This window comes from Pelodiscus sinensis, chromosome 12, assembly GCF_049634645.1.
Source record: "Pelodiscus sinensis isolate JC-2024 chromosome 12, ASM4963464v1, whole genome shotgun sequence".
Classification (NCBI taxonomy): domain Eukaryota; kingdom Metazoa; phylum Chordata; order Testudines; family Trionychidae; genus Pelodiscus; species Pelodiscus sinensis.
In genome coordinates, this window is record NC_134722.1 from 32,925,468 (window position 1) to 33,069,646 (window position 144,179).

Genomic DNA, 144,179 nt, shown 5'->3' on the forward strand with positions numbered 1-144,179 from the left:
GGCTGTGTCTACATTGGCAAGATTTTGCACAAAAGCGCTGGCTTTTGCGCAAAATCTTGCCGCCTGTCTACACTGGCTGCGAGTACTTGCGCAAGAACACTGACGTTTAATTGTATAAAATCAGGGCTTCTTGCGCAAATGCTCTGACGCTCCCGCACAGGGATCAGCCCTCTTGCACAACTGTTTTTGCGCAAGAGGCCAGTGTAGACAGGAAACGTTAATTTATTGCGCAAGAAAGCCCAATGGTTAAAATGGCCATCAGAGCTTTCTTGCACAAGAGAGTGTCTACACTGGCACGGATGCTTTTGCGCAAAAGCACATCTCTTGCGCAAAGGCACATGCCAGTTAGATGCTCTCTTGCGCAAATACTTTAACACAAAAACTCTTGCGTTAAAAGTATTTGCGCAAAATCTTGCCAATGTATACATAGCCATGGACTAGCAATGAACAGATTCCAGCTAGACATTGGAAGAAGGGTTCCCTCTAGGTAATGGGTGAGGGGTGGGAAGAGGGAGGAGTGTTTCAGAACAGTCTCCCAATAGGAGTTGTGGGACCAAACAACTTAATGAAAATAAGAGCAAGATGGACAAATGCATGAGGAAGTTGTTGCTTATGATGGTGGGAAGCAGGACTTAGCAACCCTAAGGTTGATTTCTGGTTTATGTCTTTCAGCTGCCTGGCTGGTGCATTTTTGTTCATATGCTCAGAGTTTAATTGTTCACCAGATGTGGGATCAAGAAGGAATTTTCCCCAAGTGAAGTTGGCAGTGACAGCACCTGGAGTTTTTTGGTGTGTTTTTTTTTGTTTTGTTTGGGTTTTTTTTCTTTTTGCACCTTCTTCTGTAACATATAGGTACAAATCACTTTGCAGGAATGTCTGGATATATCCCAGTAAACTTTTTCCCTACAATTGCTGGAACTCCAGGCACTAGCGTGCCTTGGTCTCTCTCATTTTCTACCTGTAGCACATAAAAGTTTAGTCTCCTGGGGACTGCACCACTCTGGTCTAATCTCAGTTGTTGTGGTATACAGGTCAGACTAAATGAGCGGTTGCTCCCTTCTGGCCTTAAATTCTATGATGCTATTTAACTGAGAGCTATTCAGAGAAAGTGGTTGCCACCAGGACACCAACCCTTGGAAAACTTCAAGTTACTATCTGAGTGAAGAAAGCTTTGGACTGCACTTTTGCCTATTAGCATGTAAAGGATTTGGTATTCCAGAGTTTGTGTCTTAGCCAGATTCCTTGTTCAATTAGTAACCACCATAAAATACCCTGCATATTTTAAGCAGGCACCTCTTATTATTAACTATTGTTGAAGTATAATTGCAGAGTAGGTCCATAAAAATGTAATGTAACTAACATAATCCAATTAAACAATAGTAATTGCAAATAATTGCACAAAAGCTGTCTTTTTAATGGCTATTTCTAACAGTGCGCTTGTGTACACCATATAAACACCATCTGTTGAAAACAACACACTCAACTTCTATATGAAAGCAGATAATTTTTTTTTTTTGGTGACCATCAAGTTAGACCGTTATTTTGTGTCCCTTCCTGTATTGTACAGTGAGTCAACAATTTACCCTTTACAGTCACATTCCTGCTTCACTGAATCCAGGCTTAGTTACTTGTACCATTTTCTGTTTATTGCAAAAATCTATCTGCACAAGCCCTGAATCTCTAACTCTGTCTCCACTGAGCCTTTTCCCAGTATTAAACATACTTAATTTACACTCTTGCATTCTGGCCCATGCCCTCTCTATGTGCAATTATGATTAAGCACTAGAGGTTGACACAGAGCAGTGGTTCCCAAATTTCTTGCAGTGAATAGCTTTTGAGGTGTTTTAGTAGCAGGCTGCTAGTTGTGAATACTAAAGTAGGGTCTTTTCCCTCTGCAGAGGCCCCTTCCTAAGTATAAAGCACAAACAATGAAAATGAAAAGCAATAAAAAAAAAAGACTCTGGGCTCTGAATGCTTTTTAGGGTCAAGCACTAAAACCTCCTTTGACAGCTACACAACCCACACTTGTTCTTCTCAAGAGAATTTGACCTCAAGTGAGGAATTGAACAAAGAGCTTGTTTTGTCTAGAGTAGACAAATACGTTGTTCTAACGCAACAAACAAACTTCAGATAAAACACACAGATAAACGACAGGAGAGGGAGAAAAAACTTCCAGAAATGAAGCTTCAGTCTGAGAAACCCAATTTGTGGGAGTTTAAAGAGAAAATATTTCAGATTTCATTTGACTTTGTAGTGCACAGCAGAAGGTTAATCAAGCTAAAGCACTACATTTCTCCTTTGTTATTGATTAACCAAAGCTAAGGAACATTATCATTTGACTTAATGTATTTAAATCATGAATATTTTCCCAGATGCTCTGTACAGTCACACTACAGATTTCATTTGTAAGTTGTTTATATGTGAAAGCATGGAGGGTTGAGACAAACACTCTGTTGCAATAACTGCACAGGCCCATTTCATTTTCTTAGTTTAACAGGAAATTACTTCCCTACCCTTTTGGAATTATCTGTCTTTCTTTACAAAAGAATTATTCCTGTATAATTTGAAAAACAGTATGCTTTAAAATGCTGCGGTTTTGTTCCTGCTTTCACCACATGCCTCACCCAAAAGCCGCTGGAATGAATGGGAGTCTGCCATGGAGTTGGAAAACAGCTTTTGATAAACCAGATTCTCTGCTAGCATAACTCGATGGATTTCAGCATTTCAGTGGCATTGCACCAGTAGAAAATTTGACCTGGTGACTTACTGGTGAAATCTGTGCTCCAGAGAAGCAATGGGAGTTTTGCCATTGATTTCAATGGGGCCAGGATTTCACCCACTGACTTTAAATAAATCATAACTGGTTATACTATGGGCTGATCCAGCACCCGCTGAAGTTAATGGTTAAATTGTCCATGAATTTCACTCTGAACATGATCAGTCTTGTGATCAGGGTGGTTACCCTCCTGCTAAGCTAGTTCCTTAACTTTGCTGTGAACTCTAATTCTGAAGTGGATTCCCCGATGAGTATCTTGCAAGCAACACAGATGGAGTAGTGGCGCCACACATACATGTGTTAATTAATTCACATTGGTCAACTGCTTTGAAAATGAAAAGAAATGATTGGGACCAAATTCAGCTTTGGTTTAAGTCCAAGTCCCACCATTCTTTGTTCAAAGTTGTTTAATCTTTACATGCCAGCTAGCATTCTCTGGCCAGATTTTCCTTGCTGAGGGGAAATTATTTTATGTATTGTGAAAGAGAGCGAGTGAGCATGGTTGTCCAATCACTTATAACACCAGTATCCTTAAACTGTGTCACCATGAGTTCTACACCTCTTTTTTTCATTGCAAATGCACAATCAGCCTTAAACCTATCAGTTACAATAAGATATTGGGAGCTAGTTCATTCATCATCATTTGTGTTCTGGTACGGTTTATAATGAGCTAAATGCTGCTTGCACACTAAAGAGACAGTCCCAACCCTGAAGAGGCTCTAATATAAAATGATGAAAGTATCAAGGGTCAGGAAGAATGCAATGAAATATGTTTCAGAGAGGTAGCCATATTAGTTCAGCAAACACAACAAGGAGTCTAGTGGCACTTTAAAGACTACCAAATTTGTGCACATTTTTATATACGTTGTAAACATTTTATAAATATTATTTTTTTAAATAAATACACACAAGGTATAGGTAGTTGCCTCTCCATTTTTGGTCTTTTTCTTCTAGGTGTCAGTGGTCTTGAAGAGAGAGGATTTGGAGGGGGAAAAGCTTTATGGATCAGTTCCAGGTTGGTCTTCATTGTAGTTTAGAAACAGATGCTGGAATTGTTGTGGGAAAAGTAGCTAGAGAAGGTTATTTATCATCACACGCAAAATGGAGAGATGGAAGAAGAGAAAGAACAAAGGCAGGGAGCACCTCTCAATCAGAAGAGAGAATTAAGGTGGAACACACTGCAAGTTTACTGAGTGAAACTTTTATGCATTCACTTCGGAATTCTCAGAGAACTAGAGAGATACACACAGGTCAAGGTGGTGAAGTATCTGCCGTTGGTAAATTTATTTTGGATGTCAGTCAGTTTGCTGTTTTTAATAAAATGATAATGCTCAAATGGCCAAGATCACAGATAAAATGTATTGATAAAAGCCAAAAGTTTCCTGATTTTCAGATGTGCTGGACCCCAGCAGCTCCAATTCGACTGGAGTTATCCAGTGCAAAGTCCTTAGAGTAATCAAAATCAAAGGCTATTTTTAAAAATGGCCATTCTATACCATGTTGGTACATTTTGTGAGGTTTACTGAAAGCCAGGAGAAACGTCAGAGATACTTGAAATAGGCAATTTTTAAAGATAGCTATACTTTTAGAATTTAATTTTTCATTGCTTTACATTAATGACAAGTACTTGTTTGCTCTCTGTGCACCTGGAGATGTGCTATTACAAAAAACAGCTCTGACTTTGAAGCAACAATACACTTTGAACTTTTAAAATATCACGAGTATAATGCTATCGTGTTTGGAATATATATTCTATTCATTTTCATTTTTGTAAAGTTTCTTTTTACAGAACTTAAATATTTGGTTAAGACAACATCTCTGAAAACTGTGACCAATAACATACAGGGACAGAGTTTTCACACCCTTTTGCATAGAAATGCAAAACTCACAATGAGCCGAAGCATGCAAATAACAAGTTAAATGATTATTTCACTTTACATTTGTGATATGTACAATCACTGTACAAGCATAAAACATAGGTGTATATATTTGCCTCCCCATTTGCAAATGAAGCCTTGGAGCGGTTTGGACTAGAAACTAATAAAAGGAAAACATCGGCATGGGAAGGGCTTGTTTTGTGTTATCTCCAGGATAGTAGTTACAGTAGCAGTAGTAAAGGATTATTTCTGTAAAAAGATATATTTTCCAAGTGAGTCTTAGTCTACCAAAGCACTTAAGCAAATGTCTAACTTTAAGCATGTGAGCAGACACTTTAATGAAATTAACACTCTCGCTTAAAGTTACACATATGCTTTATTGGATCAGGGCCTTGGTCTTGTCTCCACACAAAAGTTGTACAACTTTAACTATACCTGGATAGTAATAGAAGTCCAACTAGGAAAGTGTGGATGCAGTTACACTGATCAAAGGTGTTGATACCAGGATAGCTTGTTCCTTGGTAAAAGGCATATTACATTTTTTCAGTTAAAAAAACATATTTCCAGCCAATATAGTTAAATCGGTACTAAAAAAACACAGTGTAGTCAGAGCTGGTGGCATAGAAGTTGAACATTTAATGTCCTGTGGACTTGGACATAAAACAGTACTGAAAATATTTCTGCCCTACTTTCTAGTAGAGATATAGTATACATCACGGGTGTGTAATAATTAACTGTCACAAAAGCTCATCCAAAAGGGTATGTCCTGATTACATTTCAGTATTAAAAAACATGCCCCTTTTTTCTAACACTCAGATGCATCTAGCTACCATGAAACCAAACCTTTTTCAACCTTGCAAAAACCAGAAATTCATAGGCAGTGGAAAACATTTAAGTACTTGCATTTTTTAAGCTTTTTCATAAGCAAGCAACTGACTTAATAAGAGTATGTATTTCTACCCAGTGGCACGGACACTGGGATTGATTTTCAAAGGGTCACAACTGCACTGCTAACTTGTGTGCATCACATCAAATGGGCAGCTACACATCAAATGGGGGCTTTGAAAGTGCAAACACAAAACCAGAATGGGCACTTTCACCATGCAATTGCATGTACGTTTTGTCCAATTAGGACCAGGTCCAACCCTAATGTAGCTGCTATGAGCTTTCCCATTATTGCTATTTAATAAAAGGAGCATCAAGTCTTTGAAAGTGAGACCCCCACCCCTGCTGCCAGCCCTGATTGTGTCCTTTGCTCAAGCAATGCTCCTCCAAAACCAGTTTGCATGGCTAATTTGAATTAGTCTGTGATAATGACTGGTAAGTGATGTATTAGTAAAACATCCTCCTGGTCACTAGACAGAAAGACACCTCTGCACATAAATGTTCCACAAGATATTCTGAACTTTTCTGGCTTGGCTTTAGTGATCCTGTTACCTGGAAGAGCAAAGTATTTATTTAACTTTCACCTGAAAGCCAAAAATCAAACCAACTTAAAAAAAATCAAACTTACTTTTGCCAAAATGCTGGATCTGTTCTTTACCAGTTAGATCTATGAATCAATTATTTTATTCCTTTAAATTGTGTGTTTTGAGAACTACAGAATATTTTGTTAAGCAGTACAATTATTCTTTTTTCCTTTCATCCACTTACTCTATTAATGCAGATGACTACTGAGTGTGCATGTTCCTGTAGCAGCAAAGTGTACCAGGAGACTACAGTGATAAATTACATGTACATGCTGTGTCATATCCAATTAACTCAAATTGACTGCGCACTGCATTATGCTGTTAGTGCATGGAAGATCAATAAATATGGAGAAAATCCAACTAGGCTTTCTCCATTCCCATCCAATTCTAGTAGGTCTGAGACAGATCATGCTACGATGATGTGTATGCTGCTGCTGTAGGGGGCAGGTGGTGTATAGACACCATTCAAACTTGGCCTATTCAATCCAAACTCCTCTAACTCTCCATTCATGCATAGCAAAACACCATCTGGTCCTATTTTGCCTCCAGCAATCACAGCTGACCAAAAACGATAATAACAGCTGTTGCAAAACAAAAGCCAAACAAAGGGGGGAGGGAAAGGTTAGAATGAAGTCCAGTGCTGAAAAATACTCCATGAAGTGAGAAATGGAAAAGGAGCCATTCAAATGTCCAAAGACCATTGAAAAGAGTCAGCGCAAGAGTTCTGGTTAAACTTGAGATATTTAATCCATCTGGCCAGAAAAAAATCTTCAAACCACAATGGTCAGGTGATAACATATAGTTGAAATTATGCCGCATAAAGGTATTTAAAGCCTTTGTTCTCCGAGTTGGAAACTAATGACCCTGTGTCAGCTAAAAATTAAACCTCCTTATGTTCTTTCATCATATGTCAGCCTAGGTTAATGTGAAAGTAGAAGGTAGTTAACTAGGGTGATAAAGTATCTAAAACCTTGGGAAATGAAGGGATAGTTAAGTCCTTGTTAAGATAGAAGGAAAAACATTATTTAATAGGTGTATGACACCAAAATCATTAGGTATATTTTCTGTATTAATATATATTAACAGTTGGATTTCTGACCTGTAACAGCAGAATTATGTACTCAAACCTGGAGAGTATGAATGCTAACTTGTACAATTGAAACACAAGATGTTCTGCAATATGCTATAGTGGATCATGTGAAATCTAGTTTTGTAAAATAGGGGGAAGTAGATTTCCATTATTCAAATCTTGATGTTTAATATGTACAGTTCTACTTAATGGTTCATTTTTAACTGCAGTAAATAAAACTATTTTTCCTGTAATTGACCATCAATAGTTCAGCAACAGTGAATCAAATGTGATAACACCCAGGACATATGAAATCATTTAATGAGTGTAAAAGCACCTGATTCTAACTGCAAATAGTTGAAAACAGACTTCAGTTGTAATGATCTCTTATTACTAGTGACATTTTCCCAACAATATTTCATAGGTCTTCAAAATGACAATTATAAGACTAATACACAATTACTGTCACATGCAGTTTAGCAATTATTTTTGAAGACGTTTGTCTAAAGGTTTTTAAATAGACTATAAAATGGTTCCCATTGTTATGTAATGTTGGTTAAAATTGACACAGAAAAATCTAACAGGCAACCTCTGCTGTGACATTTCTAATGCATGCAGACTTCACTATGTGTGGAATAAACATTCTCTCTCCCAGATGTAATTAGATATCATAGTAAGACTATTTCAAACACTGGTACCTGTCAAATAATACCTATTATGAAATACTTCAATTTATACATGAATTTGTCTGCTCCAAGAGATCTATAAATTTATAATTAGACTCTCTTGCTGGTCAATATTTGTACATAATAAAAAAGTACAAGAAGATTCTGAAATATTGAAAGCTGAATTCATTATTAATAACTCTCAACATATAGTAAATCTTCTGACAATTGTAACTGAAACCTTTTAGGAATTCATATTCCTTTTTTTGGGTTCTGTGCTGAGCGCAGTAGCCATGAACATCACCTCACACATGCTCATTCTTTTCAGATTAGGATTCTGCTCAGGCTTGATACTTGCTGTTTTTAATTTTCATTTTATCATAAGCAGTTTTAGATTGTTGCCAGTGGTAATTTGCAATTTTTATCAAGACCTCTTCATTATAGTTTCTGACAGGACAGATGCTGTAATTAATCATGCAAGACAACTGGGGATAGTGGTCACAGTGTACTCGTAGCACAGCTATTGCAGGGAAAGAAATGAGAGAAAGAGTTCTTTTGCTTCTCAAAAAAATAAGAATTATAAAAGTAGAGGAAGATTCCAAACCTGCCATGTGTCATGCTTGTGTTTTTTATCCTTATTTCTCACTCAATGCTCATATGCTAAAATAAGACAAATAGAGACAAATCGGCTACGTCTACATTGGCCCCTTTTCCGGAAGGGGCCTGGTAATTTTTGAAATCGCAATAGGGAAATGCGCGGGGGATTTAAATATCCCCCGCGGCATTTAAATAAAAATGTCCGCCGCTTTTTTCCGGCTTCAAAGTAAGAATAAGATCCTCCGGAAAAGGGCGCTTTTTCCGGAGGATCGGGGCCAGTGTAGATGCTCTTTTCCGGCTTTTCTAAAAGCTGGAAAAAAGCGGTGGACATTTTTATTTAAATGCCGCGGGGGTATTTAAATCCCCCGCGCATTTCCCTATTGCGATTTCAAAAATTACCAGGCCCCTTCCGGAAAAGGGGCCAATGTAGACATAGCCATAGAGGTGAGCCTGAATCATAAAGTTCAGAATTTTCATATCCAGGGTTTTGAATCAGCCTGCTACAGAACAATATGTCTGTGGCAACAGTTGTATTTAGATTTGAAATTCAACAAAATTCAGGTTTTTTGGGGGGGTTTTTAAATCCATAATTTTGACATAGGACTATTTGGAAATACTACTAGTCTGCCAGATCTTCTACCTCATTTCCTCAAATAGTGCCTTTGATATTATGTAAGATCTGTGTATTGTAAATATTTTGTAATGCTAAACAAAAAAAATCATACGCTGTTCTCACATATTTTAGTGTGACCACTTCTTATACATATACCAGAATGGATTATACACAGTACTAGCAAACTTTGCCCAGTACCAAGTTACACTGTATGGCTGTGTCTACATTAGCATCCCTTTTCCGGAAAAGGGTGCCAATGAGACCAGTCGGAATTGCAAATGCCGCGGGGGATTTAAATATCCCCCGCGGTATTTGCATGAACATGGCTGCCGCTTTTTTCTGGCTCGGGGCTTTGCCGGAGAAAAGCGCCAGTCTAGACGGGATCTTTCGGAAAATAAAGCCTTTTCTGGAAGATCCCTTATTCCTCTTAAAATCAGGAATAAGGGATCTGCCAGAAAAGCCTTTATTTTCCCAAAAGATCCCGTCTAGACTGGTGCTTTTCTCTGGCAAAACCCCGAGCCGGAAAAAAGCGGCAGCTATGTTCATGCAAATGCCGCGGGGGATATTTAAATCCCCCGCGGCATTTGCAATTCCTACTGGTCTCATTAGCACCCTTTTCCGGAAAAGGGTGCCAATGTAGACACAGCCTATGTGTAAGAAAGTAAAAATCAGAAGGGAGAATACGTTACTTGTTAAAGACAATACAGGTTGCACCTCTGAAATCCAGGACTCTTTGATCTGGTAACACCTATGGTTCTTCCACACCATGGATATTGCTGGACCACAGAGCCCCAGATGGCCAGATTCAGGAGCTAGGCTGGTGGTGGGGAACTCAGCTCACCCCACCTGTCCGGAGGCAGTGGGTCTGGAGTCTGGGAATGTAGCCCAGGCCAACAGCAAAAGCACAGCCCCAGCCAGAATCAGTGCATTGGGGATGTAGTCCCAGCCCTGAGCAGGAAGTGGAACCCCAGTGAGCCTTTGGTGAGGAGCAGGGAGAATAGCCAAGAGGGGAACAGTAACCTCCAGTGATCCAGGAAACTGTTGGTCGGGACTGCTCAGGTCCCTAGGATACCACATCAGGAAGGCTACACCTGTACTATTAAAAGTAAACACTTCTTCTGATTGTTGCATCAAACACTTCCAGTCCATTGGTTTTACTGAAATGTGTTTATTCTATAGCAAGATAAAAGCATTTATTTTAGATAAGCAAAATACAAACAACTTAATTGCTGCTATCATAACTCATAAAAAAGTATAAAACAGCTTAAAAACACAATAAGCAATGTAGCAATTAATAGTTCATGTTACCAGTGTTTACATTAAAGCCTCATTTATGAAAACTTTACAACACATGATATGAAAACTTACAACTTTTAAAGAAAATATTTACATTGATCATTCAGATGTGGAGTTTCTTTTAAATATTCTACTGGTATTACAGCATATTAAAAATTCTTGCATTTTTAATCTCAGGTTTTGTATTAACAGTTTTATTTAAGTGCATTTTCCTTTTAAAAATACAGTGTTTTAAATCTGAAACTTGTCACTTAAACACAGAGTATAATATTCACATTTGTATTGTAACCGGAATTAACATAATGGGGTAACAGTGTCAATATATATTTTGTTACAAAGTACGGTAGGTTTATTTGGAGAAAATCAAAGTAAAAGGTCAGGTTGACCATTTAAGTTTAGTCTCTTGCATTTGTTTTTCTGAATACATGTAGGAAAGAAAAAATTAAGAGCTTTGGCAAAAATCTGTGATTTACATTATTTTCATGACAAAAATGCCATCAACTACTCATATCATACAAGTATGATTGTATGAAATCCAATCATCATTTTACAGGTAGTTACAACTGTGCTTCTAAGGACTTCATGAGTTTAAATTGCCTTGAAGTGCGTTACTCACTTTTAGAGAAAGAAGGGTTACATTATATGACTCTGAAAGGCCATTCTGCAGTCATAACATCCAAGTATTTATTAGGCCATTTGATTCACATATTGTAGGTAAAGCTTAAATAAATTAAAAAGGCCATCACATGAAAGGGAGCACAGCTTTTTTTTTTACTTTTTTTTTAACAAAATGATTTATAGTCAGCTAAAAGATGATACACAGCTACATTGTAGTTCTTTATTGCCTATCTAATAGACACTTTAAAGGATCGTTTGATCTGTTATGCATCTCTGCATAACTACCATCAACAATTTACAGTTTTCAGCCAAATATGGTTAACTCCTACCCCCTTGATAAACGCAAAGCAATGCTGCAAGAACATTTATCTTCAGAAAATACTAACTTGGGATAATGCTTGAGTCTGTGTTTGGGACTGTATTTGCGACTGGTGCTGCTGAGGTGCTGGCTGAGGGCTCCCAATGGCAGGGATGGGTGAGGTCATCTGTGAGGCTACGGGGGAATGCTGCTGAGGAGAAGGCTGGGACTGGTGTTGCATGTGTTGCATTTGTTGCTGCTGCATTTGTTGAAGCTGTATCTGTTGCAGCTGCTGTTGCATTTGCTGCTGATTAATTTGCTGGTGAAGATGCTGCTGCTGCAAATGTTGCTGCATGTGGTGCTGAAAATGCTGTTGCTGCATTTGTTGTTGGATTTGCTGATGCATTTGATGTTGATGTAGCTGTTGCTGCTGCATTTGCTGCATCTGTTGCTGCTGTAGTTGTTGCATCTGATGCTGCTGCTGGGTTTGCATTGAAGGGCTTACTTGCGATGAAGATGCTGTTGCAACCATATTCGTTCCCATAGAGCTTATCAATGGGGCTGCAACGTTTGCTGGCATGTTTGGTGCAATGGTAACAGAAGCTACAATCTGATTCATTGGCAGTCTCATGGTTAAAGGTTTTGGAGCGATTGCCCTGGGAAGGGACTGTTGAAGAGTCTGAGTAGATGCAGACACTGCTGCATGTTGAGAAAGAGGAGTATTCAGCAGAAGGGAAGATGACAAATTAGTGGACGCCAACGTTTGCTGAACAGACCGTATTGTCTGGGCTTCAGCTGATTCAGCAGCTGCCTGTGTTTAAAAAAGAAATTCAAGGGCTGATATTGGTACAGAGAAGGGCATTATTATCAGGCTTACAAATTATTTGAAGTCCCTTTCTGCCTTCATATACTGTTAATGTAAACAGCTTAACATAAAGTAGAAAAGAGAATTCGTCCTAAGCATTCTTACAGTTGTTATATCTGACATGAACGACTATGAGTCACAACACTTGTTAGCCTTTGCACAAAACAGCTGACTTTCTTTATTGAACAGCAGTTTCAATAGATTTATCTAATTTCTTGTTTCTTCTTTTTAAAATTAAATCTGTACACGAGAGAGAGGCTGGCAGAGATCCTAGCTAAGAGTTACCCAGATCAGTTTAAGAGTCCTCACATTTTCACAGGACCAAAAAGGGGGTACTGTGGACAGAAAATCAGAAGCTGCCAAGCAGTAAGTGGGGTTTTTCTTCTCCCTAGAAAATATCACTGTTCCATACCATTCACTGATCCATATACCACTGTGGATTGGGTCTTCTGGAACCCTGGCAATCCTGCCAAAGTCAATGGGATTGCATGGTGGAAGACCTAGATCTGGGCCCAGCAGCTTTTAGATAAATACCCACAGGGACATCATCGCACATCACACACTTTATTTTCCACAAAACTTCCCAGTGACAGATCTGAATGGAATTACAGGACACATAACACCTCTTTAATTGACACCTAAGAGCATGTTTCTCAACTACCGATTATCATTAGTGTACCAAGTCTGAGGTGTTTTACAGATGATTAGAGTTTAAAGGTATTTCAATGGGAGTTAGGCACTTAGGCATTATTTGAAAATCCATGCATTTAGGCATCTAAATAAATTTAACAATCTGGGCCTGTCATGCTCATCAATATTATCTCATTGTTTCCATGTGCTCCCCTATCTAAATTCATCTGTTCTCTTGTCATTATATATAGATTATAAACCCTTTAGGATGGAGACCATATTTGTGTTCTGTGTTTGTACAGTACCCAGCACAATGGAATTCAGGTCCATTAGTCACTTTGTATTGCAGTAGTGACTACTGTAATACAAAGAAATAATAAGTTCCACCATCTTTAAAAAAAACAATGGTACAGTGACTCCTAAGCAACTTTCGTGTTTTTGAAAAGAGGATTAGCATGACATTTTCAAAAGTGTCTAAGTGACTTTGCAGCCTCAAATTACAAACTCATCATATATATAGTAGCCTAGTGTCTGAGAGTCTGTAATGCCGAAATGCTGGCTGTCCCCTCTGGGCAGCGCTGTTGCTAAAATGCTGGCTGTTCCCTCTGAGCGGCCCATGCTGCATGGGGAGTGCGAGGCCCAAACTGCCACTTGCGCCACTTGCTCCCCCGCGGTGACAGCGGCTCCAGGCCCTGCCCCCTCGCCGTGAACATCACCGCCCCGCCCCCTTTGCCTCCCGCCGTGGTGCTTGGCTGACTTCTGCGCTGCCCCCCGAAGGAGAGGAGAAGTGAAAGAGAGATACAGAGAGAGAGGCAGTAGGAGGAGGAGGAGGAGGAGAGAGAGAGAGTGAGCGCGAGAGACCGGAGGCTCAGAAGAGAAGACCGATGTGGAGGAGAGACCTGAAAATCCCGTCTTATGACGGGCTAATTGGCTAGTTAAATAATAAAGAGCCCTATCCTATGACCAATATAACGTAATATATATAACTCAGAGTTTTCAATTACAGGTGTTGGTACTGTATTTTTTATCTGAATTATTATTAGGTTCAGAAAAGGGCAACAAAAATGATTAGGGGTTTGGAACAGGTCCCATATGAAGGGAGATTAAAAAGACTTGGACTTTTCAGCTTAGAAAAGAGGAAACTAAGAGGGGATATGATAGAGGTCTATAAAATCAAGACTGGTTCAGAAAAAGTAAATAAGGAAAATTTGTTTACTTATTCCCACAATGTAAGAACTAGGGGTCACCAAATTAAATTAATAAGGAGCAGGTTTAAAACAAACAAAAGGAAGTTTTTCTTCACTCAGCGCACAGTCAACCTGTGGAACTCTTTGTCAGAGGATGCAGTGAAGGCTAGAACTTTAACAGGGTTCAAAAAAGAGCTAGACAGATACATGGAGGTTAGGTCCATCTATGGCTATTAGTCAGGATGGGTAGGAATGGTATCCCTAGCCTGTTTCTCTCGAGGTGGGTGACAGGGGAGGGACTACGTGAGGATTACCTGTTGTGATCCCTCCCTCTGGGACATCTGGTATTGGCCACTGTCAGGAGACAGAATACTGGGCTAGATGGACCTTTGGTCTGACCCAGTATGGCCGTTCTTATTTGAAATGTTCAGCACTTTCTCTTCTACTATGTTGATATTCCTGAATTCTACATTTATATAAGTGTTCTTGAAAGTTAGTTCAAGAAAATGGTGAGAACTATTTCCTTATGTTTTATTTCTGGAGTTAGGGATTCTTTTGTAATTTATCTATGAAAAGTGTGATCAGAATATTAATTGAATCAAGTAATAATTCCACAGATATTTTAGTTGAATGTATGCATATTAAGGATGTAAAAGAGTAGTCAAATAGTTGAGTCGACTACTTGCATTTTCCCCGCTTGCTGCCTCTACATCAGAATATTAAAAGCTGGTTTTCCCCAGCACTGTCTCCATGGTGGTGTTGGGGGCATGGGAGACAGGGTTGCAGCGGTGTTAGCTCCTGGGGGGGCAGTGAGAGCCAGGACTGCTCAGTCCAAGTGCAAGCCACCCCCAGGAGCTAACCCCAGTGCAGCTCTGCAGTTTAAATGTAGTTGGTGCCACCTGGCTCCTACTACATTTAAACTGCAGCGCCACACTAGGGGTAGCGAGCATGCTTCCCCCCCACATTGACTAATCAAGTAGTTGATGGAAATTCTGTTGACTACTGGATTAGCTAATTATCCACAATTTAACATCCCTAATGCATATATCTCTTGCTTATGTTCAAATGTGAAAGAACTAGAACCAGTCTAAGGATGCTATAGGCTGACTGATTATATTGCAAGTTGAGTTTTATAATCACATTTTTTCTAAACTTCACATTTCCAGGCTGTCCATTCACAGGTTCTCTCAATTCATAACCTCAGGGTATTTCTCTCTTAATATTAAGAAATACATCACATATTTTCTACCTTGTCCAATATCCAATATATTGTGTGCCTTATTAAAAAGTGGGTACTTGGAAAATTCGGCAAATAGCTTGTAAATTCAAAGTCAATACATTAATAATAACCAAATTCTACTTTTATAAACTGCTCATCATGGCATGTATTATTTTGCTTCTAAAAATAATCCAGAAACAAGGTATGTTTGCATAGTTATTGTCTGATCTTTATTTCTGTGATTGTAGGATGATGAAACATTTTGGTGCAAAATCTAAGCACAGAATGTTGTTTGAACTGTTATGCAAAATGTTTCAGGGCTATATTAAAGGAACTCTGGGATTCTAGATTCATTTCTGTCATATGAGAAAATTCACATTTAAATAACCATTGCCAAACTCTACCTTGTGTTTGAGTGAAGTCACCGTCAGGCTTACCTTGGAAACAAGACTAGCTCGATAGGCAGCAAGTGCCTTTAGGTATTCTTTTTTGGCAGCTTCTGTTTTCCTTTTATATACCTGTTAAAGATGCCACAATTAACACCAACTTCAGCTTATACATTTTTTGCCAGAAAGCAGCACTTACCAGAATGCTTTTCAATCTATAACCCCCGCCCCCTGCACATATATGATTTTTAAAAAATGTTGACAACTAGCCTCACACTGAAAAACACACTGTACACTATCTAGTCCTGAGCCTCAGTTTCAGCTTATTGTCTTCCTGTTTGAACTTTAACTACGGTATCCTTATGTTTTCCTTTGCGAATCATTGTTATCGCTAATCACATTATTGTTTCATGATGCAACAAATGACTATAGTGAATGGTCTTAGATGGTGGTCAATGCTATTAAGGATGACATTTCTGTCAGCAAGATGCTTCCTTCTCCATGCAGTCATTTTCATGCTTGTCTCACCTCTCTAGGAGGCAATGCTAGATAGGATAGGCGTGCAATTTTAAGCACTGGGAAAGAAGAGAAGAGAAAAGAGAGAAGAGAGAAGAGAGAAGAGAGGGGAAGGGAAGGGAAGACTGCAAAACTAGTTAAAATCCTAGGCTATGTCTAGACTGCAAGCCTCTTTCGAAAGAGAGCGTCTAGACTGCACGTTGAACTTTCGAAAAAGCAGCTTGCTTTTTCGAAAGAAAGCATCCAGTGAGTCTGGATGCTCTCTTTCGAAGAAGCCCTACTTACATTGAAGAACGCCTTCTTTCGAAAGAGGAACTTTCGAAAGAAGGCGTTCTTCCTCGTGAAATGAGGTTTACCGCCATCGAAAGAAAAGCCGCGTTCTTTCGATTTAATTTCGAAAGAACGCGGCTGCAGTCTAGACGCAGGTGAGGTTTTTTCGAAAAAAGGCTACTTTTTTCGAAAAACCCCCTGAGTCTGGACACAGCCCTAGAGAGGAAGGTTTATCTTAGGCAGCATGGATGAACTCCATGTAGAAAAACATCATACTCCATTAAGGGAGGAATTTTGAAAAGTGAAAAGTTGACCTAACTCACTTCCCACCTACTTTAACAGAAAGTTAATCGAAAGATGACCCACTTGTATTTTCAATATATCAGAAAAAAAGTCACTTTTAAACGGGTAACATTTAGCAGGCTGAAAATCTTCTAAAGAACTAATATACTGTATGTCCCAAACAGAGGGACTGATAGCTACAGTGGGTCCCCACACAAGGTGTATGAGGGGGGACAGCTCCATGGCCCAGAAGGAGTGGGGCCTCGGGTGAAAGAGGCGGGGCAAGGGCTACCAGCCCTTAGCGCTACTGGGAGCTTGGTGCTGCCCTCCCCTCCTCCCTCAGCATCCTGTACTCCAGCAGTGATTTAAAGGGCCCAGGACTCTGGATGCTGATGCTGCCACATTAGCAATGACAGCGGTTGGGAGGTCGGGGCCCCGTTAAATTGCCAGGCCCTGGAGCAATGCACTCTTTGCTCCCTGGCGTCAGGCCCAATCTCAAACAAGAACCTTTCATACTTTGCCACAGAACTGTTTTCCAAATTAAGGAACTTAAGAGATGATTGGAGATCTCAGAATGGAGAAACAAAATATACTTTAGTATCAGGTATTTTAACTCCACTAACCAATGAAAAGAACAGCAGTCCCCATTAAACCAAAACCAATCGGTTCATCCATTGTTGGAGGCAGCTGATGCTTTGTAACGAGGGACCAATAAGTATGCTTCTCCCTTTTTCACATTGTTCTGCTTAGAGACTATGGGTCTATTTTCCTATCAACATGCAAATACAACTTCCATTAACAAGAACGGGGGTTGCACAGAAGTTTCAATAGGAGAACTGAAATGGAGAAAATGAGAGTCCTTGGGGTTATGTATAGGAGTTATGTGGTTATGGAGAGAAACAGCCCCTAAAGAAGAAAGTTAATCTCTGAAAACTATTCTACTGCACTAAGTTTTAAAATGAACTATGAATTCAATTTCTAACACTAGACTGATATAATGGAGGCATGCAGGGTTGGCTTAAAAGTTAGAAACCAACAATCTTTGTAACAAAGTGTGTTGCACCTTCCCTTCTTCTATTTTAACTTTTAAGGAACAAAAACCCTTCAAATTATATTAATTAATCATATATAACAGAGTAGTGGGATACCGTTGCACAAGCCTTGTCCAAACTGACCCATACAGACTTTATTTGATGGCAACAGAGTTAACCACATGAACTGATAGGACACAAACGTTTGATACCACCCTCAGGGTCCTTAACAACATACTGTTTTGTGGTCAGCTCCTGCTCTTCATTTAACAGGGTTGTCATTTTACTACTTATATACGATTGCATCACGGATGTCTATTTTTATTACCTGTTTTTGTTCTTCTCCTAAACTGTCCCACATGGATGCTACTATTTTTGAAACCTCTCCAAATGTAGCATTAGGGTTCTGCCCTTTAATTGCAGCCTGTGTGTCCCTGAAGAACAGAGCATATGCTGACACTGGCTTTTGTGGTTCATTGGGATCTTTCTTTTTCTTCTTCTTTGGAGTCTTGGGCTTCTTGCCAGAATCTGGAGCAGCTCTTTTTTCTCCAGTAGCCTAAGAAACAGCAACAAAAATCATTACCTACAAGGTATAGTCACTTGAAATACAGTTAGGAAGATATGTATAAAAAAATCCTCAGCAGTTCTATTAAACAACAAATGAATAAGGGTAATGGTCAAGTAACATTTTTGAATCCTGTTGTGCAACCCTTACTCCTGCTAAGTAGAATTAACTCAAGCATTTAATCCCATTGACCTTAATGGAACTAAATGAGTGTGTGTAATAACAATTCAATATTACTATGGCTTGCAGACTCAGTTCCTTAAGTTTAAATGGGAAGGGCATGCCCTGGATATGATTTCTATAAGAATTAATACAGGATACAATACATATTGTGTGTGGGTCTATAAGGCGGCTACGGCTAGACTGCATCCCTCTGTCGACCCAAAAATAAGAAGCTTAGAGACACCTCTTGCCCTTGACTAAGCCTGTTAACTTCGGCTTGGGTCAGGGGTTACAAATACTTTCCTCGGGCTACAACGAAATAGTGGAGTCAGTCTTTACTTGCTACAGAGCTAGAGTACACACACACACACACACACACACACACACACACACACACACACACACACACACACACACACACACACACACACACACACACACACACACACACACACACACACACACACACACACACACCCTCTCTCTCTCTCTCTCTCCCTCCCTTCCTCCTCTCCCCAATTTTTTGTGGTCTGATGGGTGGAGAAGCAGTGAACTGATGGATCCCTGTAGTCATCAATTCCCTGCCAGAAACTGCTCCAAACCTCACTACAGCTGGCACACAGGAGACCATCCTGAGAACCCCTCCGAGGGTCACAGAGCAGGCTTACCATGCATGTGTGCTCCTTGCATTCCACCCCACGCTGCTGTTCTAAGGATACTCCGTGGTAGCAGAGGGATATGGTGAAGAAAAGACTCTCTCCATATCACCACTTTGGTATATTATGACACTACTCTGCGGAGCTTTCACATGCAGTTTCCAGATTTCATCAAGAGATCTATACGGGTAATACATGCAACCCCAACCCTTAACTAAATTCTCATTGCTCCAATATGTATATTAATTTCAGGTTATCTGACCAGAAAGTTCTTTTGCTAACAGGTCTATTTATATCTCAGTGGAAATGATCTCCAGGCATACTAAAATGTTTGTAAGAATGGAAAGGTCAACCTTTATTTCTAGCAAAATGCACATTTTTAAATATATGACTCCAAGGAATGTTAAAAATGTCAAAACTGTTATAAGTAGATAGCGCAAACTGACTGGTCACATCTATAAAATGTCAAATTTGTCATAAAGAAAAAGACTTATGCATACACATACACCCCCCCCCCCCCCACAAGATATTCTTCTGAAATCACTAAAGAGCGCTATTTTGTACACTTCCTAAGTAAATATAATTTTACTAAGAAACCACCCTGAGCATATGAATATTGCCATAATCATAAACTGAACTACTTTAATATTTGTATATTTTACTGGGCCACACAGTAGTGAAGTCACCAGTTCTATTGCTACATATTCAAAACTATATCATATATATTCACACATGTTATTACAGATACTATAACTTACTCTGTTTGATTCATCTGCATCCTCTTCATTGATAGAGCTGGATGGAGAAGGAGTTGCTGATTTACTTGCAGGAGGTGAAGGAGAAGTATGTGGCAAGCTAGTGCCTCCTAAATTCAGTCCCAACTGTGCACTTAGCTGAGACTGGTTAATGGTGGTTAACTGATTAGGAGGCATAATTCCTGACCGAGCAGCATCAGTCATATGAACAATAGATCTCATAATCAAAGAATGATCCTGGCGGTACTGCGAAACTTGTGTGTGACTATGATCCTAAAAAGCAGGGAGAGAGTAAATATTTAGCTGTGACCACAGAACCGTGTTATGATAGTTTTAGCAGTCTTATTTAGTTGACCACTGTCAACCTGAAAACTAGTTAGTTTAAAAAATGAGTTAGAAGTAGCTTCAAGTACAACAAAGTACACCTTTCCCAGACATGCCCTACTAATTTTTGTGCTATTAACAATCACATTTCCCTAGTCTTTAAAATAGGGAAAAGTCTAATGAATTGCACAGGAGATCATTGAAACTGACTACACACAAATTGCTATTCCTGCAAAGTAAATAAAATGGGGGAAAAGAAAAACATTGTTCTCTGCTGAATGGCAATTCAATTATTACCTAGCTCTTATTTGTAACAAAAGTAAGTAAACAATCATTCAGACTGAAGTGAGATCTAGCATGTCTACACAGCAATGCTAAAGCTGAAAGGGTATGTCTACACTACCACCCTAGTTCGAACTAGAGTGCTTAATGTAGTCAATTGAAGTTGCAAATGAAGCCCGGGATTTAAATATCCCGGGCTTCATTTGCATCTTGCCGGGCGCCACCATTTTTAAATCCCCGGTAGTTCAGACTCCGTGCCCGCAGCTACACGCGGCATGGAGTAGGTAGTTCGGTACACGAGGTGTACCAGTACTTCAAATTAGAAAGCCATTAGGCTTCGAACTACCTACTCCGTGCCACGTGTAGCCGCGGGCACGGAGTCTGAACTACTGGGGATTTAAAGAGCACTCTTCTTTCAACTTATCTTACTCCTCATGAAATGAGGGTTATAGGAGTCAGAGTAAGTAGTCCTCCAGCTTGACATTATTTCAAAATAAAGTTTTGTAGTGTAGATGTGTACTATGTTATTTCAGAATATCATCAGTTACTCTGAAATAACGCTGCTGTGTAGACATGCCTTAAGTTACTTCAAGCAAAGTGCAGCATGGTTCAAATCATTCAGATCACCGCTAAAATCCCATTCTCCAGGTAGCCCACAAAAAAATTAATATTCACAGATAAAAATAAAAATTAAATAACCACATTAAACATGGAACTAACCAGCTACAGCCACTCCCCGAGTTGCGAAAGGTCGAGTTACGACCGTTCGCACTTATGACCAAAGCTCCACGGGAGCGGTTGTAAAGGTGGTCCCCGAGTTCATAAGCGCGGGTCACGTTTGTAACAGCGCGGTCGTGTGTAACTCAATGGGATCTGAATTACAAACGGATCAAGTTACGGCCAAGTGTTTGGTCCACAACTTGTTCATATCTCGGGGACAGGCTGTAAATCCCATTTTTTTTTCTATTGTGCCTCTAACTCCCACTATATGTAGGGGGAGTGCGTTGTCTTCACAGATCATAAGCTCTGAGGTTAAGAACTGTTTCTTAGGCTATGTCTAGAGGTATCCCGGAAAAACTCTGTTGTGTCCAGGAAACGCGTCCACTTTTTCTGAAAAGTTTCTGAAAAAGTGGGAGCATTCTTTCGGCATCCCTGTATCCCTCATTTTATGAGGAAAAAGGGATGTTCTGAAAGAGGAGGTTTTTCTGACATTTGGCCCTGTGTATGCCAAATGTTGGAAAAGCCTCTTCCAAAAAAACAAGTGGAAAAAGATATGCAAATTATGGTTTGCAATTTTCGTATCTTTTTCCAAAAAAACCCCGACAGTGTAGACATAGCCTTACAAAAAATTGGTACTGTACCTAGCATATTTGTAATAACAAACAACAACAACAGAGAATCCATATGTAACATGCACTTGAATCTGATTATGTATAACTAGGTTTTCTTACTTGTAAGTATACAATAGTTCATAAAATAACATTTAAAAATGAAAGAAACAATGATCATGTATAGACCCATAAAAATCTCACAAATTGATTCATTATCTGACTAATCTGTATTTTCTAAACATAGGGAAATGCAAGAAATAAAGAATTTTAAACGTCAGTCACTGCTATTAATTTAACAGCATAATTAGTAACACATATGGGAATAACTAAAGACATACAGTAGACCCTCAGCAAACAGCAGGTTTGTGAAGTGCTCAATTTACAGTCCATCCCCAACTTCCCTGCTGAGTGCTGAGCTGTCTTGAAAAACTGGCCAGAAGCATCTCAGTAGGTGCTGATAAGTGCTGAGCTTATTGACAATCTGGATCTTATTTAAGTGCCTAAATAAGGCTGAACTCTTTCAGAATCACCCCCAAAGAATCTGAGTAGTGCTGGTCAGGAATTTTCACCAAAGCTTTATTTCATTAAAAGAAATAGTGACTTGATCAAAACCAAAAGTGTTTATGAAACAACTTCATATTCAACAAACCTCTTAACTAAAACAAAATGTGTTTAAAAAAAATTCAGAAATGGTCACTTTTCATGTCACCTTTTTAAAAAAAATTGAAATTTGTTTTTTTTTCCCATTTGAAACAACTTTTTAGAAATTTAAGATGGACCAAAAAAAATGATTAAAAAGAAGTTCACACTCAAAACAAAAAGTTATCAAAATGAAACATTTCAATTGACCCGAATGAAAATATTTTGGTGAAAATTTTTTTTAATGCTTTTGATATTTTGTCCCATTTCAAGTCAGAAAAAATGTCATGTCTCAAAACTATTCACAAAATGGGAAAACCATTTCCTGCCCAGGTTTAGCTCTGAAAGCTGCGAGGTGATACTGAGCTTTCTTGGGCACAACCCACCTCCTCAGATGAACCTGAGACAAAAAAAGCTCACGATAATATATAACATATATATATCTGTTAGTCTCTAAAGATGTGTCTACACTGCACCATTATTTCGAAAATTAGCCATCTGTTATTTTGAAATAACACTATTTCGAAATCTGTAAACCTCAATGTACAAGGAATAATGCCTATTCCTAAATTGCTATTTTGAAATAAGGCATGTGTAGATGCTCCATTACTACTATTTTGAAAAAGCCCCTCAACAGGGCCATTCTAAGTTATTCCTCCCCAGAGCCTCCTGGGGCTCTAAATCAAGATAGCACGTCTATATGAGGGAAGCCTGCCTTGGACTAATTTTGAGACCAGAGCCATAGCAAGCGAGGGGTGGGGGAGGACAGTTGCCCCCAAGTGCCACACTAGAGGGGCACCAATTTAGCTGCCTGTGAATAGTCCCTGCAGTGCAGCCTGAGCGAGACAGGGAGACCTGGCTTCTTTTTATGCTGACAGGCTCTGTGCAAGATTAGAGCAACCCCACCATGGCAGACCTGAATTCAAGGGATGGAGGGATGGCAGGGCTGACTCTGACTTCCGCCCTCTCCCAGACCTGCTTGAGTCTGGGGTGCAGCTGCAGACAGGCAGACCCTGGAGCAACTACACCCCCAAGAGCTGCAGGGGCAGTAGCAGGTGAGGGCCGACCTCTAGAGTTAGGCCTCTCCACTCACTGGAGGGGAGTAGATGGAAATTAGGGACAGCTACTGAAGTCCCTTACCCCATGAGGCTCTGCTGCAAAAGCTGTGTAACACTCACCACTGGCCAGCCCTAGTAAGCTATCCCTGCCTTCCAGTGCTCTGCCGTGAGCCCTTCACCTCCCACCGCCATCCCTAACTCCTGTACCCTCACTCCCATCCCTGAGCCTGCCCCCAAACACAACTCCCTGCATGACTCCTTAACTCCCCTGGCACGCCTCCAAACACAAACTCCTTGTCCCGAACCTGCCTCCTGATGCCGGAACTCTCTGTCCTGAGCCCCCCCCCCCATATGCCCCAGCCCCCTGCCCTCACTCTTGCACCTCCATCCCCTGCTCTAAGCCCCATCATTAAATGGAGTCTGTACGTTTTCCCTTTGATTTCTAAAAGAAAAGAGAAGCAAAGAAACTTCTTCATCCCTTTGCTTAAGCACACGAGCAAAGCCAGGGACATTGCTCAGTGCTCCTGAGAGACCCGCTTCCATTCTGGCTATGCTGCAGCAGCTGCTCTCAATGCAATGCCACCTGGGACCCACACAACAATTTTAACCCCAGTCCCTTTGCAGTCCGGCCTCGTCAGCCTCCTTCGGAAGCCCCGGGTCCTGAACTTCCCACAAGCCAGTGTCGTGCTGCCAGGCGTGGCGCAGACACACCGGATGTACACAGCGCACTCCCCCACATGGATCTCAAGCAATTCTCTGGCCTCGGCCGCCCACATGGGTGTGATTCATTGTCACCCCAAACTGCCAGGCCCCACTCGCCTTGTGCGCTGCGAGCTCCTGCTTCCCGCATGGCAAATTCTGCACTTTGGCTGGATGGGGGCAGCCTGGAGGGTCCAGGCCAAACCCTGTTTGCATGTTCCCCTCCCAGCGCAGATTGGAATATGGAAAGTCCCACAGGTAGTAAACAAATGATGGAGGGGCACAAATTTTGCTTTTGCCCGGGTGCATAACACCCTCGCTATGCCTCTGTTTGAGGCTTCCTGCAGTGTAGACATGCTATTTTGAAATAAGCTATTTCGGAGTAACTATTCTGGAATTACTTAATTCGAAATATCCGTGCAATGCAGACATACCCTAAGGTGCCACAGGACTACTTCACCATAGCAAGTACAAATATTTCTCTGAGGTCCAAAACAGTTGCACTAACCCTTCAAATTCCAGGTATAGACTCTACACGTAGGGATCTCAGACCCACCAAGAGCTCCTTCAAATTTTCCCCATCTACAATAGGGATGAAAGCAAGTAGTCGACTACCCGATAAGCCTAGGCCTAAAAGACGGTTCCCCGCAACATCATCTCAGTGGTGCCGCCTGCCCTCACCCCCTTGCTGCCTCTATCCCCCCCACCTGGGACCTCTTGTGGACAGGGGCTGCTGCCAGAGCAGCATCTATTCGCAGCCAGCCCAGGGCTGGCTATGAACAGAAGCTGCTCCTGTCCACGGGGGGGATCCCAGCTTCTCACTGGGACCCCCCTGAAGACAGGGGCTGCTGGACCTGGTACAAGTCAGGACTGAGCAATCCTGGCTCGTGCTGGGTCTGGGACCTACCCCTGCTGCGCCTCTGCAGTTTAAATGTAGTAAAAGTCAGGCTGCATGTGCACCTGGCTCTTACTACATTTAAACTGCAGAGCCGCAGTGCGGGTAGCTCCTGGATTCGGCTTGAGTCGGGACAGAGGAAACCTTCCCTTATCGACTAATCATGTAGCCGATAAAAATTTTATCAACTACATGATTAGTGGATTACCCGCCTTTTAATATCCTTAATCTACAAGCTGCTGCTCGCTGGTCTGCTCATCTCTCCTGGACTATTTCTCGTCTTATTTCTCAAATGCTTTTATTATCTCCCACCTCCAAATAAAGGAGTCTTGTTCCTGAGAGAGGAATGTGTGTGCCAAAAAGAAGTACTTGATATAGAAATGTTTAAACCATCAAACTGATTAGCTGAAATGCTTATTTGCTTTAGGGCATCTTTCTGTGAAATTTACTACCACTAACTATAAGGTCACTCTGATTTGGAATTATATTGACAGTGACATCTGGAAGTCATTCCATGTATTTTTTTCACTTTCTGTATATTAATCTAGTCCTTTTGCTTTACAGACACTGTTTCAATGCATCAAGGGAAAAAATCTGCTGTTAAAACAAAGATGGCAATAATCAGAATTAGTTTTCTTTGTGGATCATACACAAATCAGTTTCTAGGAAGCATTCTACCTTTAAAATACTATTTTCACCTTGCTTCCTTGCTGTTACACAACACCAACTTTCAAAGTTTTTACACCAAAGCAGCAGAATATGAAGCTATGGGTTACAAATGATTTACTCTAAGACTTGCCATTTTGGTGGAGTCTATAAGTTTATTGAAACTAAATTCTTTTGACTTTGCATTGACCCAGAATTTAATTGTATATACAAGCGTATGAATTGTTAACTGTTCCTTCTTTGGGAGACATTTGTGTGGGGGAGATTTTTCTCCCTCTTAATTGTTCCCTTCCCTATTTTGCTTTAATAAAAATTTAAGTAGACACAGAAATTGGAAATTAAGTAACATTTCAGAACTGGAAATGGCTAACAAGAATCAAATAAGAAGTCTGATATGAAAAATAAAATATTTTAAAGGTTAATTTCTGGTGGCGATTATATTCCAATTTGTTAAAAAATTGGTTTGTACTGTCATGTGACAAATATCAGCACTGTATTTGCTGTATTACATTGAAAGTTATATTCCAAATAGATGTATATTTAATCAGCATCATGAATGGAGTGTGAATGCAATTGTTGATTTGTGGATATATGTCATTGTAAATAACAGCAAAATACTGTATATAACTGTGCATACAAAGATTATGTCAGACAAGGAAGTGGAAGCTTTGTTTGGTATTTTTAAAATGGGTTGGTGCGATATTAAGAAGGTCTGGGACATACATAGTCCTAATATTTTTGGTTCACAGCCTTGCTGAATCCCTTTTGAGGTTATAAATCAACTTGAAGATACCATTATCATATAAACTTCCACCAAGAGATCTTACTTATTTTTCTTCAAATATTTTGAACATGATGGTTTCCTTATTCGATCAGTAACACTTCATATAGAGCCAATGGGTTCAGTAACACTTCCTTCATTATCTAGAGAATTCTGAAAAACTTTCACATACCAGGAGTATGCATGGAAAGAATATAATTAGTGTTTGAATTACAGTGTTTATGTGATAGCTTGTTTCCATTAGTATTTGCAACACTGACAAGTGAAATAACAAGGCTCACATATTCAGAATGCATCTTTCAAAACAAATAATTCTATGTGCCCACTTCTAGATCCCTGTGCAGATACAAAAAATGTTGTATCTGCATTCCAACCTCAATCTGCAAAAATGATCTGCAGATGCAGATAAACACAGATTGGCAGGCCTCTACCTGTTTTTTACTATGAATTTACCTGGGGTTCAGTGTGATGATTTTTTTAGTTGAAAGGTGCATGACTACCTTATATCAGGTGTACAAAAATATTCATGAACTTTTTAATCTTAATTAAATCAAGATTTGAGTGATCCTGATCTAATCTGTGGTTTTAAATTGAAATCGGTAATACTCAATGGTTTCTGACCTAAAATGAGTTAAGATGCAAGAGTTGAGCAGCACCAGGGCTAACTCATACTTGAATATCATGAGAATTCAAGATATGCAACGTAGAGAAAGGGTTTGCAGACTGAAGCTCCCAAGAGCCCAACTCAGCAGAGATGGACCAGCTGTGGGTGTTTTATGACAGTGCCGACATACCTAAAGTTTCACCCAGCTCTGCTTAAATCCCTTAACAGCACTAAAGTTATAGTGGGATCCTATGAAAAGCTCTGTTGTGAGGGAATCAGCAAACCTTACCCCTTCAAGAACACCCATCCCATGCTAGAGGCAAGCCAATCGTTGGCCCAGAAATGCTTTACCATCAAAACTCTCCCCTTTCAAACTATCTGCAAGCAAATCTTGCTGACCATTTAAAATTATATATATGTTGTGTGTGAATAATTTAACTGTTTGTAGTCCTAGAGCTCTGTAACATGGTACACAGAAGGCAAGATCAGAGGAACCAAGAGGATATCAGACTGCTCATTGCTGTGACAACCTAATCTTTTCTGTAAACATTCCTTTTAAAATTATTGGCCTTTTGAATACTCTCTCACCTTTCCTCTCCCCCAAGTAATTGAGAATACCCTTGTTTCCCAGCTACTGCACTGCACCAGCACAGTGTTGCAGATTTCAGCATGTGATATGTAATGGAGATAGAGCTGAAACTACAGAGCCTTTCCTTCCAACTGAGGACACAGTTAGCTGTTGCTCTTGTAACATCAAACTCATTCAACATCCAGCAGAAATTAAAGTGAAAAATTTATATTTCTCTTCATAGATGAATGAAAACCATCTGTTGCAAGAGGTAGCATCAACCTGTATGCTGCTTATGCTCCATTTAAGACCTATTTTGAGGGTGACATTGGTGCTGTGGTATTGCATTAGTCTTCTGCAGATGGGAAAACATTACCCTACATGAACATTTAATTAAATGGAGACAATCCAGAATAATTTCTCTAGGCAACATTCCCCTGAAATTAAATGGAATCTTGCAGAAAAATAATGTCCATGCTCAATAGACATTTTGCTTGTATAAAGATACAGGACCAGGACAAAAATTCTGAACTCGGTGGGCCATTTTTTAAGGAAGGATATGTTAAATGTCCCACCAAACGTATGTATGTCAAGTTCTACAATTATGTGTGCAAATTACTCTATAGGTACCCAACTACCCTCTTGAAAGTTAACTACAACCATTACACATTCCGCTGCCCTTCAGATTTGTCACTGTCAAGATAACATAAGGTGATGTAATATAACAACTGATAAATTTAAGGTGATGCAGAATTTACTTCAGTGTAAAAAGCAAAACCATCGGTTCTTCTTGCCTGTAAATTATTCATATTTTGCAAGTCAGCATCTCTCTGAAGGAAATTGTCAATGCTTTCTCTTTCTACAACTGCACTAGAGATAAAAGAATCCATTAATCAAATTTTTATAAAGATTTAAATTTGTCCAACCATCAAAAATCATACTAACAGGACACTTTATCTGTCATAGATTAAATCCTTGTTTTTTAGAATACAACACAAAGCATTGCTCAGTATTGCTACCATTCAAGAAGTATTCATGTTTTCAGAAACACAGATTAGTAAAATGCCAGCCAAACTATTGTTGCCAGTCTCTCTTGTTCCACAGCAATGATCCCATCTCATGTATCTGGAGAGCAAAGTTTACCCAGTCTCATTCCACAAAAATGGGAAAGCATAAATGGCCGTCTCTTTTCACATGGATTTAAGGCTGCAATACATTAGAGGTTCCTCTGGAAAGAGGAGCCTTGCACAGGTTCTACTATCTGAACACACTTTCTGGTCTAAGTTCACCGTAAGTCCATCAGGTCAAAAAAACTTTTCTCTTTTCCACTCCTAGAGGCACAGTTCATCCCCTGGGGCCCTAGAGATCTCAGCAAGACCACGTATCTCCCCATCATTAAATGCCTGAAAGGGAGAACATTTTGTGTAGTCTCAGTTCCTTTCTCACACAAAAGAGCATCTGCAGAATCACCCCTAGCTCTAGCAAAAAAACAGGACTATGTAGCTCTAGGTGAGTGTCCTTTTCTCCTGGCTTGATCACATATATCTCTATGTCACAATTCATTATGGCACAGAATTTCCTTGTATGTCTCTGCTCACAAATAAACCATGAGTTAGGAGGTATGGCCAGTTCTCCCTACAGTCTGGGAAATAATCAGTTTTCTCCCTGATGGTTTTTCACTCTGGCTCATGAACTGTCTTTCAGGCCTGGGCTGCAGCATGGATGTGGGTCTTTTTCTGGTGTATCAGCTTCCCCCTGTAGGCTTATGTGTTCTGAACAACCTCAACCATCTACACAGTAGATGTGAGCCCACCCAAATCTGCAGCTCTTGAGCAAACATCCTAAAACCAATCAATAATTTCTTCCACTGACTAAGGTTCAGGATGGAGACACAAAGTCACTTTTTAGGTTAATTGCTAGGTGAAGCAGTGCTGCCACAACTGTGAGGAAAAGGGCTTTCCCCTGAAATGCTGCAGGATCCTACAGGATCTTACCCTTGTCTAAGATGGCAGCCAGGGACAATAAAGGCTGTCAGTGACATCTTTCTAGCTAAAGGCTGGAATAGAATTTGGAAAGGATCAAAATGGACAGCCCAGGACTATTCCCAGGCAACAATAGTGTCCATCTGCTTAAGGTGACCAGGAATGATCATCATTCGGCCCCATGTTGAATAAACAAAAGATGGTAACCTGAATGGTGTCTCTAGGAACATTTTTTCTTGGAATTGCTCCTGTTGGAATGGAGCTGAAAACTGGGCTTGCTACTCTTCTAAGAACTCTCTTATCATCATCAAAGTAAGGACTTCTTCTGATTTTCCTTTTTTATACCACTTTTGCAAACAGATACAAATATCACGCCTTAAACCACGTAAGATAGTTGCCTTTTCCAAAAGCATTTCAAAAGCAATCCATATATGGTGTTGATCCCACTTCAATCTGAGGCAGGGGTGAGCAAATTCCGCCCACTGGCTGGATCCAGTCCACAGGGTTAGTCAAGTCCCCACCTCCATGTTTACCTGTGCCTCTGCAGGTATTAGAGGATAGCAACTCTCGGCCACATATCACTATTTGTGGCCAATGTGAGTGGCAGGAAGCGGTGTCGCAATGTGCGATGCTTCCTGCCACTTGCATTGGCTGTGAATGGTGATTTGCAGCCAAGCACAGCTGCGATCCTCTGATATCTGTGCAATTGTAGCTAAACAGGGACTAACCCTGTGGGCTGCCTTTTTTTTTTTTTAATTGTCTATCCCGACCTAGATATTTCCTGCCTCTTTTTCTAGAAAGTATCTCATATATCTGGAAGAGATAATAAGTCACTTGCACTGGTGATTTAGCAAACCCCTAGTATTAACAAAAAGCAACATCACTAACTCACTGGATAGTTGTCTCAGGCAAATGCTGACAATCTGTAACATACTGCAGCTACTGAACGCAATCTCATATATCTATGATATGGTAGGAGTACATGTTGACTAATGGACCATAAATGGAGATTTTCATTTCAGTGTATTCAGAATGCACTTTGCTCTGATTTACATAATTTTTCAAAGAGCATTTGGGGTTTTTGTTTATACTGTAACAAGTTTACTAGCACCTGGGTTTTTTAAACTTGTATCAAGAGGAGAGGAAGAAGGAAATGTGTTGTAGCAAAGTGATTGTTTTGTCTACACTGAAACATTCAAAATTAAAATGGCATAGTAAACTAGAGTCTGCAAAGACTCCTCAGATGTTTCAGTCCATCATGAAGACAAGGAAGGATTGCATTTGCTTTAGTACTGTGTCATACTGTAGTGTCTGTCTGTTTTAGCCAGGGCTTTTATTGTAAATTGAATGGGCTATATATACACTGGTTATTTTCACCTCCAGAGATCACAACAGTAGTTTAACTGAGCTTTGAACTCAAATTTGCAGGTATAAAACAACTGTCATGATTCCAATGCACATTGGTAATTCTCAGGTGAGGCTTAGCACCTTTTGAAAGATGCTGAATATGCACAACACTCATGTCAAACTGAGCCAAAGACACACAGCTTCTTGCAGGATTGGTCCCTAAGAGTATGCTTTAGTTTTAGTTAGTCAACAGCAATTAATTATTTTGAAATAATGTCCATAGGTATCTTATTTCTTGAAAGGGTCAACTATAAAAGCTGTTATTAAAGTACAACTCAAGTATAAAAAATTAATACTGCTTATCTTCATCTGAAATGTAGTGGCACAGTTTCTTAAGGAAACATTGAATCACTGACAGTACAAGATGTCTTCTGGTGAGAAATAGCCTCCTTCCTATAAATGAATAATTATTGCCTTCTAGAATTAGTTGTATTTTTTCCCATTAAGGATGGCAATAAACATGTTCATAACAATAACAGGGGCTTGTTATAAGAGAACGTTCCAGGCATTAAACACATTAATGACCCATGAAATAACTGTTTTATCTGTAACACATTAAACAATACTGCTATAATTCTGTATTAATTGAAAACATACTCCTTTCTCTCAAAATATAAAATTATAAACCAAATATTAAAAAGAGATTACATGGAAGTTTCTTTGTAAATGAAAATTAAAGATATCAATTAGAGGCATGCAGTCATGTGTGGTGAAGTAATTGCCTGAATTGAAGACTTTTTGCCATTTTAACTTTTTTTTAGCTTTAAATCTGGAAATTGAGTGAATCACTGAAAAGCTAAATTAACAATTTGAGATTAAATACAGTAAGATTTAGATTTTTAAGTAAAATGCACCACTATTTTGAGATGTTTACAACATTTCTTCCTTCGGTTTGCATATTTGCTACCCTCTTTAACAAGATAAATATTGCAGCTAAGTTCATTAAGGCCACAACATCAGTTCACCATTTGTTTAAAAGTCTCTTCCTATTATCTCAGATATGGTCATCTTTTTTTTTTTTTAAACTCAGTGTCACATTTAAATTGTAACAATTAAAGATGAGTTTATTTCAAAATGAATTAAGTGTATCTGAGCACAAACCTAAATGTAATCTGGATATTATCACAATTATAAAACTCAGATAGGATCAAATCCTCACCAAACAGAAAACACCATTTCTACAACAGCCAGTAAAATATTTTGCACGATATATGTAAAATTGTCCGTTTGTTTTCATAAAATCTATACTTTGTTGGATAAAAGAAAAAATCAGACTGAAGAGAGACAATTACTTTACTGTCTGTTTCTTAGATATCAGAAAGAGAATTTCAAAATTCATCAAAGCTAACCTTCTGTTATGTACAACAGGCTAAGCTGAAAAGAATGTTAACAAGTTCAATTTTCATTCAATCAGCACTACTGCTCTCTGAAATGTTTCATTGCAGGAAAGAAATAAAAATAATCTATATGGTAATTATGAGGATGAATCCCCCAGTAACTTTCAGCTACATGAAAGGTCAGTTCTATTCAAGATATTTTATCAGTCCCCTGCACATACTCCTGTCCTGTCATTTTAAATCTGAACAGCATTTTATTTTCCCATTTACAGCTACCTGCAGAATTAAGTACTTAAGCCAAATAAGAAAAAAAAAAGAAAGAAAGAAATGTTGAATGCTGGCAAAGGCTATAATAGCATGGAGATAAATCGTTCAGCTGCTCTCTCTCAAGCCTCTGGGGCTGCAGATTTTTCTTCTCCTGGTGCACTGTGGGTATTCAAAACTTGTTCAACATGATTTCATTTCATTTCAGGCACTGCCTGAGAAAACTAAATTACAGAATCAATCATACAGAAGGTCAGAGTGAGACTTCATTACAAGTATTGCATGCTTGCATGAATATCTTTCATTTATGACTGACCCAATATGTCACAATAGCTGTCTAGTAAAAATAATCCACTTTCTGAAATTGATGTACTACTGATGTCAATGCTACTCAGCAGGCTGGGCAGATTATAGAGAGGTGTTAAAAAAAGGAACCCTCAGGAGCACAAGTTGTAGTTTTATAGAATTGCCATCTTTTGTAGATTAAAATAATTTTTCACATGATCATCTAAACAGACAACAGAGCGTCAGAGCAAAATATTTTTGTCAAAATATTGCTAGTGATTTCTACTTATTTTGAGTTAGATATTTATAAGTATAGTATCTTCGTCATGTAAATAAGGGTTTCTTTGAAGTAAAAAAGCATCAACATTCAATTTTTCATTAATTCATTTTTGAATACTAGGGTTTTATTTGCATATTATTAAAATGTGAATGTTAATCATACTGCACTCCTTTTATCTCCTCTTTTATGCTTCTCTTGTCTGTTTATAAATATAACTGCATGCATTTAAGTAAGATAAATGTATTATCCTTGTTGCCAATAATAATGAGGCTAATCAGCAGTGTGACAAACGGTCACTCTTTTCTAAAGCAAAACCAATGTGGCAGGGTGGGGAATCAGTCTCAATACATCACGAACTATCTTGTTCTTAATAACATGAACAATTGTTAATCCATCAATACAATATTTTAATAACTGTTAGACCACATTTAATCTGATAATAAACATTTTGCTTGCACTTTGCATAGATGAGAATATAAGTAAATATAAATCAAGATATAAAATAAAGTAGTATTTATTATTTTTCTGGTCCTCTTATGGAGAATATCTGAGGAGTATTATGAAGTAGCTAGCCAACTCTGTACCCTAAGGGAGACATAGGAGAACCTTGACATAACCTATTTTTAACCATGCCTCTGGCAATTCTGCATTCAAGTTTATAGGTGAGCATGTCAGGTAGTTCGTAGAACAAAGCCAAAGACATACTGTATTAATCATAATTCTGTTCAAGCACATTTTATTTTTTTCAACATTTGTGATTTAAAATCTCATGACATTTCTTCAAGGTGAAATTCTACTGGACTTTTCAACAAGGTAAGTCTATATCTAGCTAAAATAACTTACAGTAAGCTCTCAGAAAATAACCAGTGGACTTGAAGTGGTTTCTCTCAAATTATTTTAACTGGTTATACTAAGCAAAGGAAACTAGTGTTTGTTTTTCAGTATCTAGAAACTATCTCCTTTAGTAATTAGCAGTACACTATCGATGAAGCATTAAAGTTAGATTACAGTACTGCAAAAGAGCATTGTTCTGTAAGCATATACGAATATCATAATTATTTTATGGCCCCATCTTTAGTTCCTTCAGATATAGTAAATTCAATTGACCATGAAATGAAATTTCATAGTCAAAATGCCTCCTTTACATTTTTTTTATTGCTGTAATAAAGTTTTTATAGCTCCCAGGCAAGGTAATTCATGAAATGTCTAATTTAAAGATGAATTTTAATATTAATAAATATTTACCAGTTTAATAAAGTGCACATTTTCAACATAAAATATGATATACTGTTTTCATTATCTATTTTCAGAATGAAGATGATCTGTTGGGAATGTGTCTGAATAGTAGACAAAGATAAAGGAGTTTTGGGAAACTTGTGCAGTGACCCTCCTTTATTTTTTAAAGATTCTGAAGTTACCCAGCACTGTGTAGGCAGGGGAAGTGGTTTATTTAAGAAGACAAAGGAGAAAAAATGTAATCACTTAAAAAAAAAAAAAAACATCACCATGGGCTGTTTTTCACACAGTAAAACCCACAAGGGACAGCCCTACAAAACAGATTATTACGCAGATCCCCTGCAAAGTTCCTCCCCTATTAGGCCATGGGGCCTACCACACCCTTTTTCGTCAGCTCCCTCATAAGGCAGTTCCCTTAGCCCCACTAAATAGATGTAGCCTATTTCAAGATACTGGAAGTATCCCAAAATAGCAATTGTGCGTCTTTAAACACAGCTGTTATTTCTAAATATATATTTTAAAATAATGGGCACGTTATGCTGGCATCCCTGTAACTCTCGTTCCACAAGGGTTAAGGGACTTGTTGGAATAGCACTTTATTTAAAATTTGGTACTGTGTATACAGCACCACATTTCTCAAAATAAGCTATGCAATTTGTATAGTGCAAATTGCATTTCTTATTTCAAGTTAAGGGTGCTGTGTAGACGCACCCATAGAGATGTGCTAACTGGGATTTCTTTAGTTACCACTTCCCCAGGACCACCTTAAGAGGAGTAGGCGTAGGGGTGGACTTTCTGGGTCTCCTCAGAAAGTCTCAAAGAGGCTGATGGAAAGATTAGGTGTATGCTTGCAGAGACCTCCTCCTGACCCACCAGGAACCAATCCTGCAGTAATGAATCAATGTGAACTATGGTATCAAATTAAATGGGCATGCAATCAAGTCTCCAAAGTCTACTCCTTCCCTGAGAATGAGTCTGGGAAAATATGATTCTGCAGGAACATAGCTAAGCTAGTGGAGGTGGGGGTCGGTGAACAAGAAGAGATCTAATCAGAGGGTCTCTTCCATAAGCAGATCACCATTATTTTTGAGAAATCAAAAATATGAAAAATGAAGAATAAAGACAAAATCGTGGCGACTTTGTTCACACAGTCCAACTGGTAACACCAAGGGGAAGTATGAAGGATTTGATCAAAAACTTTATTATTTGTGCCTGAACTATTTGCGCTGTGTTAGCTATATACATAAACATACACATACATGTCACAACAGTTCAGGATACCCTACTTCTTGGGCACACAATTCCCTGATTCTACTCCAAAGCCTGAGACTTTAGTAAACTTTTCTCTCTGACATAATCACTCTTACGCTCAACACATACACAAATCCCTACACAAATCCCTGTATGAGAAGCAGGATGAGATCAAGGAATGGAATTATTTGCACTGTCTCCCTGCTAAAAGTATGTATAAAATAAAATAAAAAGTAATTTATCATGACCTTTAATGGAAAATATTCAAGTTGACAATTGGGCTTTTAGCTAAAACGAAAGATCCAGAGATACACTTGCTACACTTGTATTCTATTTTTTTAAAATTTTGCATCTCGGGGGAAATCCAGTCTTTCCATGTGTTTGCCTTTCCTGGAGTGTTTAATTAAAAAAAAAAGTCAATTTATATAAAACTATGTAAGGTGACTTGCTTTCTTCCAAACCATCAGTAAATCTTTATTTTAATTTCACCAAGTTAAGAAGAAGCTCCTACAAAACTGCTAAACTGATTAAATAATTATTAGTGCAGTAACATATCTGTCTAGCTGTACATATATCCTGTCTTTATTATACAATACAAAAACTAATTTGAACTGTTGCCAATGAGTTAAAAATGCTAACTATACTAAATTTAACAGAGACTGGAAATAACTGTGGACCTAATAGTCTTATCTCCAAAACATTTTTTTTTAAACGGGGACCCAGAAGGAGAAAAAAAAACCTATGAGGTTCCCTTTTATAGACCTTCTCCCCAGATCATAGGGTTGCCCGATGTCCAGTATTGCCCCGGACAGTTCAGTATTTGTGGTCTCTGTCAGGTGGAAAAAACCCCCCAAAATACCGGACATGTAAAATGTCTGTTATTTTCTGTTTTTCTTGGATGGAAGGCCGCTTTGGACATTCTTCCCCTGCCGCATCTGGTGGGGGAAGTATGGGGATTTAAAGACGCAGTGACTCTTTTTGCTCAACAACTTTGTTCCCCCGTTTTTGTTTTTTGCTCAACCAATTTTTTTCCCCGCCATGTTCAGTATTTTTTGTGAAAGCATCTGGTAACCCTACAGATCAAGAAGCTGGATTTGAGTCCTTGCACACTGGAATGAGTAAAGAGTGTGGGCAATGAAATAGGCGGATTCTGCAAGATACATGTGCATCTACGATAACCCATAGGAATCTGTTTCAGGAACAATGTCTTCTGAAACCTCCCCCCCCCCCCCAAACTTAACCAGCCATGTGACCAGAGACTCCTCAATCCATTGCTGTCACAAAAGAACTTCCTACTGAATGTAGCTCTGTAGAAAAGTTAATATACTTTTAAATTATTATTCTGATCGTTGGGGTCAATGGCGTACCTATCACCGAGTCCAAACCCTTCCCCATGGTGAGATCTCTGCTCAACACCCCATCTCAAGCTCACATAGAGCTTTCCATAGATAGATGATGCCTGGCCTCAGCTTAACACCAGCCCAGGGGCATGCACAAGTCTGTGTGTGTATTGCTCCTCAAAGGACAATCTTATCCTACATTTCCAAGCACAGTCAAGATACTGAAAGCAAACTCAAAATTCCATTATTAACTCAAAGATGAAATGCAAATTTCTTGGAATTATTCCATAAAATACACATAGTATACAAAATATTTCCTTTACTGTTGATAGACTAATTCAAAAGGGAAAGGAAATAAAAAACCAGTCCGTTTTACGCTAACAAACCACCCTTGGAAACTGTCAACACAGTCCCTTTCCTTCCACTCAAAATATAGTCAAATAATTCATTTTGAGCTAATGGAGTAACATAGGAAGAACTTTTAAAGGGGAAGAGCCAGTTCCATCAATTCTTTAGGGAAGATTCTGCCCTCAGAAGTGCAGATATAGCTCTCATGAATCTTCCCAGGATCTGGCACATCAAGATAGATTTCTAAATCCAATCCCAGAATGCAAATCCTTATATCAAAAGTATTACCAGATGGGTTCCTTTATTGTAAGATAGAGGAAATCCATTCATATGCAACTCAACAATACCTTTAAACATATTCCAATTGTCATATAGAAGTAAATAGTGCTCTTCCACTAGTTGTAATATTCCCTATTGGAAGTATTCACCACCACAAAGTGCTGCAGATACACAGGTAATATCTGTTTAATACTGGCAAGTGTCTAAGGGTGACTACTGTTCTACTAAATCAGACTGGCATATTGAGGTCAACGAGAATACGTATTTTTACATATTACAAAAATCTATATTTTGATTGTATCTTGCAATTGATTAACAGACTAAGGACAATGCCTACCATATGTAATCCATTGCTGTGGATTACACCATCTTGCTCCACAAGATTTCGTGATATTGTAATAGAAGGAAGATCCAAACTCTGTGGAGGAAACTGGGGTGTAAATTCATTTCCTTGTCCAGGCAGCTGATCACCTAGACCCTGAAAGGGCAACAGTATATCTGCCATTCCCAGCGTGGGGTCTGACTCAGGAGGGGGCGTAATTGGTGGGATCTCAAACTCTTCATCTCCAAGGCTTGGAGTATGGAATGTCTGCTAAAAGAAAAGAAAAGACACCACATTAGAGTGCAGTGTTCTAAATAAGCATTTCAGATTTGCAAACAAAAGGAATTCTGTATTATTTAGCTCGCAAATGAAAACTCTGTTAATTGCAAATAATGTAAGTTTCACATACACAGAACTTTGTGGATCATTCTGATTAAAGATTTAAGTCTCATGATCATATGGCTTTAATGGAGTACCAGTATTAACAGTTTTTTAATGCGTACTTAATTAGCAACATCTGTCTTTGTTGTTAGCCTGAACATCAGCTACATTGAATTTGGCTGTATAACAAATTGCCACTTTATTTATATTTTTTTGAAATAGCATCCACTGCTTACATTATTCTTATGCTTCATAAAATACTGACAATATTGTAGCACATACACACCATTAATCCAGTGTTCAACACTGCACATCTTGTTTCCTTTTTACAACTAACAAACATAAAATATTATAATTCAGCTTTCAATTTCTTCTTCACTCCACTCATGAAGTATAATGGATCACTTTATAAAAAAGGTTATTATTTAGAGCTGAGAAATGTACACAATAGCAACCGTGATTATAGTAGCTTCCAGTGTTTTTTAAAGCAAGCCAGCATGTTTGAACACAGTGGGTGTATTATGAAGTAAACACCTGTTAAGATGCCTTGAGCAGAACACTTACTGCCAGTTATCTTAAGGGTTTGTACATGTATGTTTGTGTCTAATCTTTATTCAACTACAGCCTGGATCTGGCCTCAACACTGCTGACTTATTTGAGATGAAAAAGAACTATGCTTACTCTGGATTTCATTCTTGTGAGCTAAATGAATTTTTGTATATTACTTCAGGTCCACTGCTACTTAACAATAGAAATCTAGTGACTGAAATTAGGCCATTTTAAATAAACCTAAATCAGGACTATCTCAATCAAATAGGGCATCTGGCAATCCTAAAATAGGCACTCTGTCTTGTTTTGGATATGCAACACTGCCCTAGGATTTATTTGCTTTTATTAGTTCAAAATTCTAGTTGAAAGGGGCAAAAATTGTTTCATGTATTATTTGCATTGTTTGAAAGAGTGTCTTAATTCCAGTTAATTTAAAAATGATATGTTCAGTGAAAGATCTCATTAACTGCTGTAAATTGTCATCCTTCAAACTGTTAATGATGATATAAATTAATAACCGCTTGAGAGAAGATGGAAACTGAAACACAAGTAAAACCTTTGCTTGCATACAGAACCTGTCAGCTGTCATTATTGGTCTCTCACCAGAAATGATGAGGTCCCAGACTGCTACAGTCTGCAGGAACAGAGTGAGAGAGTCTGCTGAGACTGTAGTGGTCTCGCTTCATGCAGAATATGGCAACTTAATTCTAGATTTGAAAGCTGGTCCTGCATTAGGCAGACATTTGACTTGCATTGCCAGGTTAGAAAAGATGTACATTTTCTTTCTGTGGAGCTCTGAGTATACAAACACAAAAGGATGGATTGGCCATGAGAAGTGGTTGGCTAATGAACATAACCCTATGGCTGCATTTGCAGTTATTTTGGCACTAATGTGGTCTAGTAACAGATGCAACTGTAATTTGTGACTCATTTGCTACCCCATTACTGCTTAATGAAATCTAACATATCACATTAACAATACGGATAAACACTCATTCTTGATATGTGGCATTTGGCTGTTTTCATTACCACTGTAATTAACACTTGAAATATTATTTCAATAAATATTTAAGGTGCTTTAAAAATGGGTCATTGTAATCATCAAGATACAGAGACAGAAAACAAAGCAAATGTGTGGATACTAAACTGGAAGGTGTTCTAGTGCTTACACTGTTATCTCTGTAGGACATTATTTATGGGAATAAAATGGTTTTCTAACACCGTCGTGTCCATATGCAAAGTCCTAATAAATAAGCTGCACTCATTTAAATGTAAAAACTGAATAACAAAACACACACTGAATGCCGTAATTGCCAAGTTAGGCTCACACTATAATGCAAATATTAATATGTAATTATATTCTTATTCTTTCTTCAAGCAGTGAAATCAGTGTCATTAGCCTAGCTCTGACACACTGTTTTAAGTGTCATATTTATGCAAAAGTAGTAATTATGAGAATGGGTTTTATTTCCTCACCAAAAGGGATAAATCCATTGCAACTGTATTAATATGTAATGCAGCCATATAATAATTTATGACAAAGACCCACATAATCATGATTAAACTGATAAGTACTTACATAAACTAATTCTCACACTAACTGCTTGAAATAAGTATAGATTTTTTTTTCAATGTATCAATGATCCAAGAATAAGGATAAAATAGATGTAATCTAAAAGAAAAAATATTCTAGTAATGTAGTCTTAAATCAAATCACTGGGCTATTGAGATTGTAAAAGAGACATGTGATTTGATACTGCAGAAAAATGTTGCTATAACCAAGATACTACAACGTTTATTTTATCAATTGTATTTTTAAGTTATTCACTTTTCAAATAGTTATTTCTTTACATTTTTTAAAAGTGTGTGCATGGTTAAATGCCATCTGTACTGAAATGTTCAAAACATTTGTTCCTTTTGATAAAAATGCAAATCTGGAGAACTGTTGTATCAACATATAACAGCCAATGTCTGACACGGTGAATTATCACAGCTGGAATTAAATTGTCTCTGAACAGCTGCTGGCAGCAGAGCTTTCATCAATGTTTGATTCAAATGTAGGAAAGAAATTCTACAGAATGAAACATCATGTTGTCATTACAGATGGGGTTTGTGTTCATTATCACAAATAACACTGGAAATCATGCCAAACAATATTCCCTTATCTAAGCAGTCTTGTTGGATAAAAGAGATGGTAGCCATTGTAAAAACAATTCATGAAATGCTACTCTTAATTTGAACCTTCATCTTTATGGTAACACCTTATTTGCCACTTAATTCCATTCCACTTTCTGTTTTATTATAACAAGCACATTCATGACAGAATTGTCACCTTCAATGAATAAGGTCAAGGCTGCTCATTTTTCTAACCTTTCCTTACCCTTGGGAGATTTATGATATACTTCTTATGTACATATTAAATATCACTTCCTAACAGTTTTTGCCTACTCTCCATTTTCACATTTCTCTCTCTCACACTCACACACTCTTTTTAGGCAATACATCTTGCCCTTTTGTTTATAAGTCTATCTTCTCTGGAACAGAAGCTGTTATTTTTTGTGTATGGCCAAAAGGCAGTTCCATCTATAGCAGATGTCAATACTATTGCAATAATAATCTAAAATATTGCCTGACAGGAGATAGTGGTCTAAAGAATACTGTGGTTGGTGCTCACACCCTTTCACTAGCCCCACTCCTAAAAGCTAGCAGCCAAATGCATCACCTCAATGACCAATTAGGCTCGATCTATTCAGACCCAAGGCTTGTTCCCAAGTCCATGTCTAAAACTTGGCTGAAAGTCTATTCCTCATTCCCGCAACACAAACATTGCAGCCAACTAAGTTGTTTTGTTTTCTAACTTATGTGAGTGTTAAGAACCCAAATTACAATGTTTGTATCTATGAGTGAAATTAGCATATTAGCTACTAATGACTTCTACTAGGCTCGTTTTCAAAATCTACACCTACTGTGCCTTTTATTTGTCTCCTTCTGTTTATAATTTTTTTCATACATAAAGCATATTTGTTTCTATTGACATGCTATGTAAGTAACAGCCTTATGGACAGCTAAATTGACTCGTAATGGAGAGCTGTCAGGTTATTTTCTTTCTCATTAAAGTCTTTATTCTGTGCTCCATAAAACACATACAAATTCAGCACTTCACTTTTCATCTGTTGAAAGTCTGTTAAATTATCAAAGCAAACAGCAGAATATGAACACAGATTTAAAAAAAAGAAAAGACTACCTCATTTGCAGTAAGAAATGCATTATTTGCCTCCGTCATGTTCATGTAGTTGTTATTGTTTCCAAACTGAAAGAAAAAGATATTTGACTTTTAATATATACCATGATAAACCTTTATGACCATATAGTCAACATAGATTCTTTATTCTATCATCTGCCCAGAAAAGTATTGCTTTTGAAAAAAAAGATAAGAGGTAAATGTGCAGAAGCTCTTCTGGAACTTCTATAATCATAATCAAGTTGGACGATTCAGATTATTATATAACTGATTGAATTAGTGTGGATCATCTTTGTTACCCAGGGAGCCAAAGGAGGGTGGTGGAGCAGGGATAGGGGAACTGTGCTGGGGATCTGAAAGGCTTGTGGTGAGCTCAGTGACCCATTCTGTTGAGGGCTACTTCCTCCCACACATGGACCAATTCAAAGGGATCCTCATGGAGATTCCCTCCTCCAAGCTCCCTTTCTCCAAACTCTTGAATCATGGACATTAGTTGACTGTAGGAGAGAAATATTTATTCTTTTTAGAGACTAGTATGGAAAAGAAGGTATTACCAGCATTTGGCTAATCAGTGATTTCTGTGTACTGCTCTCTTAAATAGCAGCAGTCAGACGATTGTAGGAGAATAGGTAGACTATTACATGTATTTTCAACAAACACAGGCATTTTATAAGCTTTGCTTTTCAAGAACAAATACCTTTGTTGCGTTTGTGTTGTCAGCTGAAATACTAGTCTACAGTTTCAAACATCCTTTGTATTTCTAAGGTTCTATTTACTATGAGACATAGTGAAAAAAATATAATAAAGGGAAGCAAAAAAGGAAAGAGTCCCTAGACCATATTTATGTATGTTATCTATGTTCATTAGTGTTGTTGTAACTTTAATATTTAATACCTAACATAGCACTGTAAGCAAGAGTAAAAAAGGACTGTTGAAATCTCTGAACACAACATTAATTTTTTATACATCATTAAAATGGCCTTCTCATACCATGAGCATTAAGGTTGCATCAGCATTTCCATCCTGACCTCCTATTTTCTGAATTTTATAACTCAAATATAAATCTTTCCTTGGGCCTTTTCCTTGTCTCACAAAATCCTGAGTGCATTTTATTTGAGGTGATTATTTAAAAAAAAAAAAACACATTTTTGATGTTATAGAACTCTACATTAAGAGTGTAAGGATGGGGAAATATTCACTATCACAGCCACCCCCACAATTCTCTGCTCCAAATGACAGTACCCTATCATACTGCCCGAATCAATACTGAAAGAATCCATACTCCACCCACGCTCAGCACTTTGTCTAACTTGCTGCCTGGAGGTTTTGATGATGAAGACTCAGTAGATTGTGATACTTGCTCCTCCTACCTACTTCCTCAGAGAATGGAGTTAGGGGGGCAGAATACCAAATCTTTTCTTGAAAGGGCTAATTTCCCTGAAAGACACAGAAACCTTTTCCCAAACTCAAAGATGGGACAACTCCAGTAGCATGGAGGAAGGAAGAAGGGTAGATAGATAAAGGAACTGGGATCTGAGCCAAAGCCCACTGTAGCAAAATGAGTGTCTATTGACTTCATTGGCCTTTGGATCATGTCTTAGGAGATGGCAGAGTTTAGAAACAGATTTGAAGACTTAATAGGGGAACTGTGGGGATAAGAGAAAGGGGGGGAAGATCACCTGCAATTTACAATATTAAAGAATAAAATCTCTACCTCAAAATCTTAAATTTTAGTTGGGTGTTTCAAGAAGCCATACACAAACTTTATTTAGGGTATAGTCTAAGTAAAATGGATATTCATGGCATAAATATACTGTGTTGTAACTATAATTAACTATGTATCTAAAGAAGCTGTATATACAAAACTCTACCAGGGCTTAGTTTTCAGAAAAACTTAAACAACCAATAGTCTTGCAGTACCTTAAAAAGTAGCAAAACATGTAGATGGTATCATGAGCTTTCGTGGACACACCCCACTTCTTCAGATGAATGAAAGTGTTAGGTTTTAGAGTCAGTCATTGCACATTCACAGTAATTTTTTCAAGTAAAGATTTTGTGTGGATTTTTAGCATACAGACTTAGTACTCATGCACAGCAGTGAGAGACTGACATGATAGATTTTCTTGTGTCAGTGAGCTTAGAACTAAGTAGTATTTACATGAAAAACTCTAATGGCGCCAAAGGAGCTGTTTTCTCTCTCTCACACACACACACACACACACACACACACACACACACACACACACACACACACACTCACTCACTCACTCACTCTAAATAGTCATGCGTAGTAGAGTGATTCTATCAAAATCTACTGGGTAGAGCAAAATTCAATCCTACTAGAAATGAGCATCTTTCCTGAGGTCAGACCTGTTCACAACAGGATTGTTTTCGGCAATATACGTTTACAACGATGCACTGTCATGGTTTTCATACACTTAAGTATAATATAGGTTGTAGCATATGTGATTTTTTTCTTCATTTTAAGCTCTTAAAGTGAAACAAAAGGCGATTCCCAGATTGAAATTTATGTCTGTGTGTCATTAAGAATATAAAATAAAATGAGATAACAAGGGAAGTTAAAAATGAAGGTTGCTACTTCATTTTTAACTTGCTATATTGTTGTGGCTGAAAAATGCAGTTCCTACTTCATATAACTCCAGGAATTGACTTCAGATCCTACAGTATCTATGTTTTTGTTAGTATGGGTCACAACTTCAACATTATTTAATTGTAGATTTTTGTGAATTATAAATCCATTTAAGGCAATCTATGTTTTAGCAGTGAACATTTTAAAGATTAAACTTTTGTTATCTAATAGTAACCACAAACAACACAGGAAAATAAAATGGTTATTATCTTAAGGACCTAAACAATTCAAAAAACAAATTAAGCTTAGAGTGAAATAAGAACTGGGTTAGAAATCCTCTTCTGAACAGTTAGTATGCCAATGTAATTACTGAAGAAACTACAGCTAATCAGCTGTGAATTGTATCCATTAATTAGTATTTGCCCTGGAGAAATGAGAAAAATCAGTAACAATGTTAACACTGCAATGCACTGATGAGTACTGAAACACAGGGCCCTCAGCAGTTAGTCAAGCAGGTGGCTCCAATGGTCCAAGTAATTTTAAAAGCTCTCACCTGAAGTGCAGAACTGGAATTACAAAGCACTTCTTGCATATCTTTTGTATCTATATAAGGCTATAATTAATGGCTTTTAATTTAGAAACACTTTGTGATCATCTGGGAACAGTTATAAATCATTCTAAATAGAACAAGGAGTTCTATTTTAGTAAAATATTTAATTTTGAATAGACAATTCACATGTTTTGTGTGAAATGAGTCAATGCTTTTCTCCATTTATTTTCTAGGGACTCCTTTGCCTAGACTACTAAATACCAGTGGTCTATATACTTGAGAATAGGGGTGCAAAATGAGGACAAGATCCTCCAATACAATTCACATGAACATACCACTTCTGAAGCACCACCAATTTCACCAACTGGGATAGTGAGGTGAATCTAGCTGCAGAAGCTAGCCCTGACACCTCACTGTTTGAGTGGACCAATGTGTTTTTGTTTTAAAAATTAATTAGTAATCGATAATAGTCAGTAATACTTGGGGCTAAATGGTGTCACCTGAAAATCTTCAAGCATTCTACAATATTAACAAATAAAAGTCTCTGGAGTAATATGCAACATTATCCCAGTCATACGGAAATAGAGGAACTATATAAGTGACTTTCCCAGGTCACACAGCAAAGTCTACAGCCCAACTGAAAACAAGAACAAGTTTTACTAACTGCCAATCCTGTGTTTAACCATTATCCCATGCCTGTTTGATTTCAAGAATCTCACAAATTCCAGTTCCAATACTAAGATCTTACATAGGTACACAGTCTGACTTTCACATATGCACACCATATTTTGCTGGAGCAAAGGAAATTGTATGTGCACACTTATTTCATGTAATTCATTGAAAAAGAAAAGAAGGTAAGATAAAGCCAGTTTGAACAAACTGTAGATCATCTCTTTAATTTGTTATGCACAGGCAACACCCATTCAAGTGAGTGGGAGCTTTGCATTAAAAATGATATAGGATTTGTTCCTATGTCCTTTAAAATTACAACTGTCATTGGGGTGAAATAGCCACAGACACCAGTAGAGCAGGATTTCCTCTTTTTATTCTAGTATTAAGTTAGGTAAATGGTGTGTGTGTGTGTGTGTGTGTGTGTGTGTGTGTGTGTGTGTGTGTGTGTGTGTGTGTGTGTGTGTGTGTGTGTGTGTGTGTGTGTGTGTGTGTGTGTGTGTGTGAGAGAGAGAGAGAGAGATATCTTATAACAACTGCAATTAAGGTTTTTATTATTTGCATTCTGGTTTTTCAACCTTTATGGTGTATTTGCTACTACAGTTTTCAATTTGTTCCCTGCTAGAAAAAAAATAAATAAAAAGAAATTTGAGAGTCTCATGAATTCATATGAAATGAAGAGCTGAGGCAATACTGTCAGGAATACATCATTAAAAGGATAAAAGGTTCATAGAGTCTATTAACCGGGTAAACAATAAAATGGGAGCGGACAGTGGAGCTGGAGCAGCCTGTTACGGCGAGGCTGGAGTGCCCCTTCCTGTGGCATGCTGCTTTGGCTGAACTGGGCCTGCTGTTGGCAAAGGTCACTGGAGCACTCTCCACTCATGGCTGGCCCACTGGGCTGGAGCAGTCCCCTGCCCACAGTGGATGCCAATAAACCATAACCGGTAAGCATCATCCAATAAGGGTGCTGCTTACTGATTAACCATTCACATCCCTAATAGAGTTGGTCATACTTTCCAAAATAGCCTCCTCAAACCCACCCATCCCCAACCAAAATTAAATTTGTGCTATAGAGTGTGTTATTCTTTTGTAGCAGTGATCAGGCAAATCACATTTCCAGAAAGTAAAATATGAGCTACCATGCATAATCAACTTTATATTATACCCTAGTCTAAAGACATGACAATATATACAAATAAGCCTCAAATCTGAAAGTATGAAAAATATGGAGGAGAATAGTTTGCTCTAAAAAAATCAATGATTTTCAGAACATTAACTATGAGTCAGATGGGGTAACAGTTTAGCTACATAGGGTCAAATCTTGACCCAACTAAGGTCAATAGTAGTTCAGCCACTGACTTCAATGGGACCCATAATGCTTAGTAATTCTGACATAATAAATTACTACCCTTTAATTACCAAAATTCTAGTATAAATCTGTTTTGAAATTACTGACTAAAAAACAACATTCAGACCTGAGAGAACTGGTATTTACACATATAAGAAGCAGAAATCCACTAAATAACTTGAACATAGACAAATGGAGAAAATGTTCAAAATGCCACCCTCCTTTGTCGATGGGGCTGGCAGTGAAAGGCTACAGTTCCAGCAGCAAAGGAGGGGCTCCTCATCCTGGAAGTCTCTGGCAACTATTGGCCAGCTGGGAGGGAGAGCTATGAATAGCCAGAACATCACAGCTCCCAGGAACAAAAATGGAGTGGGGCCATGCGACGCCTCTTTCAGCTCCATTCTAGTAGCCCCTCCCCTCAAGTCACCCCAAACTAGGAATAGAAATCTGGTCTGACAGGTGCTGCAGGTCCAGCCTTTGGGGGCCAGAAAGAAATTTGTCCTGCCATAGGCCAATTGACAGAGGCCAAGGAGTTTTTTTACTTTCCTCACAGCACTGTCAAACCACAGCGGGTTAAATAGAAACACACTTATTACCAAATTTGGGCTTGTCTACACTACAGAGAAGATCAACTTTCCAGAGGTCAATCATCTAACATTCGATTTAGCAGGTGTAGTGTAGACCCCCAAATGAAATGCTGAGGGCAGCCCCTGCTGGTGTTGTAAACTACTCATTCTGTGAGGAGTAAGGGAAACTAATGGGAGCATGTGCTCCTGCTGGCCTCCCACAGTGTAGATGCTGCGGTGGCTTGGTTTAAGGTAAGCCAAATTCAGCTGCCATTTTGTTACTTGTTAAGTGTTACCTGATAATGATCCCTGTAACTCCTGCATGGGATCCAACTAAGTATTTGGTACAGGATAGTGTGCATTTTGAGTAGGTAGTGCCCCTCCCCTATGTTAAAGTTTAATAAAATTTGCAACCTGTCACTTAATTCCACACATGTGTATGTCCTCATTTTGCTGCTATGTCTGAATCAAAGTGCTTAGGTGAATTAAGAACCTAAGTCCAATGAACTTTCGGTGGATTTAAAACACTTAGGTGCTTTTGAGAATGTTGCCAAAGTCTTTTTATCAAACATAAATAAAGATTTGTAAAGTTATCACACTTTTATCCTTCACTGTGAAACCTGAATCACCAAGAAAATCTATTGTATAATCCCAATAAAATTCCTCTTGCTAGAGAGATTAATCATACAAATATAAGGAACAAAAAGAAAATAACTTTGTTTCAACAAAGAACAAAAACAAAGCTTGGCAATCAGAATAGGGAGCAAGGATGTACTGAACAACAAAAAAATCACCTCAGAATATTACTCTCAAAACAGAATGTTAATTTTTATTCAGTAATTTCAATACAGATTTATACAAGAATTTTGGTACCTAAAAGGATGGTAATGTGTATAGTGAAGTTATTATTGTTTCAGAATTACTAAACATTATGAGTAAAATCCTAGTTTCATTGAAATCAGTGGCCAAATACCATTGACTTTAGTGGGACCAAGAAAATGAATGGGCCCTATGGCGTCATACTAACAGAGCATATGATGAGTTGGAAAATTCCTAAGCTTATTCATGCCACTGGAGAAAACAAAGTTTGTAATTCTGTACTCAAAGTACTGTAAGGTTGAGAAGACTATGCCCTGCTTCTCTTACATAACAGATATATTGAATCCCTTATCAGTTCCATTTTCATCTAAATCTTTAACCATGATGCATCAGTGATTTAATGATAAATAAATTAATATCAAAAATAAATATTTAGGATCAAATATGTAATGGGTACCTTGTGTGATCTTTAAACACCATATTCTGCAAACCGTTACTCCTAATTCCTACAAACTATTCTTTCTAGCCCCATTGACTTCAATGCGAGTAGGCTTGTAAGTAAACATTGCACAGGTGTCTGCAGGATGGGGCCCTAACAAAGCATTCTCAACAAACTACAAGTGTGAACAACAGAATTTAGACAACTTCCTAATTTGTGTGTGCAAGTGTTCTTTGTATCTGCATTTTAAGTAGCTAGGCATCCACATCCTATTATTTTTGCTCTCATTTCCTCCTGTGACAATGGCAACCTCAATTGAATATATTTGTGGCATCTCTGGAACAAAGTTAGAAGCCATATTTTTAAAATATAGACATTAACTTATATAGACAGACAGATATAAAACTTCATTTCATATAGAAAAACATATACTTGCACAAATATATACATGTTTGTACAAACAGATATTATATATATTTATCATTATGGCAAAGATCTTAACACTATCTTCATTTTTGGCAAATTAATTCCTAAGAGGTCATACTATCTTTATGAATAAAAAGAAAGATAATGATCCCAAAAGATGTAATTACAGACCAGAACTAAATTACTTTGCAGGTCTAAGTACTGTATCTTAATAATTCCACTAGAGAACATCTTCACTGCATTTGAGCAGATTTGATTTTGCTGCCTGACCAATAATTATAACTCTGGCAAATACAATGTCTGATAAGGACATCAATTAAGAATGAGCATTGTTATTTTTTTTTTAAATCATCATGTTCACAGTCTGTCTGATTGAATGAAATGTCAAATTAAATTAATGGAGATTGCTAAGTCTAGCTGGCTGGTGGGGAGCCATGCAGAAAGTGGGGCAGCATAGACAATAAACTGTCCATAATTAAAAGATGAGAAACTGGACTAATGCTACTTCAGCTTGATTACTCCAAACACCTTAATATGCACTGAAATAATTCTGACTACATAGTGTAAAGAGTGGAAGGAGGTTTTGATTGACTAACCTCTATGGATACCAATGTCATAATCAACTGCATTAAATGCTACATGAAATAATAAATCAAATATTATTTGATTCTAACATGAAAAATAAGTTACTTCTTCAGTTCATACAAATGTAATACAAAAAATTTACCAACAGCTACTATCTATCCATCTTATTTTTTTTCAGGTAGTGCCTTCACTAAGTCCAGTGGATGCATAGCTCCTGGATTCATGGATCAAGGGAGCATAGATCTCTTTAGATATACTTCCCTGAAAGAGCAAGTCCCAAAAAACATTTAAATGCTTTAAAAAATAGGTTTAGTACAAATTATTTCATTTTATTTTAGACATATTCGATTCTCAGGTTCACTGATATAAATCTAAAGTAAACATGTTGAATCCAATGGAGTTAGTTGGGATTTCCATTGTGATAACTGAGTACAAAGTTTGGCCTAAATCCTTTACAAATGAAGAAAAATTAAAGGGGCTGTCAATTGTATGTCAGAGTGAATCCAAAATGATGCTCTGGATACTGTGATAGCTTAGGGATCCTGCAAATCTCAGTACTTAGTCTTGCAAAATAGCAAAACTTCTGAAATAACTAAATTGTACATTGCAATAAAGCCTATTGGTGATGGGCATAACAGTAGACAAGCCAAAGCAGCTCAACATGGAGAAACTTGGATGTTCAGGATATAAGAGGCTCAGAGAGGTAGCCGTGTTAGTCTGTAACTTTAAAAACAGCAAGTAGCCCTGAGGCACCTTAGAGGCTAACAAAAACATTGTCTCCCACAATATTCTTGCCAGCAAGTTAAGGGAATGTGGATTGGATAAATGGACAGTAAGATGAATAGAAAGCTGGCTGGAAGGTCGGGCCCAGTGGGTAGTGATCAATGGCTTGATGTCAGGATGGCAGTCGGTTTCTAGCGGAGTGCTCCAAGGTTCGATTCTGGGACCAGTTTTGTTTAACATCTTTATTAATGACCTGGATGAGGGGATGGATTGCACCCTCAGCAAGTCTGCAGATGACACTAAGCTAGAGGGAGAGAGAGATTCGCTGGAGGGCAGGGACAGAGTCCAGAGTGACTAAGACAAATTGGAGGATTGGGCCACAAGAAATCTGATGAGGTTCAACAAGGAGACGTGCAGAGTCCTGCACTTGGGATGGAAGAATCCCAAGCATTGTTACAGGCTGGGGACCAACTGCCTAAGTAGCAGTTCTGTAGAAAAGGACCTGGGGATAACAGTGGATGAGAAGCTGGATATAAGTCAACAGTGTGCCCTTGTAGCCAAGAAGGCTAATGGCATATTAGGTTGCATTAAGAGGAGCATTGCCAGCAAATCCAGAGATGTCATTATTCCTCTTTACTCAGCTCTGGTGAGGCCACATCTGGAGTATTGTGTCCAGTTCTGGGCCCCCAATTACAGGAAGGATGTGGATGCATTGGAGAGGGTCCAGCGGAGGGCAACCAAAATGATTAGGGGGCTCGAACATATGAACTACAAGGAGAGGCTGAGGGAGCTGGGTCTATTTGGTCTGCAGAAGAGAAGAGTGAGGGGGGATTTGATAGCAGCCTTCAGCTTCCTGAAGGGAGATTCCAAAGAGGCTGGAGAGAGGCTGTTCACAGTAGTAATGGATGGCAGAACAAGGAGCAATGGTCTCAAGTTGCAGTGGGAGAGGTCCAGTTTGGATATTAGGAAAAACTATTTCACTAGGAGGGTGGTGAAGCTCTGGAATGGGTTACCTAGGGAAGTAGTTGAGTCTCCATCACTAGAGGTGTTTAAGTATTGGCTTGACAAAGTCCTGGCTGAGTTGATTTAATTGGGATTAGTCCTGCCTTGGGCAGGGGGCTGGACTTGATGGCCTTTTAAGGTTTCTTCCAGCTCTATGATTCTATTTTATATCTATCTATATATATATATATACACACACACACACACACACACACACACACACACACACACACACAAAATATATATAGTATCATGAGCTTTCACAGGCAAAATCACTTCCTCAGATGAGTTTGAGTCAAGCAATGCTTTTTGCCCATGAAAGCTCGCATTCTCACTCTCTCTCTCCATATATATAGTTAGGGTTGGCCAGGTGTCCGGTTTTCTAGTGGACAGTCCAGTATTTACACCGTCTGTCAGGTAGAAAAATTCAGAAAATACCGGACACGTGCAATGTCGGGTATTTTCTGAATTCCCGGCTGGGCGCCGGACGGAAGCCTGGCAGGGGTGGAGGAGTGACTGAGAGGCAGGACCGCAATTGGCGCTAGGAGCTTGTGGTCGCGTGCAAAAGCCGGGGGGAGGGGGCTGGGACTCCCAGCCACTCCCCCCGCCTGGCTTCTCCACACAACCAGAGGCTCCCAGCGCCAGTAGTGGCCCTGCCTCTCAGCTGGGAGCCTCTGGCTGCATGCAGAAGCCAGGCGGGGAAGAGTGGCTCCCAGCCCCTCCCTCCGCCCCACCTGGCGTCTACGAGCAACTCGAGGGTGTGCCTGCCAGGGGCACAGCCCCTTGGACTCCAACTGTGACCAGTGACTGCACCCCTCCTCCTCCGCCAGCTCCGCTTCCCGCCCCCCTTCCTCTGGGCACCCCCTCCTCCCGTCCAGCCCCGCAGCCCCCAACCCTCCCCAGCTCTGCTTCCCGTCCCCTCCCCTTCCTCCTGGCCAGCCCCCGAGCCCCACCCCCCCCAGCTCTGCTTCTCGTCCCGCCCACCATGATCAAGTGTGTCTGTTTTTTTGGCGGGGTCCACCTGGTAACTCTATATATAGTTAGTTAGTCAGTCAGCACTAATCATCGTTTTGAGGGTGTAAGAGGATTAAATGAGAAAAAACACACACACACACAGCCAGCAGTCAGATGGGATCCAAAGAAATCAGACAGGACATATGATAAGGAACAGTGAGAAAAAGAAGTTGGAATGATTATGCCATGGTTAACAGCCCACTGGTTTAGTAAAATCGTCTGTTATCAAATGTGAGCGTTTGTGTGTATTTTGAATAAAGTACTAGCTCATTGGTCAACAAGTAGGTATATTGAGTTCATCCTTCCTGTTTTTCAACATATTTTGAAAGAATATACAAAGCAATTTACCTTCAGAGATCCAGTAAGGCACAATACGATGGAAATAGTTTAATGTTACCTTTGTGAGACATATTATCATTAAAAAGTGCATGCTAAAATACAGAATCATCCATTTTCCTCTCCAAGCAGATTCATTTCCTGTTTGCATCTGCCCACGTTTGCCAGGAAGGAAAACTTTAGAGAACCTTTCAAAAAGAGTACAGTTTATATCAAAAGTGACTAACTTCTTTTGGCCAAAAAATCTTTAATATACAAACTGTGCACCCTCAGCCATCCACATACAAAGCTCCCTCAGGTGCTAGATTTGCTACTCAGTTACAAAAATCAGGAGTGGCCCCAATGAAGTTAAGGGGAAAACTCCATTTCATCCGGATACCTTATTTTGGCTGAAACTACTCCAGTGATCTGAAATTAAACCATCAGTGTCTAGGCAAGCAGAATCTTTTAAAATAATTACAGCATTATACGCTCCCACCCACCACCGAAATTCTGCAATCACATTTGCACATGCTTAGCTTTTAGCATGTGACCAGGCCCATTAATTGTTCTTTGATATTTAAAACATTATTACCTATGCTTCAAATTAAAGTCAAATGCAGAACCATAGTTATTTTAAAAATTACCTTCAGGGGGTCTCAAATTTTAAAATAGAGCATGTGCAGAAATGTTTGCAGTACTCCAACAAACTTTGTACATTGTGCGTTTGTTTTTTTTTGTTTGTTTGTTTTAAATATCAAGCAAGAACATTCCATTGAGACAAAATACTTTTTGCAAGGTCTCGAAGATGACAACAGTCCCAACTGCTATCAAACATACTGTTTGCAAATCTAAAGATTTTAAAAGTTTCTACTATAAGCAATTAGAATGAATATATTTAAAATTACTTTTAAATGCCATTAGCCTAGGGCCAGGCAAAATATGGGCCCACAGGCTGGAATTGGCCTACCAAACCATGGATCCAGCCCACAGGAGCCTCAGTCAGGTTCCCATGCCTGCTCTTTGTCCCCCCAGCACTCAGAAAATCTGGCTGTGGGGCCATGTGCATCTGTGAATGCTAAGACCCTGGAGGGGGCGGGGGGCGGGGAAGGGAGGGAGGTATCTCATATTGCACCACTCAAGTAAAATCTTGAAGTTTCTATTGGCTGTTTTCCAGGCAATAGGAACTGCCTGTCTGCAGGGCAGGCAGCATGTGAAAGTGTCCTTCCCCCATTTGCTTCCGGCTTGCAGCATTCAGTTCAGAGCAGCGTATATATAACTCAAACCCTCTGCCACCTGGTCCTGCACCCATACACCTTTCTAGATCCTGTGTAACCACCACCAGGTGGATTTGAACCTGGGACCTCTGAAGCGGAGTATAGGAGCCTCTACCTATACTGTAGAGGTCTCTTGGTCTTAAATGCTATAGAGGTCTCTTGTTCTTAACTGTTGCTGTGGTCTAGGAGCCACTTGTATTGCTCAGTAACCACACCATGTGTGTGGGTTACATCTGCACTCCCCTACACCTCTCCTCCTAGTCACAAACCCACCCCAGACAGTACACCTGTATCCCCTACCCCTCGTCACAACCCAAATCCCTGCACTCCTCCTATACTCCTGCCCTAGGATACAACCCCCTTCCATACTCTGCTCCCCTGCCCCAGTCACAAGCCCTTCCCAGATCCTGCACCTTTTCCTGTATCCCTCCACCAGGTCAGAATCCCCTCCTGCACCCATAACCCCTTCTGCATCCTGAAACCTCACCTGCACCCCAGTTCCATGACTGAGATCACAACCCCTTCCTTCAGCCAAACTCCCTCCCAGATCCTACACCCTTTCCTCCACCCCAATCCCTAACCAAATTCCCTTCTACACCCAACCTCCTTCACAGACCCCATACCTCTTTCATTAATATAATAGAAAAGTCCGGTACTTAACCACTCGCCAAATTATTCAATGGCCCCCTCCATCAAAAATTATTGCTCACCCCTGTGTTAGCCAGTAAGTAAAATCTTCAACAATAACAATAGAGGAGAAGGAGACCTTGACAATCTCTCTAGTTCCAGCCAAACTATTTAATATGAAATCCTTCTTCAGTGAATTCCATGGCCAGCAGCAGTAATGTAATGACATTTTGCTAAGTATGGGGCTGTTGTACTCTTGGAACAGTAAAATGAGAAATATTTAATGGTCTCAAATTATAGCCCTTTTCAATTCCTTTAAGAAGTGAACACTGTATAAAAATTATTATCTGTAGAAAAAAGTTACTTTGTATAAAGACATTAATATGACAGTTTTGTTTGGCTTGCACTGGAAGTAATTTAGTATGTGCTATTACAATCCTCTTGTGCTGATTTGTGCAACACTGTACATCATCAACAGCTGTATGAATACATTATTAAATCTAATAAGTCAGCTTATATCCTAAAAGTTTATTTCTTAACTGTCATTAAATTAATTTACTTTATTCCAAAGACGACAAAAGTTTATCTCATGGATAAAACCTTTGTTTTGCATTTGTTATCAAATGTTCAGAGAGCTCCAATTTACAACCTAATAGGTTTGTATTCTGAGCCTAACTCTTTACTGTACCAGTTTTCTCAATTGACTTCAAAAGAACCGTATGGATGTAAAGCTGGTGTTACAGAGTAAAGAATCAGGTACTTTGTTTTTTGTAAGAGTATATCTGCCCTTCCATATACAGCCATCTACACACACTTACCACACACACAATATCACATTATACTTTTCCTTTCAGATGTTAATAGAAATATTAACCTCAGAATGCCTAATTTACTTGTGTCATGTAAAACTTCTCAACAAAATCTAAAGATGTTATTTCAAGATGTTCTACTGTAGTCACTGTCATCATACCCTCTTGCACCTGCTGCTTAAAATACTTTCAAGACCAAATGCTGAAATAAACACACATGCACAGACACACCCCACCACAGACAGGAAGAGAGACCAAACACAACTTTGTATTTAACTCTCTCAGAGTGCCTATCCTTCCCTTTGCTTTATTCTGTGTGGCCATCAAGCCCAATGCAAATCACAATGGTAGTCTTTAACTAGATTTTAATGGAACTGGATTGGCCTCATAGCTATAAACCTGCGAGGGTTGCCAGATGTCCGGTATTTACCCGGACAGTCTGGTATTTTCACCTCCTGTCCAGTAAAAAAAAATTCAGAGACTACCGGACTCCTGAGATGTTCGGTATTTTCTGAATTTTTCCCCAGCCAAGGGGCGAAAATGCCAGGCACCTGGCAATCCTACAAACACTCAGCATCCGGTATCCTCCCCCTCAAGTTCCCCCTCCTCCAAGCCCCAACACTACCAGCCCTCTGACCCCAGCCCCCATGCTTACCTGGTTCCGCAAGGCTGCAGGCACAAAATGGCTGCCAGCCAAAAGACCAAGGGGGTCTTAGTGCTCAACCGCTCCCCTGTTCCTATCCCTGCACTCACTCTTAATGGGGACATGCTGTTTTATTTTAATTTTTTTGGGGGGAGGGCGTGGTTTAATAAGTCTTGGAATCTTTTCTTTTTTTTGCTCAACAACTTTGGTCCCCCCCCCCCCTCTTTTTTCCTCCCTTCAACAGAATTTTTCCAGGTCTTTCTTTTGAGGGGATGTGTGTTCAGTATTTTTGTTTCAACCATCTGGCAACCCTAGCTCTAACTGGAATTGCATCCTTTCTGAAGAGGTCAGAAATCATGGAGACGTCCATGATGCTGCCAGATTTCTGCCCACTGACCAGTACAAGCAAAGCTGATCAATTGGCTCTTTACCTTTCCCTTCCTGTAAATACACTTTGTTTCGACTATTTAATTTCTCTCGCTGTAACTCAGAGGCAGTCCCTAACACACACACACACACACACACACACACACACACACACACACACTCACTCATCATATGAACATGTGGAGTCTGGCCTTCATCTCCATGGCACTGAGTTAATTAAAAAAAATAAAGGTATTAATCAAGTCATTTATTTTAGCATTTTATATAAACTGTCTAAGCGTTGAATCTAAGTATTTCTTAACATGACAGCATTTTATTCTTAGAATCCCAAGAAATAGTTTTATCCCACTACATTCAAGATTATTGTAACACTTTCTCACATGAATTTAAAGTGATGTGATTATTCTGCAATTGGTCTATAAGTAGCTTTTTCTTAGAATCTTATATCAAATTTCACTTACTTCAGCGAAAGTTGTAAATTCCATTCTGTACTATGATTCAAGTCTACTACACAGTGGCAAATTATATCAAGTTTTAAATGTAAAATTGATAAAGAGTGAAACACATATAGTCATTTTATAATAATCATAATGGAAGACTAGTCAAACTACTTTTTAGGCTAAGTACATGAATGCAATCTTAAATATTTTATTTCTTTGTCACATTGACACTACAGTTCCTTTCATTTTTGCTATGATGGCACAGTCTCAAATTTTAACAAACATTGCTCAGTATCAAGTGAAAAATTAGCACATTTTCTTTTTCTTTTTTAATCTTATATTTCTTCGACTTCATTGTACACAAGCCTATATCTAGTAACAGAATGATGGTACCCTCCCCCCCCAGCACTGTGATCTTGGCCTTATGATGAATATATTGCAGAAAGTGAAGCAGAGTTTGAGTTTGTTCTAAGTTAGAACTCCTGTCCCCACCAAAAGTTATCACAGGGAAATGGGGCCCCTTTTCACTTGATTCATCCACCCCTTTTTACTAGTTTAAGGAATCTTTCCCTTTAAATGTTATTACACATTATTTATGTACACTAGCAGTCACTACGTATTATGTCCTTTTCAAATATAGACGAATGATGCTCCAAGGCATTCATAAACTTAAGAAAAGACAGAAGCAGAAAGAGAATAGTTGAAGTGGAACATCAGCATCCATTTATATGTAAGTCTTCCTGATTTGTTACAGACAGCAAGACAAAAGTGGGCCTTTAAGAGATAATTAAATATGGACAGTATCATAGTTTTCCAGATGAGATCAGGGAAGATCACATCATGCACAGACGGTCACATGGAAGAATTCACAGAGGTGGTTGCACAAGTAGCTGATGGACATGTAGTCCAGACTGAGAAACATGTCATAGTGAAGGAGTTTTCAAATACTAAAATTTTAAGGTAACTCATATAATTATTTTCTTTGCTACTCATAGTTTCTAATATAGTAAAAACAATGTACAGGCAGTCCCCGACTTACGCGGATCTGACTTATGTCGGATCCGCACTTACGAACGGGGCTTTTCTCGCCCCGGAGCTCATGGGCGGTGGGTCGCCACCCGTGTCCTCCGTGGTGAGAAAAGCTTCTCCCGGTCTCCCTGGTCTGCTGGGGGGGTCCAGCAAAGCCGCTGGAACCCCCCAGCACACCAGGGACACCCGAGCAAAGCCGCCCAGGCGGCAGGAGTCCCGCAGCCTGGGCGGCTTTGCTCCTGTCCCCCATGTCTGCTGCGGGGGGTCCAGAAAAGCTGCTGGACCCCCCCAGCAGACCAGGGACACCCGAGCAAAGCCGTCCAGGCGGCTTTGCTCCCCGTCTCCCTGGTCTGCAGGGAGACGGGGAGCAAAGCCTTGGAGCACGCCCACAGCGGGACAGCCTGGGCGCGCTTGGGCTGTCCCGCTGCGGGCGTGCTCCGCGGCTTTGCTCTCTGTCTCCCTGGTCTGCAGGGAGATGGGGAGCAAAGCCTTGGAGCACGCCCGCAGCGGGCATGCTCCAAGGCTTTGCTCCTGTCCCCCTGGTCTGCTGGTGGGAAGGGTGCAGCTAGTGCCCCCCCCCTCCCAGCAGACAAGGCTTTTCTTGCCTACCCCTGGAGTAGAGCAGCTGGTGGCTGCCGGGTTGGTTCCGCAGCACCGCTCCGGACCAACCCAGCAGCACCCCAGCTGCTCTGCCCCAGGCGTCCTGATTCAGCCGCTGCTGGTCAGTTTCAGCAGCGTCTGAATCAGGACGCCTGGGGCAGAGCAGATGGGGTGCTGCTGGGTTGCTCCAGTAGCGCCGAGGAGCCGCTACTGGAGCAACCTAGCAGCACCCCAGCTGCTCTGCCCCAGGCATCCCCAAGTCAGCCGCTGCTGAAACTGACCAGCGGCTGACTACAGGAAGCCCGAGGCAGAGTTGCTCTGCCCCGGGCTTCCTGGAATCAGCCGCTGATCAGTTTCAGCAGCAGCTGACTTGGGGACACCTGGGTTTCTTAAATTGAATCTGTATATAAGTCAGAACTGGCATCCAGATTCAGCCGCGGTTGAAACTGATCAGTTTCAGCAGCGGCTGACGCCAGTTCCGACTTACATACAGATTCAACTTAAGAACAAACCTTCAGTCCCTATCTTGTACGTAACCCGGAGACTGCCTGTAAGCTCTTGTAAATGGTGGTTGAACTATATATCCATGTGACTATTTAATCCTATAGTAAAGGGCTTTTACTAACATGTGGATAAAGATTAAGTATTTTATTTGGATTTTTGACCCAAGATCTGGATATGAAAACAGTGAATATTCCCAAGGATAGAGGCAGAGCCTTTCCACTTACCCAAATCTCTACCATATGCTTTGGGCTGGTCTAAAGTTAAAAATAAAGTTCAAACACACTCTTCCACAGAAGTGACCTCACATTATTTCCTCCTGTTATTTCTCTTGCATCATCAACCTAAAACCCACAGCATTCCTTCAGAATCGCAGAGATTTGAGAAAGTGAAACAAGTTGCAAGACAACACTCTTAAAACAACAATAAAGTTAGCCATCCATGAAAATGCTTTTATATGAGATTTTTTCCCTCCCTATTCTATATTAAGTACAGAGTGACTGTAACCACTAGTATTAAGAGAAAGAAACAAGTTCTCAGTTTCATAAGGGCTGCTAGGACAAATGAATCATCAAGGGAATCTGATAATAGTAATATTACAGAGTTGGTTTCAAGAGACACAGAAGAAAAAAGAAGTTCATAGAAAATCAAATGGCAAGCAAACATTTGTGCAAGGGTCGGGAAGGAAAATAAGTAGTAATAAAAAAAAGCCTGAATAAAAACACCTGCAGGTGGTGAGGAAAAGAGGAAAGAGGCCATTTGCTCACATGGATTAAGCAATAATCTTTGATTCACATGTTCTTAGTAGTATTGTATTACTAGACTATCATCTGCAGCTATGCTATTTACTACAAAAATAGTAAGATTCACTACTTTTCATGCTTTGAACAGATCATCTTTTGATCACAGGAAGAAATTCCTATCACAGTATGATTTAACCAAATGCAGTGTGTGCATATGTGTGTGTGTGCCCATTTGTGTATGACAACTAAACTCCTTTCCATGAACAGTAGCGTACATAGGATGCTTCAGAAATAGATGATTAGACTAGGGGTACATCTACACTGCACACTTATTTCAGAATAGGCTATTCTGGAAGTAATACTCCAAAATAGCTTACTTCAAAACAGCGCGTCTACACTACAGGGAAACCTCAAAATTAGCCTAAGGCAGACTCCCCTAATGTGAACGCGCTATCTCGATTTAGAGGCCCAGGAAGCACTACGGAGTAATTACTTTGAATGGTCCTAGGGAGGAGCTATTTCGAAATATCAGCAGTGGAGCGTCCATACTACAGCTACTTCGAAAAAGCAATTTTGGAACAGGCATTATTACTCATGGAATGGATTTAATAAGTTGGAATAAGCCATCCATTATTCTAGATTTATTTGGAACAGAATTACTGTGTAGACGCTCGCATTGTTATTTCAGAATAATGGCTGTTATTCTGAAATAACGCTGCTGTGTAGACACATCCTAATAGAATAACAGATTTTTTCCTGGAGTGGCAAAGTCTTATGTCCCTATGGAAGCTTTCAGCATCCTTGAATGTTTCCCCTTTGCAGACTTGCTTGCTACCAAGGTTTGCTTCAGGTAAAATGGGTGTTTTGTTGGCCTTCTCCATTACCTCTGAAGTCTGTCACATAACTGGCTCCAAGTTTTGCTGCTCTGTACCAGAAGTCTTCTTCAGTGCGTAGGTGCCTTTTGAGCTCAGGTTGTTAGGCCCGCTATAGTTCAGGACTTGCATTATTAGGTTCCCAATGATGATGCTTCACAAGAGATCAGAAACATGTGTATACCTCCAAAACGGTAAAGGAGGTCAAACCCAGTATGTTTGTGTGGTGCTGATCTAATTATACTATTTCTTCACGTAGCTCATTCATCAAAATATTGTCACCATTCAGAATGTTAAACAAGCACCAGCAATGAGGAAAGATTTTTTTTTAAATGTATCTATAACATGCAAGGAAAAGTCATACGCTTTGCCATCCAACCAGAATGTGCAGCATTCCACAAACTGTTATCAAAGATAGCTCTATATTGTTTAATATTTAGTGTGCTTTTATTTTGTAAAATGGCAGAGGTGGCAGAGAATGTAGATTATTAAAAAGAGTTTGACTATAAAGAGTACCATTTTCCCTAGAAAAAGAAGTATTTTACTAAAAGCAGGTGACAATTTTGTTCAGAAATGTTCACACTAAGACTAAATAAACTTTCAATGGTAAAACATAATTGCTTTGTTCAGCTGCTCAAACACATTTCTGTCCCTGCTATATTTGCATATTTCTGAATATTCTCTCTCAGACCCACACATTTTTGTTAGCAAATCAATTTTCTTTTGGACAAAAAGTGAGATTTGGTCCAATGATTTTAAGCTTTTAAATAAACATGAACTGACTTGATGTAAAGAGCTCCCCTTAAAAAAAAAAAAAAGCTTGCTGTTTGGAAAGAAAAGAACTCTTTGAATCCATGGATATCAATTGTCAGTAACACATTTTAACATGCAAAGAGGGAAAATAAAACCAGAAAAGGCAAACCAAAAAGAGCTGCAACCTAATTGTGTAGCTACAAATACAGATAGACACTAAATTTAATTTTTAAGGAACATTGTGTTCCAAAGTCAGTATGTATATACGCAAAGCATAAGAAACAAACCATGATATAAAACTTTTATTGCCGCTTTTCGAAAGTAACATACAATACTCATGTTTATGAGATAGCTTCCTCTGCACCTGAAAAGAATGACTGTTCTGAAATTCAACAATTCTGCAGAATCCTTAATAACAGTCTCCACATGCAGTTTTTCCAGGCCTGCTCTGCCCTGCTAATAGTTATTGTTTGCACAACTGTAACTAAGTACATTACCAACCAGTTGTTCAATCTATATAAATTTAAGAAACACACATTGCCAAGGAGTGACTCATATATCAGTCTATTATATGCTACAGAGCTGACTGTATTAAACAAATCACTCTCCCTACAGCTGAAGAATAGAAGCTATATACAGAGCAGAGGTTATTGTCTAATTTAAATCTTGGCTCACTTCCCAGTATGGTACAAGATTCCAATTTGTGGAAATGTTGCTCTCTGCTACTGCCAGAAAGACTGCAGAAAATGGTATTGGGTGTCTTCCAGAAATATGTCTGCAAAATGCCAATCAACAAGTCACTAAAGATTAACAGTATGACTGTACCAAATTAATTTAAATTATAGAAACATATGGCTAAGATGTTTGCATTGCACTTAAGACAACACCTGCTTCACAAACAGCGAGGCTCCTTCTACAAAATAAATAATGTGTGTCAAACACCTTAGGCCTGGTGCTTGAACTACTATAAAATATACAAAAATAAGTTAATAAATGAGTAGTTAGATGTTTATGCAGTGCCACCATTTTGAAAAATGTCAATTCTTTATTTAAAATATTAGGATAAAATCTAGGTTTTGGTTAGTTAGACTTCCTCTATTAAAGAAGATAATTTTAAGATTATTATGAAACAAAGAAGAAAAAACAAAATGTCTCTCTGTTCCATGTGACAAATCATTATTGGTGTGCGCATTTTACCAGAATTAGCTTCTGCTTTTGTAACAGTCCCTAATCCAATGGGTTTGCCTTGTTTAGAGAGAGGACACTGTACAACAAAGAAGTTATTATCTTTCCAGCACAGACATGCATAAGATGTACTACAGAACCCTGGAAAATATTAAGTGATGAAAAATTATACTACAACAGATTTATATTTTATATTTATTTGCTGTTGCTTTCCTCATTATTTTTACAAGAATCTTTACTATATGTGATCATGTCATCAAACATAAAAAAAAAACAATGTCATTCCTAGCAATACTTACATATTAGTGTATGCTGTATTTCAACTGAAGAGGAAGGAAGCTGTTTTATGTTTCCCTCCACTGCTTTTCTATTATTGCCTAGCTAATGGAAATACATCAAACAAATGTTCTACAAGAGCAATAAATATTAAAGTTGACCTATCCATCTGGGAGAAATGAGAACAATACTGCTCACTTTTAGCCCAAATATGACACTGATAAATGAAACTGTGAGATTCCATCACACTTTTTCAACAACCTGGGCTAAGCGCCCACCACGTGATTCTTGTACCAGCAATTTTCCCCATTCATCTTCATTAGGCAGTCAACTTGACCTGCCTCCTAACATCCCTCTCAAATATGAACCTTCGGGGGGCTTCTTGTACTTTCTAACAATGTAGTCTGAAGGCCTATTCAGAAAAAAATAAAAAAAAATAAAAAGCTTAAATGAATATAAAAGAATATATAAATTATATCTTCTGGAGACAGAGAACCATCAAAGGCTACTCATGATTTTAAAAAGGAAAACACAGCACTGCACAAAAAGCAACATATACAGTATCACACTCACTAATCTAAAACCAACATGATGGTTGACACAGAAAGTTCATATGTGCATGAGCAATCACTGCTTTGGCCTCAAAACGATAATTACACATTCAAATAGGGATGTAAAGAGCACCTTATCACAAATGAAATGCCTTCCATTTCCTTACTCAATCACTGTTTCAAGTGAGCTGGAACAGGCAGACACAGCATTGTTAACCTAACACAATAAGAGCATTTCATCACATTACCAGTTTTACATTACGTCCCCATTATTTTCTTTTTGAAAAGTACAATAATAATGGTACTGATTTGATTATTCTGTATTAGTGAAAATGGATACCAATTCAATATGAACTTGTCACTATAATAAAAAGCTACAAGATTCTCAGAGATCCTCTGGAAAGAATGTTTTTAACTATGATCACAAGAGAAAATCAGAAAGGCAAAAAGTAAGGAAGTGAAACTTTCAACATAAAAATATCTTGGCTATTCATGCAATTGCATCAAATAAGTCGGAGAATGTACAGTATTTTTCAGATATGTAAAACTGATTCTCCTTTTCATTACTGTATAAACCACTTGATCTTTTCTCTTAAAAGGGTCCTCTAAATAGATCTATGTTATATACTTGCAAAACAATCAAAGTTTTGTATCAGTAAAAATTTATCTAGACATATTTCCTTCTAGGGATCCAGTTTACTCATGCTGAGTAACACTTACATGAGTGCAGTGCTACTCAACACAAGTTAAGACTGCATAACTAGAGTACACACTACTAACATATATTTCATTATGTTCAATGGAAAAGGACAAAATCGTAATTTTTTAGGCATTTGAAAAGCATCACTTTCATGTGAACTAGATTTACCTCACCAAAAGCAGTTATTTCTTGTTTTGTTTTTTAAATCTAGTTCAGTATCAAATGACAGGGAAGGGAAGAAAAAAGAGAATTCCCTCCAGATGTCTATTATACACAAATATATACTGCAGTCCCTTTGCAGTCAGTGGAGTTACACAAGTGAAAAGGAATATTTATGAGTAAGAAATACAAGGTCAGCCCCTCTTTCACTAAGTTCTTAGCTTGTGAGCTTCGCAGGACAGGGACCCTTTCTTCTTGTCTGTTTGGAAAACACCCACCACATACTGAGTGCTACCATAAAAATAATACATAATTATAGCACATACTGCATGAGTATGCATGAGCTGGGGCTCCATTTTTGCCTCTATTCAAATAATGTTTTGTAGACAGTACAGATCTTAAGTGATAAAACATCAGCAACTCCTGTCAACATTTAACTCCAGATATTTACAAGAAAATGGACAATTCACAAGAAACTAACTGATCAAGCACCATTCCATCTGAGTTTCTCTGCTATTATATCGCTTTCCCCTTTCATAGGTATTACATGTCCTCATATCAATAGACACTGAGGGTACATCTAGACTACGTCCTTATTTCAAAAGGAGATTTGCAAATGCGGTGCTAATTTGCATATCTTCTTCCAATTGCTTTTTCGAAAGCATTTTTTTCTAAAGTGAAATCAATTTAGATGGGGGGGGGTTTGAAAGAACGCCCTCTTTTTCGAAAGAACCCTGTACACCTCATTTTTTAAGGAAGAAGGGTTCTTTTGAAATCCCCCTCCCCCCATCTAAACTGCTTTCACTTAAAACGCTTTTGAAAAAGGATTGGAAGATATGCAAATTAGCACCAAACCTGCATATCTCCTTTCGAAAGAAGAACATAGTCTAGATGTATCCTGAGGCTCTCCTTGAAAAATAAGGAAACTGGTTCAACTCTGCTTGTTCAAATATATCATGGCAGAGGATTTGTTTGCTATTATTAGAAAGTGTTTTGATATGGAAGGCCTTCTGGCCTTCTTGGATGGCTCAAAGTTCTAAGTGTCTTCTCTGCTTGTGAGGATATATGCCTTACCCTCTTCTTGTATTTGCGTAAGCGTCTCATCCCTCCCTCTGACCACGGTAAATGGTTATGAAAATAAATACAGGAATAAAGTTTGGCCTAATGCAGTTCCACACAGGTGGAGAAACTCAGGAGAAACACCAAGAGATTCAGGAGAAACTAGTTTATGGATTTTCAGAAACACAAAATCCTCCATATGTGTTTGTTGACTTTTATTTTTGTTTCTCTAAAATGAATCCCTTTGAACAGAACAGGGTTTAATTACCTCAGATTAGTAATGCAGCAGAAGGGAAGGTGGGCAGGTGATGGAATACAGATAGAGACCACACCTCTCAAAGAACTCCAGTTACAGGTTAAACCAACCTACCTTTTTCTCTTCAACTGATGATCTCCATCTTTATTCCATTCTAGATGACTCAGAAGCAAGATATTCTGAGGAGGTGGGTTTGGGGACATTTGTTGTCATAGTGACTGCACTGCTAAAGATCCATCAGCAGTAGAAATTTGCAACAGGACATAATTCTTCACAGAGTTGTACATGGAGCCCATGTTAACCCTCTACAGATTTCTAGCTAATAGATCAGAAAGTGATGCTACCAATGCAGCCAAGGCTCTAGTTTCTTAATCTCCTCATGCCCATTTGGAGGAGTCCATGGTTTTACTCCTATGAGCTTTGGAGCCAGATATCATCATGCTTGGAGAGTTCACTGGGTTCTGATGGGCCATGGTTGGAATGTGATCTTATATCATGATCCGTTTGGACTCTTCCAAGTCAGTTATTCACAGGCTAGACAGGTTCAGCTTGGAAAAGATTAGCAGATGCTGCACACAGAGGTGATGTGGGCTTTCCTGAGACAGTAGTGATGTGTGTCACAGTAGTCATTGACCAGGAAAGCTGTGAGCAAGTAACACAATTCTTGAAACTCAGGGCCTTCAGCATAATAGGTACCTCTAAAAAGGGGCGTAGAGTCCCGAACAAGTGTACTAACAACTATAGTCTAAAGATTGTAAATAACCATTGTAAATATTTTTTTAAACTGGAGTTGAAAAGTAAGTAAGCTAGCTAAAGATACAGACACTGAAGAGGTTCAGTCTCAGTCCATAGGCAGCATCAAGAAATTTGAGAGATGTTCAGTCTGCACTGTGCCTTACACCCCAATTCATAGTACAAGAAAAAGACAAATAGGAGTGAACCAATAAAACCCTGCACACAAAAATCTTCTGTTCTCAGGTGCATAGAGCACATCCACACATAAAGTGATATAAAAAAGAGACCATAATTTGAGGAAGCAACAATGCTGTGTTGTCATAACACTACAAGCTCTGCATTCGGCAGACTGTTGACCAAAGTGTGGGACCGCCATGGAATAAGCCTTGTTACAAAGCTTAAAGTCTATCGAGCAGTAGTGTTAACTACCCTGATGTACGCCAGTGAGACTTGGACTGTATACAGGAGGCACGCTAGGCAACTGAACCACTTCCACACGATTTTCCTCCGCAGACTTCTGAGGATCCGGTGGCAGGATAAGGTGCCAGACACAGAAGTCCTTTCTAGAGCAGGTCTGCCGTCAGTTTACACCCTGCTGATGAAAGCTCAGACACGCTGGGCAGGCCATGTTGCAAGGATGCCAGATCATCGCATCCCTAAACAGCTCTTCTATGGTGAGCTGTTTCAAGGGAAGCGATCGCACGGGGGACAAAAGAAGCGATACAAAGATACGCTTAAAGCCTCTCTCAAGTCCCTGGATATTGACACCACCTCCTGGGAGACCCTGGCACAAGACCGATCAACATGGCACACGCTGATCTACCAAGGCTGTCAAACATCTGAAGCCAGAAGGACAACCATAGCACAAGAGAAGCGAGCACTCCGTAAAGCCAGAGTTGCAAAAGCTGCAACAGTGGTGCCCACACGTCTGCCCGACCTGTGGTAGAACATTCCGTGCCCGTATCGGCCTTATCAGCCATTTGCGGACACACCATGAACAGTCCATAACCCGTTAGATGTCAAGGTCCTCTTCGAATACGATGGACGAACAACAACAACAACCATTACATCCTAGATCTTGAGGACTCAGCTGTATCTAAACAGCAGACAATTCAAGTTAAACTCTAGTGAACTTCTTTTTTATAACTTTGTTAACTTTATTCAGAATGCCCTTCCAAATGCAGTTCAGTCATGAAACCATACAATTTAGAATGCAGCATTGTTTATGTCAAATCTTCAAAGTAAGGTTATCGCTGCAGGTTAATGGATTTATGTTCACAGAAACTATTATTAGAATAGCTTTACCTACAGTGACCTGTATTGTGCATTATACAGTGAAAAAACCCGTATCTAGCAGCATGATCGTTATCAGCCATCAAAACAGTCTTATACACCGAACACACTAAACTCAAGTGTGCTCATTAGACTGTGTCCGTGTTGTACATGTGGAAACAGTGGTTAAACTTGTAATGAAAAAATATTGAACTGAAAATTAATAAAATAACATTCTGCCTCAATACTAATGATTTAATTTGGAAAACAACATGCAACATTTCAAGAGAGCTATGAATATACATCTGAAAATGTTTAAAATATTCATAGCACTTTAGGCATTTTTATCAGCAGATGTTATAACAATGAAGAAAATTATCTGATATTTTACAGGAAGGTATGGTGTTATTATCTTTTCATAAAATTTTGAATATGTACTTTCTTACTGATAAAGTAGACATTAAAATTAACATTTAGAAATTCTAATACATAAACACAATATAAATTTTTTTTGTTAAAGAACACCTTAACAGTACTTTTCATTGCTTATTACATAAACAACAGCAAATAATGTGTGCCTTCCCCAGTTTTTCTTATATTTAATTATGAAACAGAGCGTAGTGTCAAGGAAAAAAAGCGTCTATAAATTTTCAAGTGGGGTTTACACACAGTTGTTACAGAAGAAGAGACATGGAGAAACTAGGTGGAAATTAGTATTTAATAAGTTAATTAGAACACTATTGAAAACAGGTGAAACATTCAGAGTAAAAGGCCAACTAATCTTTTATAGCTCTACAGTTCTGCAACTCAAAATTTGCATGGGCAAATATTCAATTTGTATGTGCAACCAGGGTGAGCCATATCTGCGAATTGGCTTGTACTTGCATGCCAACGTTTACATGCACATTTACACTGCCATAATGTTCATAATTGGCCGTTAACGTTTAATATTACATTACAATGATTCTTGCACTTGACAAATTAAGCTGGAAGATTCTAATGTAATACTGAATCAATTTAAAAACTAGTAAATTTATTTCAACAAAAAGTATGCAAGCTTGAACTATAAATATTAGGTTCCAAAGCTGACTCTAAACTAATATAGAATCTGGGACAAAACTACACATCAACAACCCCAGCAATGTCTCTGTCTTCTGTAAAAAATGGAGCTGGTATTAAATATTGCCATTGCAGAGGAAAGAACAAAATTTCTTCAATTCTTCTTTAAACAACTGGAATGAAATTTATTGTCTACAAATTTAATTTCTGCTCCTTAGCTCCACTCCCTAACTACATCTCCAGAAGTCTCAGAGGGGTAGCTATGTTAGTCTGTAACTTTGAAAACAATGGAGTAGTCCTTTGGCAACTTCATCACCAACAAAGGTATATATGATCATGAGTTTCCCTGGGTAAAACGCACTTCATCAGAGGAGTTGGAGTGGAAATACAGAACCCAAGAAATATACATCAAGAAAAAACAGTTACCCTTGTTAATGAAGCTAACTAAGTAAGCTGGATGTGTCCGTCCTATGTCCAGAATAGCAATCCAGACAGGTCAACAGCCAATAGCATCTCTGAAAATGAGTTGATTAATCTTCAGTGGTCCAGAAATTCCTTCTTTACAATTCAGATTCTTAGCCCGGATTGAAGCAAACTCAGAACAACTCAGGAAGGCAGGTCATAAAGACATCTTGAGGTTTAAACCACCTTTGTGGTTCCCTAATCTTTGACTGAACTGTGTCAATCTGAACTGACAACTCAGAGTAACTAAAGGGTAACTGTTCACTTCAAATACTGCAGCAGCCCAGTCTTCCATCAACACAGCACTGTCTACATTGGGAGTTAACTCAAAATAGCTTTCTCTCTCAAGGTGTGGATTTTTCCCCCATAGCTCTGCCTGTGCATGGTCCCAGTGTAGAACAGCCCTGAGTGCTGCAAGATGCCAAAACAACTCCCAGGGTCCATTCTAGTAGGAGAGAATTGTCAGAATGAAGGGAACCTCCAACCATAGATACATTCCCTAAGGTCAGCAAGGGCTAAAAATTTCAAGAGAGAAAAAACTCAACTTCTAAAGAACCATGTAACCATAAAAGAAGGGCCTTCTGAGAAAGATCAGTTGTGTCTTTACAAACTCATTTTTCCCCTAGGAAATCCACTAATAGTCAACCATGCCAGTACATTTTGTTACAGATGCTTTACAGTACATTTAAACAACAGCAAAACCCCAATATTCTTAGGCAGATGTATACTCGAGTCCCCTGTGCATTTCATGTACAATTAGAGATGTAAAAATGCCCTAAAACACTTAACCAATTATACGTTTTGTTTTATCAGTTAACCCATGCAGGCAGGGGGCTGCTCCAGCAGGCAAAGCAATAGGTGGGGTCCAACCGGCCAGGTCCACTGCAGCTGCAGGTGGCAGGCTGCTTCAGCTCATCACACTGCGGGCAGGATCCAGCCAGCTGGCCTACCACAGACATTGGGAGGGTCCAGCCAGCCACGCCCGGTAGCCTTATAAGCAGGCCGATAAGCCACGTGCTTATGTGGTAACTGGTTAACCAGTTAACCTTTTACATCCCTGGGTACGTCTAGACTACACCTCTAGGTCAACAGAGAGATGTAGATTAGGCATGTCAAAATTACTACTGAAGCAGGGATTTAAATATCCTGTGCTTCATTAGCATAAACATAACCACCACTTTTTTTTGAAATGGAGCTTTTTTGAAAAAATAGCAATCGAGACGTGGATCTGTCAAAAATAAACCCTTTTTCGACAGATCCTGTAAAAAGGATCATTTTTGAGGAATACAGGATTGTTGAAAAGGGGTTTAATTTCGACAGATCCGTGTCTAGACTGTTTTTTCGACAAAGCTCCATTTCGAAAAAAAGTGGTGGCTATGTTCATGCTAATGAAGCACAGGATATTTAAATCCCTGCTTCATTAGCAATTTCGATGTGCTTGATTTGCATCCCTCTGTCGACAGAGGGATGCAGTCTAGACGTAGCCCCTATGTTTGATATATTCTGTCTACCTCTGTTACTCATTCTGAATACTCCATGAGCAGCTCCAAATTAACCATTAGTGGCACAACTAATCTTCATTCCTGTTTAAATTTACATTCCAGATACCTATTGTCTATAAAAACAGGGTATTTTACTGTCCAGAACAAAATTTGGAAGACATTTTTTTCTGTAAGAATTACTACTTGTATTTTTTTGCTTCATTCAAATTACACTGCCACTGATACATCATTCTTATTAATATCTGTGGCAAAAATAGCTCTTTGGCATGGAAGAACAAAGGACACATCAAGTAACTAGAAAGCTTCTGTCATTTACCCATCTTCCTTTGACCATTCTCCTTGTAATGGCACCTGACTCATCTCCCTCGATAGTGTGCTCCCCAATTTATAACTGAAAGAGATGTAAGCTAAAATTTGCCAAGATAATTTTTATAATGGAACTTTTTTGATATAGTAAACAGCAGAAGACAAGCCTTGGGGTATAAAACTATCATTACCATCTCAAGCAGGTCTTCACTTCTGACCTTTATTGATCTATTTAAAAAAACAAACAAACAAAAAAAAACAGATACTCTCGAGTGATGCAGTTATACTGACCTAACCCTACACGTAGGCAGCGCTATGGCAATGGGAGATTTTCTCCTGTTGACATAGCTAACACCTCTTAGCGAGCTGAATTAACTATTCTGACAAGAGCAGCTTAGCATAGTAGCATCTTCACTAAAGTACTATAGTGTGTAGCTGAAGACAAGCCCTTAGATAACCTACCCTAGATATTATTGTATTCTGGCTGGCAGTAGTTATTGTCCACTGGACAGTGTTTCGACACAAGATCTGAAATATCTGTTAGACGGGTGGGGAGGGGATAATTGAATCTGCTTCACTCATACTGGTATTTTTGTATCCTCTCTCTTTTGGGGAACACTGTGCTCATTTCCATAACAAGCAGAATTGGAGTCAGAAAAAAGGCACATCCCAGAAATGTCAGACTTTGTACATTTTATAGAAGTTTGGCAACTGCTCAGCATGACCAAGCTTTTGCTAACCAGTCATATAGGCAATATAGAAGACAAATCTTCATTACTTTAAAATTACTGATACTCAAAGATTTTTCATGAAAAAAACTGAACTGCTACCACAGTCTCATTTGAAAAGATTGTATTTGGAATACCAAATAAAGTGAATAATGTAATGTGATGTAGAATCCATTTATGTATAATAGAGGAAAATGTACACATTTTGCTAAAAATTACTAGTTGTTTTGTAGTGCTGAGTATACCCTTTGAACAAATAAAAAATATCAACGGACCTAGATTTTCAAGCCTATATGGACAAAGTATATGTGCACATGCAGTCTATAAACTTAGATGAAGTCTTGTTGTATTACTGAATCTGCGTAAATATAAAGCCATTATTGTGCATTACTGAACATGTCTTTTCAGAGACAATACATGCTTTATATTTCAGGCACTTTTTTATTTTTTGAAGATGAAGTAATAGATTTTTGATGGATTGCAAATTATTCTCTTTACCTCAAGAGAAGTAAGAAAAAAAATTCGATTTGAAAGAGTTGTGGTAATTCCAAAGACTACAGACAATGGAAAGTAAAATAATATTATGAACAAACAAATATTACCTCTTGTTCCTTGCAAGTTTATTGGTGCTTAAAAAAAAGTCTGTTTTGGGGAGGGGGAGTAAATCAGTGTCCACATAATTTTCCATTTTGAATATTTGAAACAGTGTATAGTACTTGGGTTATTTTAGGTCTAGATCAGGTCCGGAAGTAGCTGTTCTACTTCTCAGAAAACCAAAATAGGGAAATGCCTTCCTGTGAATCTGGATTTGTTTAGAACAACTTGCAATGGCAGTAATCACCTTTTTTTTTTTTTTTTTTTTTTGCTGGAAAAAGTGTTAGGACTAGAACCATATTTGTATTTGTTACTCAGACAAAATCCTAGAGTGGTCAATGAGCTTTGTCTCCCCTGTAAAAACTTCTAGATGAGCTAATTTCTTGACATGTGAATAATTAACATGAATAGAAGATTATTCATACATAACCTTTTCCAAGGGCTAGAATCATTTTTCAGTGAAACAGTTTCTTCAATATTACATAAACTCAATGAGCAGAACAGAATAGCGGATCATGGATACAAGAGCCTCATTGGTCTGAGTCACAGAATATGTAAAGCTTTTGTTTCTCCCTCATCATATTTACAGCTAAATGAGCTTCAACTTTTCTTTGACCATTTTTTTGAATCGTCTCACAAATATGTAATTTTGTTCCTGGTTCTCCTTACAGAATTTCAGTTTTAGTGGTGTTCCATCTTAGCATTGAACTATAGAATTCTAGGTCCTGATTCTTACCTCGTGACTGAGAGGGACTCTGTCAAAGTTAGTGGAGTTACTTTGATGTAAGACTGTTCTGAGATCAAAATCAGTCCTAAATGATTCACTACAGCTTAATCCAGTTTTATGCCACTGGAGGTAGTTGGTCTCACCTTCTCCTACTGAGAACTGCTACAAAGTAACCTTAAGTTTTATTTCCATTCTTGAACTTTGCTCTCTATTAATTTCCATCAAGGCAATGTCCAAGAGGGGATAATTCAACAAATCTTTTCGTCTTTCACATGACATATGTATATATATCCGGTATTTACTTTCATTTTGGTTGCTTGATCTGCAAATAGGTATAATTGAAAACTGAATCTAATAATGGATAGATAGTTTTCTTTTACAGGAAGTCTGTACCTTTATAGTGCCAGAACCTCTTATTTCTCTCTTCTGAGATGACACTGAGATCTGGAGAGATTTGGGGTCTAGAGGAAAAAAAAGCTGAAGAAAGTTGTGTGGCTGAAAATTGACTTGCAACAGAATAAATCATAGCAGGATCACAGCTGCATTTTCTTCTTTTCCTTTCTTGTTATAATTATAAACCTGAAGTTGGCCTGAACGCAATGGGGTGTTCCCACTTGACCTGTTATGGCACCAGCATTCTAAAATCATGACTGTTTTCTTGGATTACAGTATGCATGCTTCCATTGTCTAAACTGATATATCTAATGGGGAGAAATACAAATGTTTCTTTAAGCCATTCGTAAGGATATTGTGATTTCTTGCAGTAAAGTACATGGGTAAATTTAAGAGGCTTGCATTTTGCTTATTCTTTTAAAATGTAAATAAAAATCATGTTTGTTTTGACACGATCTTTAAAATTGCATTTGGAACTAATGCTGAATGTGAATCTATTTATATTGCCTAAATCAATGGTTTGTAATGTTTGTTCTTTTTATCAGTGAAGCTTCACTATAAAAGAACAATATGCGAAAAGATTTCTTCCCAGGAAAAGGAAAATTGGACAGCACAAGACATGTCTTTCATTCTCTTGCAAAACACAGCATTCTGAGACTAGAACATAATTAGGTTTCCATTCCAAGTATTTCAATGCACACTGTTAACCTTAGACAACTGTGCATGAACCTTTTAATTAGCATGCTATCTTTGGTGCAATTAATATCTTGTACCTCAATATGTTACCTTCAAATTAAAACTTTTACTATCTAAACTATATTAATTAATGTTCTGAGGCAGAGACTCAGTTCAAGAGAAATAACCACTATTTTTATGTTGTCATATCCATCAAGTTTTTAGACCTAACATTTAGGTAACAGATACAAATATTACACAGATATTAGCTTTAAGCCCACTCTTCCTCCAGCTAACAAGGATATAGTTATTATATCAAATGCTTATGTATTTGTATTCAGAAACACAGATTAAAACATACAAAATGCTCTGCATTGAACAACTGTTGCCACATAGGAATAAGTTTTAGCAACAAGATTGATTCTACTTTATTTCCTTACATTAATAATTCCCTCAACCAGAATCAAGAATATTAGATCTATATTAAGCCAGAAATAGTACTAAACCACATAAGAACTGGTAACTATTCAAAGGCTTAATGGTTTGATCCTAAAGGTATGAGAGGTCATGGTCTGTACTGATAAACCACTGTATCAACCCAAATAACTGTGATGAATGAAGAAATTCATAACTAACAGCTTGTAGGCAGAACCTTTGACTACAGTAATTTGAGAAGTTAAAATATGAATTGATTTGTAAAAGATACTTTTCCTAAACTAAAGACACAGGAAGAAATCTGAGTTTTTAGTACATGATACCTAATGAGAGGTACACTGTATTCTAGATGGGACTCAAAATCATTTTACATATGTTGTTAAGGAATTGAGCCTCACAACACTAGTGTAGGACCAGAAGTATTAACATCTCCATTTTCACAGATACAGGCACAGGGCTTGTCTTAGGTCACACAGCATTTTTAGGACCACTATACCATATTTTCCTTCTAATCACCAAGTACTTCTAATTATGGATGTAAGAGTGTAAACGCTTAAATGGTTAATCCATCCGCATGAGCTTATCAGTTTTCATAAGGGTTACGTGCGGATTCCCAGCTCTGCTCCCAGGGGCTGTATCAGAGCCTGCAGGACGGGACAGCAGTTGGCTCCCCAGGAGCGGGTATGGGGGCAGACTGGGGCACGTTTTGTAAGCTGACTCCTGGTGCACACTGGTTCCCAGGGAGCTGGCTGCCACTCTGCACTGCAATACCAGAGCCTGCAGTGAGGGCCAGCAGCTGGTTCCCTGGGAATGGGGCCCACAACTGGGAACTGTTGAGCTAATAAGCCGGCTCCTGGCTGCACTGGCTAAGAATTTTAACGGTTACACAATTATGTTTTTTTAATGCTTTTTAACATCCCTACTTCTAATCATTTGATTATAGTAAAGGAAAGAAACAAAAACTTTTTCTTAAGTAAGAACTATTGAGGCTTCATAAATTTAATCAAAGAAACTACATGCTCAGAGGATAGGGTTCCATGTGGGGGAAATGATGGCAGGAAGGGGTGGGTTTGGGAGCTAGTACCAGACAGTCCCCTCCCCTGGCCTGTACTATGCAATTGCTCTATCCAGGACTGACCTACAGGCTGGGAGTTTGAGACCCCTGGTCTACACCTTGACCAAGAAATTTGGACCCTGATAAAGAAAAATTGATTACCTTGATTAAGAGAATCGCTGCTTGATCAATCAAAAAAGGATTAGTTTACATGGGCGGAAATATGTTTTGCCCACAATATGACATTTTTTCATTTGTTGCAAGAAAAGCCATACTGTATTATTTTTCATTATACACATCTAGTGTAAGCAATCTGGTATGCTAAAAATCTAATTTCATATCTAATACAGCCTTCTTCGATACTTACTTTCCTATAAAAAAAATCTTGAAGTACTGAACTGAGTGTATGTTTAATTTATTTTCTGTTCAAAATTACAACATCCTTTTGAGGAGACAAGGATAAAGGAATCTGAAACCTTCTGACTACAATAAATTCTATAACCATTTTTTCTAGCAATTTCTGATATTCACAGAGTCACATTAGTGCTAATGCAGAGGGCTATCTCCATATTTAAACCACTACAGCAGGGGTGTCCAAACTTTTTTCAAAGAGGGCCAGATTTGAAGAAGTGAACATGCGTGAGGGCCGTCCCCGCACTCTCAGCCCCAAGGCGGAGGGCCCGCAGGGTCAGAGGCGGGCGGAGAGCGCAAGGCACGCCGGCCTCACGGCGGCCCGGGGGCAGGGGTAACCTGCAGCCGAGCGGGGGAGCGGGGCTGCGGACGTGCCCTACAGGGCAGGCTATAGGACTGTAGAGGCCATGGGCGGCGGCGGCTGGGAGCGCCAGTTCAAAAAAGCGCCGGGGAGCCAGGAGAGGGGGAGGAAGCGGGGGCCGTATTAAATCGGAACACGGGCCGCAATTGGCCCACGGGCCGGACTTTGGACATGCCTGCACTACAGGGTAGACATTTGCTAAAAATGGGAGGATTCTCTCTTCACTTTAGGTTCCCACCTCCTCAAGAGGCAGTAGCGTTGTCTATGCTGGGGGTAAGGGCAGCTTTATTACATCTTTCACGGCTCTGGATTTTTCACACGCCTAAGAGGTGTAGCTATATCAATGTAATTTTTCAGTGTAGGATTCCTGGGACACACTTTGCATATAGCCTGCAGGCCCTCACTATAAATGAGTTCCAGTCCTATCTACATTCAGGTAGCTTGAAAGATAATTTCTCTCACCTTTAAAGACCTTGACAACGACCTATCACAAATTGATTGTATCATCAAAATTACTGGGACTTCAATTAATGTTTTTTAGGAGAAAGCCATTCTCCAGTCCCCAGCCAATAAAAAGCTAGATTCATAGGCTGCTGGGACACAGTGGAGGGAAAAACTGGGTTCCTCAAAGCCACAGTTCCATGAAGACTATTCTATGCTGAGGACTGAGGTAGATGACTGAGGTAATCTCATCTCCCTGGAGAGTTCCTGCAGCATAGCAAAGGGCAAAAGATCCAACCAGTGACTAACATGGACTACCCAATTCCCCCAACACAGAATGTCATGCTGCACAAGAATTACCTTTCTCCCCATTCTCTGGCTAAGGGTGTTCAAATCCTGTCTCCACAACTGAGCAACAATGAGTCCACTGTCAGGGCCCCTCTGGAGTTCAGAGAATGGAGTTAGATCCAAGGCCCATTGAAGTTGATGGAAATGTATCATTAATAGTTTGGTCTTTGTTTATTTTATGTGTTCTATTTAACGCAATTCCACTGCAGACGCATGGAAAGGAATATGAAACAGTTTGGTTCTTATGTGAGTTTCACTGTAATACTAAAATTCCAAAACATAAGAAATTTTAATTGAAAAAGATTTTTCCTATTTTTTTATTTAATTTCTATTGTCATGAAAGTCTCCAGAATCCCAAAACATTAGCTATGTAAGAAAACAACCTTGGTTACCACAATATCTAGAAGTATTATACTTATATCCATGCCAGTAATAATATTTATTATTTGCATTGCAACTACCACAATTTGACCAGACTTTAATGTCAATGAAGTTACTGCAGACATTAACCTAAATAATGAAAATATTTAGAACTAATTTAGGTAGAATTTTGGTGAATGAAATATTTATACAGTAAGAGCCATTTAAAAAAAATCTTTTCTGTTTTGTTAAGCTGCAATGATTTATTTTGGATTTTCATTTCCAAAGGAAATAAGATTCTGTTCAAGAAAAAGGATTAACAAAAAAATGTCTAGAGCATGTGGTTTTAATTTACATTTCATAAAACTATGAGATAAGTGAGGAAACAGGTGCTTATGCAAATGATATTGCTAAATGTTAATATATGTAATGCCATTGAACAAGTGTTAACCTTATTCCTTTTTGAAGGTTTTCTTAATATTAGATCTGTTATAGTAATATGACATATCCAAATACAACCGAATGTTCAGGGCTTTTAAAGGATGAAGTTCATTACTTCATACAGTAACATCTTCAGATAGCATTTCTGTCTAGTTTTAGGAAACCACAATTGATATCTACTCCATATATACTTAACCTCCTACAGATTTATTTGATTCTCAATAATTACTATCCTCTGGTAAAAGGCATACGTTATTACTGTACACTGCACTCCCACAAGCTGTCCACTCAGTGTATTTTAATAAATCTCTGCCAGAGCACTATGAATTTGATCCTGTTTAAATTTAATAAGGATCAGAATATATCAAAGCCCAAGCACCCCTGGGAGAAATAGATATTTTGCATAGTTATTGAGTGCCCTATTCATAGATACAACGTGTAAGACCTAGACCATCAACCTTAAATTAAAAAGAAAAAAGATTAATGTGTTCAAAGCTAGCTACTTCTTAAATAACAAGTGAAATTAGCATTTAATAAAACATTTTCTCCCCTCTATTACTATTAAGGATATCAACACTGTGGCTATTTTAATAAAACTATTCTAATAGACAACTGCGGAATAATTACAATAATATCTTATAGATGCTAGTCGTCATTTTTAAAGTGTTTTCATTTCAGACATTGAAAAACATACCCCAAAAATTCACTTCCCACTTCCTTTGAATTCAAGGCAATGTGAAATTTGTCACAGCCTTCAGTGGCAAGAGGTTCAGGCACCAGAAAGCACTACTAAAACAAATCCATTTGCAGCACAATATGCACAATGGTTTACCTTCTGAGAACAATAGATCATTAGCAGTAACATCAAGATACTATGACACAGTCACACTAGAAATAACTGTGATGGCCATTAACACTAACCCAGATATTAACACGTATTTACCTATAGGACAGAGTCTGACTCGGCATATGCCAACATTTTACTTAAAATAAACATATTTTAGAGGATATAATCCTAAACCCTAAAATTTCACACTGCATTTTGCAGTACTGGAACTGGAGTGAAGTTATGGCTTTAGAAGGAATAACAAAATTTAGTCCTAAATTTTCAAATAATGGGTCCAGTCACATTTAAGTCAATGGCAAGATTCCCTTCCTCCCCTTTATCCCTCTTCCCCCTCCTCCCCCAGCTTTGTGAAGATCTTTGAAGTGGACATAACAGCATATCAATGTGGAAAAAAGACTGTCACAAAAGTTGAACATTAATAAACAACAATTTTGAATGAATACCAATTCATGAGACATATAGCACATGTGGAGAAATATTTATTTTAATTACGTGGATTAAATTTGTGGATAATTCTTTTGCATACCACTTGTACTATAGGCCTACAATCTGTTGGCATTTGTTATAGACCAGCAGAAGAAGCAGACACTGAGGAATAATGAGGGATCCATATAACACTACAATGTTAAATACTAAGGGGCTGAATTAAGAGTGCAGTGAAAGGCTTAACTCAATTTCCTTGCTTTTATGGCTTTATGTCTAGCAACCTTAATGTTATTTCAAGTCTCTATTTTGTGTTTATCATGAAGATATTTTGCTGTACAGTACTTCTCTTTCCTCAGTTCAATATCACAAAAAAACCTTGGATTTTGAAAACTATACTGCCATTTTTATTCAGCCTGTATTTTAATAAAGCATCAATATTTAACTACTTCATTAAATGAAGTGTGACTTTTATAGTGAAAATGTCAGTCTTTGCAGTTCATTAAATTCATTTAAAGCATAGCTGCTTGATTTTTTTTTCCTGGAGGAATAAAAGGCTATTAACTGAAGGCATAAACTTAGCATTTGCATGTATTTTCTCCTTCAAAATTAACATTCAAGATTTGCAACAATCTTCACAAATTTAAGGGATTGTTTGTATCTTTTTGAATTATCCTTGTTTTATAATAGATGTCATTTTTATAGCACACACAACTGTTTAGCCCAGTTGGATATGACCAATAGGATGTCACAAAGGATATTAAGATGTCATGTGTTATTATGAATCTGTTGAATTCTGGATGTAGTATTAAAAATACATTATTCTGAAGTGTGCGTCTGGAAAAATAAATCATATAGGATGTGAAATTTAATAACTAGTGGAATCCAACGGGGCTTGTGAGTGGTGTATTTCTATTTCATAAAACATTATTTGATGAGCTTCCTTTTCAAATAGGAGGAGTTATATTATCTGAGGAGAAAAAACATAGTTAAAATGCTATTACTGGAAACAAAGTCACACGTATTTGTTGGATGCAAGAGTCCTGGTTTCTTCTCTCTAAGACTTCTGTGATTTTCATGTGCTGGAAAAGCTAATTATTTCTGATTAATAAATGTCTGTTATACAAAGTCATTTAATAACAATAATTAAGAAGCTACCATGAAATTTACTGACAGACATAAAAATGGTGAATATTTCCTGTTAATCTTACCATTCCCATGTCTAGCTAGAATAAATACAAATAACACCAAAACATCAATTTTGTAAGCCACAAGTTCTAACTATTTTTTAAACAGAAATCATGTGGTTACAGTCTTCTCTTGGTAAGACAGATCTGTACCATCAGCATGATGATTCTCATGCTAACAATTGATTGGGGGTTCCTATGAATTGAGTATTCATATATTTAGTTCATTAAAATATTGAAACATTTAAGGGGCTGATTTTCAGGCCATGCAGTAGCCCTCTTCTGAAAATCAGGTCATTTTTAAAGTGCTTCAAACTTGGCACCAAAAAGAAGGCACCCAAATATTTTAAAACAAAATACAGGACTATGTAGCACTTTAAAGACTAACAAGATGGTTTAAAGTGCTACATAGCCCTGTATTTTGTTTCAGCTACACCAGGCTAACAGGGCTACATTTCTATCCCCAAATATATTAGTCACTCTAGATAATGTAGGTCTTCACTTTCTGCAGTTTAGGTCCTGCAAATATAAAATAAACTGTATAAAAATATATCATCCAACCTACTGTGTCCCATTTCAAAATAACAGGATTCTATGCTGTCTTTCTACATGGTCTTCACAATGTGTTACACCACCCCATCAATATGCAAACCAAGATGTGGACAGAACTACACATGAGGAGGAGGAAGAGAGAATATGGCATTAATTTGTCCCTACTATAAAAGTAATATTTTTCTAACAAAAGACCTATTTTCCATTACCTTTATCTTTGGAAAGTAGCATTCTTTTTTATAAGAACACTTTCTGCCTCTCTAAGTCTGTACTGACAGATTGTCATTTCTTTCTGTGCAAGTTAAAAGTAGCAAGGTCTACAAGAACTACCCTAGAAGTTTGATACCCAAGCTCTCAATTATCTTTTCTCCAGATGAGATTTCTACAACACTCAGAGGTAAAAACTGACTAAAGAGGATAACAACTATAATGTTACTATACTGTAATCATTAAAGGTAAACAAGGAATTATAAAAAAAACATTTATGATAACAGCAATCCTAACATTCAGAAATATAAAATAGTGTATAGATATCAGTGTGGGATGTTTCAGACTGGAGTATTGAAGATAAACAGCCTTTACACTCTTATTTTCTACACCGTTAGAGCCACCAGCTCAGACTGATGGGCTCTAAATAGCAGTTCTTTACCGCAAGATTAAGTGGAGCTAAACAGATATCATTGCTTTCAGGATGTCATGGCTGAACACACAACTGCAGAGTCAAAAGTGTCCAGCTTGGTGTAGCAAATCCATATGCTGCAGACAACAGTCACAATTACTAGGTAAATCACACAAACACACACACCTGCAGAGCTGGGATTGGAATCCCTGTGCTTCAGCTTAAAAACACAGCCATGTACTTACTACTCAAGGTAAAGGAAAATCTCCCTAGTATTTAAGTCACACTAAGTTCCTTTTCATTTGTGGACCAGCCATCGGATATCAAAGTGCTCTCTTATCTTTCTGTGTGCAAGAGAGAGAGTTTTAGGAGAACTTATATTATTCTGATAAAACAAAATGTTTACAGATTTCCTTCTGCTCATCTCTCCATCCAGGAGGAGATCATGTTCTTCTTGGAACATACTTTGATCATCAGGCCAGAGATACCTTCTGCAAGTTTGCCTCCAAAAATCCCTCCATTAATCCATCTGAGAATCATAAAGTTGGATACTATGGGTCCTTTTTATCCTAACCCTTCATAGGATAAACAGCTGATTTAATATTCTTAATTCTTATTCTCTGCCCCCACCCCAAAACAAATCACTCTTTCTTACATACAAGGATTCGCAAATGCAAACCTGTGTTAGCAATGTGCAAGGGGAAAACGTCTCTTGGTTCAAATGAACCCTAGAAGAAACCCCACCTATCCCACTGAGCACCATTTAGATGTTATCAAGATCTTCTTAGAATCAAAGGTTGACTTAAACAACAAACTGAACCACATTCTCAAGGAAGGACCACAAGAAAATGGAATTCCATCTAGTAACCAGATAATTTCCCCCTTAAACTGAACTAAAGAGGCGGTCTGGATCTGAAAGTACTAGCCTTTGTCCAAGCCTTCCTGAATAAATACCAATAGCAATTAGTGCTTAAAAATAATTTTTCCATTTTACCTGTTGGAGAATTCCCTCTGAATTCATAATATGACCATGATAGAGTATTAAAAAGCAAATAAATGCCCCTAAGAAATCTACAATAGTCACAGACAACATGTGAGACTCAAATACACAAGAGAAGGGAAAAAGAGTGGAAAAGCTGGAGTGGAAAAGCTGGCTGTCAATCATACTATCATGCAGTTACCTAGTAATATCCATTATGGTTTTATTTTCACTAACATTTTCTTTAATTCCCCTCACTGCCTGAAGCCTTGTGACAGAAGTGAATTTTGAAACATTGGAAAGTAGTGGTCATATTATGAATTCAGAGGATAAAATATTAATCACTATGAATAGAACAACTTCCCCCACTCTGTCATAGATTGGAAATTATTCTTGGATACTTTTGTGCACTAGTTTTAAAAATGTTTGCAAAATAGATGAAAAATTGACAACAAAATTCTAGCAGGAATGCCATGATATGAATGATGATTTCTATCTCTTCCAGCAATCTCCCAAACTGACAGATTTCCAATCTTCTGTTAGACAATAGATATAACAGCTATTTCAAGGATCTCCAAATTCCATTAATTATAGTATTAAGGCAATGAAGTTAAACAAAGACAAAGGAAACCTTGTAACTGAAGCCAAAAAACTGCACTTAATCACTATGGTTGCAAAAACAAATACCTACTATACATATGATGACAACAGGGACAACAAGAATAAAAGCATTCACGGAAGTGGGACAATTTATGCCTGAATCAGATTAGTGAGTGGACTATTTGAGGATAGATGGTCAGTGAAATTAAGGAGTTGTAAATGTATATTTGATATAAATTTTATAATAGTAACTTTAACATAATTGCCTTGACTTTGTTGTAATCCTATACTTTTATCTTTGATACATTATATTATCTCTTATATATGAACATACGTTACCATCGACAATTCTGTTGGCCTTTAATAAAAAAAAAAAAATCAGTGACTAAATTGTAACTAGAAAATGCTGACTAATTTTTCCTGTCTCTGCCACACAAACGACCCATGTCAATGGTCAGGATAGATTTAAATACCCAGCTTTCAATCCAAACACGAGGAAAGCACCACAATTCCTTGCCTGAAAATTTCACAGGATCAAATCCAGACTCCAGTAGCTAAGGTGGAATTCCTGGAACGCTTATGGATAGAGACTTCTACATCTTGCAAAGCACTTTTCACATTAACATGACAGAATTCAGGTGTGTCTATCCCTGTGGACTTAGAAAAGAAGACGACGCCACTATGGTAATTTCTAGTTCTAATTACTTTCTGAAAAAACAGTCTGGCATTGACAGCTCCAAGGACAGCTGAACTCACAAACCTCGCATCTCTCACCTCTGTGAAGAGATATCTATTCTTTTGTGTTGGCCAAAAGAATGGGGGCTTCATTTCTCAAGGGCATATCTTAAAAAAAGTCATGAATACTTCCAAAGCCTTAAAATTGAGGCTACCAATTCATATAAACAAAAAAAGAATCAACTTTCCTGTGCCAACAAACACTTCTATATCCTAAGATGACGTAAACCCATCAAATTCCACATGACAGTTTGACCAGATGAAGATGTGCCCCATTGTAGGGAAAAAATGGCATCAGTAACAATCACTGAGGGGAAGGGGAGGAAAAGAGAAGGGAAACTACAGAACTGGGTTTCATTTGCAAGTCTGACACCTTGAATAGAAGTTTAAACAAAGACCTGACCTGGATGGGTCGCTACTTTCCACATCCTAATGATATAAAATGCTAAGCACTGGGTACTTACAATACATATAGCCCACTCTATTAGCCTCATTTAGAATGGACACTCTAATTGGCAACTTTTTTTCCTCTATTTTTCCTTCTCTTTCCCTCCCCATCCCCTCTCTTTCTCTGCTATTTATTTGCAACCTGGAGCCCTTTACTTCATTCATGAAGACATGGGTTGTGCCCACAAAAGGTCATGATACCATCTATATTTTTTGTTAGTCTCTAAGATCCTGCAGGACTAATCGCTGCTTTTTAAGTTTGTAAAATTACACAAACCACCTCTGATAAATACTGATTTCACACAGCAACCTGCAGAAATATTGGCTCATGCTTTCACTAACCAGTTTAGCCTTCCTCCAATCTTACAATGTGGACTCACAAAACCATATGGGTCAACCTGATTGCCATGTAAAATTAATTTCATTACTTCATTACTTCTAAATACCTTCTGTTGCAGGTTCTGGATTATTGTCCCATCTATGGTTTAGTTTGGTTTGCCAAAGCAGATCACCACTGTAGCTCCCACCAGATAAGCCCATTCATCCTTTTGCTGGAACTCCGAACATCCAGGAATGCATGGACACGGCACATGAGGCAACTCTGTATGTGTGGGTGGGTGTAGGTATAGAAGAATGTAACGATGGTTGTTGCTTCATAATGTAAGAACATAAGTCTTATGACTTAGTTTATGACTGTACAATTTTCATTACCAGCCACCGCTGGTGGCAAGGCTGAGACATTGCACATAGTGATTGTTCCATGCAAGCTGGTGCTTTAATGTCCAGATGGAGAGTTCATAACATTGTGTGATAACTCTTGTAGCACAGATTATCGTCACTGATTCCATTTCTTTTCCAAACAGAATCAAAAAGTGGCCTGGACTTCTCAGGTCATGGTTCACTAAGAACTGAGGGATTAGACTAGGGATGTTAAATATTGGTTAATTGAATAGTTGATTAACCTCATGAATTCTTATTGGTTACTCGCCTATTCTTTAGTCCCCAGGGGTGGAGCTGGCAGCCAGTGCGCTCTCGCCTCATCCCGAGGAGCCCCCTGCCACTGAGTGCCAGGAGGGAGTTGGTCCGCGACAGGAGCCAGTTTAAAAGCCAGCTCCCCTTGCAGACTGGCTGCCTGTTGCCCTGCACTGCTACTTCTGATAGAGAGGCCACAGCACATGGTGGCAGCAACCCCTGTCCAAGGTCTGAGTTCCCGAACCTGGCATGAGCCAGGACTGAGCTGGGCTGCCTGCCCACCCGGCTCCTAATACACTTTAAATGCAGAGCCGCAGTGGGGATAGGTCCCAGAACTGGCACAAATCAGGACTGAGCCAGGCTGCTGGCCAGCCTGCTACAAAATGTACTGGTGGGGGAGGGGAGAGAAGGAGGTGAAATGAGTGTAGCTCATGGCATTAACCGATACGCTTTTGCTTATTGATTAAACAACTACACTATTACATCCCTAACTAAAACCCAGGTCTGCAGACCCTGGAACACATGATATTCCTTCAGCACCCCACAGTTTACTCATTTCAGCAAACCGTGACACTTCAATCAAAAGTGTAGGTATGAGAACTATTTCGATCTTCAGCTTGCCACGGATTCTCCATCAAGGAGCTATGTACAGCAGCATGTACGGCAGTTTCACCTACCCTTAGATGACTTTGGAAACAAGAGGTGAAGAAGAGGGAGTCCCATGTGTTTTTGACAAATGTTAGTACAAAATCTGGCACTTTCTCTAGGTTAAATGTCTGGAAGAATCATGATCCTTCTTTTCCAAAGATGAAGGTCTAAGAGAAGAGCTTTTCTCAAAGAGAAAAACTTCTGTGGTTGAAACAGAGGAAGGAACTACCACCAACCAGTACCCCTTCCTCAACACCAACCATGCAGAGATGCATTATCTGAAATCTTCTTTGCTTTTCTAAATTTAAAGATGTTAATGCAGCATCCATACTAACAATTTTGATAACTAAGGTAAAGAAGAAATGCTACACATGAGCTTCCTTGCTGGCTACCAGAACCATCAGAATGAAAGAAAAAAAAAGATGAATACGTTCCTATTAAATTTTTGTTTTATTTCTAAACTCTTCTGATGTCCTTATTTTTTTAATTTAGATTATTAGTTGTTTGAGTCATAGAAACTCTGCAGGAGAATAAAATCTAAAATAGCACAAAGCTCAAAAAATCATCATCATATGAATCAACCTCTTTATCATCACACACCATACTGCTCATTTCTCATGATGATAAAACTTTAAAAAACTTCTATTTAGAAATAATTCTGCATATGCATATTGCCGAGCAATATGAAATGTGATGCAGAGATGGTAAGCATGAGATGGGCCATGAAGTCATAAACAGTAGGTGTACAGGAAACTGGGACTACAAGCACGCTGTCTGAAATTCAATTGATTCATGAGAAGGCTTCACAACAAAAAGTAGCCTCTTACCACTTTTTGGAGCTATGAAAGATCATTTCAATGGAGTCAAACCCTTAAGTTGGGATTACATTTTAAAAAGTGACTATATAAAAAGTTTTTCTGACTCAACAGTTCTCATCCCTATGTATATTAAAAAGTCATGGCTGTAAGAAAAGAAAAATTACATTATTCCAGTTAGTTCTATCTAGTCAACACATAGGGTTGCCAGGTGTCCGGCATTCCACCGGACATTCTGGTTTTTGCATCCTCTGTCCGGTAAAAAATTTCAGAAAATACCAGATCTGTGCGATGTTTGGTATTTTCTGTTTTTCCGCCTGGGCACCGGACGGAAGCCTGGCAAGGGCGGGGGGAGTGGCTGGGAGGCAGGGCTGCAATCAGCGCAGCCACTCCCCCCGCCCAGCTTCTGCACGCAACCAGAGGCCCCCAGCACTGATCATGGCCCCACCTCCTAGCTGGGAGCCTGGGGTTGCATGCAGAAGCCAGGCGGGAGGAGTGGCTGGGAGTTCCAGCCACTCCCCCCACCCGGCTTCTGCATACAACCAGAGGGAGTCCCAGGCTGGGAGGCGGGGCCGTGATCAGCGCTGGGGGCCTCTGGTTGCGTGTAGAAGCCAGGCAGGGGCAGAGGGAGTGGCTGGAAGGCAGGGTGCAATCGGCACTGGTAGCCCTCAGCTCACTGCATCTGAGGAGGAGTGGTGCCTTGGGGAGGAGGAGAAGCCCTGTCCCTGCTCCTGAGTACTCTTCAAGCACGTTGTGGTGCTGTAGTCCAGAAGAAAAATCTACACGTGCTTTGTGGTTGCGTTTAGGCGCCTTCCATGGGCTCTCAGCCAAAACTGACTGGGGTGGAATTTCTGCTTCTTCCCACTGGGACACTCAAAGACCTGGCTAAGGTGGAGTCACCTTCCTACCCATGGTCGCCGCCCCCTCCTCCCCCCCGCCCTGCCATTGTTTCACCCCGTGGTCTGCCTCTCTCTGCTTTGGGTAGCAGGCAGCTGCTCTGGAGAGCAGGCTCTGCTGCCTCCCTCTTTGTTCCCAGCGTGGTGGCTCTTGGTAGTAGCCACATAAGATGTGTGTTCAGTGTGGGTGGGGTTTTTTTTTTGTTTGTTTGGTTTTTGCTCAACAAATTTTTAGCCCATGTGTTCGGTATTTTTTGGGAGACCATCTGCCAACCCTATCAACACATCTATAAGTGAGGGAACTCGATTCTTTTCTGGTTCACGTGTCATCAAGAGAGTTGTTAACAAAACACCCTATTCCAAGACCTTGGAAGATATGGATACAGTAATGTAGGCAAAGACTTTCTGAACTATTCTGTATCACCACCAGTAATCTGCTCTGTAACTGAAACTTAAAAAAAAAATACTGCAGTCTTCACGCAAGCAAAACTCCCATATACAGTACTTCATAAGAGTCCTGTTTTATTTGCTTAAATAAAATAAGCAAATGAGATCTTCAGATCACTGACACAATAACCATGGAAAAGCACAATGCCATTTTTACAGTGACTTTTCAGAGCAGAGCTAAATTTCAAGCAGAAAGTTAAAGACCCATCTCAAGCGTACAAAGCTGACACTATCCCGGAAGTGACTTTACATATGTACTGTGCCAAAGTGAGTTCTAAACCTTTGTTACCTAGTCATTAGTCTACCTCACCATATCCTTCCACTTAGCATAACAAATATGACTTCCTTGTGTACAATTTGTTGCTAAAAGCCGAGGCTATATTTAGCCCTGGATTATGATGGTTTTTGCAGGCATAACTCAAGCCTGGGTGGTGAAAGTCTGCCTGGTTTGGGTTAGCTAAAAGTAAAGGGCCTAGAACCAGACAATACAGGTAAAAGTGGGAAGCGCCTCCAGAGATGGGGCATGACTACAGACCCCAAAGAGTGGGTTGATTCAGAACATTCCCCAGGCAGCCTTGCTATTGGGAGCCAAAGACAACATAAAACTACCCTCTGCATCACCACATATCCCACTAGACATAAATCCTCACTCTCTTGAAGCAACTCCTAATAATCTAGGGGTGTTTCTAGATTCTCTTATTGCCAGACACAGTGAATGAAGCCATCTGCTCGTGTACCACTGATAAAAGATTATTATAGTAGAACTTTACAAATCATGCATAAAGATGCATAGTTATGTAGGGAGTATCAGCTGAGCCTTTGGAGTAGCAAATCTATATGTATATTCAACAAGCTACAGATGTTTGTTTTGTAAACATCTTCCATGATTAAAACAGCCCAGCTATTCTGAAATGTGCTTTTCAAATGCTGAAATCTAAAGGCAAAGATTCTTCTTCTGTTTTATTCTGGTAAATTATCATCTGTTGTATACATTAAGCCACAAACAACAGGTAGATCATAAAAGCAACCATGCAAGCCTCTGTTTAGGTTAGGATGTCAGACTGCACAATATGAAGGAATGTGGAATTCATCCATATGCACTTATGCCTGATAAATATGCTTCTCAGGCCTAACTCTCTATCTAATAAAAGACCCATTACATCACTGCAGCAGGGAAAGGGTGCCTTAAAGTATGTGTCTAAAAAAAATAGGAAAGGAAAATAGGAGTACATGCTGCATGACTTCATTTTTAAAAAAAGCTTACACCACAAACCGTACATTGTTCTTCGGCAAAAGGTCACTTATGTCAATTCATCATATTGTATATAGTTTTGCAAATTCTTAGCAAGCCACAGACTTCACAGTTACACAAATACAGATATTATTTTCCACTGAAATCCATGACTATATGGAATATAAATGTTTCATGTTGTAAACCCAAGTTGTGCTCTCATATATGTTTGCAAATTATACTCCAGTATCTGGGGGTTATGTCAAGTGAGAGCAAGATCTGGCGAGGGGCCGGATACAGCCCTCCAAACACTTAGATCCGGCCCCTAGACTGCATCTGGCCACTTTCTATTTATGCCTCTGCCACCAAATATTCAGGCACTGGCTCAGGCAGCAGGGTCCTATTTAAATGGCTCAACTCACAGTCATGGCACTATGCTGGCTGGGACCAGAGGTGTGAACCCTTTAAATAGCCACAGCAACCACAAGCAACTGCCAGGCAGCGAAGTAGTGGCAGGACTTTTAGCTACGAGCCATTTTCTGTGTTTACTTCAAAACTTCTGGCCTCAGATAACTCTGGGGGGGAGGCTAGTCCGAAGCCCTACCCCTTCCATCCCAGGCCCCGCCCCTTCCATGGGGTGGAGCCAGCCTGTGAACATGTATCAAAATTAATTAAGTGGCACCACCCTTGTGAAGGTTATTGCCCACCCCGGCTTACGTGCACATATCTAGGGCAGAAGTTGAGTTAAGTGTACAGTTAAAGTGTTTCTAACTATCTTAATTAATAGAAAAAAAAATCCATCTTGGAAGGTGTTGAGAAACCACAATCACAAAGCATTGCCTATCAGTGAAATAATATCTATGTAGTTGCTTGTCTATTAGTAGTAGCAATAGTTTTATACGTATAGGTTCAAAACCTAACAAGTTACTCTTTAAAATTCTGCTTCCTAAAGCATACTGAATATAAATTTTTCAATTAAATTAATTGAATTCAATATGGTTTATTCTACCAACTGAAACTGTTAAAAAAAGGAAACCTCTGCCAATCAGAAACCATCTTATGAATAAAAGTATAATTTAACAAATGTGCTTTTATGAATAATCCAGAGTATGCCAATTTCCCAAACCATCTGAAATGCAACTATTTATAAAAGCAGCATAATTATAAATAGAGTGACTGTAAAAGAGCTCAGTCATGAGATAATTATCTTCTGCTTATTTTCAAAGCAGATCTCCTGTGCCTTTCAGTCAATTTTTGCACAATTATTGTGCAATTTTTCACACTAAAATGAGGTCTCTAAATCATTTTTTAGGTATTTAAATATGCCCTAATGTTCTACAAACACTTACATATGTGACCGCCTTTTCACATAAAAGGCCTCTCATTGAACTTAAGATGATTACTCATGCACACAAAGTTGTTCACAAATATAAGTGCTTGCAGGGATTCAATCTGGTTTCAGGTGCCTAACTTCAGTTACCCAGTTTTGAAATGTTTGCTAACATCCTCCCTCGTCTTCTCCCTCTCCCCCCTTGATTTCAATGCTCACAGTGTGCCCTTTTTCATGTTAAACAGAACCTCCAAGTTTCAGCATCGCTAGTAGAAGTACAAACGAGGACAGCTGTTTTTTATACCAGAAAGAGTTTGTTTCATAGTAAAAACAAAATCGTGACAACAGTAATCAACTTGACTACTATTTTACTTCAATGGATAGAATACATCCACACAAACTCAACTCATAAGAGGAGGGAAAAACAGTAAGGAATTCATTCCAAAAACTGGTTGCATTTTCCTATAAAACAGTAAAAGACAATCGACTCTGTAATACAAGAAGCTATGAGTTTCTGAATCTCATGTACATGTTTACATATGCATCTTTATATACGTGGTCATTCCATTAAGCTGTCTTAGTGTTGACAGTTAATTCTGAAGAAAATGCAGGTGTAAAGGTATTAAGGCCCAAATCATTCATTTTACACCTTATGGAGGAGAAATGGAGAGGAAATAGCACATCTCTCCTTCCCTAGCAACTTCCAGGACCAAAAGATTGGTAAGACAGAAACTAAAAAAGTTGCAGTATCCAGGACACTCAAACCCTTCATCTAGTTGTTGCCCAGATTCACACAAACATATGCTTTACCTTTTCTGTATGGCACATCCACCTCTCTTCCACCAGAGTTCTTGCATATCCCTGCTGCAAACTTCTGGCCAGGCAGGATCACGCAGGGTCAAGACGAACAAGGTAAAGTATTTTGCTTTGCTACTGTAAAGTAGAATCTGTGTTGTAAATTATTTTTCCCATGAAACACCAAGAGGAGGCCTACTCTAGTGCCCATACAAGTCAAGGTAATGATTGCTACATTGTTTATATTCTTAGAGGTCTGAACAGAAGTCAAAAAACAAAAGGGCCAGTGAAACACACACGACAAAATATTCTGTACAGGCAATCCCCGGGTTACATGGATCCAACTTACATCGGATCCCTACTTACAAACGGGGTGAGGCAACCCCGCACTAGCTGCTTCCCCCCAGCAGACCAGGGAGATGCGAAGCTAGCGCCCCCTCCCCCCCCAAGCAGACCAGGGAGACGCGGAGCGGCTTTTCTCAGCAGACACCTCAGCTTGAGAATAAGGGACTGAGGGAAGTGAGGTGTGGGAGAATAAAACTGAGCTCTGGAGAAATGTTTGGCTAGAGTTTCCCCTATAATATGTACCAGTTCCAACTTACATACAAATTCAGCTTAAGAACAAACCTACAGCCCCTATCTTGTACGTAACCCGGGGACTGCCTGTATTTCTGTCCAAGAAAACTTGTATCAGCTTTGAAAGACGAAGCCAACCTGATTTTGTTTTTAATGGACGAATTTCATAACACTCCCGTTTTAGACAGAGCACCACCTAATAATGTGTGTTAATTTTTTAGGGAAAAAGAGTAGAGGAAATTATTAAACTTCATAATGGTTGTCCTTTTCCCATTCTGATGATACACATAAAGAAAGGGACTGACTAACTCACTATGCAAGGGAAACAGTGAAAATGACTTTATATATATCAAGCGTAGTCAGATAAACCATCTATCTCAATATGCAAACTGCGTATCTGAGGAGTAATTCTAGAACAAAGGATTTCCCCACTTTTTTGTTTATACAAGTTCAATATCTGCATTAATTGTCTGTATTTTTCAGTATGTTTTTGTAAGTAAACAGAACACACACAAAAACAGCATTTGGATTTGGGTTGACAGGTACTAGAATACAGGCAAACAGATATGAAATGGTAACCTTGTTGGGAAAAATAAATATATAATAATGAGGTGGCAATCATGACATCATAAGAACCTAAGACCATAAAAATGGCCAGACCAGGTCATACGGAAGGTCCATCTAACCCAGTAGCCTGTTTCCAACAGTGGCCAATCCCAGATGCCCCAGAAAGAATGAAGAGTAACAGATAATCATCAAGTGATTCCTCTCCTGTCATCCATTTCCAGCTCCTGACAGAGGCTAGGGACACAATTCCTACCCATTTTGGCTAATACGCATTGATAGACCTAACCTCCATGAATTTATCTAGTTTTTTAGCATCTATGTCAGGGGTGTCCAAACTTTTTTCAAAGAGGGCCAGATTTGATGAAGTGAACATGCGTGAGGGCCGACCATTTTGCCTGACATTCTTTGAACCATTAAAATTAAATGCAAATTAACTATTTTATGCAAAGTTTATTGCAAACGGCATACTTTTCATTTCGTCACATGGATGACAAATCTAAACAGGTGTTAAATCACTCTGCCTTTCCTATCTGAAGGCCAGATGAAAAAAAATCCAGGAAGCTGAAATATATGTCAGGAACATTGTAAAGTACATTACATATTATTGGTAATAAAGGTTGTCTGTCAACTTTTAAGTTAAAAAAATATGAACAGGAACATAACACCAAGTATACATGTTGTGTCCAAATATATTTATAACTGATTTAGACCATCTGACATTAACTGAAATTTTACAATGTATTCATCTCAATACATATGGATTCGTTGGGGGCCATAAAAGATAGATATTGCCAAATTACCTGTGGGGGCCGTATTAAACCGGAACACGGGCCGCAATTGGCCCCCGGGCCGGACTTTGGACATGCCTGATCTATGTCATCAAAGGCTTGAACTTAATGTAGCAAAACTGTAGAGACCAGAAGTTTCTTGTGTGACCAGATGAGTATCCAGAAGTCACTTATTACACGACAGGTCCAACAAGGAAAATAACAGAACACCATTGGTTATCACCTACAGCCCCCAGCTAAAACCCCTCCAGTGCAACATTTGCAATCTACAACCTATCCTGGAAAATGATCCCTCACTCTCACAAACCTTGAGAAACAGGCCAATCCTCCCCTAGAGACAACCCCCCAACCTGAAGCAAATATTCACCAGCAGCCATGCAACAAACCCCATTGCCAACTCTTTCCACATAGCTATACAAGTGACACCGTAACAGGACCTAACCACATAACCCATACCACATCGTCACTAGGGATGTGAAAGTGTAACTGTGTACATGGTTAACCAATGAGCCTGGGATCAATCTGTTAACATTCACAGTTACATGCAGGCTCCCGGTACATGCGAAGAATCAGCTTAAAAGCCAGCTCCCAGTGTACCCCGGCTCCTGGAGAGCTGCCTGCTGCCCTCTGCTGCTGCCTCAGACAGAGGCAGCAGCACAGGATGGCAGGTGAGAGCCAGTACATGCAGGGAGCAAACTTAAAAGATGGCTCCCTGCAGGCACTGGCTCCCAGGGAGCCGACTGACACCCCATATGAACTATGTAACCACTGAAATTTTCCGCAGTTACATGGTTACTTAATTGCATGCTTTTTAACATCCCTAATCACCACACCACCAGGGACTCATCCACATGCACATCTACTTATGTGGTATATGCCATCATGTACCAACAATGCCTGACATGTATATCGGCCAAACTGGACAGTCTCTACACCCAAGGATAAATTAACACAAATCAGACATCAAGAAAAGTAACATACAAAAGCTAGTAGGAGACCACTTTAACCTCCCTGGACATTCAGTAATAGATTTAAAAGCACATATCCTTTTACAAAAAGACTTCAAAAGCAGACTGCAAAGAGAAACAAGAGATACAATTCAATTCAGTTCCATTCAAATTTAACACGATCAAATTAGGACTGAATAAGGGCTTAGATTGGTTCTCTCACTACAAAGGCAATTTTCCCTCTCTTGGTATTTACACCTCCCCATCAACTGCTGGGATTGAGCCACATCCACCCTGTCAGAATTGGCCTCATTATCACTGGTCTTACACTTGATAAGTAACTCCCTCCTTTTGATATGCTAGTGCATGATACATATCCCATGGATTTCCACTCCATGTATCTGATGCAGTGATTTTGACACAGAGAAGCTAATGCCCAAATACATCTGTTAGTCTTAAAATGCCACAGGACTTCTCGTTGTTTTTGCAGATACAGACTAACACGGCTACCCCTCTGAGAGTTATGTGACTTAGTTATTTAAATTCTTCATTAGTTTTTCTCCCTCAAGGTCTCCATTTTGGTAGAAATCATCTCCAAGATACCAGGGCAGTGGTTCTCAGAATCTGAGTACTCAACCTTGTCATTAGGTATTTGGCTGTATAATGTCAGTGCAGTACCCAATTTTACATCATTCTGTAAGCAGCAATATGAGTCTACAGATCAAAAAAGCAGATCATTCATTTTCTTGATATCTTGATTCCACAAACACAAGCACTTCAGTAATTCCACTGAATTATCTATTGTATGCCTACATAACTTAGGTGTTCTTAGAGTGTCACTGAATTCAATGAAACTACTCAAATACATGATTATAATAAATTATAATAATAATTAGAGCGACAAGATCTGAGGAAGAGCTATGAAGCTTTTCCCTTCTACCAAGAGAAATTGGTCCACTTACAAATATTACTTCATCCTTCCATGTCTGTGTCTCATCCTGGATCCACAAGGCTGCCACAGCATGACAAGTCAATAATAATGACAATATTTACATTGCAGTAAGTACCACCTAAAGGCTAAAACCAGGCTGGCTAACTGTGCTAGGCACTGAACAAAAATATAATACAGTAGAAACTCAGTTACAAACACCTCAGGAAGGAACATTGTTCATAACTCTGAACAAAACATTATGGTTGTCCATTCAAAAGTTTACAACCAATTGACTCAATACAGCTTTGAAACTTTACTGTGCATAAACATGGTGTTCTCCCCTGCTTTTTTTCAGTAGTTTACATTTAACAGAACTATAAGTGTATTTGCTCCCCGCTGTCCCCTGTGACTGTTACGTCTGATTGCATATTTCCAGTTCCAAATGAGGTATATGTTTGACTAGTCAGTTCCTAACGCTGATGTTCAAAACTCTGAAGTTCTACTTTAAATGGAAGTCCAAACCAACGAGCTCACAATCTAAAAAAAGTTGCTCCCAATGAGTCCTCAACACTAAGCCTGTTCCGTCAACTTAAAGGGCCATTAAACTATTTCTGTACTCTTGCTTTCACAAGAAGTAACTCTAAATTCAACTTTGCATAATCAACTTTACGGTAGTGCAGACATGGCACTGTGAAAGTTAACATTCTTGGCCTCTGAGAGGTGTCCCACAATACCCCGCAGTGACTGCTCTCGCCAACACTTTCAACTCTTCTGTTCTCCAAGGGAACAGGCAAAGCACAGGGAAAATTTCAATTTCATTTCCTGTGTGGCCAGCATGGCTAGCAAACTTCAAAGCAGGCAGCACATCTCAGCAGAGACCTCAACATGTGACCATGACTTCCATGAGTCACAGACAAGCACCAGCATGGACTTCCTTGCTGTGGGGAAGCTATCCTTGCAGAACTACGAACCAGCAAAAGAAACTCAGCTATCTATGCCAAGACCACAAAAGGCATGAAGGAGAAAGGATACGCCAGGGATGCCCAGCAGTACTGAGTGAAAATAAAGGCACTGAAGCAGTCAAACCAAAAGACAAAGGAGGCAAATAGAGGGTCTAGAGCATCGCCACAAACATTGTGCTTCTACAAGCAGCTGCATGCGATCCTTCAGGAGGACTCGACCAGCTTCCCTATCCAGTCCAGGATGTCTCATAGGCAGGCACTGATCCTCGGGACAGCACTTTTGATGAGTTCACATTTTTTATCTTGCTAAAAGTAGGCTAAGGCACTTGCCATAACCTCTTCTCTCAGGGGACCAAGAACACGGAGGAGCGGGGGGGGTTAAGAGCAGCCTCACACAGGGATGTTAAAATGGGGTTGACTAGTCCAGTAGTCAATGGAATTTCCATCAACTACTCGACTAGTCAACAGACACTTCCACATTCCTCCTTTGAAATGTATAAGAGCCATCACTGGGGCTCTTGTACATTTCAAAGGAGGAATGCGGAACTCTACCTACAGCCCAGGGCTAGTGGGAAGTCCTGCTGACTCTGGGCTGCACACGGGTGCCTGCTTTGAAATGTACAAGAGTCCCCAGCTCTTGTGCATTTCAAAGCCATGAAGCCCGGGGTCAGCTTGGGACTCCGCGGCTGACCCCTGTTCTGCACAGCATTTAAGCAGTACCCTGGATCAGCTGGGGACTCCCCAGCTGACCCTGGGTTCTGGGGAAATGCCTCTCCAAACCCAGGGTTAGATGGGGAGTCCCCAGCTGACCCCGGGCTCCATGCTTCGGCGTTTTAAAGTGGCAGCACCGCACAGCTGAGCAGCAGATCAGCTGTGCGTCGCTGCCGCTTTGAAGCGCCCTCCTCCCCCTCTGCTGCCTCTATAATATAATATAGAGGCAGCAAGGCAGGGGAAATCTACTAGTCGACAGACTATCCGATAAACAAATGCTTATCAGATAGTCGACTAGTCCTTAACATCCGTACCTCACATTCAACCCCCAGGTATGTGTTGGGAAGCAAAAGTCTGTCTTTCTAGCAATTGTGATTATATCCCTCCTGGAAGCTCCTGTACTAGACTCCTTTTCTCTCCCTGTTGTGTTTCCTAAATAAAAACGCATGGTTTCTGAACAACAGGGCTTTTTTTTTTTACTGCTTATGTTGAAAGATTGGTGGGGGGGTGGGGGAAATGACAGGGAAGCACAATGAATGCAGAGGCACCTCGTTGAGAGCAACATGCATGACTCTCAGAACTGGCAATTCATAAAACTGTCTTGCTAACCCTCTCTGATTTGCACTGCCCTTTGCTGTACTCTTCTTATTGCCTGGTGTCTGTCTGCTCAAAATCCCTGACTAGGCGCTGTGCCTCAGCCCTCTACCCTGACAGATAACTTTCTCCCTTACTATCGCAAATATTATGGAACACACAGCAGGCTGCTGCCATAATGGGAATGTTGCATTTGCTGAGGTCTAACTTAGTCAGTAAACCATGAGAGTTTCCCTTTAAATGCCCAAAAGCACACTCTACCACCATTCCACACTTGCTCAAGTTGTAGTCTGCTCCTTACTGTGGTCCAGTAAGGCTTCGTGTATGGCTTCGTGTATGTGAGCAAGAGGTAGGCTGGGTCGCCAAGGATCACGATCTGCATTTCAACATCTCTGAAGGTAATTTTCTGGTGTGGGGAAAAAAGTTCCAGCTTGCTGCTTGCCAACGAGGCAGGAGTTCCTAAAGATGCCTGTATCATGCGCCTTTCCTGATCATCCCAATTTGCAGGGAGTAAAATGGTGCTTGTGATCCACCAGCTACTCCAGCACAATTGAAAAGTCCCCCTTGCAGTTTATTTACTCCTTGACAAGGTGGTCAGGTGCCAAGATAGGGATGTTTGTTCCATTTATTGCCTTACCACAGTGAGGGAACCTCACTGTGACAAACATGTCTGCAATATCCTCCACTTTTCCCAGAATCACTACCCTCTATAGAGGAAGGATATTAATTTCCTTGGTTAATTGGATCACAACAGCCCCCACTCTTGATTTCCCTACTCCAAACTGATTCCCAGCTGTCTGGAGTTGCAATCTTCCACAGGGCCACTGCCATATACTTCTCCACTGTCAGAGCCGGTGTCATTCTGGTATTCCTGCGCATTAAGGTGGGGGAGGGGAGGGGAGGAAGCAAGACACAAACTTCTATGAAAGTGGCCTTACGCATATGAAAGTTTTGCAGCCACTGCTAATCATCTCATAGCTGCATAACTATGCTAATCATCTCATAGCTGCATAACTATGAGGTCTCACCAGTCTGGGCTTGTCTGACAGCACCAGAACTGGCATTCCACTGTGTCCAGAGGATCGTATGCAACAGCATTTGCCAGCTGCTCAACTCAAATGCTTCACAGAAGAGTATGTTCATGGCCTCCTGAGATTCTTCATCCTTCCAGTGGACTCTGGACATACTCCAGCATTAGGCACACCGTTAATATCATTATCATAACACTAATACTCAACGGGATCCACAATGGATTCCATACTTACATGGCTATGGCACCTGAGCAGATAACTAAAGAAAAAAAGGGCACAAAACACTGCTGTTGCTCTCAAGCTGGGAGGGCAGGGAGAGCAGGAGGCAGAGGAAGGAAACAAATGCATTTGAGGATGCTGGCAACTTTGGTTGTAAAAGAGTAATCAAATAGTCAGCTATCCGATAAGTCTAGGCTTATCAGGTAGTCAAGTTGACTACTCGCATTCCACCCCCTTGCTGCCTCTTTATCAGAGGCAGCAAATGGGGGAGAGCAGGAGCCAGCGCTGGGGGAGCGAGCATCATCTCCACGACAGGCGGAGGGGGGTAGAGGAGACAGAGGTGCAGCAGTGCTGCAGTTCTGCCTTTCAAACGCAGTAAGAGCCACACAGCTCTTACTACATTTAAAAGGGAGAGGTGCAGTGCAGGACCAGGGATGAGCAGGGACTGAAGCAGTCCCCACCTATGCTGGCTCTCCAACTGCTATGGCTCTGCCTTTTAGATGCAGTGAGAGCCACTTGGCTCTCACTGCATTTAAAAGGCACCGCCACTGTGAGGTTAGCTCCTGGGGATAGCATGAGCCAGGACTGCTTAGTCCCGGCTCATGCCGCCTCCGGGAGCTAACCCCGCTGTGGCTCTGCAGTTTACATGTAGTAGAAGCTGAGCTGCTGTGCACCTGGCTCTTACTACATTTAAACTGTAGAGCCGCCTCTCCCTAATGAACTAATCAAGTAGTTGATAGAAATTCTACTGCGTGCAGTAAAATGTTAGTGATTATCTGTAATGCTACTACCAAAATTTCTCCTCACTTCCTAGGTAGAACTGAATATAATCATTTTATATCAAAGAACAATAGTTAAAGTAAGCAAACTTATGAGACCATGTCTCAAAAAGGTATTTAAAAAATAATTTTCCTCATTTATTTTTACCAACTATCACTTCATATTTTAAAAAAGATACCAATTTGGGTTTTCCATATGCCATATAACATATACTTCAGAAAACCTTTAATAATACACCATAGCAATTCACTTTTCTTATACTTCTGTACTTCATTAAAAGTCCTTGGTGACTGAATGATAATTAGCTGTAATGAAACTGGTGGACAAATCATCAAGAGCAAATAGTTTCTGCTAAGTTAACTGTTTTCAAAACCTACTTCTCGCTGTGTTTTACATACTAATGGTTTATTCAATACAGAAGTTGCATTATTTGAACAAAAAATTATACACTGCACGATCAATTAGTGTCACCGCTGTGCACAAGCTTCTTCAAACAACATAGTCCTTTGTAAAGTTGCTGCCCTTGGTATACAGGGGGCTTGTTTTTAAGCTAGCTTTTGAAGAAGACTCAAGTCATGAAAAGCTGTAGATCATTCTTCAGAAAGACATCATACAAATTATTATTTTTATTCTACTTTGGATTTTCATGGTTTCTCATGAAACCTGTATTAATAAGCACGATAGTTTCACAAAAGTATTTGGGTGGTATCAGAATTCACGGTACTTTGGAACAAAGAGAATCTCAGATGAAAACTTCTTAGCCTCAGATGTCAGGAGGCCATTTTTCACTATTCTCTGGTTCCCCACAGAAGTTGCCTGTGCAGTGCTGAAATGTTGAGGGGTCTGTTTACCATTCTGGGCAAGTGACAGTTCAGTAAATCTGTCAGCTGTCCAGGAGGATTGCTGGGGATACAACGGCAATGCAGAAAGAGGTGATAAGGTGAGAGATAACAGACTCTTATTTGGATTGTTTCCCATCTCATAATCCTTCTCTTTAGGCTGAATTGTTTGAGACATGTGGGGAAACCTAAATGATCAGCCTAAACATCACTGAGTTACAGCTAACTTAAAACATCCTATTTCTCTCTAAAAAGGCACACTGCTGCATATGTCTTAAGGCATTCAGCTTATGCGCCTGGGATCCTCAGCCACCAAAAGGAAACAAGAGTTTACCTTTCAGTCACTACTGTACAGACAGACTAAAGGCTCCCCATGATCCAGGTTACCGCTGACTATTCACTAACTCTATTAATATATAAAATAAACACATTGTTAAATCCATACAAAATTTTTCCTCCAAAAATGTAAAAACATTAGCATCTAAATGTGGATTTTCATGTCAATTTCATGCACCCAAATTTGAAATTTTTGAATAAATTTTCTGAATAAATGTATTCAAAAAATGTTTTAATAAATTTTGAATAAATACACTGCATTAGGGATGTTAGAAACAGTGTATTTTAGTAATCGTGTAGCCACAACAATTTTTAGAAGTTACACGATTACTAAAATATTCCCAGGGGTAGGAAGCAGCAGCTAGTGCGCTCCAAGCCCCACTCCCAGGGATCCCCCTGCCGCTCTGTGCTGCTGCCTCAGTATCAGAGTTAGCAGCACAGGGTAGCAGGCAGAGCTGGTCATGAGGAAACCCTGTCCGCAGGACCCCAAGTTCCCCGCAGACACAGGCAGCTCTGGCATCCCACCTGCCCCCTGCACTGCTGCCTCAAATACAGAGGCAGCAATATGGAGAGGAGGGCAGGTGGCTCCACAGAGTCAGTTGTCATGGGGAACTGGCTTTTAAGCCAGCTCCCCCTGAGCAGTGGCTCCTGCCTGCTCCCCCCCCCCCCACCATACTATCTCTGTGGGAGGGAATGGGGGTAGGGCAGTTCCAGGGGTACTGGCACATGCTGGGAGCTGTTTTAAAAGCTGGTTTCCCATGGGCACCAGCTCTTGCCTTCCCCCCAGCCCTCGCCTGCCTCTCTGATACAGAGGCAGCAAGGGGGGAGAGGCTGCTTTGGCTTATCAGTTAATCATTTGAATGGCTATAGGCGAACATCTCTACACTGCATTTCAATAAAAATGCAAACTGTTGAATAATGCAGCCAATTTTGTTCAGTTGTTATATGACAACTCATGTAAGTACCAGGCCATGGGGCTTCTTTTCTTTTTTGAACAGCACCATGAGAATTGCAGCTGCTCTACAAACTTCCTTATTCTCTATGACAAATGGTAGTTCCGTAAATATTTTCAACTCAAGGCATGTAATCTGCTCAATAACTGGAAAAAGTTTGTTTAGAAAAAAACATTATATTATAACCACTGTCCAAAATTACTTTCTCTCAACAGAACCATAAAAGGGAGCACAACAGAAGCAGAATGTGTAACAGCTGGTCTCTCTCAACTTTTTGTAATATTTTTACAACTATTTTATGGTGAATTATTTAGTGCATATAAATATAGGAGGCCTCGGTTAGTAAGAGACATACTACAGTCTCCTCACACAATTCTCCCAATTGGAGATGGATCATCTCCTTAGGAACCACCATCAGTCTTAACACACAGAGGGCCGAGTTACGTACTTTGATTACCCAACTGCTTTCACATCAGTATGGAGAATTTATGAATTACTGGCCCAATCCTACAAAGCATTTAAAAACATGCTTCACTTTAAATATGTAGATAATCATATTAAAGTAAATGAATCCAGCATAAACCTGATAAGGCACTGGACTAAGTTCTTGGTTCTATTACTGGCTATGATAGCAACCTCAGATAAATCACTTCACTTTTTTGAGCCTCCTTTATGCCCATCACCCATTAGCTATTTATTCTGTAAATCCTTTGGAGCAAAATATTTATACATTGCCTAGCAAAATACAATCATAATCTAGAAATGTCTAGAAGATACTATAATACGAACAATAAAATTACTTGGACTATTCTTGTACTTGAAGTTAAACTTGTGCTTAAATATATTGCTGGATTGAGGCCTGATTATAAAATATATATATATATATATATATATATATATATATATATATATATATATATATATATATATATATATATATATATATATATATATTTTAAATCAAGGTGCAACCTCTTGGAAATAATTACTGCAACACTGAGTACCCAACAATGTGACATTAAGCATGAGAGTAGCAACTTTTAGAGACTGTTCTGGTGGAAGAAATCAAGTTAGCCATACATGCAGGTAGAGGTAGTTTGTAGCATTTATGCCAGAACTCTGTTTAAGGGTTGGCAGAATCACATGGCCTCAAGAAGAGTGACAGAGAGATTGTCTCTTTCAAGCAAAAAGTAGGAGGAACAGTAAATCAGAGTGAGAGTTCTGCTCCAATGATTATCTCTATAGTATATTTACCAAATATTAGTGCTTCTATTGAAAATTTTAGATATCATAACTCAACAGTTAATTTGCAGTAGCCGATTCACAAATCATCTACACCTTTTAGTTATATTGGCAATAATTTCTTAGAAACTGTTCTGTTTATGCAGTGTCTATTCCAACATGAAACAAATTTTACTTGTAACATCACACAGTTTTTTCCACATCAATTCAGTTGTCACAGGTAATGTCTTCAGCGCCTTACAGGAAGAATATGAATACAGATTGTAACTATGAGGCAGAATGGTCAACTGAACAGGGACCTCAGTTGGGATTATAAAGACCTGGGGTGAAATCCTGGCCACGCTTAAATCAATAGATTTACAGATTTCAGTGGTGCCAGGATTTCACGCTTAAGTGCTATGCTTTTATTTCAACCCAGTGACTAAAACAGTTTATTTTTCCTAAGCATATTAAAAAAAATCCTTCAAAACTAAATGTAATAAGAAACCTTGAAATTAAGCATATATTTTAAGGCTAGAAGGGCCCATTGCGATTGTCTAGTCTAACCTTCCTTTGTAAATGATGTTTTTAAGAGGGTGGAAGCTATATCTTCCATGCAGGCATGTAACTATAGTAGTTAGGCAAGCTATTTATTATAGGTGGAAAGCAAATCTAATCTACTATAGAACAGGAGCTTCTCTTCTAGGAACTGAATCACAGAATACACTTCTGTTCTTGAAACACCTGCACAGCATGCTGTTGCTTTCTAGACTGATCCTAATGGGAAATGCTACCCACCAATCCCAATAACATCACTAGGAACTGCGGGTGTACTCAAGATTAGGCCCTTAACATGCAAGGTTTTATCTGTAACAACTTTCACAATGTAGATCTATTATAAATTCTCCTTGGACCATAAAAATGTCTTTGCTATAAACTGAAAACTTGGCCTACTAGTTTTTACCAAAACTGTGTTAACAGGCACAGAGAAATGAAACTTGCATTAGGTTCTCCAAAACCTTACAGGTCAAGAAGTTTGATACCTCTAATATTTGCTGCATATGTGCTCTCTTTCCCTTCCTGTCCATAATGAAATTGTATTTAGTATGGTGATTTTAGATGTGAAGTTTGTGTGTGTATAGACTAACTGATTTTATACAACAAACTTCTGATTTTGGATATAACAATCACTGAATCAAGCAGAATCTAAACAGTACACTATGGTGACTCCTAAAATAAATACACAGTGTGTATAATACAAGAAAAATGTTAATGAATAAATACATGTATACTGAGCAAATAATGCAAGTTTTCAAAAGCAGCTGATGTTATTAGGCACTTTAGCATTTCTGAAACCTTCCCTCTTTAATTCATGCTTCTTTTCTTTTAATATTAACTATTAACAAAGTAGCATGCTAACAGCCTCCCTGTTGTATTCATTGAGAGCATGCGCAACGTGTGAGTTGCATACAATCCCCGGGAAGTCTGTTCTACATCTCCCAGTGAAAGTATATCTGTATGTTTTGAACTGCAAAACAGCACTCACAAGCTTGAACGTTTCAGCAATTAAAAATTGAATCATTTTGAAGAGACATAGAAACATATACTTGTGACATCTTTGTGGTTTTTCACGAGAAAGTTTCTCCATACTCAGCTATTGTTCCATCATTTTATTTTGATCCCAAATTATTTCTCACTTTTAAAGCAATCTCTGTGCTTCCTCAAACTTTACCTATGCAGTCATAAACGATTCTAGAACCAAAGTTAACACTTTGTGCAGCACCCTTTCTTTCCCCAACATTTCATATAGTGCCTCACAAAAGGCCCCAGAGGTTGGGCAAACACAGCATCGGGAAAAACACAGTGTGAAAGGGACCTTTATGTGCATGTGAGAGGGCCCAGTGCTAATAGCTCAATGTGCTGTTGACACACTGCAGTGCAAACAGCTAAGTCTTTTTCAAAATAGCATGAGTCACAGTGTCATTCTTAACTTTGCATTTTCCAGATTTTGGTAATATGTGAAACAAACTGCCTTGGTATTATTTAAACACATATTTTGTAAATAAATTGAGCCACTGGGAAACATCTACTCCTTCTGAGTAGCAACATCTGTTCTGAAATCCACACAAACCACAAGAAAGGTGTGGAAAAACAAATACAGTAAGCAGTACTGCAACTTCTTTGACAGTATCCAAGTCAAATGAAAATGTTTATTCCATTTTTAAATTAGCAGCTCAGGTACATAAGCCTCTAACTAAATGATTATTACAAAGTGGAGGATTATCTAGAGACTCAATAAAACTGATCTGAAATAATCGGAAATAACAGAATGAATTAGGTTATTAAAATAATCTTTTTCTTTCCTCTACATCAGAGATGCACTGCTTGGAAGCATCGTTTCCATCAGAACTCGGCTCTGACATTGGGAGCAGAAGTGAGTCCACCCCTGAAAAACTTCTGCAGTGCTGGCCTCCGGATAGAAATCTCACTCTGCTGCTATGGAATCAGATGCTGTCCATTGTTCCCCGCATGCGGGGAAGAAGAAAGCATATCTTAAAAAGTTATATTTTTTAAAAAACTGCATAAGTGGTTTGACCCGATGAAAACATTTGGTACCTTAGTAATTCTCGTGTGATCAAGGAAAAGCTACAAGCGGTAACATGATGTAGCTGTTCAAAGTGTATCACATTTGTATTTACAGATGTAAATGAAACATTACAAAGCTGTGCCTTTCAGACTGGGGGGGGGAAGATGGGAATATTCTCACGGAACAAAAAAATCTCAGTGACTCTCTCCATCTATGTACGTCCGGGGAGAAGTGAGCATTTAAACTTTTAAAGGACACTGTGTCCTATTTTCCCGTTTCGAAATGTAAGTTTTAACCTGCTGGATCAGTACTTTAAAATTCCCACCTCCTGATCTCTCCCCCTCCCCAGCATACATCAAACTCCAATACATACAGAATAAGCAATATAGCAGCAATTGAAGACTAAGGAATAAGAACAGGAATGATCACCTTGTTGTAGCTGTAGTAACCCAAACACTGGGCAAAGTCCAGATTGGAAGGGTCTCCAGGAAGAGAGCTGCCAGCTGCAGCTGGGTAAAATCTTACATCCATGCTGGGGGAGTTTTGGTCCAAGAAGTGCACTTGGAGAAAGCGCGGCGAGGTTATAATAGATCCACCTTCAGCTCCCTTCCCTGGATATCTGCTTCAGGGAAAGGACCAAGTTGCTGGAGCTAGCAAGGGAGCTGGCTCTTCCTTTGGGGCACGGAGCGAGGGGGGGGCCCCAGCAAGGCAAGGGGCTGAGAGAGGGCAGGGACGGGGAGAAGAAAGAGGCGGTGGGAGCGTGCAGGTAAACAAGGGAGAGGGAGGAGCAGCGCAGGCAGGTAGGTGCCTCTCGCCGCCTGCGTGGGGAGGCAGGCAGGGCTGTTGTTTTTTAAAAGCTCAGTGCCAAGCCACAGGATTTGCCGCTGCCTTCCGGAGCAGCTGTACACAAAGGAGCCACGCGCCCGGCACGGATAAAGCAGCGGCGAGCGGCTCGTCCCCCCGCGGCGCCCTGCCGGAGCCGGGAGGGTGCTGCGGCGCTCCGCCCGGGGCTGGCGAGTCAGAGGGGAACAAAGGCGGCCCCGCCGGCCGGGGGAAGGGAGCAGCGTCCCGCTCGCCCCGCGCACTTGGCTGGACGGCCAGCGGGAGCGAAAGAGCTGTCCAGTGGCGGCTGGCGCGGGGGGAGGGGTCCCGGGGATCCCACCCCCCAGCTACCCTGGGCTCAAAGTGCGGGGAGAGCAGGGGAGCCGCGGCCGCCGCTGCGCCTGGCACCGCTCCCCAGGAGGAATGAAGACGGGAAGCGGGTGGAACAAGGGACTGGGGCCCCTCCCCGCGCCCACCCCTCCCACTGCGAGCAGCTGGCGCGCTCTGCGCACCGCCCGCCAGCGCTCCTGCACCCCGCGTCCGGCGCGCGCTTTCGCCGGGCATGCCCCCGTGCGCACGCACCGCCGGGCTACCCAGCACACTGCGCGCACACCCGGGGACAGTGCGCGCGCACACACTGGGTGCCTACTCTGGGAGCATGTACACAGACACCTGCACGCACCCACCGTTGCATCCAGAGTGCAGCGACCGGACAGAAAGTGCACAGCACGCAGAGGGCACTGCACCTCCCAGACATGGAGCGCTTTAGCCGTGGTAAAGAATGTTTGCACAATTCTACGCACCCAGTGTACATTCAGAATACAGTGCATGCACATACCCGATCATACACCCAGTGTGCAGTGAATAGGAGAGCCCAGGGCTTGCACACATACCTCATGTGCACTCAGTCGCGAATACAATGCACAGTGTTTAAAGCAATGGTTGAAGTGTTACATAAATCCTTGAATTATTAACCATGTGCCCAGGAATACAGTGCCTACTATGAATACTGTGAACACATAAATGCACACAAGAAACAAAGTACATACACATAACACAAGTGTACATAACTTCCTCAAGGTAAACTTAATGTAGAGTTCAGGCAAACATGCATGCAAACATAGTGAACAGTTTGTACAAATACACACATGCCTATCCACTCCTTATTGCCCTAATCCAGTGTTTCTCAACTTTTTTTTATAAAGTACCCCTTTTTCAAAACAAAACAAAAAACTAAGTACTCCTAGTACGTACAGTTTTCAGACGCACAATTTTTTTCTACCATTGCAATGCATTTGTTTAAACAACTTAATTGTAGCCAGACATGCAATGAAATTTTTGGGTGTAAAAAGTACAAAAATAATAAAGCACTGTAAAACTTAAAACAAAAATTCAGTTTTCTCCAAATTTCAGTTGTGTCGATGTACCCCCCAGACTTCTCTCAAGTACCCTTAAGGTGAAGCAAAATTCAGGACAATGTAGCACTTTAAAGACTAACAAGATGGTTTATTAGATGATGAGCTTTCGTGGGCCAGACCCACTAATAAACCATCTTGTTAGTCTTTAAAGTGCTACATTGTCCTGCATTTTGCTTCAGCTACCCCAGACTAACACGGCTACATTTCTAAAAGTACCCTTAAGGGTACTTGTACCACTGGTTGAGAAACACTGCTCTAATCCATACTCCTCTTTCCTCTGGTCAGTTCCCCAATTTCTTTTAATCCACATGTCCATGTCTCCCTCCTCTTTGAGTCCTTTCTATTCCTCCATTTCCTCCCTTGTTTTTCAGCTTTCATAGTTGCCCTTTTAGGGCTGCCAGACCACACTACATTTTCTGTAGCAAGATCTCCTTTTCTTCCTCCTCAACACTTTCTGTGTCCTATGTCTAGAGACACAAGACCATTATTCACTTGAAATTTTCTAATAAATTTCAATAGTATTATTTCCTTTAGTTTGTTTTCATTTGACTCAAATTTTCTTTCCTGCTTATTTATTGTTGGTCAAGATCTTTTGTATTCAAAAGGTATTCCAATAACTGGAACCAGACCTTTCAATTCCTGTCTTATGTTCTTGAAAGTTCTAGGTGAGTAATATCCACCAGTGATTTTTTTTTAAATTGCAGCTTGTTTTATAATGTACTTTCTTGATTCACACTGATATCTTGCTAGCTGAACCTGGAAGTAGAAGAAAGGAAAGGATTCTTCAAGCATAATATCAGACTAAGGCTTTAAAATGTAATAACCTGCCCATGAAATATCTCTCTCTCTCTCTCTCTCACACACACACACACTAATTCTTTGGAAGCCAATGTAAAAGGGAAAACAGTACTCCAAATATGTTTATTCAACCATAGTCATCACATTATTGCATCTGCTGTCACAATACAGATCTAGGGAGGCTTTTGTATCCCAAAAATGCTAGCCATCGAACTTTTAAACATGACCTTGTATAGTAGCACACATATTTCTGTATATTTGTTTTAGGAGGGGATATGGTTGTGCCACTGCTCATTGTATCCTTCATAAAACCAGGTGATAGATTGTGACCCTGGACTGTGAAAGAGCCAGGAACAGAGAAAAGATGGACCCTAAAGAAGGCTAACCTTCCTCTCAATTTTTAGCAATTAGTAAGCCTAGATAGCCTAATACCCAACTGCAAATCCTTAAAAACCTACCACCAACAGAAACCAGAAAGATACATGACCATGCTCTTGAGAAGAGAGGCTAGTCCTGCTGCAGTTCTTGGAATGATACTGTGTTCATAATGTTTTTAATTTTGTTTAAAAAATAAGCAAAGGATTTCTGGATAAAATATATGTTATACAAGAAGTGCCTAGATTATTTTTAAACCATGCTCATTTTGGAAAGCTCCACAGAAAAAGGTATCTGCAACCTTTGGAATCCAACAGGCTAATCTCTACTCTCCTAATTTACAAGAAAAAGTAGATAGGTGCAATTTTCTTGCACTTTCATAAGTGTGAGGAATTGAGGGAGAGACCTCTATTGGACTGAGTCCTGAAACACAATTATAAGAGATACCCACATAAATGGAACACTGTCCAATCAAAGTCAACTGTACAATTCAAACTGACAATCCTCCATATTATATCCTTATATAACCAAATGGGGGCAGTCTTCTATATATGCATAAACATGTACATGTATTTGTGTTTTCATGTGTGTTTGCGTATGTGTGAAAGAAAATGATCCATTTTGCACTGTACAGTCAGATTGGACTGCAAACTGTAAATGAAAGGAGCAGCACCAATCATGGTGGGTCCTAAATGAATTTTTGGTGACACCTGAAGGACACACAGAATTTTAAAAAGGGGACATTGCCCCTATTGTGCTCTTACCAATCCAATGTTTGTTACATTCAATGGCTCAATTGACTCATGCTTCCACAGGGAAATCCAAATGACAGAATCTGTGATTCCGTCCTGCACAGTCCATATAAGAGGAAAACCTTTATGCTCCAGCGAGGATGCCAGAGGAGTCAGCATGTCGCCCCAACAACCTTTCCATAGACTCTCCTCAGCCTCAGCTATCAACATGTTGACTGCAAACACCCCAGGAGAGGGAAGTAATGGTTGCCCTTCAGCCACTGCAACTTCCTAGTTGAAGGACTCCAGCCCTGATATCCTTGTACCTTATTCTATGCTGAGCCCAGAGCGGCATGGCATAAGGGGAAAAAATGTCTCCTTGCCCAAAAGTGAGCTTTTGAATCCAAAAATCAAATCTAGCATGGGGGTGCATCTTTAGTTACCTGACACATGTAAGTGCCATATAATTCTGGTCTACCCTAGGGAGTTATTTTGAAATAACCCTCCTTATTTTGAAATAATAAGCGGAGTGTCCACACTATCAAGCCCACTATTTCGAAATAGCGGGTTGGTTATTTCAAAATCTGTACTCCTGCTTTCCATGGGGAATAAGCTTATTTAGAAATAGTTATTTTGGGAATAATTATTTCAAATTTAGTTATTTCAAAACAATTTCCTATAGACATGTCCATAAAGTCCCAGGATAAGTAAGGCCCTACGCCTTTTATAAGAATGCCTCAGAACAACAGGATATATCCAGATCCTGTAATCAGCTTCAGGTTCAGTAAGTGTCTGCATACTTCAGTCTTCCAAAGAATAAAAACTAACAATGTATTTTGATTCTGGAAACAAAAAAATGATTGAAATGCACATGGTGGGCTGTGTCTAGACTGTACCCCTTTTGCGGAAAAGGGATGCAGATTAGACACAGCGCAATTGCAAATGAAGCGGGGATTTAAATCTTCCCCGCTTCATTTGCATAAACATGGCTGCCACTTTTTTCCGGCTCGGAGCTTTGCTGGAAAAAAGCGCCAGTCTAGACGGGGATCTTTTGGAAAATAAAGCCTTTTCCGAAAGATCCCTTATTCCTCTTAAAATCAGGAATAAGGGATCTTTCATCCACAAACAACATTGACAGAAAAATGATAGCTAGACAGGGATGGCAACCCAATTTCTAGAGGAGAGAAGAATTTTGAATGAGGCTTAACAAGTGCAAACATGAAAATCTGTCTATTCACTTGGAGACTATACTGGAAGACATTTGTAGCATGGTAAGAAAGGTAGCTTCTTAACTGTGACTCAACACATTATTTATGACAAGTTGTTTTTCTGAGAGACTATCACAAATCTGAAGGCAACTCCTGAGAGTTTTTATTAAGTCAATGTATTGAAGTCATTGTATTTCCACTGAATACAATGGGACTTGCATAAGTAAGATGAGTATGATTTGTCCTCAGGAGTCTAATTATTTTTGGCTAGAGTTGACTAAAAAGTTTACAAAGGAAAAGGTTTGTTTCAACTAAATTTGTTTATAAATAATAATACAATATTTTTTAAAAGTGAAAATTGCAATACAATAATTCGATTTGATTAAAATACTAAAAGATTTACACGACATTGCTCCCGTCCTTAACTCAAATAAACTTAAATCATTGTTCTGGAGTGGGGCTGGATATGAGGGGTTCAGTATGCAGACATCTTTTTGCCCTGGCAAGAAGAGGACTACCTCATTCCTCTCTCACCATAGCACCTTGGGACCAGGTGAGAAACACCTCTCCATGGCCGCTGCAGCTCCAGTGGGACACAGCCTGGGGAGGGGTGCATGTCCCACACCTGGTAGACAAACCCAGAGACAAACAGACAAACTCTTTGAAATATATATAATAGAGTCCCTTTCTCCACCCCTGCTCCCTGCTGGTCTAATGGGGTTACAGTTTTCCCAGTCCCCAACTCTGGCCCCTTGCAGCCCCCCTGTGGTAATTCTGCAGTATAACTCCCTCCTACCAGACCTCTCCCTTTCCATTTTATGAGAAACAATCAAATTTCATGCACATCCCAATATCCTGGCACAACCAAACCCTGACCTTATCTTAATTTATGATAAGAGGAAGCTGCATACCAAATTTGGTGGTCCTAGCTCTTACCATTTAGAAGGAGTTCTTGAACAAACGGACTCACAGATGGATGGATAGATAGGCAGACTGACATTTCTAAATATAGAGTAAGAAAACATTTCAACTGACCAGAAAGAAAAAAATGTTCAAAAAGTTTGTTTCACAGGAAATTTAGAAAATGTGACTTTTTTGCACAGAATAAAAATTCCAGTTTTCAACCATCTCTAGTTAATCACAGGATGTAAGTATGAATCTTTAGTGATAGTTGCAATTGATCAAGAGAGAACAAAGGTGAAAGGAATAGAAACTAGGCTATATGTTAATTACCCTTCTTTTAATACAAAGCAGTACTGTTTACATGAGATATTATTCCATGGAGAATTTAACAATTTTGAAAATAAACCAGGTATGTAAAGGTTTTGTTTTCTCAACATCTCTTCAATTTATCTCATTAAGTGGATGAATTTAAATAATCCCTGTTCCACCTTTAATAACTACATACACAGCCAAACTATAATGATCTCATTGGTTATCTAAGGATAGATTGGTCTACAGTGTTTCTATCATTTTATATATTTAATCTTAAAGGGAGCCTTTCACTATGGTTATTCCCTTTCATGTCCTCTAACAGAACACTGGCTTTGGAATTCTACTTTCTTTTTTCTTTCAGTGTAGTTGTATTTATGAAGTATTTGTCATTTTAAGTGAGTGTTCCATTCTTTTCATGGTCTAATAAAGCAAGCATCTCTCTGCAGTAAATGGAATACTGTTGCCAAGGACTTCTTTTGTACCAGGCAGCCTTGAATTTGAAGAAACTTTTTGAAATGTACCCTTTTGGTAGTATTATAATCTAAGTCTAGTAGTGCGAACAATCAAGTCTGGAGGTATCACATAAGATATGATTGTTCCATCCTCAACTAAACGTTCTTTCTGGATCATCATCATACATCAATTAGCCATAAAGAACATCATACTCCTTGGCTGTGTCTAGACTGGCAAGTTTTTTCGCAAAATCATCTGCTTTTGCGGAAAAACTTGCCAGCTGTCTACACTGTCCGCTTGAATTTCTGGAAAAGCACTGATGATCTCATGTAAAATCATCAGTGCTTTTCCGGAAAAACTATGCTGCTCCCGTTCGGGCAAAAGTCTTTTTCCAAAAGACTTTTGCGCAAAAGGGCCAGTGTAGACAGCATAGTAATGTTTTCCGCAAAAAAGCCCCGATCACCTTTTTCACGATCGGGGCTTTTTTGCGGAAAACCGCGTCTAGATTGGCCACGGACGCTTTTCCGCAAAAAGTGCTTTTGCGGAAAAGCATCCTGCCAATCTAGACGTGCTTTTCCGAAAATGTTTTTAACGGAAAACTTTTCCGTTAAAAGCATTTTCGGAAAATCATGCCAGTGTAGACGTAGCCCTTGTCTATTGCAATCACAGAAGACTGTTTTGTAATTGGTGTTCTTTGAGATGTGTTGCCCATTCCACAATAGGTGCGCCTGCATCAGTACCGGAATTTTTTCATCTAGCAGTACCCATAGGAGAGCACTGCAGTGACCCCTGCAATGGTGCCTCTCTTGCATAGTAAAAGGAGCTCTCTCCTCCCTGAGCTCCTTCTTGCCAAAAACTCCGACAGTAGGAAAGGAGAGCAGAATGTGGAATGGGCATGAGCAGTGGTTTTTTTGTGACGGTACACACCGGTACGGTGTACCGGCACCTTTTTTTGGGAGCACTCGCGTCACACTGCTTTCCCCCGGCACAGCCCCCTGCAGGCTCTGAGAGCACTCACACCATGCCACTTTCTCCTGACACAGCCCCCAGCCTGACTGACTCCTTCTGCAGGAACAGCAAGATGAAAAATTTGCTTTTCACTTATGCACATGCGTATGTTGACATGATATACGAAGAAGGGTGGGAGAGGCATTTTACAAATTTACTTTCCTCAAGAAATAAGTACCGGCACCTTTTTTTTTACAAAAGCACTGGGCATGAGCAACACATCTCGAAGAACACCAATTACACAATAGATAACTGTCTTTTCTTCTTCATGTGCTTGCTCATGTGCATTCCACAATAAGTGACTCCCAGCAGAATTCACTCAGAGGTGGGTAGGAGTCAGGAACGAGAGGTTGCAGAATCACCCTGCCAAATCTGGCATCATGCCTAGTCTGGGAGACGATGGCATAATGCACCAGACTCTGGTCCTTCAAAGAAAGCCAGTAATCCAGGATCGATTGGATCGGGGCCTTCATTCGGGAGATGCCATAGTTAGACACCCAATGTGCAAACTTCACCCATTTAGCTGTGTAGCTTTGCCAAATCCTGGGTTTCCTGTTTTCAAAGAAGACATGCCAAACGCCCTCCAAGAAGGCTTTTTTCTCTGTGTTGAGCCACACAACATCCACACCATGAGGTACAGGGATGCAAGGTTGGGATGAAAGAGGCAGCTCTGGTCCTGGCACAGGAAGTCCAGATGGAGCAGCAGCAGTCACAGGGAGAGCACCGCGAGGCTCAGCAGGGTTCTAAACCAATGCTGACTGAGCCACACACCAGAGATACCATGATGACTGTGGTCCTATTCTTGATTTTCTGTAGGACTTTACTGATGAGCAGGAACAGGGGAAATGTGTAAAGGAGGAAGGCATCTGAGAGTGATCCCACGCCCAGGTCCGCTCTAGAGCTGAACAGGGGGTAATGGCAGTTCTACCTGATAGTGAACAGGTCCACCCGGGAAGTACCCCACCTCCAGAAGACCTTAGAGCTTTTCCTCTCTGCATCCAGGAGAGAGGTCTTACATTTAGACATGTTTTGCCACATGTTAATGTCATACCTCCCCAAGGGTATGTCTAGACTACGTGGCTCCATCGACAGAGCCACGTGGATGAGTTTACTAGACATAGGAAAATGAAACGGCGATTTAAATAATCACCGCTTCATTTACATCAAAATGGCCACCACGCTGTGCCAATCAGCTGTTTGGCGGCACAACGGAGCAGTCTGGATGCTTCACGGTCGACAAGGGAAACCTTTGTTGACCGCTCCGTTATGCCTCGTGAAATGAGGTTTACTGGAGCAGTTGACAAAGGCTTCCCTTGTCGACTGCGTCACGTGCAGACTGCCCCACTGTGCCACCAAACAGCTGATCGGCACAGCGCGGCTGCCATTTTGATGTAAATAAAGTGGTGATTATTTAAATCGCCGCTTCATTTTCCTGTGTCTGGTAAACTCATCCACATGGCTCCGTCGACGGAGCCATGTAGACTAGACATACCACAAGAGAGCCTAGCGGTTTGCAACTCTCACCTGAAAACTGGAGGATGAATACATTTTTCAACCAAAGATGTCAAGTCTCCTGGAGTCTTTATCTTTAGGTGCTGCCATGCAGCACTCCCTGTGATTCATGGCCTATACCACCAAGGATTTTTTAGATAAAGGAAATGCAGTGGATTTAATCTACCTCAACTTTAGTAAGGCATTTGATACAGTACCACATGGGGAATTATTGGTTAAATTGGAAAAGATAGGGATTAATATGAAAGTTGAGAGGTGGATAAGCAACTGGTTAAAGGGGAGACTACAGCGGGTCATATTGAAAGGTGAACTGTCAGGATGGAGGAAGGTTACTAGTGGAGTTCCTCCGGGATCAGTTTTGGGGCCAATTTTATTTAATCTTTTTATTGCTGATCTTGGCACCAAAAGTAGAAGTGTTCTAATAAAATTTGCGGATGACACAAAGTTGGGAGCTATTGCCAATTCAGAAAAGGATTGGGATATCATACAGGAAGATCTGGATGATCTTGTAAATTGGAGTGATAACAATAGGATGAAATTTAATAGTGAGAAGTGTAAGGTTATGCATTTAGGGATTAATAACAAGAATTTTAGTTATAAGCTGGGGACACATCAGTTGGATGTAACGGAGGAGGAGAAGGACCTCGGAGTCCTGGTTGATTATAGAATGACTATGAGCTGCCATTGTGACATGGCCGTGAAAAAGGCTAATACGATCTTGGGATGTATTAGGCGAGGTATTTCCAGTAGGGATAAGGAGGTGTTAGTGCCATTATACAAGGCATTGGTGAGACCCCATTTGGAATGCCGTGTGCAGTTCTGGTCTGTGAATTCAAACTGGAACAGGTACAAAGAAGGGCCACTAGGATGATCCGAGGTTTGGTTTTTTGCTTTGCACTGTGTTTTTGGCCATGGAGCCTGAGCTGCCCCTGGGCAGGCGATGGCCCCACACTGTGATGATGGAAGTTCTGTTGCATCTTCATAAGACCTTCATGATGGTGGCAGAGCTGGATTCAGAGCTCAGCTTTCATCCCCTCACTCAGGCTGCAGCCCTACTGCCCTTGACCCTGAAATAATTCCTGGAGAGGCGAGTTTGGAGGCTGGACACAAGTGCTGACTGGTGGGACCGGCTTGTTATGCAGCAATGGGATGAAAACCTGTCTTATGAAAGGAGACTCAAGGAGCTTGGCTTGTTTACTTTAACCAAAAGAAGGCTGAGGGGGGACATGATTGCACTTTTTAAATATATTAGAGGGATAAATACCAGGGAGGGAGAGGAATTATTTAAGTTTAATACCAATGTGGACACAAGAACAAATGGATATAAGCTGGCTAGTAGGAAGTTTAGACTTGAGATTAGACGAAGGTTTCTAACCATTAGAGGAGTGAGGTTCTGGAACGGCCTTCCAAGGGAAGTAGTGGGGGCAAAAGATCTATCTGGTTTCAAGATTAAACTAGATGGGTTTATGAAGGGGATGGTTTGATGAGATAACATGATCTTGGTAGCTAATTAACCATTCATTATCAGTGGGAAATAGGTCAATGGAGGGATGATAGGAGTTACTATAGAGAACTTTCTGGGTGTCTGGCTGATGAGTCTTGCCCACATGCTCGGGGTTTAGCTGATCGCCATATTTTGGGTCGTGAAGGAATTTTCCTCCTGGGTAGATTGGCAGAGGCCCTGGAGGTTTTTCGCCTTCCTCTGTAGAATGGGGTACAGATCACAGCTGGAGGAGTCTCTGCATCTTGGGGTCTTCAAACTATTTGAAGGCTTCAATATCTGAGATATAGGTGAGAGGATTATTCTAGGAGGGGAGGGTGAGATTTTGTGGCCTTCATTGTGCAGGGGGTCAGACTAGATGATCATAATGGTCCCTTCTGATCTTAAAGTCTATGAGTCTATGAGACTCGGAGGCTGGGTGGGAGTAAAGGTACACATAACCTTTAGATGGGATGAAATATTAACTTTCTGCCCATTTAGAGAGAGAGCTCAGGGAGAATGGAGTTTGTGACAGAGTTTGTGATATGCGTGCCACTCCATCATGCAGGGGCAGTGCCACTCTTGCCAGTGCTGCAGCCACCGAGAGCTCATTTAACAGACTATCAGCGGGCACTTCCAGCTCCTCTGCCCTTAGGTTTGGGTTGGAGACCACCCTTTTGAGCAGCTTTTGGTGGGCCGAGGTGTTTTTCTGAGGCATGGAGGGGGGAGAGCATGTGATTATCTCCTCAGGGGATGAGGAGGAAGAGGGTCCTGCTTCCAGTGTTCCGCTCGGCACCATGGCTACTGGTGCTGATGCCGAATCTCACCAAGCAAGTGGAGATTTGCCCACTGAGGGCTCCCTGTGGGTTTGAGGGATGGGGTATGTGTGCTTGTCTGAGAACCCAGTCACCAAGTGGGTCATGTGGGATGGTGAGCAAGGCTCCAAGGAGGCCAATGGAATCATAGAGCTGACCATGGGCCTGGTTGCCATTGCACCGGTTGGAGTGCCAATGGTGTTGGAGATCCCACTGGGAGAAGTTGGTCCCATACTGGTGAGGAATCCTGCACTGAGGAATGGCTGGAGTCTGAGCCTGAGACCACAGAAGCACATCGGGAGTGGTACCGAGCCTGGGAGCATGAGTCTGGTGCCAAAGATCTGGCCTCCACGCCTAGCTGTTCCTGGATCAGCCATGGGTGGTGGTTCTGTGGTGGCCGGTGGATGGTGATCCATGCTTAGTGCGTCTCAAACAGTGCTGTGAATGCAACCGGGGCCTAAAGCGGAGCACAAGTGGTGCCCATATCTGTACCCAAGGAAGAGGGGTGCCCTTGTAAGAGGCTGTGCCACTCACACAAGGAGGCTTTCCAATGGTGCTGAAGTGTTTCAGATCCTTGGTGCTGATGCTCTAGTTTGGAGCAAGGAGCATATGCCCCTGAGTGTCTGTACTCCCAAACGAGTGAGCCATTCTATAAACCCCTGTGCCATGGGACCCAGCCCAATAGCCTGAGAGGGTTAGCAAGGCCAGCCTGTCTCTGGCTGTGTGCCGGAAATCACAGGTCGGTTAGTGGTGTCTAGACTCTTCCCTGTACAGAGTCCAGTGCCGACACTGAGGAGACCCCACTGTGCCGAGCACAAGTTTCCCCCTAGAATGTGGTGTTGCTGAGGCCTGAGATGCCACTCCGGGCAGCAACAGTATCTCCTGTGTGGCCTGCAGTGCCTGTAGCATGGAAGGCACCTGGATAGGACTCAGAGTTCCACTGTTTGGCCTGGAAGGACTGGAGTGAGCTAGGGTGCTCCGGTCTGCCTGAGCTGGGCCCCAGGAGCTTAACAGAGACTGTGAGCTGCTCAACATGGATCTGTGCTTCTCTGCCACTATATCTCCTTTTTTTCTGGGAGAGGAGCAAGCATTCCCTTGTTGTCCTCCTTGGCGTCTTGCTGGTGCCTGGGAGGGAGAGCAGTGCCATCTAGTGGGCAGTGCCTTCTTGGTGTCACGTAATGATCCCTTGATGCCTGGTACCAACTCCAATCAGTGCACCAGTGCCAGGGTGAGGGCCGACTTCATAAGGAGTCTTAGGTCTAAAGGACTTGCAAATCTTGCATCTGTCACCTCATCGAGACAGGGCAGGCAGCTTCTATGTGGGTCACTGACCAGCATAGACAGTTTGCATGAATCACAGGGTTTAAACCCCAAGGATCGGGGTCAAACTCTCTAAGGAGACCAACTACTCTAAATTATACTACACGCAAACTAACTACGAAGAAGACTGACAATGGGGAGAAGCAGCAGACAAGGCTGGAGTGATGCATGGTCACTGGCAGCAAGGAGAAACTGAAGGTGGGGGACCATGCAGCACCCCTTATACCATGCCAAAGAGGCAACACCCCTACAGGCACTGCTGGGGGGAAATTTTCCAGTACAGTGCATGTGACAAGCATATACACCTACTGTAGAATGGGCATGAGCAAGGACTCCAGGAAACTATATTTAAATAAATCAGTAATAGACTTGTTACAAAAATATGCATGTATAAATTCCCTCCCCCCCCTAAAAAACAGTATCATCTACTTAAATCTCTAAACTTTCATGTTCCAAGTCCTGTTGGTTTTGTTACATCCGTGGCTAGTATGGTCACCATACTTTACCCGACATTGGGAAGCAGTGTATCTAGTGTGTCACAGCAGAACACAGAAAATCAGGACTGTTCATAAGCTCTAACCAGTGACCTTTTTAGTATTCTCTGTGAGACTTTCTGCAAGTCATTTAACCTCTCTGCACCCAAGTTGCTCCTTCTGTAAAACAGATATAATACTGTGGGATACTAACATCCTTCTTTTTCAGTCACAGAAATTGAGATACAGAGAGGCTAAGGTGACTTAACCAAGGCCACGATGAATTAGTGACATAGCCAGGATAATTGCAGAGCTCAAGAGTTCCTAGTTCTATCCTATGTACAAACCAATAGAATGGGACCATGCCACCTACCTAACATTTACATGTTTACAACCTCAGTGATCAGAAGTTCAGTACAGTATTGTGCAAATATTCAACATGAGTGGACCATTCCACCGGTGGTTTCTCTCTGATGTTCCAGTCACCACATAAGGAGGGGAAGGAATAGGGGAAAAACTAAGAAGGAGAAAAGAGAGTGAGGAAAGTGAAGAGGAAGGGGAGAAGAAAAAGGGTAGAGAGAGAGAAGTTTTGACTGTAATAAGAGTGTGACACACAAGAAGGTTGTTAAGAGATCATTACTTTTTCACATGCAGATGATAGGAGACAGAGTTACAAAAGGTTCATATGCCTATCATGTGGCAGGTGTTATCATTCATTGTTTTCAGCTATTAGAGAGACTACTGTTAGATTGACTTACCTTTGATTCCCCATTCAAGATGGGGGATCGGGTGAGTGATCAATCTCTGATGCTGTCCTTCCAGCAAGGGTATCACAGTCTCATTAACCATGAAACCATTCACAGAGCAGCAAGAGAGGAATAGGGAGTACAAGATGTAAAAAAGGGGAAGTGAAGGTCAGCAGCAAGATGACTAACTAACCTGCTTAGGGCCTAATCCCATAGAAGTCAGTGGAAAATTTTCTTTCTGTTGATAGCAGTGGGCTTTGAACCAGACCTATATTCTGCTTAACCAAAACATAAGGTTGCCACAGAAAAGCTGGCCACTGGCCTCCCTTCCATCATCAGCCTGACTTTCCTCTTCCTTTTTTCGGTGGCCTACCAGCACCACTCTGACTCCTTTGTGCCCTCTTTACACAGACAGCTATGGAAATGAGGGATGCTGTGGGTGGTTCAAGGCCTTGCTGCACTCTAAGTCCAAGCCCCTGTCCAACCATGGATGAAGGTGGCTCTGGTTGACTGTCAAGCAGGTAGTCACACAATAAACTCCCTATTTATTTTATGGGGCAGAGGCTTCAGATGGAAGTCCTTCCTCCGTAAGGAGGAAGACAGTGCAGTCCTTCAGGGGAGGACCAGCTGTGAAAAGGATAAGCCCCTGGAAAGTATCTGCTGAGCATTTCCTCCCCTTTCATGCTCAGGGTAAAGGAGCAGAGAAAGGGGGGAAACCAGTGAGATGTCAATCTTACCAGAACAGCTGAGAGTCAATAATATTCGGATTCATCCCATGAAATAACATCTATAGTGCTGACTTTTAATGTTTACATGATTAACAGTATTTTAATTCATCACAGTTTATCTTAATCATGGCCATGTCGCTTTCTCATCAGATCTTAGCATCAGCTGTCATTTCCAAATGAAACTGATGACAGGAAGTAGGCTACCTTCCTTCTAAACAATGAGTCTGATAGAGGCCACTTTTACCATTAACATGAATTTGATATTCATTGAGATTTGTGCTTCTGCTCAACACAGTTGTCACGGCACCATTAAAACTAACATTCACCACCCAGGGTCACTGCAGTAAACATGGTATTTTATTATAGAAGCAGAGAGGCCCAGTAGCCAGGATTGGAGGTTTCTATTCATGGGTTTGTTGCTGACTGTGCCCCATTATATAGATTGGGTGTTCCCAACACGGGCCCCAGTTTCTTACCCTTTGAAGGGATAGTCTCTCTGGATGTTTTATCAAAAACGACAGTCACATATTGTAATGTATACAGGGATATTCCTACCCTGTGGCCTCATCAAAGAAGGCAGTGGCAAGTGTACAGTTCAGCCAATAATCCAACATCACTGGGGTGCTATGGAAAATCACTCTGGATGGGCCTCTGAGTCAGGCTCAGCCTTTCTGTCTTACCCTGGAAATTCTGCTTTACTCTCGTCTGGGTTGGGGTTGAAGGTCAACTGACTGGGAGTTCCTTCTGTAGCTTCAGGAGTCTTTACTACAGCCTGATGCTTACTGTGGTCCTGTTCCACACCCACGCCATCTTACTGCAGCTTCCTCCCTTTCATACAATCATTGAGAGATCCATGGAGGGGTGGGGTGCCTAGCCCTATTACCAGGGCCTCTCTGTCACTTTCTTGATCCATGTGCACTGCTTCCCAGTACTATTCTAAAGGAAGAATGTTTTATTAAAACATGTATTAACAGTACCTTGCTCCAATGAAGTTTTAAAAAATTATAAAACAACCAGTGACCAATGCTCTGGACGATATGGGAATTCAAGATTATATTCAGATCTGGTGAGATTGTCCAGAAGCACAATTTTATTGGAGCAGGATGGGAATAAAATCTAGTCAATAATTGGAAGTGCACTCTTCCTAAACACTCATTAGTTATCCTTTTAGGTCTGATAGTTAATGTTGTACCTTCTGATAATATAAATCTTTAATAACTAATTTATTAAAAGTAGCATAGTTCTTATTAGCTGGGAATTAGAAGACAAAGAAAACACTTTACTTTGTAAGTACTTTCTACAATAGAGTTTGGGACATAGTAGAAATACAGTTAAAAGTGCATCAAATTAAAAAGCCAACAAGATACTAAAAAACAAATAACAAGATACTCAATTTCTTTTTATTGAATTTGCACATATTCATCTGCAAATCTGAAACACTTTTTCTGAGAATTAAATGAGATGCTGCTTGCGAACATCTCCAGTGAAAGGATTCTTCTATAAGGGTATATCTGTACTACAGCATTATTTCGAAATAACGCATCTACACACAAAATGCATTTCGAAATAGCTTTTTGCTATTTCAAAATATCACGTCCACACTGAGTGGACACTGAGTCACATTTAAGGCCAGCTGGAACCAGGTCCAGCAGGGCATCAGGACAGGAGTTACTTTGTGTGGCTGCTGCTTGAGGCTATCTGAGGCCTGTGCTTAAAGGGACCTCCCCCCCCCCCCCCCCCGGACAGCCAGTTCTCAGGTTTCCCTGCTTGCTTGCCTACCTCGATGAGGGACAGCAAAGCATTTTGTCTCTGCATGCTCTGGTTGCCCTCACTTGGGACACCACAGAACTCTGCAAAATGGAGCCAGAGCTGCCCCTGGGCACTTTGGTGCTTCTCGTGGATGTGCTGCTGCGAGCCTGGCTGCACTTTCTGCAGGCTGCCATCTGGGAGGTCCATCATGGGGCTGTCAGTATCCAGGAGGCGCTGCGGGAGCACTAAGAGCCTTCTTGGTCTACCCCACTGGGGGCTTGTGCCTCATTCCTCCCCCCTTCCTGATGTCAAATAAAATACATGTATTTTCATGAACACAAACTATCTTTATTTAACAAAACTGAGGGAGCGGGGAATGAAACGCTGGTGAGACTGGGGAAAGGAGGCAGGAGAGGGGAGAAGAGAGGGTGGGAGAGGGGAGGGGGAAACCTGGGAGGAGGGAGCTGGAAGGGGGAAGCAAGGGGAAGAAGGGGGAGGGGAAGCTCAGGGTTCATGGGTGGGAATCTCTCTGGACCAACTTGATTTTCATGCAAACCTGCTCCTGGGTTCACATGTGGCCTTTGGTGTCCAGGCTGGCAGCTATCCTGCCATAGCCGGCTGTGTTCCTCCGTCCTGTGCAGAGATCATGGATGTTGGGGGCATCCCCCCCAAACCTGAATAAGGTCCATGATCTCTACCCTGGACCAGGAAGGTGCCCGCCTTCTCTGGGACCTGGCAGAGGGTGGAGGGCTGGCTGCCAGTGGCTTGCTGGCTTCTGTTTTGGGGCGACTGGGTCAGGGGCAGTAACTGCTGGCTCTGGGCTAGCAGGCTTGAAGCTGGCACAGGCACGGTGGCCAGAGTCAACCCCTTTAAGGGCTCTGGAAGGGGGGGAGGGAGAAAAGTGTTCTTGGTTGAAGCTGGAGTGGCCACCAGGGCACCTTGGGAAGGCTGGAGGTCCCCTATTTCAATATAAGTGTAATTCCACACAGCACTTATTTCGAAATAGCTATTTTGAATTTGGTGTTATTCCTCCTGGAATGTGGTTTACCAAATTTGAAATAAGCACTCCACTATTTCGAATTAATTTTGAAATAGCAGTTTGGCTGTGTAGACACTAGAAAAATTATTTTGAAATAACGGCTGTTATTTCAAAGTAACTTTGCTGTGTAGACATACCCTAAGATAGCAGGAAATACAGAAGACAAACATGATTCATCCCTTCCTGGAAAAAGAAAAAAGAAAAATAAAAGTAGGTGCATTCAGGTAATATAACAAGTAATTAAAATAAGGAAGTGTGCTTCAGTAAAAATAAACTTTATAACTTTTTATTATGGAAAGTATCACACTGATTCATTTACTACAGGAAATGCTATAAGAACATCTTGATTTATTTTATATACCATAGTTAGTTCCCCATCCGTGTCTGGAGATCCTAGATACCATCACAATATGTAAGATAATAAGACCTAATTTGTTTAAGTGTCTTTTAATAGAGAGTGTCTTAAGCATGTTCTTAAGTGCTTTTCTGACTTAGTACGCCATTTCCTAAAAAGCGATCTAGGGACCAAAACAGCACTCCAATATAATCTTTTAAACACATTGTTGCACCTTCAAGGATGAGGCTTATTGGTTTGGTTTTTTTAAGTAACTTTATTAACTTGAATTCAGAATGGGATAGTGGAAAACAGATGCCAGCTCATGCCAAGGTCCCTAGACCTCACTGAGCACTAACTAACCCTGAGGGAATTCTGTTCAATTAATAATGCTTCCTGCAGACTTCTGGTTTTTTCCCTACACAATTTGTGATTTCCATCAAAATGTTTCCATTTGGAGGACATCACAAATTCATCCCTATGCAGCGCAAGGATCTCACTGTCTGTGTTTTCAGCCCCTGTCTGGTGACATTTCCTGAAGCCTTCTTGTTGCCTGTATTGTTATAGATATACTTGCTGGCAGGTGTGTATTAGTTAAATAATTGAAATGAGTGTGATTATATTACATTATTTGACAAATATGGAGAATATTGAAATACTGCACATAGCATTTTAATTTATTTGTCCCTGAATTCCCCCTGGAGTTACTTACAAATGCATAACTGGAAACCAGTGTGTGTTAACGTTTGTTCACATTATCAAAATAGAGTTGTATAACCATATATTTACACTTTATGGAATGTGTATTGGATGCTCTATTTGTTAATCCAACTATATCCCACATTTCAAGATAATGCTCAAATGTTTGTTTGGTGAATTGTTTATTGCTACCTCCCACCTACTCATGTAACAGTTTTTACTTGACGTAGAGCGGACTTCATCCCTAACCAGAAGGAACTGGGATCGCTGTATGCTCTCTAAACTCTGATGGGAAAAGTTTCCACTACATAAGCAAGAGATCCCCCAGCTGTTTGGCTTGGGTTAGCCTCAAGAACATAAAATCTTATTTATTACAGAAGTTTCTGTTGCTTTTTGAACCTAACATTGTACCTCATTTGTGTATATGCTTACCTGCTTTCATCTTGCAAATAGCTTTCATTTCTTTTCTTAGTTAAAAAAGATGTAGTTAATTATAGGATTAGCTTTGGTGTGGTCTTTGGTTTGTGATCTCAGTACAATTCATCTGGGGTAAATGACTGGTCCTTTAGAATACTATTGTGATTTTTAGTGGATAGTGGCCATGTATCACATAAGCCAACATACTTTGCTGGCAAAATAGACTGGAATGACCACGGGGAGTGTCTGTCACTGTATGGTATGACAGTTTTAGGTGTTCACACTGGTTATTTTTATTGCAGAAGGTTGAAAAAGCTACTGGGGGGAAGCTGTTCTAGATCTGATCTTAACAAATAGGGAGGAGCTAGTTGAGAATTTGAAAGTGGAAGGCAGCTTGGGTGAAAGTGATCATGAAATCATGGTAGAAGGAAGAACAGCAAAATGGAGACAATGGATTTCAGGAAGGCAGATTTTGGTAAGCTCAGAGAGCTAGTAGGTAAGGGTAGTAAGGTAGCAGCCTACCAGCCAATCACCGGTTGCCACAAGGATGGAGCTGGCTCCCATGTTAGGAAGGCAGGATGAGGGACCCTCTGAAGGGAGGGCATTAAGGTGGGTTCTTGAGTAGAGTAGGGGATAGGGCATTGCCCTAAGAAAGGCAGGGCTGTGGGTTCGTGTCACCCTGGGAGTGGCCAGACAGCTGCCCTAGGGATGGAGCAGTGGAATTAAGGCAGGAAAGCAAGACCAAGAAGAAAAACAACTGAGGAGAGCTGGCAGTTTTTCAAAGGGACATTATTAAGGGCCCAAAAGCAAGCTATCCCTCTGCATAGGAAAGATAGAAAGTATGCCAAAAGATCACCTTGGCTTAACCAGGAGATCTTGCATGGTCTCAAAATAAAAAAGGAGTCACATAAAAAGTAGAAACTAAGACAAATTACAGAGGATGAATATAAGCAAACAATTCAGGTATGCAGGGGCAAGATTGCAAAGGCACAAAACAAGCTCAAACTAGCTACAGACATAAAGGGTAAAAAGAAGACTTTCTATAAATATATTAGAAACAAGAGGAAGACCAAGGACAGGGTAGGCTCAGTGAGGAGGGAGAAACAGTAACCAGAATTCTGGAAATGGCAGAGGTGCTTTAATGACTTCTTTGTTTCAGTCTTCACCAAGAAGTCTGATGAAGGTATGCCTAACATAGTGAATACTAGTGGGAATGGGGTAGGTTTAGAGGATAAAATAAAAATAAAACAAGTTAAAAATTACTTAGAAAAGTTAGATGTCTGCAAGTCACCAGGGGCTGATGAAATGCATCCTAGAATACTCAAGGAGCTGGTAGAGGAAGTATCTGAGCCTTTAGCTATCATTTTTTAAAAATCATGGGTGATGGGAGAAATTCCAGAAGACTGGAAAAGGGCAAATAGAATGCCCATCTATAAAAAGGGAAATAAGAACAACCTAGGAAACTACAGAGCAGTTAGTTTAACTTCTGTGCCAGGAAAGATAATGGAGCATGTAATGAAGAAATTCATCTGCAAACCCCTGGAATATAATAGGGTGATAGGTAACAGCCAGCATGGATTTGTAAAGAACAAATCATGTCAAACCAATCTGATAGCTTTCTTTGATAGGATAACGAATCTTGTGGATAAGGGAGAAGTGGTAGACGTGATATACTTAGACTTTAGTAAGGCATTTGATATGGTCCCACATGATCTTATCAATAAATTAGGCAAATACAAGTTAGATGGGGATACTATGAGGTGGGTACATAACTGGCTGGATAACCATTCTCAGAGAGTAGTTATTAACAGTTCACAATCCTACTGGAAGGCAATAACAAGTGGGAACCCGCAGGGGTCTGTTTTGGGACCAGTTCTGTTCAATATCTTCATCAACGATTTAGATATTGGCATAGAGAGTATGCTTCTTAAGTCTGCAGATGATACAAAGCGGGGTGGGGTTGCAACTGCTTTGGAGGATAGAGTCATAATTCAAAATGATCTGGACAAACTGGAGAAATGGTCTGAGGTAAATAGGATGAAGTTTAATAAGGACAAATACAAAGTACTCCACTTAGGAAGGAACAATCCGTTTCATACATACAGAACGGGAAGCGAGTGTCTAGGAAGGAGCACTGCAGAAAGGGATCTAGAGGTCATAGTGGACACTTTCTTAAGCTTACAGAGGGGTGCACCACAGAGTCCAGGAACAGGGCAGATGGTTCCTCCCAGTCTTACTGGAAGTTGGGAGATCCTAAGAAACAGTGCCCTTTCTGCACCCATTGAGAATATAATCTGGGACTCAGTTCCAAATGCCCTCATCAGTTTCCAAAATCAATAGGAGTTGATGGCATCTCAAGAAATGTTCTGTACCTTATGTATAGCTAAAACAAAAAGCAGCCTTTAAACATTTACTGCATTTTCATATGCAAAAGCAGTAACTGCAAATGCAAAAGCTATGTCTACACTGCAGCACTATTTCGGGATCCCACCCAAAATAGCTATTTCGCGTCTTTTGAGCACTCTCATTATTTTGAAATATAACTGGCTCGCTATTCCGACATCCCTGTAAACCTCATTCCACGAGGAGTAAGGGACGTTTCAGAATAGCGATTTATTTTGAAACAAGCTATTTTGAAATAAGATTGAAATAGGATATGCAATTTATGTAGCTGAAATTGCGTATCTTATTTCAAGACATGGGTGCAGAGTAGACACACCCTTTTAGAGAGTGAGTTTAGAACAGCTGAACATTTGGCTCAAAACAGATAAACTAGGCATTTTAATTTTCAGTGGGTGCCCTTTAATTTGTGTGCAGTTAATTTCAGAGTACAAGTATATCAATAAGATTTGTTTATGCCTTTCAGTCACAAATCCGAGCTTTGTATTATTACATTATTTTTAGTGCATGCAGTTGCTTACCATCATAAACATTCTTTGATAAAGTTCATCTCTTGAGAAATATCCTTATTGTAGACCCAGCTAGTAGAAAAATAGCATTCATCTCCAATTCCTATCAAAGGTGTAAAAAATCAGAACCATCTGAAAAGAGCTTGTTTCATTAATACACACTGCAATCATATTTTAAATTTTAAATTTGATCAAATATCAACTCAACAGTGAGAGTGAAATAAGCTCTTTTAATTTATATGAATCTGGCAGTGCCAAACAGAAGTGCGTTTGCTTTCAAGCAGGTGCATATCCAGCTATGACTAAATCTCTAACTCATCACACCACTTTACCAGTTGGGGACATGCCCTCTTTTCTGGAACAGCTTCAAGCTTTCCCCCCAGTATTTCAGCCACCTGTTTACTGAGTTCATACTCCAAAGGAGATGCATGCAATTAGAAACAAGGAAGTGAAAATAAATGACCTTGTTTGTTATTTGTAACAAAGGGACTCAGCAAAATTAATGCGGTGAAGCCTGACCTTCTGACCTGAAGAAAAGAATCACCTCATTCCTTTGTATTAGACTCACAATGCTCCAGCACCAGTCATTGTTATGCAGCTTTGTATCTTTTGATGGATCTTAAAGGAATATATTCTAAATATTAAATGTTTCACAAGGTAGACTGGGGCATTTTCATTAAAAAGCATGTTCAAAAAAGTCAAGTGAGTCGTATTGAAAATTGTGATATATTCTTGTTTAAGTGTACAGGTAAACTATGTGTATATGTTTTCTACTAGAGCTATTACTGTTCTTCCATTGAAAAAAATAAATATGCCATTTTAGGTATTAAGAAATATGGAATATATCCTTCAGTATGCAAAGAAGTGATCAAAAAATAAGTTGTTAAATATGCAATGTGATAAAAAAATACATATTTTGTGTAAGTTGTTTACTTCACAAGTGCCAGATAATCATACAACATCATACAACATCATATCCCTACTACTAATAGTGATAATGGGTTCTTTCTTTTTTCATTAGTATTTTTTGTGTTATCTTATACATTAATTTGACATCTTGGAATTCCTTCTTTTTACAAAGCCAGTCCTCTGGAATGTAGAGCTTACATTTTATTAATTTATTTTTTTATGAAGTTAAGTGACTTTCAATGTGCATGTTTCACCAGAACAAGATATCCAGTGCAAATGGAGAATGAGGCATTAGAATTTGTACAATTTTATCTCTTTATCTAACAAGATTGCACAGGTGGTTTTTTAATGACAGTTCTCACAGAATGAACATTATATAATTATAAGGCTAGTTCTAGTTCTTAGCTTGCAACTTTCCAAAACAAGACTGCTGTTAGTGAAGAAACGCAGAATAATTATAGGAAATGAAAGGCCAAAATATTTTGATATCTTTTACCGCAAGTAACTCCTGGAAAAGGTATTGCTTGGCAAAGTATTCTCTGAAACTTTCATTTTTTTCACCCTGCTGATACAGGTTACTGAAAGGCTCGCCTCATGTATTAAGACCTTAGTTCTCCAAGTTACACTTGAGTGGCCCCCTGTGTCTACTGCACCCCATTGACTTCAGAGGGGAGAAGGCATACTCCTTGAGTGGAGTAACTTGCAGGATCTGAGTTATGTCCCTCCACACAACTGAAGGTTAGTGGTGTTGTGGGTAGAATGTGCAAAAAGTGTTGGCGGAGAAGCTAAGAAGGGGTGCTAGTGAAAAAGCCCTTGTCTAACCCTCTCGTAGGTCAGCGCACAAGAGATAGAAAAGCCAATGATGGAAGCAATGGGATCATTATGAACATGGATCTAGTGCTCTTAGCGAGAAATACAAGGGCCATGGAGATAAACATGGATCTAGTGCTCTTACAAAGAAACATAAGTGGCATGGAGAGTCTGCAGCTGTGGGAATAGTGCGGGTTGGGTAGAAGCCCTCTTCCCATCCAGCCCTCACATATATTCTTTATACTCACAAAGAGGGGGAAGGAGGAGAAATGGCTTTAGGTGAATGAAGTAATTTTCATGAGAATACAGACCCATGAGAATATAGACAAAAATAATAACCTTGTTCCTAGGTTACGAATATTAAGGTACCTTTGTGATGGGTTGTGAGATCCCCTTGAGACTGTCACCCGGAGTGCTGCTCATACCACTGAGTTTGCCTACCTGCCCTCTGAGATGACCTATCACCCTGTCTTGCTGAGCCAGAAGCTCTGGTCTCCCCCAGGACAGGTACAGATTTAGGGTAACAGCCAAGGGCACCGTTTGAAGAGAGCGGGGTGGGGAGGTAGTAGCCATGCGTACCAGGACACAGCTTGCTTTTCTTCCCATCCCCCTTACTATCAGGAAAAGGAGGGAAAGTACTTGTATTCTCTGAATTACTTCTCTGCCCCCTTCCTTCACCAGCCAGGAGTGAGAGGCATGCACAGAAACCGTGTATTTTCCCCTCGCTCCCTGATAGGGGAAGGGGAAGAAAAGCAAGCCATGTCCTGGTATCCATGGCTGCTGCCCGCGCCCACCCCCCCACCCCGCTTTCACAAAACAGCACCCTTGGTAACAGCCCCCAGCAGAATAACACAGGCATTGATAACTGCTCAGTTCTGGGAGGGCGCAGTTATAGGGACTTGACAGTACCAAGGAGCCCAGCCCCAAATAGGATGATGGCTCCAGCTAAATCTGTTTTACTCTGTGTAAAATTTTTACATGGTGAAAGCTCATAAGTTCTCTCTCTTTATCAATTAAAGAGAGATAAGCACATCTGTTGCTCCCTCTCCCCAGGAAATAGTTATTTACACTGGGTTAGATTAGAAACAAAGTATTTTCATTAAGTATAAAGGTAGGATTCAAGTGGTTGCAAGTGAAAGCAGACAGACATATCAACATAAATTACTAAGCAAAAATAAATTAAACACACCAGCTAAGCCTGATACACTTAGAGAAATTGCTAGAAAACTTTCCTGACCCTAGTCTTTATTTCAGGTAAAATTCTTCACACCCCAGAGCTGATCTTTTCTCTGACGTGGGCCCAGTAATGTTCCTTCACCTCTCTCATTACAATTCTCTTTTTTGTCAAATTTTCTTGTGTATGCCCTTAGTGGGTAGTCAGTTTCAAAAGCCAGCTGAAGACAATTGATTGCTTCCTATCCCTTATACGGAATTTCCCGAGGGTGGGAATCCTTTGTTTAATTCTTAATCCGTCCCGTGTCCCCTACCCCCCCGCCCTCATCTAAAAAAATAGCAAATTCAAACTGAATTCCAGCACCAGGTGGCACAATCATCTGTGTTTATAGGACCAACCACATTTTAAGCTTACAGGAGAAACAAATCATTCGCAGATCATTGTTTTAAGCCAGGGGTGGGCAATAATTTTTAATGGGAGGGGCCACTCCCAAATGTTGGTAAGTGGTCAAGGGCTGCACTTCTGTGGCGGAGGGCGCGAGCTCTGGGACAGTGGGTGGGGTGTAGATGGGAGCTTAGGATAGAGGGCTATTCTACTCTACAGATTAAAACAATCCTTTATATCATACTCTGGCTTGTAATACAGGCAGTCCCCGGGTTACGTACAAGATAGGGACTGTAGGTTTGTTCTTAAGCTGAATTTGTATGTAAGTCAGAACTGGTACATATTGTAGGGGAAACTCTAGCCAAACATTTCTCCAGAGCTCAGTTTTATTCTCCCACACCTCACTTCCCTCAGTCCTTTATTCTCAAACTGAGGTGTCTGCTGAGAAAAGCCGCTCCGCGTCTCCCTGGTCTGCTGGGGGGGGGGGAGGGGGCGCTAGCTTCGCGTCTCCCTGATCTGCTGGAGGGAAGCAGCTAGTGCGGGGTTGCCTCACCCCGTTTGTAAGTAGGGATCCGATGTAAGTCGTATCCATGTAACCCGGGGACTGCCTGTACTTGCCTGTTCTCTGAGGGCATGTCTACATTTGGGCGTTGTTTCAAAATAGCTCCCCTTATTCCGAAATAACAAAGTGAGCATCCAAAGGTGCAGGAGGGAATGTGGGGTCTGAAAGGGAATTTGGATGAAGGAAGGGGTAATGATCTGAGGCAGGAGCTTGGGGTGCAGGGTCAGGGAAAGGGCTATGGGTGCAGGAGAGGATTCTGGCCTGGGAGAGTGGTGTAACCGGGGGGTGCAGAGTCTGGGAGGGAGTTGTGATCTGGGAAAAGGGGGAAAGGGAATGCAGAGGTTTGGGTGGTGACGTGGGGCAGTGGAAGGGGGTGCAGGGGCAGGGAGGAATATGTGTGCAGGAAAGGATTCTGGCCTCTAGGAGGAACGTAGGAAGGGGTGCAGGTTCTGGGGTTGTGACCTGGAAAGGGGGGGGGGAGGAGATACAAAGGGTTTGGGTGGTGGCTGTGGCACATAGTTAGGGGAAAGTGGGGGTGGGGTGCCAGAGGCAGGCTCTGTCTGGGACGTGGTTACCTAGACAGCCTCCCTGACTGTGTGCTGGGCAGGCTGCTTCACATGGCTCTGTTCCAGCACAGGGAGGGAGGAAGGAGTCTTCATTCACTGCCCCTGCCTTCAGCAAAAATTCCTATGGAAATTGGCTGAGGGATTTTGCTAGGGGTTGGGGAGAGTGCATGAACCTTTCTCCTCCCTGCCCAGACTGCATAGCAATTAGCAGCTTGCTGTTTAAAGTGGCTTAAGTTGTTCTATAGGAAGGGTGTTGGCAAGGTGGCCAAAGGTCAGATCTGGTGGCTTGGTGGGTCAGATCTGGCCCACTAGCTGCCTCTTGCCCACTTCATTCAGTTCCTTTAGTACCACTAATGGCTTTTTATTAGAAGGCCTAAAATTAATAAACACTTTATATTTGAAATTCACATACAAGAAAGATACACAAAGAACCAACATTCAGGGGATTACAAGACTCTTCAACGATAGGTTACTTGTCATGTTTGGCATAAAGCATGAGTGAATTATGCATATGTATATTCAAAAACATATTTCCATAAAAATATGGGGACATAGCATGACAACTTCAACAAAGAAAAAATTGAAAATGCATTTTTTAGTAAAAGAGTGAGGCTGAATTTGAGGTGCTTTGCTGAATCAGAGCCTGAAACTAATTATTTATTTCGAATTATTTTGCATCTATTCACAGATTGTATGTTGTTAAATTCAAAATCTGTGTGGTGCAGGTTTGTTTGATGTGTCCAATCAAAACTGTCACCTGGTGTTGTTTCTGTTCCTTTATTGGGTGAGTATAGCTAACTGAGTGCTATTACAAATTGTCAAATTTATGAGTTCAGAATTTGTGATGTATGAATATTCTATAACATTTATTTTCACTATTTCCATGATCATATTTGTTAGGAAATACATTCATAAGACCACTGTAGTCAATAGGTAGACCCTCAGGCCAAATCCAGACAACCAGATGCTTTCAAATAGATGTTAAAATCTTATTTTGTACTTATTATTGTTTTTCTGGAGTCTGGACCTTTACTATATCTTGAGCAAGAAATTTGGATCTTGAAAAAAATAAAGGCTACCTTTGCATTAGATTGTTTGTGACCATGAACACACATAAACACACATACACACACACGATGTTAATTCAGGCAAACCAAATTCAGTTTTTATTCTTATAAATATTAGGTTGGTTTTTTTACATTGCTCATCCAACTCTAACACAAACTCCCAAAACAAATGACTTACTATAATTTCAGTGAAAGATTGTGAAAATGGAGGAATGACATGGTAAATGTTATCTGCTTATGTATTTATGACAGGTACTGCTCCCAGATACCTAACAGTAAACAAAGCAATCAGTAAGTGAAGCTCTTGGAACCATTTGAATGGATAGTTTTGCATTTATTTATATAGATTTAAATAATAATTTGAAAGACACCTATCAAAGGCCCTAGCTGTCCTAACACGTCAATAACACACTACAATTCTGGAACCACTGATATTATTTTAGTAAAAACAACCAGGAGTTGGGTGGTACTTTAAAGTCTAACAAATTTATATAGCTTTTGTAAGATACAACTCACTGAAGAGAAAAGAAAAGGAAAAAGGAAGGGGTACTAAGAGGAGACTGTTTCTCTTCAAGCATCTGAAGAAGTGAGTTGCATCTTTCTTTTCTTATTCACTAATACATTTGTTAGTCTTTAAAGTGGGTGGTGTGTTATTCACCTGCGTGGCATTTGAATCTCTCCTGAGTGGCAGCCCAAACGCCCATCCTACAGGAACACTGGTGCTATCTGAATTGTTGTCCATTGTTGAGAAATTAAGCCAAAAGTCCATTCTTTCTGTCTATAATTCCTGTCCAATGGGAACAGAAGGACTCCCATGAGAGATTTTGTAAAGAATAGAGGATAATGCTGGTGTCCTGGCTAACATTCCCTATCTCAGTAAGTCTTCTAATGTCCATGACTGTGTGTGAACTATTGCTGAGCACATAATGACTTCACATTGAACCACTAAACTAGCCATTGTGCTGTACTGAACAGCTGCAACTGTAACTCACTGCTTCATAAAGTGTTTTGCCATTCCTTGGATGTGAAAGGTGCTTTATAAAAATCAAGCTCTATTCTACTCTACAGATTAAAACAATCCTTTATATCATACTCTGGCTTGTAATACTTGCTTGTTCTCTGAGGGCATGTCTACATTTGGGAGTTATTTCAAAATAGCTTCCCTTATTTCAAAATAACAAGGTGAGCATCAAAATTATTTCAAAATAATGGGCTTGTTATTTTTAAATGGTAACTCCTTATATATGGAGATATTCCATTGCTTGGAGCTGGAAGGGACCTTGAGAGGTCATCTAGTCTAATCCAGTCCCCTGTCCTTATGGCAGGGCCAAGTACCATCCCTGACAGATTTGCCCCAGACACCTAAATGGCCTCCTCAAGGATTAAGCTCACACTCCTGAGTTTGGCAGGCCAATGCACAAACCACTGAGCTATCACTCCTCCCCTTATCATGCCTGCTTGTCATGAGGAATAATGCTTATTTTTTAATTGTTATTTTGAATATCATTCGTGTGGATGCTCAGCTGTTGTTGTTTTGAAATATTTGGCCTCCTGAGGCCTCTCACAGCTGCCCTTGAGGCCATTCTACAGAAGAGGCATGTTAGACGGGGCTGTAGAGAGGAGCCCCTTTAAGTGCAAGTCTCAGCTATCCTCAGGAAGCAGCTACAGGAAGTGACTGCTCTCCTGATGCCCTCCTGGAGCACTTCCCGGGGGCTTTAAATGCAATTCAGGCTCCCATCACCATGGACATGCTATTTTGATATAATTCTGCACTATTTTGATGCTGCCTTGTAATGTGATTGTGCTATTTTGAAATAGTTATTTCGAAATAACTTATTTTGAAATAATTTCCCAGTGTAGACTTAGCCTGAGTAATCTCTGCATAAGGCTTCCATGACAATTCTTTGTTCTTTTTAAGAATTAGCAATTGTTACAGCAAATTCCCTTGTATTTTACGTTCATTAGAGCTGTGCTGATCCCTTTTGAGCAAAAGCTGATCCCTGTTGAGCTCACTAGAATGTGTGCTATTGTGCAATGCAGACAACCACATGGGGACAGATGGGATCAAGGCAAAAGCCATACCATCATAGACTCATTCACTTGCACCTCTATTAATGTGATATATTCCATCATGTGCCAGCAGTGCCCCTCTGCCTATGTACATTGGTCAAACCAGACTATCTCTACACAAAAGAATAATAAATAGACACAAATCAGACATCAGGAATGGTAACATTCAATGGTAACCAATAGGAAAAGCACTTCAGTCTCCCTAAACATAGAATCATAGAACACTAGAACTGGAAGGGATCTTGAGAGGTCATTGAGTCCAGGCCCCTGCCCTTATGTCAGGACCAACCACCATGTAGCTAATCCCTGATAGATGTTTGTCTATCCTGTTCTTAAATATCTCCAATGATGACCCCCGCTGTCAACACTTCCCTCTGGCCCCACTTGTCTCCCTAGCCACATTGCTTGGTGGAGGGGACTGAAAGAAGGGGGAAACAAGGGTGGGGAGAGACAGAGGAGGGTTGTCCTGACCTTTCCTTAAGCTGGGGGGGGACGCAATCATGTGGCTGGTGGCCCACTGTAACCTCCTTCACCATTTACTCTGACAGAAGTCCTAGAGATTATGGTACCTAATTTTGTGGCTAGAATATGTTTATCTTCCTTTTGTCCTGGAATGTAATGTGTTGCTCTCATTTTCGTTCCAACTATTATAGCTACTTGTTTTACACTAAGGACTATTCCTTTTTCCCTCCTGCATGTGCAAATGTTCCATTTCAGTCACATTTAAAAAAAATTATATCTACAATCTTTTAAATACTGTTTACATTTGTGGCTTCTATTGATGCTCTGGGTGGTTCATTTCAGAAACTGTCCTGTTTCCTCTGTCTGTAATGAAACTGACTCAATATTTTTGTTGGATAATTCTGCAGTATTCATGGCTCTTTGTTCTTGTGTTTGAGAGTAGCTCAATCAGCCTTGTAGCATTTATCCTTTCTAGTCCCTACTGAGTTATCTCTAACCTAGTGAGATGACCTCTTAATTTCCTCTTTTCCAAAGAATACAGACCTAGTTTCTCTAACCTTCATAAAACACTAAGATCTTTTGTTCTCATATCTTTCTGGCTGCATTCTGTTGTACTTTCTCTGTTTGTATGATATATTTCTTTATAATTGGGTAACCAAAATTGCAGACTAGTCTCTCATGCATGGCCAAAATAATGTGATCACTTCTCAGAATTGTTGATATTTATTTCATTAAGAAGTGCACATTTATATCCTCTGCTATCCTCAACCTTTCTTTTGTCTGCTGTGACTTTTAGAATTATATCTTACATTCCTTCAGGCTTGTTCTCAAGCAGGACTTTCCTGAGGTTTCTCTATTCTGTTTCTGGTCAGGGTTCATAATGCTTCTCTAATGCTTGTGCCAATATCACATATAGGTCACAGCTATGGGAGGCGGGGGAGCAGGATTGTGCTCCATTTCTGTCCTGCATACCATCACCTCTCAGTGGGCTATTCAGGCCATGGGGATGTGGGCTCACCCTCTCCCCAGCCACCTCTGTCCCATTTTGGTAGCTTGTTTTCTGAGGTAGAGCAAAAGTGAGTAGTTGGAATACAAGGACCTTGATGACTACCAGATGCAAAAATGGAGAGGTTGTTTTGTCAGCCATGAACAATCACAATCTGGAATATTTTCCATATATTGACAGGCAAGGGTTAAAAGCTCTTGACTGCACTTCACTCCATTGAGTATTTGCAACCCAAGCTACTATTTCCCATGACATGCCCAGCATTTCTAATATTAATAAGCAAATTGTCACCTTCTACAGCTGATCATTTCTCTTAGCATTCAGAATGGCTCTTCTGAAGTCCTGAACTTTTTTAGTTTCCCTGGAGTATGTACTGATTCCCTATTCTGTTTCCATGTTCCATCAATGTCTCTCTTGGTCTTACCCCAGCCTTCTTTGTGAAAAATGACTGATTGTGTTTGTTTAATGTGTGAGAAATACATGCCTCTTCTGTCAGCAAGTTACCTTTGCTATGTCAGAAGTACCACTACCTCTTCCAGTGACCTCTTGTTCCTTTTTACTTGGAAAATGTCTCATTTGTTACAGCCTCTTATGCAATCCTCTTATTTTATAGTTTTCTTCCCATGCACATACACTTTGTTCTGTAATCTTTCCGGTTCTCCTGTCCCATGACTATATCTTACAAGTGACTGATATTTGCATTTCAATTGTCTCTAGTTTTCTTTTATTTATTTGTAATAAATAGCCTTGCTGGAAGGCAGACATCGCCAACTTACAAACAACATTTTTCTTTTTTTCTCTTTGCACCCTTTTCCTTTCCAAATAGATTGAGTTAATCTTCATGTTATTTGTGTTTTAATTATGAACCAACTCGATTTATCACCCCTAATATTAAAATGTTCTCTCATACCTACATCTCCATTCCTGTTATCTTTGTGACTCAGAACTAGGCCAACAATTACTCCCTTTTAAGTTCCATCCTTTTATACCATCTAAAGAAGCAATATGACAGTATTCAGTAGGTGATGAGTGGTATACATGCAGACTGAATTAAGCCTAGCTGGAGTAGCAACTCAGGTATATCTTGTGTTTAAAGGTCTCCGTGTGAAAGAAAAAAATGAACAACGTTATTCACAGGATTTTAGGCAAGAGAAAGGAATAAAGAGCCTAAAAAGCACATATCTCACTAGCCAATCAATTGAAAACATGGTAAATGGAAAACAGAAAACTGCCTGGGTTGGTCTTGTGGTTTGGTAGCAGTGGCTTTGTGTGAAGAGAGCTTTTACAATTCACTTTCTGCTTGGGACAGACAAATTCATTCTTCCAAAGGTGCAGCAGCACATGGCAAAGTTCAAAGCAGTGGAAAGTAAAAACCCACCTTCTCAGTGGATGAGTTGGCTGGGCTATCATGATTGCCATGGCACCTCACCAATGCACAGGTCCAATGCATAAAACTGAAAGGCAGCTGCAACCTACCATGTTTTATTACAAAAGTGAAACTCACCATGATCAGATGTGATTTTTGCTAAGATTCTGCTAGTTGTAGGCTGGACTTAACATCAGGAGATTTGCACTGGGTCTAGCATGCCTACAGTCTTCAGCCCTGGTGTTCTCTTTGCTTCCTGCTGTTACCTGGGGAAGGAACACCTACCTAATTGCTCTTCTATGATTTATTTTGAGACCTCTGAGCCCACATCCTGATAAACTGTTCCTGAATGCCAGACAGAATCAGTGCTGTGTTGCACAGGTGAGTGAGGCACTTACCTTTCCAGACCTCGAGACTATAGATGGAGCTTAAAAAAATCTCATTTACAGGGAGGCTGTGAGCCTACTTCCACCCTTTAAAATCAAAGAGGGGGCAGGATTTGAGCTCTGCATTCACTGAAGAGGAGCTGGGGTTCTGAAGCCAGCAAGAGTACAAAGACAGGTGAGTTTCTTTGCTTTTACAGAACTGCTTAAAGCCTTTTGAGGTCACACAACCCCCAAAGTCAGAGCTAAACTTTAAGTTGTACGTAAAATGGCCTAATCAACTGGAAGAAACAAAGACTTTTCTGTGCACTGTGTTCTGATTGTGATTCCTCTTCTACTGCCCATTAGGCTCCCATTAGACATTTCATGTGCATTTTTGCATATTCACTATGCAAATAATGACTATGCAAATAATATGTCACCAGCCCACCAATCCACCAAAAGTTTGTGAATGGGTCTGCAGTATAAAAAGCTCTGGTCCCCAGAGCCTCCCAGTGCCAGCCCTAATGCTTAGAGCCCCACCCCTCCACTAGCCCCCAGTGCCAGCCACTGACCCCAGAGTCCCATGCACCCAACTCCCCCAGTACCAGCTTCCTGCCCTCAGAGCCCCCCAGTGCCAGCCCCCAATCCCAAACACCTCAGTGCCAGCCCTCTGCCCCTTAGAGCCCCCACCCCCAGATCTCCCAGTGCCATCCTCCTATTTCGAGAGCCCTACGGCACCTAACCATCCCCCCACCCCCTGGGGACTACTGCAATACTAGCCCCCAGTCCCCGATATTAGCCCCATCCCCAGTGCCACCCAGTGCCAGCCCTGCCCCCATAGCCCCCTCACTATTAGCCCTGCCCCCAGAGATCCCCCCAGAGACCTCCCAGTTCCAGCTCCCCATCCCGGATACCCCAGTGCCCCCCAGAGTCACCCCCCACAGCCTCCACTCCTTAGAGCTCCCCAGTACTAGCCTCACCCACAGAACCCCCCAGTAGTAGCTTCTCCCCAGAACCCCCAGTGCCTGCCCCGCCCCCTTACCTAGCCCTGCACTGCCTCCCAGACGCCAGCTGAGTACTGCTGCCCGGGTCATGGCAGCTTTAAGGTTACCATGCCAGGCTCTGTTCAGCCCTCCTGCCATGCAGTGAACCACTCTTCCGTGACTGGGAGGAGATCCCCTCCCTTCCTAGCACTGGTTGGCTGAGAGTCAGGGCAAGACATGCCTCTCCCAACTGCCATGGCTAGTGGGGAGGCACTGGGTGGTGTATCTAAGCCCCAGCCTGTAGAACCGCTGCGGCCTAGCAGTTAAGAACTGCTGGTCTAGGGGATTTGGACACAATTTCATTTATATTTGTGTATGTGCTAATGTATGTCTATTAATATTAATGAAATATATTTCTAAGTCCCCTAGTTTACTTTGAAACCCAATCATTTCTCTCCTCCCCTTTTTTATTTTTTGTTTAAGTTTGTGACTTGTGCCCTGGAGGTGTGCAACTAAGGCCATGTAACTTGATTATAGGGATATTTCATGAAGCCTAGGACTAGATAACTGTACACCAAAGTGAGGCATGTAAAGGTTGTGTGACTAGCACCCTAATTCATTGCAGAGGGGATTCATATACTTGCATGGTGAAACGCTCAGATTAGGCACACAACATAATTTCCATTATGTTAATGTTGCTTTAAAATATATTGCACAGAGTGCTGCAACAATCAAATTATCAATTATAATGTCTACTCAGAGTAGAAAAGTGTTGCAAACAGAGGGCTGATTACTGCTTCAGTACTTCCAATCTGCATACTCATTGTTTAGTACAGGGAAAACAAATTATCTTGTGTTGGCCCTAGTTCAAATTTAATTAAATGAGTGCAAAGCAATTATAATAAAGTACAATAGTGTAGTAATGAAAGGAAAATAACTCATTAACCTATTAATCTTTATTTATGTTCCTCTCAAATAAGTATGTAATTTCTTTATCACTGCATCCCATAAGAAATAGCAGGCTCTTGCGGCTCATGGCCTGTTTTTTAGTGGGGCTTATTTTACTAAAAGATCATTGTATTAATATAGATTTTATTTAGTGCTTCTGATTTTTCCCCACCCCTTTTGAACAGCTTTCCCACATAACTAGGTGATGTAGATTAGAAACCTATTCTCACCTTTTTTTTTTCTTAACACTTGTCAGTTCTAAAGGTAAACTGCTCTATGAGCATTGGTATGCTTCTGTCATAGCATAAGGGAAAGAGCACTCCCGGAACATCTGCTGTGCAAGATAGTGTTATATTAAGACGTAGGATGAAAGCATATTATTTTTAAGAGGAGTTGACACAGCTATCTCTTTCTAATCTTCATAAACTGAATGGTATAACAACAAAATGCATCTCTCTCAAGTGTTCTTTTTAGGATCCTCATTGCAAGTTTTTAGCCAATTTGTTTTGCTCGTGTCATTATTTGTAGGAAAAAAGTAATTCTCAAATTTAAAAAGGAAAAATACTGTATTAAAAAAAGTTAATAACACATTATAGCATGGTAAACATTTATTTAAAGGGAGCCCACAATATGTTATATTACTTACCTATCTTCACATTGTTGCTTTTGTTTTCTATTGACATTTCACATTTAATGGCACATACCAGTGATTAAGTTATTGCTGGCAGTAAGGGTTGAGCCCATGTTTCCAGCCAAGATAGACCAAAAGAAAAAAAAAGATCACGGTAGCCAAATACAGGTTTTCTTCCATATTGGCAGGAAGCAACAACATTGAGAGCAACAACATGTCACTGCGACTTTGTCTAGACTATTGAGTTTTTCTGGGATACCAGAGATATCAGCCGCATCCAGTGAACACATCTGATCTTCTGAGATTTTTTGCAGACGAGAAGACGCACTCTTTAGGAAGCCCTGTCTTCCTCGTTTCACAAATAAGAAGGGCTCTTCCAAAAGAGGAGGTTTTTCCAAAATGTGGCCCAATGTAGACGGACCAAATTTCAGAAAAGCCTCTTCTGAAAAAACAATCGGAAAAAGGTACGCAAATTGTGCAGCAGTCTAGATGTAGCAAGACAACTATGGCCTACACTGGAGAACTTGATATTAGAGTGCAAAAGGAGAAAAATATCTAGTGTAGAAGGTAATTTGAGTTAGAGCACTTCTTTAAAATCTATTCAGTTGACTAAGGTAATTAAATAATATACAATTTAATATTTATAGGATTTTCTTTACTAAATAAAGGGAAGTCCAGATAATATTGCACCAAAAATATTGTGGTAATATCTAATTACAAAGGCAAAATTGTTGAACTTTCCCCATACAATATAAAGTTAAAATATTTACAATTATCAAAGGCTCCAAAGGAGTAGCCAAATTAGTCTGTAAATAGAAAAACTTAAAAAACAACGAATGGTCAAGTGGAACCTGAAAGTCTAACAAAATATGTAGATGATATCATGAGCTTTTGTGGGCACAACCCACTGTGCCCATAATAGCTCATGATACCATCTACATGCTTTGTTAGTCTTTAAGGTGCTACTAGACTGTTCATTGTTTTTTAAGTTTTTCTAGTTACAGACTAATTCAGCTACCCCCTAATATGCAAGGTACTGCATTCAGCCATTTGGAGTACAATTATCAAAGTTTGAAAAAAGCAACCATATTGTCAAAAACTGGTCTTTATTTATGGACCCAAAAATATCTGTGGGTACATCTAAACTACATGGCTCTGTTGACAAAGCCATGCAGATTAGTGTACTTGAAAAAGGGAAATGAAGCAGCGATTTAAATAATCGCCACTTTATTTACATCAAAATGGCTGCCGTGCTGTGCCGATCAGCTGTTTGGCAGCACAGCGCGGTAGTCTGGACGCTCCATGTTCAACAAGGAAAACGAGGCATAATGGAGCGGTTGACAAGGGCTTCCCTTGTCAACCGCGAAGCGTCCAGACTACTGCGCTGTGCTGCCAAACAGCTGATTGGCACAGCACGGCAGCCATTTTGATGTAAATGAAGGGGTGATTATTTAAATCGTCTCTTCATTTTCCTATGTCTAGAAACCTCATCTACATGGCTCTTTCGATGGAGCCATGTAGTCTAGACATACCCTGTGTGTACAGGTGATCAGATATATGTTTAAAACTTATTACCATGTGAATGTGCACACAACAGAGGCTGGCTTAAGGTCCTATTTGAAAAGTTGGAAAAAAATGTCTTAACAAAATAATCTGTGGAAAGGAAGTCAGATTTTTCTCCATATGCTTGTTTACCTTGAATATTGTGTGGGCCTAATATTACGTTATAAGGTCACAAAAGAAATAATAGCTTTAATGTTAACAGATTCTTGAGACGTCCTATAGGAGGTAAGAATCCATGGCCGAGAAACATAGACGTTTACTTTCTCTTTCTCCATCATGCATATCAGTAAACTTCTGCCTTGTAGAAATATACTTCTGATTTATACAATCTGCAGCTGAGAATTTTTTAGCATAAAATGGATATCTTTATTCTTAATGAATCAGTCTAATCTTTGCACATCTCTTACATTCAGTCCTTTATTTCACACTTATTACCCCATTATCACTTTTATGCCATCTCAATATGAATACTGCGCTAGCATAACTACATGCCAAGCATTACCTTGTTCTGAAAAAATCCTATCTATCGTATCACACTGTATAAATAACATTGTGCCTTCATACTGACAGATCTTTCAACCTGCCTTTGTATGAAACAAATAATCAGAATGTGTGACAAACAACCAATACGTGGCACATTTGTGCTTGTTGTTCCTTTTGCCAAGACTGACACATTACACTAGTTTTCAACTATAAAGCCTGTTTTAAAGAAGTTTCCTCACTGTGAGAATTAAATAAAGCCATTTAAAAAACAAAATCAAAACTCTACTAGGTGCCACTATAAGGACTCCACAGGGGGATTGTCAGCTGCAGATCTCCTGAACTTTCAAGGCTCCAGAGCTTCTTACTGGGTAGTGAGCAAAAGGAATAGCCACTTGAATTCTCCATGACCCAACATTTATCCTCTCCATGAACCAGCAACTAGAGGGGAAACTGACGCATACACTTTCCCCTTAGAATGTTGGAGATCAGGAATCCTGAATTCTTCTTGTGGCTTCATATAGAGAGTCAGTAACTATTGTTCATTAGATGAAACAAGACACCTAATACACTTCATGTGCACATGGTGGGGCACAAATACACAATAGGCAAAAATCTCTAGTTGTGCTAACTGGCACAGCTCCAGAC

The 144,179-nt window shown here is 40.1% G+C and overlaps 1 protein-coding gene across 3 annotated transcripts; it reads right to left on the reverse strand.

Moving 5' to 3' along the window:
- Positions 1 to 10,214: 10,214 nt before the first annotated feature.
- TOX3 (TOX high mobility group box family member 3) lies at positions 10,215 to 107,526 on the reverse strand. 3 transcript variants are annotated; one of them, XM_006121130.4, is made up of 8 exons: positions 107,445 to 107,526; positions 106,366 to 106,555; positions 42,155 to 42,220; positions 37,996 to 38,247; positions 19,806 to 20,075; positions 17,993 to 18,220; positions 15,617 to 15,697; positions 10,215 to 12,089 (listed from the first exon to the last, which is right to left on the reverse strand). In XM_006121130.4, exons 1-8 carry the CDS (start codon positions 107,513 to 107,515, stop codon positions 11,352 to 11,354), a joined length of 1,896 nt encoding a protein of 631 aa, XP_006121192.2. In that variant the 5' UTR covers positions 107,516 to 107,526; the 3' UTR covers positions 10,215 to 11,351. The 3 variants fall into 3 exon arrangements, with proteins under 3 accessions (XP_006121192.2, XP_075796371.1, XP_006121191.1); XM_075940256.1 differs by having other exon boundaries at positions 37,996 to 38,250; positions 107,445 to 107,524; XM_006121129.3 differs by lacking the exon at positions 107,445 to 107,526 and having other exon boundaries at positions 37,996 to 38,250; positions 106,366 to 107,307.
- Between the last annotated feature and the right edge of the window lie 36,653 nt (positions 107,527 to 144,179).

Excerpts from the sequence above, each read along its gene's own strand:
- TOX3 (XM_075940256.1), bottom strand. The coding sequence starts at position 107,515 with ATGTCTGGGAGGTGCAGTGCCCTCTGCGTGCTGTGCACTTTCTGTCCG. Across the intron at positions 106,556-107,444 it reads GCTGCACTCTGGATGCAACG|ATATCCAGGGAAGGGAGCTG; the intron begins GTGGGTGCGTGC and ends TCCCTGAAGCAG. Across the intron at positions 12,090-15,616 it reads GAGCTAGTCTTGTTTCCAAG|GCAGCTGCTGAATCAGCTGA; the intron begins GTAAGCCTGACG and ends TTTTAAACACAG.